Source organism: Trifolium pratense, linkage group LG6, assembly GCF_020283565.1.
Source record: "Trifolium pratense cultivar HEN17-A07 linkage group LG6, ARS_RC_1.1, whole genome shotgun sequence".
In the NCBI taxonomy this organism is placed as follows: Eukaryota; Viridiplantae; Streptophyta; class Magnoliopsida; order Fabales; family Fabaceae; genus Trifolium; species Trifolium pratense.
In genome coordinates, this window is record NC_060064.1 from 36638139 (window position 1) to 36781214 (window position 143076).

The 143076-nt window shown below is 32.8% G+C and overlaps 13 protein-coding genes, 1 long non-coding RNA gene and 2 other non-coding genes across 28 annotated transcripts; 12 read left to right on the plus strand and 4 right to left on the minus strand.

The window, feature by feature from the left end:
- The first annotated feature begins 4943 nt into the window (after nt 1–4943).
- On the plus strand, nt 4944–5591 carry LOC123890455. Its single transcript, XM_045940065.1, has 2 exons — nt 4944–5176; nt 5278–5591. Exons 1-2 carry the CDS (start codon nt 5082–5084, stop codon nt 5513–5515), a joined length of 333 nt encoding a protein of 110 aa, XP_045796021.1. The 5' UTR covers nt 4944–5081; the 3' UTR covers nt 5516–5591.
- Nucleotides 5592–14663: 9072 nt separating this feature from the next.
- Nucleotides 14664–21154, minus strand: LOC123889017. Its single transcript, XM_045938189.1, has 15 exons — nt 20778–21154; nt 19927–20013; nt 19680–19796; nt 19497–19581; nt 19234–19342; nt 19031–19098; nt 18781–18909; nt 17613–18700; nt 17318–17518; nt 17149–17209; nt 16706–16819; nt 16298–16411; nt 16114–16220; nt 15301–15363; nt 14664–15050 (listed from the first exon to the last, which is right to left on the minus strand). Exons 1-13 carry the CDS (start codon nt 20825–20827, stop codon nt 16119–16121), a joined length of 2325 nt encoding a protein of 774 aa, XP_045794145.1. The 5' UTR covers nt 20828–21154; the 3' UTR covers nt 14664–15050; nt 15301–15363; nt 16114–16118.
- Nucleotides 21155–29355: 8201 nt separating this feature from the next.
- On the plus strand, nt 29356–35547 carry LOC123889496 (receptor-like serine/threonine-protein kinase ALE2). The gene is made up of 8 exons (XM_045938848.1): nt 29356–29944; nt 30945–31058; nt 31140–31238; nt 31955–32323; nt 32401–32664; nt 33437–33829; nt 33925–34165; nt 34562–35547. The coding sequence occupies exons 1-8, from the start codon at nt 29887–29889 to the stop codon at nt 35256–35258; spliced, it is 2235 nt and encodes a 744-aa protein (XP_045794804.1). The 5' UTR covers nt 29356–29886; the 3' UTR covers nt 35259–35547.
- A 618-nt stretch (nt 35548–36165) lies between these two features.
- On the plus strand, nt 36166–36885 carry LOC123893190 (two-component response regulator 24-like). The gene is made up of 2 exons (XM_045943121.1): nt 36166–36407; nt 36502–36885. Exons 1-2 carry the CDS (start codon nt 36177–36179, stop codon nt 36763–36765), a joined length of 495 nt encoding a protein of 164 aa, XP_045799077.1. The 5' UTR covers nt 36166–36176; the 3' UTR covers nt 36766–36885.
- Nucleotides 36886–37992: 1107 nt separating this feature from the next.
- Nucleotides 37993–39027, plus strand: LOC123892197. Its single transcript, XM_045942013.1, has one exon. It carries the CDS (start codon nt 37993–37995, stop codon nt 39025–39027), a length of 1035 nt encoding a protein of 344 aa, XP_045797969.1.
- Nucleotides 39028–44737: 5710 nt separating this feature from the next.
- LOC123892506 lies at nt 44738–51609 on the plus strand. Its single transcript, XM_045942305.1, has 5 exons — nt 44738–45029; nt 45197–46069; nt 46425–46597; nt 46707–46860; nt 51457–51609. Exons 2-4 carry the CDS (start codon nt 45272–45274, stop codon nt 46825–46827), a joined length of 1092 nt encoding a protein of 363 aa, XP_045798261.1. The 5' UTR covers nt 44738–45029; nt 45197–45271; the 3' UTR covers nt 46828–46860; nt 51457–51609.
- On the plus strand, nt 47833–51609 carry LOC123892505 (ribokinase-like). The gene is made up of 12 exons (XM_045942304.1): nt 47833–48076; nt 48155–48244; nt 48791–48868; nt 48993–49067; nt 49316–49368; nt 49518–49668; nt 49820–49930; nt 50162–50288; nt 50425–50525; nt 50731–50869; nt 50963–51015; nt 51102–51609. The coding sequence occupies exons 1-12, from the start codon at nt 48041–48043 to the stop codon at nt 51183–51185; spliced, it is 1098 nt and encodes a 365-aa protein (XP_045798260.1). The 5' UTR covers nt 47833–48040; the 3' UTR covers nt 51186–51609.
- A 304-nt stretch (nt 51610–51913) lies between these two features.
- On the plus strand, nt 51914–55870 carry LOC123892504 (ribokinase-like). Of its 3 annotated transcripts, none has more exons than XM_045942301.1 (12): nt 51914–52293; nt 52372–52461; nt 53040–53117; nt 53244–53318; nt 53573–53625; nt 53986–54136; nt 54320–54430; nt 54647–54773; nt 54904–55025; nt 55185–55323; nt 55417–55469; nt 55558–55870. In XM_045942301.1, the coding sequence occupies exons 1-12, from the start codon at nt 52258–52260 to the stop codon at nt 55639–55641; spliced, it is 1119 nt and encodes a 372-aa protein (XP_045798257.1). In that variant the 5' UTR covers nt 51914–52257; the 3' UTR covers nt 55642–55870. The 3 variants fall into 3 exon arrangements, with proteins under 3 accessions (XP_045798257.1, XP_045798259.1, XP_045798258.1); XM_045942303.1 differs by having other exon boundaries at nt 51915–52293; nt 55562–55870; XM_045942302.1 differs by having other exon boundaries at nt 51917–52293; nt 54904–55004; nt 55558–55869.
- A 457-nt stretch (nt 55871–56327) lies between these two features.
- On the minus strand, nt 56328–56399 carry TRNAH-GUG. The gene has a single exon. It is a non-coding gene; the product is annotated as a tRNA-His (tRNA).
- An 89-nt stretch (nt 56400–56488) lies between these two features.
- Nucleotides 56489–56560, minus strand: TRNAD-GUC. The gene has a single exon. It is a non-coding gene; the product is annotated as a tRNA-Asp (tRNA).
- A 69-nt stretch (nt 56561–56629) lies between these two features.
- LOC123892503 (ribokinase-like) lies at nt 56630–62209 on the plus strand. Its single transcript, XM_045942300.1, has 12 exons — nt 56630–56801; nt 56873–56947; nt 57030–57197; nt 57289–57363; nt 57718–57770; nt 58266–58416; nt 59295–59405; nt 60072–60198; nt 60345–60442; nt 61249–61387; nt 61680–61732; nt 61842–62209. Exons 1-12 carry the CDS (start codon nt 56718–56720, stop codon nt 61923–61925), a joined length of 1218 nt encoding a protein of 405 aa, XP_045798256.1. The 5' UTR covers nt 56630–56717; the 3' UTR covers nt 61926–62209.
- Nucleotides 62210–64068: 1859 nt separating this feature from the next.
- On the plus strand, nt 64069–92860 carry LOC123892502 (myosin-6-like). Of its 2 annotated transcripts, none has more exons than XM_045942297.1 (39): nt 64069–64464; nt 65112–65240; nt 65355–65498; nt 65639–65784; nt 65864–66023; nt 66171–66229; nt 66324–66483; nt 66608–66757; nt 66853–66989; nt 67085–67231; nt 67735–67836; nt 67990–68047; nt 68169–68270; nt 68475–68512; nt 68599–68725; nt 68833–69003; nt 69090–69221; nt 69337–69446; nt 69532–69592; nt 69677–69854; nt 69954–70159; nt 70319–70438; nt 71355–71453; nt 71684–71896; nt 72040–72179; nt 72310–72424; nt 72524–72568; nt 72650–72730; nt 72825–72995; nt 73145–73300; nt 73388–73576; nt 73786–73911; nt 74026–74096; nt 74217–74316; nt 74457–74513; nt 74674–74730; nt 74894–74974; nt 75065–75141; nt 75349–75784. In XM_045942297.1, exons 1-39 carry the CDS (start codon nt 64462–64464, stop codon nt 75461–75463), a joined length of 4533 nt encoding a protein of 1510 aa, XP_045798253.1. In that variant the 5' UTR covers nt 64069–64461; the 3' UTR covers nt 75464–75784. The 2 variants fall into 2 exon arrangements, with proteins under 2 accessions (XP_045798253.1, XP_045798255.1); XM_045942299.1 differs by lacking the exon at nt 75349–75784 and adding an exon at nt 92475–92860 and having other exon boundaries at nt 64107–64464.
- LOC123892507 lies at nt 76969–79286 on the minus strand. 7 transcript variants are annotated; one of them, XM_045942313.1, is made up of 5 exons: nt 79192–79283; nt 78996–79068; nt 78740–78886; nt 78355–78648; nt 76969–77178 (listed from the first exon to the last, which is right to left on the minus strand). In XM_045942313.1, the coding sequence occupies exons 1-4, from the start codon at nt 79266–79268 to the stop codon at nt 78376–78378; spliced, it is 570 nt and encodes a 189-aa protein (XP_045798269.1). In that variant the 5' UTR covers nt 79269–79283; the 3' UTR covers nt 76969–77178; nt 78355–78375. The 7 variants fall into 7 exon arrangements, with proteins under 7 accessions (XP_045798269.1, XP_045798266.1, XP_045798268.1 ...); XM_045942310.1 differs by having other exon boundaries at nt 78359–78648; nt 78996–79286; XM_045942312.1 differs by having other exon boundaries at nt 76969–77197; nt 78359–78648; nt 78996–79286.
- On the plus strand, nt 79478–91414 carry LOC123892509 (myosin-6-like). The gene is made up of 10 exons (XM_045942314.1): nt 79478–79573; nt 79961–82165; nt 82834–82935; nt 83139–83176; nt 83263–83701; nt 90338–90493; nt 90590–90778; nt 90960–91056; nt 91171–91251; nt 91364–91414. The coding sequence occupies exons 5-9, from the start codon at nt 83615–83617 to the stop codon at nt 91221–91223; spliced, it is 582 nt and encodes a 193-aa protein (XP_045798270.1). The 5' UTR covers nt 79478–79573; nt 79961–82165; nt 82834–82935; nt 83139–83176; nt 83263–83614; the 3' UTR covers nt 91224–91251; nt 91364–91414.
- Nucleotides 92861–93621: 761 nt separating the features above from the next.
- On the plus strand, nt 93622–96859 carry LOC123893017. Of its 4 annotated transcripts, XR_006803331.1 has the most exons (10): nt 93622–93850; nt 93962–94029; nt 94578–94635; nt 94821–94905; nt 95148–95188; nt 95406–95524; nt 95641–95685; nt 96005–96093; nt 96197–96444; nt 96589–96859. It is a non-coding gene; the product is annotated as an uncharacterized LOC123893017 (long non-coding RNA). The 4 variants fall into 4 exon arrangements; XR_006803330.1 differs by having other exon boundaries at nt 93622–94029; nt 94578–94643; nt 94836–94905; XR_006803329.1 differs by having other exon boundaries at nt 93622–94029; nt 94836–94905; nt 95401–95524.
- Nucleotides 96860–123382: 26523 nt separating this feature from the next.
- Nucleotides 123383–125653, plus strand: LOC123889736 (probable indole-3-pyruvate monooxygenase YUCCA8). Its single transcript, XM_045939222.1, has 3 exons — nt 123383–124223; nt 124316–124687; nt 125104–125653. The coding sequence occupies exons 1-3, from the start codon at nt 123576–123578 to the stop codon at nt 125329–125331; spliced, it is 1248 nt and encodes a 415-aa protein (XP_045795178.1). The 5' UTR covers nt 123383–123575; the 3' UTR covers nt 125332–125653.
- Nucleotides 125654–143076: the final 17423 nt, after the last annotated feature.

Consider the following 143076-nt stretch of genomic DNA (forward strand, 5'->3'; position numbering starts at 1 on the left):
CTCTTGTCCTCCTTGCTCGCTGCAAACTTCAAGTTTGAAATCTTAATTTGATATGTTTGCAGAGCAATGTATTTGCAATCCTAGTGTAAATTGAGTTGATCAAACTCGATTTATCTATTATCTTAACAATGTAAATTGAGTTGATCAAACTCGATTTATCTATTATCTTAACAAAATAGAATGCTCCGTCAACCACTGTAGATCTATAAAACCAGCAATTTTCGTTTTAATTTCAATTTTGATGTGCTTTTCCGCTTCTGCGCCGAGGTTTGAAATTCTCTGTGTGTTTTGGCGGCTACATTTATTCTTAACACTCTTCTTTCTAATTTCTGCAGCAACCTCCATCCCACAGTCTTAGGTTAGTTTGATTTGCGTTTAGAGACGTAGGAGTAGGAGTGGCTGGTTGCTTTTGATATATATGTGAATTTGGTGTACACCACACATGGGAAATGCATTATCTAGCTCCATTTCCTTCAATTGTTGAAAGAATGAAAGGTTTTGTTTCATGGTTTAAGCTTTTGTCAATATTTCATATCAATATCAATCCAAAAAGAAAAACTTCAAAACTAAACTCGCTTCACAATTTTACATGTCTTTAATATGTAAACCATATTTAATATAATTTAATCTTTGATATGGTTTGGAATATGTTAGTTATTTGCTGTTCTTTATTTCAAGGGTGGTAAAATACATGCAACTGTCTGAGAGCAGTTATTGTTATCTCTGAACGAAAATTGATTGAGGGGGAGTTATATAAGCTGTCATATTTGCTCCAAATGCTGGTTCATATCATATGTGACCACTCTTCACAATTACATACTCTTTTTTCCAACAGAAGACAAAGGTACAGAGGGGTGATATGAATCATATCATATGACAGTTCTTCAACCCCTTTAGATGAATCATATCACTGATGAGTATTGCTGAAATTTGCAGCCATGTCACTGATGAATTAATCTGTTCATTTGTTCAATTTTTATTTTATTTTTTTTTGACAAACACAAACTTAAAACATTTCATTAATCAAAATAGTTTCAATACAAGTAGGTATCATCTCAAGATAATAGCAACTAGCCCAAGAAATGGCCGCTCTAGCAAGTTTATGGGCAACCATGTTCGCTTGTCGTTTGGCAAACTTCACCTTAAAATTAGAATTAAAAGACAGAGAACTTTGAATATTACATATGATGGAATTAAATTAGGAAAAGCCCCTATGCAATTTTTGTATTGCATCCACTACTCTTTTAGAATCGGTCTCAAATATGACGTGAGTGATGCCTCTTGCTGCCTCCGTCATTGCTCCCAACAATGCTATAGCTTCTCCTTCTATAATAGAGCACCTTCCTTGATTCCATGATGTTCCGGCCATGATGAATTGACCCGTATGATCACGAACACAACAACCTGCACTAGTTTTCATTTCCTCCTTGTGGAATGCTGCGTCAACATTGCATTTATACCATCCGAAGGGGGTTTTTCCACTTTAATGAACTTTGTATCTGCTGTGGCTGATTAACATTGTTACTGCTGGTGCGTATCAGCTGAACCTCATGCCACTCGTTCCATAACACCGATGCCTTAATCCCGACACTTCGTCCCGCTTCTTTCTCACCATTCCAAACGCATTTGTTTCTATTATTCCATAGCACCCAAAATACCATAGCAAACAGCCCCACTACTCTTTCATTCTCATTTCTACACACATGCATAATGACATCTTTTACATTATGGTAGCTGTGAGTGTATTCCAAAAAATTTGCTTCCAATCCAACCCCTTTCCATGCTAATACGCTATCACTACACTCAAAAAATGCATGCCAATCATCTTCATTTTGTTGTTCACATATGAGACATGTTAAAGGACAAGACACAAACCTTTCATTTAATTGAATTCGGGTTGGCAAGCATCCCTTACAAATCGTCCATAACAAGTGCTTTGTTTTTGGTGGAGCGTGTGATTTCCATAGGCTCTTCCAATCCCCTTCATCTTGTAATGTTTCAGCCCTCCCTGTGCATTTCAACATCAAATTATAACCACTTTTAACACTATAATTTGCTCACTTACATAATGTTTATACTGCAAAAAGATGATTCATATCCATTAACATATAAATTCCTCAAAAAAGGAAGAAAAAAAATGCCTTGCAAATTTCTTCTCACCAAGTCCAACTCATGGTTGAAAAAACTCAAGTACTGTTAGTAGATCAATGTGAAACAGAAACCTTTTATCTCATGGACTCTAACCTTGAGAATCATGAAGAGATATCTCATAGCATTATAATAGGGTATTAAGCAAATGGTGCATGCGGATCAAAAACTCAACTTTTTCCTATTGGAGAGTTATATTATGTTTGTTTAAGAATTTTAAGCAAGTACATATACAATACAACTTAAGTAACTCATTACTTTGACATAACAACTAACTTAAGAGGTTAACCTGGCTTTTTATAAGAATTTTATGTATGTGTCGGTTCATAAATCAAGACCAAAGTGGTACTGCTGTATTTCTTTTAGTATTTGACGTAACTCAACCCTACAAAACCGGCTTATAAGGTGAGGATTGCCCTCATTAATAAACACACATTTAGGCCATCTCGTAACCAATGTAAGACTTCTTAACACACTCACACGCCAAATATTATTGAGTTTGGTGCGTGGATATAAACAGTGGGTGACCTGAGAGTGGAAACCTATCATCTTAGAATTGAGTATTAGGTCTACCTCAATCCTACAAAATCAATTTAAAAAGTGAAAATTGCTTATACTTTATAAACAATTGTTTAGAACATTTCGTAACCGATATGAAACTTCTCAAGGTAAAGCATATGGCATAAATGAAGCTGCAACTTATGTCGTTATTTTTCTTTTTGGAAGTATGTCGTTATTTTTCTATATGTGTAGTAATAATTCTGTGATATGGGTATCATTATTTATTATCATATGTTCTGCGATAAGAGATCATAGTTTACTTTCATGTAGATCTCTTTTGCCGTTATGATCCTAAGCCACCCAATTGAGGGAAATACACATTAGAAATATTGTTTGATTACATAATTTGTCTAAGCACAGTTTTAAGGATACAACATACAAGTATCATTAATTTCTCAACAAAAGAAAAGTATCATTAATATATGTGAAAATTTGAAATAACACACATCCCAATCATAAATAATCACTCTGTCCCAAAATATAAGTAAAAAAGGTCAACAAAAGTAAATGTATGTAATTTTTATTGACTAATTTTTGCTTATATTTTGGGACGGAGGGAGTATACAGTATGTGACTGTTTCAAAAAAAAATCATAAATATATGTGGCTTTAAAAATAGTTAATGATTAAAGTAAAATTGTTTTTTTTTATATGATTGTTATAATTGATTGAAAATATCATACCAAAAAAAATGGTTCAAGATTGTAAATTTTTTACACAAAAAAAAGCATATGAATTAAACAAAATTATGGTTAAATAAGTTTTTTGTAATTAAAAATATAGTGAAATTTGATTTTAGTCCATAAAAATAAAAACAAAATGTTTTTGTCTCCTAAAAATTCGATTCTTCCCGGTACCAATTTCGGTGAAGTAGTCTATACAGAACTTTGCTTTGATTTTAAACGGAACTTCTATAAGTAAACGGTAAAATTAAACCCTCAAATTAGTCGGTCCTTAGACTGAATATCGAGATTTCAAAACAAAACTCACTAAATTAAGTAATATACATAAATAATTTTAGTTGTGTATAGCACGAGTTTTACACTAGTATGATTACATTTGTAATTTGAGCAAACGAAAACCCACTCTCACCATTTCAACTATTGGAAAAGTGTTATCTTTTGCTGACCTTGAGCTTATGTTCTCATCACCGAGCAATTGATGAAAAATTTCTATCTCCTCAATTAAAAAAATTCCCTTTATACCCTTTGAATTCAGTAGAAAATGCTATCATGCAAGATAAATATTCTTCCCAAAATTGACCAATTGATTTTTCACTTTTGTTTTCATAAACATTCATTAAAAGATCAATTTGTAAAAGTTTTGGAAGAAATCATAATGGTCTAGGTTCAAGTTCATATGTGGTGTTCCAAAGCCACCATTTTTTTTTTTACAAATTTGTGCCGTTGCGCCGTCCTCAAACTGTCATTCTTCTCGTGTCGTCTGATCCCAAATCATGAAATCGCAATTGTGAAACTTCATGTGGATTTTTTTGGACGCAAGTGAATAGTCTGGTGACCAACAATTTATGACCTACACCGAAACACAAATCCGCCATCAACCCAACCAACAACAACAAATAAAACCAAACAACAAAGAAGTGAGGTGGATTAATTCATAATAGAAGATCTTTTAAACTGCGTTTGAGCCAAATTCTCAACTCATTTTAGACCTTTTTCAATGAGTCATGTTTTAAATATTGCAGGTCCGGGTAACATGTATACCAGACATATTTAACATGAAAAAGACGATCAAAACAATCAAGAATGCAAACAACTTACAAGATCGACAAGGACACCGTCGTCGTCGTGTTCATTGCAATACCGTGTCACATAAATATTCTTTACTTTGTAAAAAAAAATTTATATTTTATATTTATAAGTAATTATTTTTCTTAGCAACTCAAAGTTTAAATTGAATCTTAAAATTTCTTAAAATGACCAAAATTTATTTTCGCAGTGTTATTTTTCGGTCATAAATATAAACGACAAATTAATCAACAAAAAATTATATATTTGGTCTAAACTTTAGACCAAATACATCATCAATTTTGTTGACCAAAATTCATACTACTAAATATGAGTATATTAATTTTGTTGACCAAACGTGTCATATATTTTTGTTGAAAAAGCAATGCTGTGACAACTATGTGGCACAAAGTGATAGGTGAAATATAATAAATGCCCCATATAAATATAAATATCCACATTAATTTTTGTCAAAGGTCTTATAAAATCTTGTCCTCTCTCATAATAATAACACACTAGTAGTACTAGTACTACACAAAAAGATTCCTTCTTTTTCTATCCAAAATCCCACACTGCATGTAACAACAAAAATAACTTTCTTCATATTTCTCTTCCCAAAAACTCCATGGCTTCAGATTCCAATTCAAATCTTAGAATCACCATTGAAAGAAACCCTTCTCAGTCACGTCTAGCTGAATTAAACATCAAATGTTGGCCTAAGTAAGCATTCTAAATCACTATCTCTATTTTTATTATTTTTTTGCATATTTAATCTAACATAAAGTTTTCATTCTTGTAATGGGGGGTGTGAAAATAAAAAGATGGGGTTGTTCACCAGGAAAATACCAATTGAAATTTGATGCTGAAGAAACATGCTATTTATTGAAAGGAAAAGTGAAAGCATACACAAAAGGGTCATCAGATTTTGTAGAGTTTGGAGCTGGAGACCTTGTCACCATTCCAAAAGGACTCAGTTGTACTTGGGATGTTTCTGTTGCTGTTGACAAGTACTATAAATTTGAATCTTCTTCTTCTTCTTCATCTTCACCATCTTGTTAATTATTACTATATTATTATATTAATGTTGTATTTAATTTAATTTAAATTAAAATTATATACAATATAATATAATTCATTCAAATTTTGTTCAATATTTGTAGCTAGTAAAATTTTTTTTTTTACCACCAGTATTCAGTTCACTGGACCATCTGATTAAGAAAGTCGATTATGGCATCAAGTTCTTTCGACCCTAATTTTTTTTAATTTTGTATGTATTGTGGTTGGAATTAATAAATTGAGAATGAGATGCCTCTGACATGAAAAAATATAGTAAGAGAGAGAGAGAGAGAGGGAGATATTTATTTATTATTTATAAATTTGATTGTTATGGTCAAAGATAGAGAAAAAACAAATGAGTCAAATGCATGTAATGTTCTGTTCAAACCAACTAACGTGTTAAAATGTGAAACGCCGCTTTTATTGTTCGTTTGACTGGTCAACGATATGGATAATATTTGTGAATTATTTTTAACATATGATTCAATGATATTAATGAGAGAGAGTGACATTATATTCCGTAGAGGGAATGGAAATGATTTAGAGTTTAGACACGTTATTTTGCTGTCCATGTCTTGTTGTTAGTTGTTCATTTATCATCTAGTACGACCCATTCCTCCTCCCCTTTCTCTTCTACTACATACATTGTCATGCCTTTCATCGTGTATAGTGCGTAAGTGCGTTGAGATCTATAAGGGTAGTCAAATTTTCTATCGATCGAAAGAGTTAAGATTAAACAATTTATAAGTAAGATAACTTATAAATCTAATGTTCTAAAATTTTATATGAAAATATGATGTTAAAATTATTTGTATGATTTTTCAATATTTAATGTGTCGATTAAATCGGTGAAACTTTCTTTTAATGGCCCAACATAGCGAAGGTTTGAGAATTATAAGTTGAACATAATTATGCTTTGTAAGATATAAGTTTGTTTTGATTAAAAAATTTAAGGTCTATACTTAGTATATGGTTTGTCATAGACTTATTTAAAAAAATCTACGATATATTGGGCCTTGCCCTCGTTTTGTAAAAAAAAAAAAAGTTATTTATGGTGTGTTAGTCGTCTACGTACATTGAAATCTATTTTATATGATATATTTAAACGAAAGAAATTTGACCTAAATTTAAATAGACTAATAAATTAATAATTCAATGAAATTAAATTTTATTTTGATATTTATTTTTATCGAATCAGAATGAGATAATTCTGATGGTGAGGCTCGAAATAGTTAGTGTCATTAGGTTTTCTGGCACGATGGGGAAGATACTTACAAAACAGGTTAATATTTTAACGATCAAGTCAGTATGTGGTTGATAAGTGAAAAGTGATTGAATTGTTTACATTGGCGGCAAAATCTTATCCATATATAGGGGAGACGGTAATTATAACTGTTTGCGACAACTTAACAATAGCTAGGATAGAGCAAGAGTAGCCATTGAGATGAATCAAACGGTCTTAGCAGTGTTGCTGGTAAGTATGATCACTACATGAGGTGTACAAGAGGAATGATATATGTTACCCTTGGTTTATATGAGAAGCTACCAGAATGAAGTGGATTTTATTTATTCTCTTATTTTGACAAAAATGAAATTTTTTAGCTAGTCCTTCAATTTTTAAAATTTTTTGGTCCCCTTTTACAACTTTAGGTTTTTATTTTTTGTCTCCACCATATTTTATAAGGTTGAACAAACATTGCAACCCCCGTTGCTCCACGGATTTGGATCATTTCCAATTTGATTATACAAAGTTGTCAAACATATCTTAATCCACGTGATAAAGAAAAAGGTTGGTAAATTACAAAGTAATCAATTTTGTCTCCACGATATCTTAATTCAATGGTTGGTAAATTACAACGAATAAAAATGAGAGAATTATCAACCCTTGGATTAAGAAAAAGAAAAGAACACATGAGGAAAAATTTGAGAGGATCCAAATCCCTGCTCCACTGGTCTCATCCAACACTTCGCCCCCAATCTTCTTCTCTCAAAGAAGCTTTGAGATGTCATGGTATGATTTGTTGAGCTTGTGAAGCTTGATTTCACGAAGGTAACACAGTTTCACTTTCGAGATTCACAATTTAGTTGTGCTGCATCATAAAAAATAGTGGAGGACCACAAAAAACCACCACAAAGATCGTAAAATAGGGACCAAGATTTGGATTTAAAAATATGATCAAGAATTAAAAGTTAATTTTGATCAAAATGATGGACCAAAATTATTTAATTAAGTTTATGTTTATATAATGCAATTTTTTTTAAGGTACCAAATCTAATAATAACAATAATATTAAAACAATATTAATATTATTCATATATGTATTAAAATCGGCCTTAAAAGTAGGGAGATTTTATGGTGCATTTCCTTTATGAACTGTTTTGGTACCGTCTTTTTTTTTTCACCAATATAATTCAATTTAATTCACACATCAGCGCAAGTTCATGGTGAGTCATTTTTTTTAACAAACTTTTATTTATTGAATGAGTCCCCCATCAAGTAAATATTCATTTACAAATTACAAACAAAAAAAAATTTTACTTCAATTAAAAACAAATCATGCGTAAAAAAAAAAGGAAAGATAATATATGTGATAAACCTCAACGATATATTTCTTTTCTAGCATCAAGTAAAGCTAATACTTGCCCAAATTGAAAACCCTAAATCCCAAATTGAAAAATCATCGTGTGAGCCTTAAAACCCATGACAAATTTAACCTTAATTTCATCTTCTTGTCCCCATTAGAAATTCCATCTATTTCACTCACTCAGTTGCGCTATCAAGCAGTCCACCAACATAATGAACAACGACGAATTCATCTTCTTCATTCCAATGTTTTTTCGAATTCGTTCAACCTTCACTCCTGCCCTCAAGCTTCGTTCCAACAAATTTCACTCCTACCCTCAAGCTTCGTTCAACCTTCAAGCTCCAGGTTCAGTATTCAAATTCGTCTTCGATCTATCAAGGTTCGTTCAACCTTCAACATTCAGTTTTGTTGAACTTGAAGATTCGTCCAATTTTTTCATGATTTGGTTTCATAAATTGGGTTTTTGAAATTAGTTTATTGGTTTTTTGTATGTTTTGATTGAGCCTGAATATTTAGGCCAAAACCAACATTGAATAGGAAAAGGAAACTTCATGTCATGAACAAGCATAGACTAGCACATAATTATTTAGAATATGATTCGGAATAAATAAACAAATAATAATTTGTTTTGACATTGAACCATTAGAACATTACATGAGTTGATATTACTATAAGCATTTGACAAAAATTAGTAATAACTAATACGACAAAAATGCTTCGTTTTGATATACCAGGAAACTGTGTGTACCATGAAACTACTTACTTTGTGACCGGTTATTATTTTTGCCAATTGAAGCCTATTGTCATGGAAAAGTGGAAAAAGAATAGGGATGATCAAATAGGAAAGTCTAGTTTCAATTTTATGCGACTTTTTTTTTTTCTTTTCAATTTTAGTTTTAATTTTGTTTTAATTGATTTACAATCACAATTAAAATTAAAAACAATTTAAACATTGAGGTAATTTTGTAACTTTTAATATGATAGGAATTTAGTTGAAATGTTAATAGATATAAAGATGCATGGTAAGTACCATATAAGGGGTTTGTAGCATAAAATAATTCTTCTCTCTTTTTCTCTCATCTCCTAAGTTCTAACCCTAGCCGTCACCTTTTTTCTTCTTCTTAGTTTATCAAAGAGGGGTGATTTTAGGTCAAATCTTGACCTAAAATCACCCCTCCAAATTGTTTTTTCTTTCTCGTTATTAAATAAGTGTGATTTTTCACATATTTGTTTGGTTTTGTGTTATTTGTTATCCCGTCCTTGTGCGGTGTATTCTGTTGTGTCGTCTCTGTGCGGTGTATTTTGTTTTCCCGTCTTTGTGCGGTGTTCATTTGTTTCAGGTTGAAGGATTAGATCCGATCAAGTACAAATCTATCCAATGTCGACTTTTGTGTCATCAACGCTGCAGATCTGGGGGCATGGACATTCCAGACACTTCAATATAGTCATATATGTAGGCTTATGTAATTTGCCGTTTTATGCTATTAACATGGATGCTGTGAGTTTGTTTGCAGATTCATCCTTTTTGTTTTTAGCAAATTTGTATTTGTATTACATCGATGTACTCTATCAGTTTGAATGAATGCATATCCTTTATTTTTAGTCAAAAAAAAGAAGGGGGTTTGTAGCATATAATTCAAAGTAAGTCAACAATGCATCCTCATTGGCCAGATTATGACCGCACCAAAACAGTCCAAAAAAAGGGTTGCACATGAAATTTTCCTTAAAAGTAACATTTTTTATAACCTGCAACATCGACTATTTATAACTAAATAAGAGTAGATTTCTAAAAGAGTCGATGTTAACAAGTGTTGTTGGCACTAGTTAAGAAAACAAAACAAGAAAAAATTACATTAAAAATAATATTTTTATATTTTTGAAAAATAAAATATACAAGTCTTTAATAAATTTTCCATATTTATTGGAAAACATTGACATATATCTTAAGGGACGTGTTAAGAAATAAAACGTAAAAGTTTTATCTTATAAAATGTTATTCAATTTATCAAAAGTATATATATTGATCACATAAAAAAAGAGTATAAATGTGTCAACAAAAAAAGAGAGTATAAATATTAAATTTTTTAAGAAATATTTGCTATTTTTGAGATTATTAACATATGTTTTAAGAGCACATATAGTATCATATTTATTTTAGGGATCTTACTAACTAGTGTCCCGAGAGCACTAGTTAATGAGCTAAAAAGGAAAAGGAAAGAAAAAATATGTATTAAAAAAACTAAAATTTAGACTTTTACATATGTTAATTATTGCACAAACTCTAAAATAATTTTACTAATTACCTGTCCCGAAGATAGTAATTAATATATTTTCCTTAATTTATTAGCATACTATGAGTCTTCTCTAAAGAGATGTATTCCATTTTTGGGCGTGAAAAGTTTGAGGATTATGATGATGATAAATAAGCATGCATGCGGTAGACTTTTGTCATATTTTCATTTGAAACTTTCTTTTTTGACTGGAATCTTAACAATGATAACGGGATCACGGTTTTATCAAACTATTTTTTGACCATCTGAATATTTTTAAAAAAAAAACCAATAATCTAAAGTTTGAACATACAATAAATGAATAAATAAATAAATAAAATCTAACTAAAAGTTTTTTTTTTCAAAATTGAACTCATTTCAAATTACTGTATTATTTTAGAAAGAGGTTAGTAACCGTTTAAATGAAGTCGCTATGTAACTTTTTTAAACATGGTGAGATTTTAGGGTATGGTAGGTAGCTTAACTAATTAAGTTCAGGGACGGATGCACACTATACAAAATGGGTGCAGCTGACCCCACTCCTTCAATTATCTTTTGACCAATAAATAACCATTTTTACATGTTGCCCCCACATCAAATTTTGTCTTGCCCACACACAGGCCACCGATGGAACTTTTACAAACCAATATAATATCTGTTGAAGTTTTGCAACTGTAGTATATGTTAAAAGTACGATCACCTTGCCATAGAATGGAGAGGGAATGGAAACAATCAAACAAATATTTTCATTTCAACTTTCAAGCACTCAAATGGAATAAAATAAAGTAACTTCTCCACACACATATTCATAATACAAAAGAATGAAAGTAAAAAAATTTCTCAACGCCCTTTTCTTATGTCTCCTATTTTAAAATTTAGGGCTTGTATTTTCTTTTATTTCTTTATTTTGTTTTGATTTAATTGTATCTTTGGTTCCTATTTTATTAAACTCGTGAAAATAGTCTATCTATTTTAAAATCAAACTTTTTGTCCTCTATTTTCATAAGTTTGATAAAGTTGAGTACCAAAAAATTTGATTTTAAAATAGAGAGACTATTTTTGCAAGTAAGCCTTTTGTTTTGGTTTTTCTTTTTGGTTAATTTGTTTTGGTTAAATTGCATGTTTGATTTCTTACATTTATTTTAAGTTTTAATTTGGTCTCATATATTTAAAAAGTTTTAAGCTCGTTTATTACATTACAAACGTTACAATAAGTTAGTCCACTTAGTCAAGTTTCTGTTTATATCGTCCACGTAGATAACTTAATTAAGGTGTGCCACATGAAAGGTTTTTGACGGAATTAACTCAAAATTTGATGACAAAGACAAACCTATATACTAATATCAGTAATGTAAAGGATAAACTTAAAAATTTATTATAATTATTTATAACAAATGAAATTGACCCCACTAATCAAAAGTTCTGGATCCATCCTTGATTAAGTTAGTTGAGGGTTAAAAGATTTGGAGATTCGGGTTTCATGAGACCACAAATCAAATAGTTAGAAGCCCATAATTTCTAAGCACTTTCTAAAGCATTAAGCATCTGATTTTAAATTGAACTAAGTTAAATTTTGGTTGTGTTTTAATGAAGATGGATGACTTTGATGTGGAGGTGGAGGAAGGATACAAAGATGAAAGGAAACAGTGTCGTGCTAGAGGGAGCGGAAAAAAGATATGGTATCGAGGGTGCATAGAAAAATACTTGTATGGTCTCGTATGTTTAGTCATTCAATTTAGTCACACACATAACAATATATATATCATTTAATTATTTTAAAACATATATTATTTAATTATTTTCTTTTTCTACCTTTTTCTCACTTATGTATGTGTGACCAAATTGTGTCCAAATGATAATGATCATGCAAGTATTTCTCGGGTGCATATTTATTTTGGTGAACTTTATTAATCTAAGAGTAAAAAAGGTGCATTACCTTCTCTTTTTTTGACTATTTTTTAGTCAAAAAAGATAATGCACCATGCAAGGAGATATTCGATCTTACATGGTCTTTAATCCAAGAAATCATATTTGGTCACACATTCATCCAATTAAGATAAACCTCAAAATTATTTTTTATGTGTTCTCAAATTTTGATTGGTTGTGACTAAATGTAATGTTTTGGTCAAGTGACCACTTAGAATATTTCCCATGCAAGACCTATCAAGTTACACAATTTGAACATTATATATAAAATTTATATATAAATTCAAACTTTGCCAAGTAGGTTCTAAGAATTTGAACATTATAGTATTTCACTTTATGTATAAACTATGTATATGCTATTCTATTACTAATGCATTTCTCCTTCTTCAAGCTTGCTGTGATGGCTATCGTTACCATGACCGTTTTTCTCTGAACTGAAATGCACCATGATTCAGTGATTGACGGGGGCATATATGCCGGTGCATTGTTCTATGGAAATATGGTACTTTTGTTTAATGGATTTGCTGCACTTTCGATGACAGTTGCGATTGCGAGGCTTCCAGTCTTTTACAAGCACAGAGACATGCTCTTCTACCCTTCTTGGGCACATGTGGTATTCCTTCTTCAATATGTATTCGGCAAAACTTGTCAAGCACTCTTCAACTCAGTTTGATTTGATCGCTAATGTGTAATTAACAGTATCTTTTGTGTATGATTATAGATTATTTAGACAATTCCTTCTTCTCATACTTATCAACCAAATTGGGCTTCGGCTCTCTTTTTTACCAAAAAAATAAATAAATCAACCAAATGGGTATCGGATTATTCCGATTTCTTGGATCAGTTGGTAGATAAATGACAACAGCAGCTCTAAAAAAAGAATTCTTCCTTCAATGAGTAGACAACCATATAGATGGAAATTTCAGAGAGACTAAAAAAACATTTAATCCCACAATTAAGTATTGAATTCTCACTGATGTTTCAATAGGTTATTTTATTCAGTTGGTAACTTAACCTCAAGTTAATATTAGGGGTGTTCAATAAAACTGAAAAACCAAACCATTATTAACTGAACCAAAAACTAAAAATTACAAACTGAACTGCTATTTCTAGTTACAGTTTGTCAACCAAACCATTTACTTAAGTTTAGGAGTTCACCAAACTGAACCATTTAGAGTCCAAAACCTCACCAGTAAGAAACCACTCTACGTCCTCATATTCACCCTCTATTTTTGCCGGAATCTCAACAGTATGTGACCAGCATTCAATTCATTCAAAATTTTAACCCCGCTGCATCACTCGGTGAGTTTTGAGTGATTCACTCCCATCTCCATTTTATATGTATTTATTCATCACCCTATTTCAATTCATTCATAATTTTAACCCCTCCACATAATTCATTTAACCAAAATAAAAACAAAAAAGAATTATATTCAGAGAGTTGAAGTCTCAAGCTATGGCGGCGACGACGCAAGCTATGGCAGCGGTGGCGTGAGCTATAGAAAAGGCATGAAAATTTGTTTTTGCTGAGTACAGAGTTTATAAATCGGAGTTATTAGGTGAATCGTTGGAAACATCGCCGCCGATGCGTCAACTCAGACGGAGGATAAATGATAGAGACTTGAATGTGAAAGTGGGCCTTGACTTTGGCCCAAGACTAAGGTGTGATGAGGTGGCATGAGTGCATGAGGACTTACTCCACTATATAAGGAGTGTTATGCACAAGAAAGAACCTAGCTAGAATTTCAGTTAGAATTAATGGGATCACTTTTAGTGATTTGGGGCACTTTAGTGCTTTGGGGCTAGTAGACTCTCTCTACTAGTTTGTTACCTTTGTTATTTTCATTTTCCATTTTCATAAACTGTGTAATTGTTCATCTGTTTTTCAATCAATACAATTACATATTTCTCCATTTCAATCTTATTTATTTGAGATCTAGAGCTTCATCAATAAATGCAGCCGGAGGAGAAATGAGATGGAAAAAGCAAGAAGAGAAAGAGATTAAAATTAGAGTACGGAACTGAGTAGGGAAGAGATTTCACTTCCACCGTCGGATTTAAGTCTAGAAACATTTGGAACATTGATGAAATTATAGATGGACGGCGTGAACCACTTTTCATTTTTATTTTCACTAATCAACAGTTTGGTTTTGTTTTGTTTAATGCAAAACTGGTTCAACAATTTAAAGAACCGTTTGGTTCAGTTCAAGTTAAATGATTACTGGTTCAGTTTGGTTTTAACAAATTACAAAGTTTGGTTCAGTTCACAGACAGTTTTGGTTAAAAACCAAACTTTGCCCATCCGTAGTTAATACAGAAGGTTCTACTGTAAGTAATGATATTATAGTATTAGTAGGAATTTAAATTTAATTGGAACAAAAAGGGAAACTCAAGATACCCAAATTTACTTTTAAAAAAAAAATGCAAATACCAAATGTACTTGATAAGATCATGTAAAAATTTCACAAAGTAAATTTATGTCCCTAAATTATGATATTTCTCTGATGAGGATAAATTTGTTTCCCAAAAGGAATATCCCCCCACTAATGGGCATGAGGAAGGGATGGTAAGGAGAAAAACAGAACACAGACATTTTTACAAAGGAGAATATTATACATACTAATACATACTCATACATCGATAACACAAAAATATACATTTGCTAATGCAGTGAGTGTGAAGTTCCAGTTCTTGGTTGTCTGCGCTCAGCACTGGATATGATGATGTTGGATTTGTACAGATCATCAGCGGAAACAGCTGCATGGTGATAAGATCCGTTTAAAACAACTCGCAGATGAAAAGAAGAAGGACGATTTCATCAAGTTAATACCTCTCAAGAAGTTGAGTTTTAATTGGTTTTTCAATTAATTTAATTGCATGAGTTGTTGGTTAAAAAATCAAGGTTAAATATCAATATAAATGTCATGGTGAGAAAGCTCAACTGCTTGAGAGATTCAATTAAAAAAAAAAAAAGGCACAAAGGAGGTTAGGGGTACAAAAGGCTTACCACGTTGGTAAAAAAGATAATGTGAAGCGGATAACTGAGTTCCATCTCCAATCGTGTTAAAACCTACAATTAGATGGTAACTTTGTGAGGACTGAGGATAAATATATAAAATGTCAATCATTGTGAACCAAATACATATTAGCGTAAAGGACTAATAAAAACAAAAGCATGTGTTTCTTAAATAAAGATGATGCTGATATAGTAAGAATATCCAATTTCTTCTAAATTGATCAAAGATAGGAAGTTACTTAAGTTGGGCCAAGAAAAAATACAACAAACATATCAAAAGGATTCCTGAATCAATCATTATATTATACTTTTTATCATTTGAATCCCTATCGTAAAAGAACTAATTGAACATAAACCAAATATACAGAAACTTAAACAGACAAAATATATACTGTAAAGACTTAATCAAAAAACAAGGACTATGGAAAAACAATATTACATTACAGCAACCATTAAAAAAATATACAAGGACTAAAAACCAGACTATTAGAGACCAGAAACATATTTAAGTCAATTTAATATGTATTTTTTTAGTTTCTAAAACCCCAAGCAATGAATGAAAATCAAACATCTTGTAAGTGAGGAAAAATGCTATGGTATTCCTTTTTAACTTAGATTCTTCTAATTTATCTTAAATAACTGTTCTACTAATCAACAATGGATTTTTGGTAAATACACCATCATCGTAGTGTATCCTTAATCCCCACCCGAGATCAAATTTAATACGCATCAAACATTTATATTCACAAAATTCAAAACCAAACATCACTTTTATAGTTATCCCGAAAAGAATCAATATATAACCTTGCTCACTGACTGACTCCGACGATCGTCTCCTCAGGAAAGTAACTTGGTCCAGTGCCATTCACTGGGTGAGCACCATCATAGTGGAGGATCCTGAGCTTTCCTTCCTACAAACAAAAAATTTAACAATTAAACCATGGAAGTGAAAGCATACCACACTGATCTCCCCCAAGTAAAATCATACCTTTGTTCCATAAACTAACCCGCCTCCAGGAAAAGGATGAAAGCATGCCACATTGACCTCATCTTCAGCACTAGGAAGCACCCTAACAAGTTCCATATCCGAAACTCTATATACCTAAAATACAATGCAAATTCCGAGACATGAAATTCAGATTAAAACTATTTTACCTAAAACAATTTTATCAGACAACATTCAGTGCCAGCTCACAGATTGAGCACAGTCAGTTGATTGGTAGTCAAGACAACAGTTACAGAATATTAATTTCATATTTCTTTCTGTTAGAAATGGAGCTAATGAGGATCGAACCTAGGACCTCATGCATGCTTTATTAATTTCATGTTTCAAAAACATGCTTACTTCGTAACCAAAGATCATACAAAACTACAACAGGTAGGAAGAGCAGCTCACCTCTAAAACTGTATATATAGGTAATGTTGCTTCTCCATCAATGACAATGGATCTAAGAAGAGAACAATGACGTCGACCATAGGCAAGGAGTATGTGCTCAGATGTAGGTGAGAACTACACATCAAACAGCAGTTGTAAAAATCAAAATCAATCCATGAAGAAATTTGCTTTACAAATTATATTTAAACTCGATAAAAGTGACAGAACTAGCTATTAATATTCAAAGAAAGTCATAAGAATAACAAAGGGATTACTGCACTTTTATTTATCATTTTGGTTTGGTGTCAGAAGCACATATAAATAAAAGGGCATGTGTAATCTTTGCCTCGGAGATAAGAAATCATTCATGAAATATGAATATATAAACAAGGTACAGACACATGCAGAGAGGGGGAGATAGAATTGTGATTACGAGAAAGCATATGATGAAGTACTAAACTGACCTGAATTGAAGTCAGACAATGAGCAGCTCTAATTGCTCGAGAAGCAAGCACCAATCCAAATCTGTTTAACAAGTATTGATAACAAAATTAGTTTAAAATGTAATGGACTCACTTAAACCTGCACAAGAAATAGTAAATGCTTAGCAGCACTAGTTGAAGTTTGTCTTACGTTGCCTCCTCGAGAGAATAGATCCGCAGCTCATACATAACTTGGTGTGCTGATATTGGATGCCGAGTTGGTGATGTTGCAATGCCGGACTCTTGATGTACAGGAGTTTGTAATCCTGGATCAGCTTCAATATGTGGAAGCATACATGCAACACAGGCAGCTAAATATCTACCGCATGGTGAAAAGTGGGCACCCATTTCACTGCAAAGTGCAAACACAATCGTGAAATACAAACATAAAGCGCATATAATTTCAATTACATAACTGGAGTGAAAAGCATAATTTCAGAAGGTACCTGCAGAGGACAGCATGAGGTATTGTTAGACGACATCTTTCAGCATTTAGTGGGGCACATGGATTTTTTATGTCATGAGACCATACCCTTAACTTCACGGTACAAGGCAACTCAGCAGCTGCAGCTGCCGCTGCAGCCACGGATGTAGCGAGTTCTGACTGAATTCGGTTCATGAGTGTTTGGATGTCAGATCCATCATGTGGGGTATTAATAGAAGCAGCAAGATTTCCAGATTCTGGTACAGGTGTATGTGGTTGTGATAAATGACTCCGAAAACCTGATCTTATAGAAGATCCGGGTATGTTGATGCTTCCAGACATTGCTGAAGATGGGACTGCTACATTAACATTAGAAGTGGAAAGAGTATTACTATTAGATGTTACAGAAGAACTAATCTGTTGAGCCTGTTGAGGTAGAGTGTCACGAGTAACACCCGTGTGAGAATGCATTGAAGGGATACCAACTTGGCTTTGACCCATCAAATATCCTTGTAGAAAAGGCAATTCCCATCCACTTGGATCTCTTGAAGAAACAACCTGATGAAATTGGCCACCCTCTGAATGAACTCCACGATTTGCAGTTTGTCTAGATGGGCCATGTAACATAACATTGAGAGAACTTGCATCAGTAGGGTTTCTGTGTTGACTTCCTTCAGCAGGTCTGGTTTCATCAGTCTCCATACCATCCACTGTGAGGTTCCGGATGCCAACTCTCATTCCATTAGAGAAAGTAGTGTGCGCAGGAGAGTTAGTGGCCATCTCAGAGACTGTATCCATGGGAGACACTGTAGCATCATATTGTTCTGTTGCATTTGTGTTCGTTTGAAACTGAACCATGGCAGAAGACTCAATTTGTATTCTACCTGAGCCAATGTCATGACTAGCATGCGGTAATTCTTCTCTAGACTCATCAACAGTATATGAAGGAACGAAGAAGAAAGGCAATGACACATTAGGTGATTCACTGGACGAAGTAACATGCTCCGCAGGTTGAACATTTGCGACAAAAAAGGAAGGTGGGGGATATTGTAAATAACCAATAGATGTTGCCTCTGTCATTGAGGAATCTGAACAGTCAAGATCATTGACCTGCGCATCAATACAAGCATGTTAGCTAACATTCTGAATAGCATGGGTATATAGGCAACCAAAAACATGAGTTCATTGACCTCAGCAGTTAAAAGATATGGCGCAGCATGAGGGTGAAAATGCACAGCCCGTAGAGATCGCCTTGTCTTTAACACAAAAATAGGCGAGTAGGATGCTTCGCCTTTCTTGTCATAGTGCCATATGTAAAGCTACATAGTATTCCATAACACAATATAAGAACATGAAGAAAAAAACCCATCAAAACGTTGAGTAACTCAATAAAGATGTTTTATAAAAACAGCATGGGAGGTTCTCAGAAAAAATGACTACCTTGTGGCCTGATGCAACGGCAATTATTTCTCCTTTGGCATGAAAAGCAATGGATGCAATTGGTCGATCTGTGAAAAATATCCAATAAATTCATCGAACAGAGAACCCAATCAATACAAGAAAGACAACAAACAAACAAATTTAGTAACAGTAGCAAAGGTAATTTAGGAAAATAAAATGAGATAGACAGCAAGTAAATATACAGAAATGGTGAGATGTTATGCACTCTGATGTGTTAGCATCCCATAATCGAACTTCTTGATCCAAGCTCCCGCTGGCCAGTATTTGCGGGTGCAATGGATGGAACCTAACCTGTAGTCATTTAGCACATAAATTAAAATTGGAAAGGACGAAGCACATTTATTCTTTCTGTAGACTATAATCAATACTAAAAAAGTAAAAGGCAAACGAATACTAAAAACAAATGCAAAAGAAATTCAGGTAAACATGCAGATTTGAAGCTTACCACCCAAGGTGTCCTCATATGGCCCATTAACACCTTTAAGCAACGTCCAGTTTCACAATCGATTATCTTTACTGTGTGGTCGCCACTACAAATGGCAAACAAAAAATTATTAATCGCAGAGTCTGTAATTATTTCAAACTAATAATATGAGGTGGTGAACTAGAACTAGTAGTTGCAACTTACTGCGTGGAAGCAAGAACTTTTCCATCTGGACTAAACGCTGCTGCAATAGTAGACCTTGGAGCAGGTAATAAAGGGCAATACTTAGCTGACAAATGCCGCAGTGAATCAGCCTCAACCCTGAGAATCATTTACAGAGATGTTAGACCAGAAAATCGGCTTTTCATAAAGAAAACACATAACAAAAACCACATCCTCAAGAGGCTTGCTTTTTCCTAGATATCATTATAGACTGAAGTAGTTTAAATACCATGACAGGAGGCCACGCTTTGCATCTCTTGCTACATGTTTCGTCCTCGGTGAAATCTCTCTCCGTGCAAGCAAATTAAAGACATTGCTACAATTGAACAACAAACTCAACACATCAGATGAGAGAAATCTTGCACAAAAAACTACTCCCTCTAATCCCTTATATAACATAACTTTTTATTTTTAGATTCATGGAATAACTGATGTATCTGGTCCATTTTTTTAGACCAAATACATCAATCATTCTACGAATCTAAAAAGTAAAAAATTTCTTATATTAAAGACCGGATAATATACAAACGGGTGCAAGCTTTTATTTCTGCTTCAATTGATGAACACATACTCAAAGATGATTTAAGTATTAAGAAAATTCTGAAAATTAAATTAACATGATCCACAACCACCCATCTAAATCAATAAAAAAATCCCAAGTGAGTGTACACTGCCAAGCTCACATAACTCTTCATTCCTTAACTATTGTCTTTGTCAATGTCAATCTTAAAGTCAAACAAATAAAAATCCACTTAAAATCAAACAACAAAACAGAAACCAGCTTCAAAACTAAACAGCACGCGAAATCCAACCTCAGAAACAATACATCAAACACATTAGATGCATATTGAACACAATTTAAGCTGATCCTAATGATCAATCTAAAATCATCTTTTTAATCAAATTTCGCAAATTTCCACCCAAATCAGAAACCCTGTAATTCAATAATTAACAAAATCCTCATCTATCTTTAAGTTAGATTAAAATGAAAATTAACAAAAATAAAAATGATTCAATTTAAATGGAAATGAAACAGATTCAAAGAGAAAAACGGTGAATCGGAAAAGGAGGAATCGTTACCCGCAGTTATAATTAGATGCGCGATCACGATTCGGATTAATTCTCGTCATTTGTAGAGAATAGAACAATAGAAGAAAGAAGAAGAAGGATGAAGATTAAGGAGGAGAAGCGAAAGAGAGGATCCAATCAGAGAGAGTTATAGGAAGCAGAGATTAACGAAGCTTCTTCTCTCTCTCTCTCTGTGTCTCTCTCTGGTGGCTTTGTTTCAGAGAGGCTCCTCCGTGTTCGTGTTGGATTGATTACAAAGGGGCAGAGACCTAAGAGAGACGACGATAATAGAATAATTAACAGAAGTCTTAGGCTATATTAGAATATTCTTTAAATTATGGGGCTAAAGTGTGAATATTAATATTTGTTTTGTTAGTGGCAAATTTTTCATTTTTTGAAAGGGATGTCTTTCAACGTTTATCCATTAGGTCAAACTAAATATTCTGGTTTGTGAAATGACTAAAAAAGTCATTTTAATTTTAATGATAATGTATGCGGACTCCCTGATTTAGGTATACAGCAATATTTAATATTCGTAGAGAGAATTTATCGCTTATTAGGTTTATAAAGCCAACTTACTTAAATACTGGTTGGTTTACAATTCTATAAATAAATGAAAATAAGAATTTGAGTCGTTACCTACAGAAGTTGTTGCCCTTATCCGGTCCAGATTTACCCGGTGAGGGTGGCGTTTGTGAGTCAAAGTTGAGACTTTTCATGTATGTTTGGCATCCTGAAAGAGTACTCCTAGGTACTGAAGTTACTCCCGAGTAGAGAAAGAAAGTGTCGGCAGAAAGGAGCTCTCAAAGCATGGGGTTTCGCCGGGCGAAGCTCCTATCCCCAAACAAAGAAAGGTTGTTGTCGGCATTTCCGTTGTGAATCAATACAAAGTTCAACAACTTGAAAACCTTTGAAATGAGCAATTTTTAAACTTGTGAAAAAATATAATTCTTCTATTGTTATCTGAGCAATCTATAAAATGAATAGATTCAATTTTTCAAGCATGGTTTATCCTCAATTCAGTGAGTGAATAAATTATGATTAAGTTCAATGTTGATGTGATTTCAACCGTATAAGTCATTTTTGGCAACTTAATGCAATTTGGTTATTAGGTTTACAAACTTTGACCAATTTTGCTCTTTCATTAATTGTTTTAGTTCTTATCAACAAGTTTTTCCTGTGTTATGTCAATGATGTTTTACATATTAATAAATTTTCATTTCAATCTATAAATTGACATAAGTTGATTTTCATGCAAAATCAATTTTATTTTTGTAGTATCCGGCTCCCTGTAACATTTAATTTGATTTCGGGTCATTCCCTTCTGATCGCAGTTGCGAAAGATCAGACAGTGATTCTTTCTACAGAGTCCAGCATCAATTATCACTGAATCAACTAAAGATTGACCATGCAAAATCGATTTATTACAAAACAATCTCACAGAAAATTATCTATGCAAAAATCAACCACTTCAATTAGTATCTATACTAGCCCCAATCAACTAGTTGACTTACTCCCTCCGTCCCAATTTGAATGAGCTATTTTCAAAAAAAAAAATTGTCCCATAATACTTGAGTCGTTTCACTTTTCTATGTCATTTTTCCATGTTTACCCCTTATAAATGCTTTTGGAGAAAAGTGCATAGAATCTACTTTTTTAAAATTGGATTTTAGTACAAGGGTAATTTGGTAAAATTAATACTATCTCTCATTCACTCATACATTTTTCTTAATATGTTGAAATGAGCAAATGACTCATTCAAATTGAGACGGAGGGAGTATAAGTTAAGCTTCAAAATACTTCTTTATTTAAATACGATAGTGTTGGGGTTGATTGCAATGTAAGTCTCACATGGCTAACGAAGGAAAAAAGGTCAAGAAAATTATATTGGAGAAGTCTCACATTGCTTAGAACAATGAAGTGTGGGAGAGCTCAATGCTATACATAGAGACCTCAAGTTCCTTGTTTCAACACACTAAGCAGTAGCACTTGTAAACATTTTAAGTTTATATTTGTGTATTTTTTTTTTCCTCTTATGCTCTTGTTTTAGAGTATTTGAGATGTAGTTCAAATATTTACTTTGGTGAGTGTGGGTGTTCCGGGGTCATGGGGTGGTTGAGAGTGAAGTCTATGTGTTGTAACAATTTTCAAATAGTGTTTATTCTCTGGTTGTCGGTTTAGACAAGGCCGTGGTTTTTCTCCGGTTTTAGAGTTTCCACGTTATATTCTTCTGTTGTGGTTGCATTTTTTTATTTTCTCTATGCCTGTTTTTCCCAACAGATAGTAAGCTATCTTAAGCTGTTGAATTTTTTATTTTATTTTATCAATAGACGGGCTTCGAACACTAGCAATTTCGGACCCGATCTTGACGTTCAACACTAGCAACTTTGACATTTATGTTAGTTGAGTTATAATTTATGGACTAAGTGTTAGTTTCTAATTATATTTAATTGAGACTTTTCCTATATAAATTCTTTGCATTATTTTTATATACAAAATTATGCAATGTATTTTCTTTCCTTCATTTATTCATTTTATACTACAAAATATAAAATGTTATAAACAATTAAGTTAGTATTTTAATGGATGTTCATTCTTGATGTTTATTTCTTATCACTTTCATTAGTGAGTGGCTTGTTAAGTGAACTTTAAATATTTTTTATCATTCACTTGTTTATTTTTGTTCACAATTAAATAGTGAACAACTGTTTTTCATAATATTTTGAAAATTTTGCAGGAAGCGAGTACTTGTGGGGAACGAAAAAAAAATTCTCCAAAATTTGTATTAATTCCAAGATTAAGATTAAAGGAGCAAACAAACCTCATGTGTAATATGGCAAATTGCCTCCAGCCATATTTTAAAAAATGGAGATACAATTCAGCCATAAAATATGAATATTGTTAGATTGAACATCTTCCCCTAAATTTGAATTCAGAATTTCTCCGTAAAATAAAGTTGAGGATATATTTCACTAACCTTTCATATTAAGAATCAACGGTACTTTCTACCAAAAAAAAAAAAAAATCAACACTACAACAATTTTTCAAGATATTTTACTACATAACAAATATCTTGCTTAAGAAAAACTTTATTCCAAGGGTTGACTTTAAATGACCTGATGCAAACCATATAAATGGAAGACTACTAATTCATTAACTAAACCCTCTAACGTACATATTACATTGACCACCGTGCCACTCTCAACCTCTCAATATTAGTATAAGAGCTAATGATTTTTTAAAATTTTAAACAAGCTCTAATCAAATGGCAAACCTATGTAGAATTAAAACAAGGCACACATAGATCTCAGTTCACCGCAACCAATTCTAAAATCAAAACATGATAATTGGCAACACAATTTTTTTTCGTAACACCAATTTTTTTTTTGTTTTTGAAAACTTGATATCCGGTACTAGGACCGACTAAACAAAATTAATAATATAGGTGTTTAATATTGTAAACTACTTCTACATGTTCTCATAAATATGTGACAAAGTGATACTTTTATTTTTTTATTTATTTTTTACAATGCAAAACCACTAATATTTGTCGAGGAAGTGATCAAATATGTCTTCCATCATCATCGTAAGACAATATTTTTTACCCAAATGCAACAACTAGAGATTGAATCTCAATTGTTATATTATATAGTACATTATTATTAGAGCTAAGTCGCTAACCAGAACATACATAGATAGTTGTAATTCTATGATTCAAAAATTAGAACGTTTTTGACCAATTTTATAGAAAGCTTAATAGAAAGCTTTTTTTTTTCACAAGAAATTTCATTATAATAATAATAATAATAATAATAATAATAATAATAATAATCATCTTAGAAATGAGTATTGGGCCTAACTCATCCAAAACCGGCTTGTAAGGTGAGGATTGCCTCTAGTATATAAACACTTAGTCAGACCATCTCTCAACCGATGTGAGACTCTTAACAAATAATAATAATAATAATAATAATAATAATAATAATAATAAATGTAAGCTTTATTCAAATCCATTGCAAAATACTAAGTGTGTGTTTGGTTTGACGGTTGCTAGAATTGAGTTTGAAAGAATTGAGTTTGAGAGAATTGATTTTGGTTAAAAGTGAGTTTAGGTAACATGATTTATGTTTGGATACATTAAATAAAAGTGATTCTTATCAATTTGTGATGTTTGGATAATTGGTATCAAAATTGCTTTTAAACTTGTAAATTACCAAAATGTCTCCAACTCCCACCAACTCCAACCAATATTATTTTTTAAAGAGCAGCTCGACACTGGTAAACAAAATCCAATAAAATCACCTGTATCTCTCTTAATAACACCACCACCTGTTTTACTTTCAGAAAAAATAAAATAAACACCACAACTTTTGTCAAAATTAAAACACCACCATCATTCATTTTTCTAGAATTTTTCCAGAATCTTCAATAACCTTCTACCTTTTCTCCTTCCATCTCTCAACTTTATCATACCCTTTTTTTCGTTTCTCCTTCCCCATCTCTCAATATTCTTCTACCATATTCTAGCAATTTTTTCATCTAATCTCTCGTTTCCCTCATCATCATCATGCTACAGTGCTCAAACAAATTGGTGGTGTTGTTGATTTTAGAGGGGAAAAGTAACATGTAGCTTGTTCGAATGGTGGATCTGGAGGGTGAATTTGGGAAAGGCAGTATGTCAAGGGCAGATAGGGAATAAAAAAGAAGAATAAAAAGCATTTAAAGAAAATATCTCCAAATCAATTTTCCTTTGACGCGGAAGCTTGGAATTGTAGCTTCCATTGAACTCGCGTTTGGAGTGAAGAATCACGTTTCATGATTCGTTTTTGTTTTTATCCAAACACCTCAGAAATTGGAAAACTCGCGTCTGGAAAAGCAAACTCGCGTATAGGGCGTAAAAACGCACAACCAAACAGACGCTAAGTCATATACATTGAAAACAAGAAAGTGAAGTCATTCACTAGATTTGGTTTAATGGTGAAAAATTTGAATCGTATGCATGAAGTTTTGAATTTGATCTTTAGCTCTATTGGGAGGACGCGATTAGGCCTATTAAAACTTCAATCAAATTAGCTATGGACACGTTGAAGGATTGGCTGGCAGTGAAGGAATCCACTAGCAATTATCAAGAGGTAGTAACTAGTAACATCACTCACCGTAAGTGGTGTTAATATATATAATCTTGTCATGAACATGAATGAATTGGGTATCATAGTAACTAGTTTAGTTTCCACCTCTAGTGCATATGAGTTAGGCGTGGGCAACACGACAATATTGAACCAGGAGGTCACGCTAACAGGTGGTGTAAACCAGCACTGGGAGAGTTAAAATGCAATGTGGATGTTACAATTTTCGATCAGATTGTGGGTATGTGAATTAGAGACGAAAAAGAAGAATTTGTTAAGGCTAATTAAGTCGTTAAGTATTCCATTTCAAGAGGCTGAAGCTATTGGCTTTATATGAAGCTTTATTGTGGCTAAGGAAGCTGGGTATTCAACGTGTTACCGTTGAACTTGATTGTAAAGCGGTAGTGGATGAAGTCGTTAGAAATCTCACAAATGTAGTCGAATAAGGTTAGTTTATTGGGAGACAAACAAAGCATGTTACTCACACACGCCGTTGCAAAGGCATCAAGGTCATATGCTAATTCCACTATTTTTTTATCGTAGTTAACCTGTATTAACACACTAATACTTTTATCATTTGAAATATATTTATGGTGAAACTGCCCTTATTCTTTTACCACACATAATTTATGTTTACATTTTACAAACAAAATTAAATAAAAGAAGAAAAGTTACCATGATGATCGTACATTTGTGCTAAATTTTATTCTGTTAACATTCTTTTGTTCCACTTCTGTTTCTCAGTCCAAACAAAGCAAAAGCAATTGTTAAAATAAAAAGGAGCATTACTATCACGGGTCAAGAATATCTCATTTTGTATTTTATTTTACTCAAATATTTTATTTTTCTTTATAAAAATAAAAGGCTTAAATGCAGTTTTGCCCCCCTGTTTTGATTAAATCGGAATTTTACCCCCCCTGTTTTAAAACGCGGACTTTTACCCCCCCTGTTTTATAATTTTTTGGATTTTGCCCCCCCTAAAATATTCTGCTTTCAAATCACAACTTCAAAGCTTCGCACACAACCCAATTTGGATCAAAAATTCACCAAACAGATATCAAAATGACCGTAATCGAGTTATATTTCCACAGAATCAAACCACACTAAATTTGGAGTTACAATGAGAATTTAATTACCGTTTTAGTGAAGGTATGTCCCCCAAAATTCTGCACAAAATCTGCTTTCGAGTCACAACTTCAAAGCTTCGCACACAACTCAATTTGGATCAATAATTCACCAAATGGATACCGAAATGACTATAATCGAGTTAGATTTCCACAGGATTAAACCCCACTAAATTTGGAGTTACAAAGAGAGATTAATTATAGTTTTAGTGAAGGTCTGTCCAATTACTAATTTTGCAGAAATCTACTTATGACCTTTGAATTCAACATCGTCTACCAAACACACCGTAACTCCAAATTTGACGAAATTTAAATGAAAATAAGGGTAATTTCGTTAGCTTTCCTGAAATGTAAATACTATTGAAAAATGAGCTACAGGGTGAGAGACATGACAAAAATACCAGTAGTAGTTCCATACACTAATTGATTTGGACAGACCTTCACTAAAATGATAATTAATCTCTCTCTGTAACTCCAAATTTTGTGGAGTTTGATTCTGTGAAACAATAACTCGATTTCGGTCATTTCGGTACCAGTTTGGTGAATTATGGATCCAAATGGAATTTTGTGCGAAGTTTTGAAGTTGTGACTCGAAAGCAGATTTCGTGCAGAATATTTGGGGGACATACCTTCACTAAAACGGTAATTAATCTCTCTTTGTAACTCTAAATTTAGTGGGGTTTGATTCTGTGGAAAGATAACTCGATTACGGTCATTTTGATATCCGTTTGGTGAATTATTGATTCAAATTGAGTTGTGTGTGAAGCTTTGAAGTTGTGACTCGAAAGCAGATTTTGTGCAGAATTTTGGGGGACATACCTTCACTAAAACGGTAATTAATCTCTCTTTGTAACTCCAAATTTAGTGGGGTTTGATTCTGGGAAAGATAACTCGATTACGGTCATTTCAATATCTGTTTGGTGAATTATTGATTCAAATTGAGTTGTGTGCGAAGCTTTGAATTATGACTTGAAAGTAGAATTTTAGGGGGGGCAAAATCCAAAAAATTATAAAACACGGGGGGTAAAAATCCGCGTTTTAAAACAGGGGGGGTAAAATTTCGATTTAATCAAAACAGGGGACAAAACTGCATTTAAGCCAAAATAAAATAAGTTCCCTTGACAATCATATTGACAAAGAAAAAGACAAATTCGCCGGCCAATAACATAATCCACACAATAGAAAAGACCTACAAAGACCTTGACTAGGAGGCCACTTTGAGACATGTATAATTTAATTTGTGGTTGACACTATGATTACAAGTTAACAAAAAATAATTCCAACTCCCACTCCCACCTAATTTTATTGTACTACACTTTGATATATATATTTTTTTTGGAAATAAAGAGACTAAGAATAATAAGAGTTTTTTTTTTTTTTTTTACGAAGAGAGATTTTTTTCTTCTCAAATTAGCTTAATTGTTGAAATTCCACTTTAAGATAAATTAGTTGAGTGATGGACGTTCAAATTCCAATCAAAATAGAATTCCAATCTAATCATTTTAACATTTGTACCAATTGAAATAGAATTTATAAATTTTATAGTGTCATTTTTATGAATTAATTTAATTTTTAATTATCTCTACAAATATTTGTACGTACATTATTTGATTAGATTTACATGTAAAAAAGTATATCAAACTCAACTATGATGAATCTCAAAATGATAGGACGGGCCTTGCTTAGTGTGGAAGTTTGTTAAAAGACTCGAATGGAAAGTGAATTGAGGGTTACTCTCGGAAAATTGGACCTTGTAATGCGCTTCATGTAGAGATGTGGGACATGTACTTAAGAATGAACATTGTTTGGAGGCAGGGAATCACCCATCTTCATGTTAAAAGTGATTCTAAAGTGCTGATTGATGACTGATAGAGTTAAGCTCAATGGATGCACCCACACTTTGGTGCTTCGCATTAGACATCTTCTCGCTTTGAGTTAGCAAGTCATTTTGTCTCATACTTGGCACGAGGAAAACAAAAGCACATATTATTAGCTTGCAAATTTTAGTTACTCTCTTGATTCATTTGACATATGTTTTGGTGGCTCATCTTAGAGAACTTCAAAGTATGCTTTTTTGACGATATATTTGGAACTTGCATCTCTAAGAATGTCGGTGAAACATAGTAGTTTTTCTTTTGGATTTCACCAATTTTTTTTTTTTGCTAGTACAGTGATTTCAAATGTTGACCCTGCATATATTTAGTTAGTCAAATAAAATAAAATAAAATAAAGTGAGTAACCGATTATCTTTTTATTTATTTTATGCGACAGGTTATGACCCCTCCAGGGTCCCACCACAAACGCGCGTTTTAAGTTTTAAAGCAACACAAAACGGCTCTCGTAAATTGTCGTTTTGAAAACCCGTTTACTTCACGCTCTTTCACTCACTAAACAAACAGTATTAGTATACTCATGCACAAAAAATATACAAAAACAAAAAACACAATGCATCGTCACTCATAACTTGAATTCATTCATTCATTCATTCATCATCATCACTGTCAACTACACACACACTCTCTCCACCAGCATTTAATTCTCTCAACTAAACTTCCTTCTTCTCTTACTCTTTCTTCCTCACACTCACTCTTCCCTTCTCTCTCTCTCTCTCTCTCTCATCATTTTCTTTCTCTCTCTAACTTCATACTTCTCTCTTTTCCTAGATCTTCTACCGCATTTCATGGATCCACAAACTAAACCTATTTCATTTCTTCCATTTTCACTTTCTCTCTCCTAGGGTTTACAACCGCATGTTTCTTTTCTTCTCTTCTTCGCGATTCTTAGCTATGATTTGCTCCGGTGACGTTTCTCAGTTCCGATGTGATTTCTTCTGATCATGCTTTTCGTCGGATTTTTTGTCGGCGACAGAGAATGCTGCCGTCGGTCATGTTCCTCTTTGCTCTTCTTAACTTACTATTCTCTTCCCAAGGTATATCCAAACTCAACTAAATGTTGAATTATTGAAGAATTTTATATTTTAGTTTAATACTGCTTGTATTAAAGTATAATTTTATTTTTAATGTTTTGTCTTAAGTGTTTAATTGATTTAGTTTTTTAATCTAATGATTTCATTCTACTTAAGCAGAACATTGGCGATTTGATCTAGTTATTCACATGCTTTAGCTACTAAACTCAGCATTGACTAAGTTTGAAACATAGTTTACTTACTTCTTGTGGAATATTTATAATAAATATAATTCACTTTATGTTTATCGCTACTTCATTATTCGATTGGATTCCAATAATGTGCTAGCTTGAGACAGGTGTTCTCAACTATGGATCGCAGAAAAAGCAGAAAAAATAGCGGTTTGTTCAAATTGGGCTAAGCAACAGTGCTATAATATTTTGTACTATATAGTGTTTACAGAACAATAGCGATTTGTTCAGATTCCGCTATGCAATAGTGCCGCTATAGATGCTATTTAACAACATTGCTTGAGAGTTGAGACTAGACTAGTTAGTATGTACTCAGTGTCTATTGTAAACTTTTACAAAACAGTCACTGTGAGAATAATTTCCTAGTGTACAGTCTTTTTGGATATTGGTTGTTTTGGGTTTAGGCGGTACTGGAAAACTCTTCTACTCGTTGATATGCTTGAATGAATTCAGTGTAATATTTATTTGCTCTTGTGCTCCTGTCTATATTGGATGATATTCTCTTTCACTTTTTCGGTGATACAAATAAATGAATAATAAGAAAAGTAAACTAAAGGTTGATGAAACTAGAATCAGCAAAATCCAATGCAAAACATGGACACATTTCTCGGAAAATAGTCTGCTAAGAACCTAATTTGAATTTAGCTTCAGATTAGTCTTTGCTATTAATGAAACCGATTATGTTTTGATATTTTATTTTAAAAGGATTTCTTTAAGGTCTTCTGTACATATACTGTGCCATTATGTATGACATGTAGGCTCTTTGCGTGCAGTGGAGTCATTTTCCCTGAGTTTGCGGTTTGCTTCATTTGAACAAACTAAATTGTGGTTAGCCAAGCCTTCTTCTGCACCAATTTCTGCACCCGTGCCATCTCCATCTTATCAAGGTATAGTGTTTATACATTTTAATAACTCATTGTTAACTTAATATTAGCTGAGTCTAACAAACGACTAATCTTCTTGTATAGGTCCTAGTGTGGCTCCAAGACACAAACATCATCATCGTCACCGACGCCATCATAGCATGAGACCATACATAGGGGCTCCACCCCCTTCCACAGACCAAGGTAATTTTTGGAATTTAGACACCCATCATTCCATTGTACTCTTTCTAGGGGGGTAGGAGTCGTAGTTAAAATATCTCAACAGTTATTATCCTTTCCATTTTCTTGGTACATTCTTTTTGAAAAAGTTATGCTTCTCTAAATCTCTATTTGATTAAGTAAGATTGTCCATGGAATCATGATCGTGATTGCTTTGTAACCTAGTATTCTGAATTTTATGATTCTGATTCTTTCTTAGCCTTTTAGTGTGTACTGACTACTGATGTTAACCGTGGTAAGAGGATATAAATAGAAACGATGTCAAAAACATTATTATTTGGAAGAAATATCCTCACCCCGATCAGTTTTCTTCCATAGGTACCATGCTTATTTATTTGAAACTATATTTGCCTCTATAAGTTCTTTCGAGCTTTCTGGGGTGTCTAATAATGATTTTTCACCTTTAATTCATGGTATGGATTATTTTAAGCTACATTTGTATGTTCCGCAGCCCATGCTATGTTAAAATTATTTCCTACTTTTCAAAGTTATGATAACGCGTAGTTGGTTTAAATAATACAATAGAGCTAAATATTTGTTTAAATGCACAGGTCAAACTAATGATTTCTCTGAACGAAGCCTTTTAACTAATTGATTGGATTTGTGAACCTAACATTTGTTTTTTCCCCTCCTTGTCAATATCTCATACCATATACTCAATTGTAATGAAATCCTTGCAGCTTGCGATCAAACATGTACGGATCCTCTCACATCAACTCCCTTTGGTTCACCTTGTGGTTGTGTATTTCCTATGAAAGTCAGACTTACACTGGATGTAGCTCCTTATGCTGTTTTTCCAGTAATGACAGAGTTAGAGTATGAAGTTGCGCTAGGCACATATTTAGAACAGAGTCAGGTGGTGATAATGGGTGCAACTGCTGACAATCAAAACCAGGGAAGAACTATTGTTGATATTAACTTGGTTCCGTTGGGAGAAAAGTTTGACAACACAACTGCAGCCCTGACATACGAGAGGTTTTGGCACAAAAAAGTTCCTCTAAATAAGAGCATTTTTGGTGATTACGCTGTCGTGTACATTACATATCCAGGTAGTTGTTTTTCTCCTAATAACATCTTACTTTATTGATGCCACATTACTATTTGAGACTGAAGCTGTTAGTATCAGGAATTCCATCTTCGCCACCATATGAAACTTCAACTGGGAGCGGTCCCAGTCAAAATGCTGATGGTAGTCTTCCATTCAGCGCCGATTTTGCTAGCAAGAACCAGAAGATGAATCTTAGAACCATAATCATCATTGCGTTGTCTTCTTTTGTGCTCTTGCTGGTTTTGGTTGCAGCATGTTCTGTAACTTTGAAATGGAGGAAGACTAGGGGACCATCAAGTGCTGTTGGCCCAGCCTTTACATCTTCTCTAAACAAGAGATCTGGTATAATTTTGACCACTTTGACATTTTTTAAATAAATATTTATGATGTTTAGATTGGCCTGAATATTTGTCAATGTTAGATATAAAAACCATTCATGTAAGTGTAACTTCATCTGCTCATGCTTTTGGAATAAGTTTATTGGCTTGTTCATAACATGGCACTAGAGCCACTGTGGCCAAGTGGTCTGTTTGATCTTTGTTGTCTCCATTCTTCTTTTCTTCTAAAATAAAGTTTAAATTTCAGCACAAGGTTGGTTAACATGTCGTTGTGCATGCTTCAAGCCCAAAGAGAGCTTTTGTGTGAGGGAGTGTGTTAAATATAAAAACCATTCAAATGTTTTCACCTAACAACTTAATCTTTCCGGACAATAATTGGTTTATAACAGTCTGATTGCTAATTATTTATTGTACATTAACCCGGGCAACAAATTGTCCAATATTATTCCTCAGTTTGATTGTGTCTTTGAGTGTAGTTTCTTTATTTCAGCTTAATCTCCTGTCCTTGTCTTCTACAGACATTGATATTTGTCTTGTTGAGCTCTGTTTCGTGGAAAAATGATGTTTGTACAATATGAATTTGTCTTATTGACTTGTTTTACCTACTGTTACTACTTGTTGATGTCACTTTTGTGCCACATTTCAATTAGTTTTCATGTGTGTGACCTTTGCGATTTATCTTTATTTGAAAAAAAATTGACTACTTTAAATCACATTTATGTTGGTTTTCAATATAAAGTCAATTATGTAATAGTTGGAAGTAAATGTAAATGCAGGCTTGGGGTCTATGTTGTCAAGCAGTATTACAAGCTCGACATCAGTGTCCCTCATGTCCACAATGCCCACTTCCATTCTCTCTGTTAAAACGTTTTCACTTTCTGAGATTGAGAAAGCAACAGATAAGTTTAATTCAAAGAGAGTATTAGGGGAAGGGGGATTTGGACGCGTGTATAGTGGGACATTGGAAGATGGGGCTGAAGTTGCAGTGAAGCTCCTTACAAGAGATAATAATCAGAATGGAGACCGTGAATTTATTGCAGAAGTTGAGATGTTAAGCCGTTTGCATCATCGTAATCTAGTGAAACTTATTGGAATATGCATTGAAGGGCGCAAGCGTTGCCTGGTATATGAGCTAGTTCCTAATGGCAGCGTGGAGTCACATCTGCATGGTAATATATTTTCACTAGCTCTGGAACTCATATCACTCTATAACTCTTTGTTATCCGTGGAATTAAATTATTTAAATGGTCATTACTGATCCCAGGTGATGACAAGAATAGGGGACCTCTAGATTGGGAAGCACGAATGAAAATTGCCCTGGGAGCTGCGAGAGGATTGGCCTATCTTCACGAGGATTCTAATCCCCGTGTAATTCATCGGGACTTCAAAGCCAGCAATGTGCTATTAGAAGACGACTTTACCCCTAAAGTTTCTGATTTTGGTTTGGCAAGAGAAGCAACTGAAGGAAGTAATCATATTTCTACACGGGTGATGGGGACTTTCGGGTAAGTGTAATAGACACTGTCTCCAGCATTTTGACTTGGTGTGTGTGTGTAGTGCCAAATTATAAAGTTGTTCAAGAACTTCCAATATATACTATTTTAAAGTTTTGGAATATATACAACTCTGAAATCCAGGTAACTTACATATATTACTTTAATTAACCCATGATAGATCGTAATTGGTAAATACAGTTTTTACACACACTGCTCGTTAATCATCAGTTTTATTCAGATTGTCTCTTCTCTCAAGTTTACAATTTAGCTTTATGAATGCATTATGCTCCATGATTGGAAGGTGTAATTTGTGTGTAATGAATTGCCGATGGTTGCTTTATACTTTTCATGCAATGCAAATTCCAGGCCTTAACCTGATGCCTTTCTATCTATTAATTTTGGCAGGTATGTTGCTCCAGAATATGCAATGACGGGCCATTTACTGGTTAAAAGTGATGTTTATAGTTATGGCGTTGTGCTTCTTGAACTTCTCACAGGCAGAAAACCAGTGGATATGTCTCAACCTCAGGGACAGGAGAATCTGGTAACTTGGGCACGAACACTGTTGACTAGCAGAGAAGGTTTAGAACAGCTAGTGGATCCATCGTTGGCGGGAAGTTACAACTTCGATGACATGGCAAAGGTAGCAGCTATTGCGTCAATGTGTGTTCACTCTGAGGTCACACAGAGACCTTTTATGGGTGAAGTAGTGCAGGCTCTTAAATTAATATACAATGACACAGACGAGACTGGTGGAGATTATTGTAGTCAGAAGGACTCCTCTGCTCAGGAGTCTGATTTTAGAGGCGAGCTTGCCCCTTCTGATAGCAGTTGGTGGAACGGTGGAGGGTTAACACCTCGATTGACTTATGGACAAGCATCTTCCTTCATCACGATGGAATACAGTTCTGGTCCACTTGAAGATATAGAAAACAGACCGTTTTCAACTTCAAGCTTTAATGGAGATGAGCTATCTTTACCAATTAGGCATGGGAATAGGTCAGGTCCGTTAAGAACAATCCGAAGCAAGTTATCCTTATATAGATTTTCAGGAAGTCGGAGTGAACACGGGGAACTTTCTTCCAAGCGAAATTGGATATGATGGTTACTCGGTTTAAGGTTTGTTGTATTTTTAGTGTTTTTGAAGTGTACAGTTCCTAAAGGGATCCAAACAATTGATTTGAGTGACTGGTTTAGCTTAGGCGTATCAAATTTCTGCAGTTTTCATGTTTAAAAGTTGGAGATACAGGACATTGACTAATTTTGAAATATTGATTCATTATTATACAAGGAAGAAATGTAACTCGAACAATGTTGTAAATGCCTTGAATTGTATCCTGTGTCTCCATTCAATTTTCGTGTCTATTAAAGAGGACATGCCGCAACCAAAACTAAAATCCTGATGACATTCCTTTCCTTTTTTACTACATGCGGCGGGTCTTTGATCACTTCATTTGTTATGCATGTTTCATTCAAACGAAGCTACATTCTCCTACCTAAGGTACTCAGCCATGGGCAATACGCTTCTTTTCTTACACTTTCAGAGTTACACCCACTTCCATTTCCACATGCCTTAAAAACACGCTATCATGTAACATGAAAACTTAGTGAAAAATATAACTAAACGGATAACAATTAGTCTATATCAATAACAAACAAAACAGAAGTTAGTTAATTTGGTTGGTTATACTCTCTAACTATGCTTCCCTTTTTTTTCTTTTTTCTTTTTTTCTTTCTATTCTTTCCAATTTAGTGATTAAGAAGTGTATATAAATTGAAATGCTCACTAACACATTCATCTTCATTCATCTTCATTCTCTTTTGCAAAGTTGCTTTTTTTTCATTAGTCTCAGAGAAACAAGGGTTCTGGACAAATTAAGTGCAACTGCATCATCATAAAATATTTAGATATCTTGAGTTTAAAGGCTCACTAGCATACACATTGCTCATATTCATTCAACACATAGTTGTTTTCTTTCATTAGTCCTTCCGGTGAAGCAAGAATTCTCAACAAGGCATAATGGGAGCACCTCAAGATCATTCAGTGACCCCAAGAAAAAGAGTACTCGTTGTGGATGATGATGATCGTGTCCGAAAGATTCACCAAGATCAATTAAAATCACTTGGTGTTGATTCTTGTTTTGCAAAAAATGGGAAAGAAGCCTTGGACATAATTTCTTCGGATTGGTCTGCTCAAACCTTTGATCTAATTCTCATGGCTAGGCATATGCCACTCATGGATGGAATTCTGGTAGGTACATATATCTTTAATATTTAATTTATATACATCGTCGGTGAAAAATGATAATTACTTTGTTAATTGTATATTTTTGTTATGCATGCAGACGACTATGGTATTGTGCACAATAGGGTACCCTAGTTTGATTTATGGTGTGTCGGATCGCCTTACAGAAGCAGAATGGGAAGAATTTTTTAGTGCAAGGCCAGATGATATCTATGATGAAGGGAAACCTTTGTCCATTGATACAATGAAATATATTGTTGAATCAGTTCCTACTCCCGAACCTTGTGATACTTGGAGGGAAAGAGTGTCTAGATTACCTAAACAAGGCAAAGGGTATTGGTACAGTTGTTTTTTTGACCAATAAGTGAATACTATATGATGTTTTCTTGAATTGGTAAATATATGATGATATTTGACCAAGAAGGATCGTTTTATTGTTCAAGAATTATGCTAATTCTTTTTCTTTATAGAAATAACTATGCTAATTCCTTATCTCTCTTGTTTAATATAAATATTTAATAAGGACAACTGAGTAGTTTTTATTTTTCTTCTTGATAATATAGGATCATAATAATTTAAGTTGAATATTTTTAATGATCGAACTATTGTGGTTGATATTTTTTCAAATAATTTTGAGTAATCATGGTTTTTCTTCGATTAATTTGCTTATCAATTTAGGTATAAAATGAAACTATGTCACCCCAATTCTTAGAAGAAGAGGTTCTTGAAAGTTCGAATCAATGACTATTTAGAAATACACGCATCACTCAATTTTTTTATAGAAGAAATTTTATGAAATAATGCGTGTACTGTGTATGTGTTTATTCATTTGTTAATTTTTATTTTGACAAAGTTCATTTTTTAATTAAATCTATATCTAATTTAATATTCCTAAGTCCCTTAATTTTAAAATAATTTATAATTAAAGTCCTCATAAACTTGTAAATAATTTTAGTTAGGCCTGTATACATTTGAATAATTCGTATTTTGATCCCTATATAAATTCAAGGACCTAATTGTTGAATCTAAGAAGACTTTAGATGGTTAATTCATGTTGTGAATAAGCTGACTTGGTGTGCAAGCTAGCAAAAGTGAAAGTGTAACTAATTGCTTGAGAAGCAAGTTAGTTAGTTTGTTAAATAGAGTTTGTTAGATTCAGTTAGTTTTTGATTCACCTAGGTTGTTAAAGTGTTTTAGAGTCAGTTAGGAAGTTGTTAGTTGGTTAGGGCTTAAGAGAATCATCAACCATTGTGATGATCTAGTATAAATAATTGGCTCATGATTAGTGATTGTATTCAACTACTTTTCCCCATTGAGGATGAATAAAACTGATTCTATTTTTCTCTAATCTTCTTCTTCTTCTTCCTCTGTTAAACAAGTGCTTTTCTTTCTTTTCATCCATTCACCATTGTTGCAGCAACAAGGATAGTAGATCCTGCAGAAACTGTGCTCATTGGCGTGGCCAGAGTGCAGTGCAGCGCGCGCGTGTATCCTTGCTTGCTTGCTAGGCCTGTGCAGGCCAAAGTGATCGAAGCCAAAAGCTTCAGCTGCGCCAACATCTGGCATCAAGAGCCTGGTTCGTGCTTTAACCATGGCAACCTTTAACAATGGTCAATTCCCTGCGAATCTTCCAGTCTTGGATGGAAAGAATTATGATAATTGGAGCAAACAGATGAAAGTCTTGTTCAATTATCAAGATGTGATGGATCAAGTGATTAATGGTGTGGAATCACTCACAGAAGGTGCAACAGAGGTTCAAAGAACACAACACAAAGAATTGAAGAAGAAAGATTACAAGGCATTGTTCATAATTCATCAAAGTGTAAGCCCTGATATCTTTGAAAAGGTTGGAGATTGTGAATCAGCCAAGCAAGCTTGGGATATCTTGGCTACAGCTTATGCTGGAGATCAGAAGGTGAAGAAAGTGAAGCTACAAACCCTAAGAAGCAAGTTTGCACAGCTACAAATGGAAGAGAAAGAAACTGTAAGTGAATTCTTCACTAAAATTGCAAAATTAGTTAATGAAATGAAAGCTTGTGGAGAAATTGTGTCTGGTACAATGAGAGTAGAAAAGATATTGAGATCTTTAACTCCTAAGTTTGACTATGTGGTAGCTGCAATAGAAGAATCTAAGGATCTTGACACTATCAAGGTTGAGGAACTGCAAGGGTCTTTAGAAGCACATGAGCAAAGGATGAATCAGAGAAATTCTGATAAATCCAATGGTGAGGTAGCATTACAAGTTCAGCAGGGTAACAAGAATAAGAAAGGAAAGGGAAAATGGCAAGGCAATAAGGGAAAAGATAGTTATCAGAATGGAAATGGAAAAGAGAATCAAGATACCAAAGGAGGTGGAAATCAGAAGAAACAGTTCAATGGTGGTAGAGGTGGTTACAATGGAGGTGGAAGAGGTGGAAGAAGTGGCAGAGGTGGAAGAGGCAAGTTTGATAAGAAACACATACAATGCTATAATTGCCAAAATTATGGTCATTTTGCAGATGAATGTAAATTCAGAGAGGAATCAAGTGATGCTGAGGCCAAAATTGCTAGAAATGATGATGATGATGAAGGCTCAGTTATGTTTCTTGTAACTACAAAAGATGAAAGTGATCTTCAAGAGAAATGATATCTTGACACTGGATGTACAACACACATGACAGAGAGGAAAGATTGGTTCACAAGCCTAAAAGCTACTCAGAATCACAATGTTAAGTTTGCAGACAATAGCAGCCTTGCAGTACAAGCTATTGGTGATGTAACCATCAAAAGAAAGGATGGCAAGTGTTCAGTGATTTCTGGTGTATTGTACATACCAGGTATGAAATGTAATCTACTCAGTATAGGCCAATTGCTAGAGAAAGATTACAGAATTGTAATGGAGAATAGGTTGCTGAAAGTGTACAACACTAAAGGTAACTTGATGTTGAAAACTGAAATGTCAAAGAATAGGACATTCAAGATTGGGCTCAATGTTCTGGATCACAAGTGCTTGATGACTGCATCAAGCAGAGAAGAATGGAGATGGCACTATAGAATGGGGCACTTGAATTTCAAGGACCTCAGCTTGCTGCAAAAATCAAAGATGGTGACAGGCTTGCCAAGCCTGGAAGTGCCTGAAGAGATTTGTGAAGAGTGTGTACAATCAAAGCAGCACATAGGGAGCTTCAGCAAGCATGCAGCAAGTAAAACCAATAGTGTACTTGAAGTGGTGTATTTAGATGTATGTGGTCCAATGCAAGTGAACTCAATTGGAGGTAACAGGTACTTTGTAAGTTTCATAGATGACTTTAGCAGAAAAATATGGACTTACTCGATAAGCAAGAAAAGTGATGTGTTTGAAATTTTTAAGAAATTTAAAGCTACAGTTGAAAGACAAAGTGGTAAGAGGCTCAAAACCCTAAGAACAGATGGGGGTGGAGAGTATGTATCACATGAATTTGCAAAATTCTGTGACAATGAAGGCATTGTGCATGACATAGTCCCACCATATACTCCACAGCAAAATGGGACTGCTGAAAGAAAAAATAGAACAATAATGGATATGGTGAGGTGTATGTTGAAGGGAAAGCATTTACCTAAGGAGTTATGGGGTGAAGCAGTGTCTACTGCTACTTATACATTGAACAGGTGCCCTACAAAGAGATTGAAGGGTATCACACCAGAAGAATGTTGGTCAGGACACAAGCCAAATGTGAATCATATGAGAGTGTTTGGTTCACTAGTTTTCAAACACACACCAGATCAATTGAGGAAGAAGTTGGATGATAAGTCAACAATGATGATATTGGTTGGTTATCACTCAACTGGAGGTTACAAACTCTATGATCCAATCAATAACAATGTGGTGATCAGTAGAGATGTAATAATTGATGAACTCAAGGAATGGGACTGGAACACTAATGACAGAAAGAAGTCAACTAGTGTGATGATTGAAGAAGTTAGTGAAGAACAAGTAAATCAGCCAGTGCCTGAGGTGAGAAGATCAAATAGGCCTAGAGTTCTACCAGCAAGATTACAAGAGTGTGAAATGAACTCAGATGGTCAAGTGAACAATGATGGTGAGTTGATCCATTTAGCATTCATGGCTGAATCTGAACCAATTGATGTGCATAGTGCTCTACAAAGTGAAAAGTGGAGAGGTGCTATGAAAGAAGAATTGGATTCAATTGAAAGCAATCAAACATGGGAGCTGGTGGATCTTCCACAGAGAAAGAAAGCAATAGATGTGAAGTGAGTTTACAAGCTGAAAGTGAACTCAAAGGGTGAGATAACCAGATACAAAGCAAGGCTAGTGGCAAAGGGATTTCTTCAGAAAGAAGGTATTGACTATGATGAAGTGTTTGCACCTGTTACTAGAATGGAAACAATTAGGTTAGTAACTGCTCTTGCTAACCTAAATGATTGACCAATGTATCAAATGGATGTGAAGTCAGCTTTTCTGAATGGTCCTATAGAAGAGGAAGTGTATGTTGCCCAGCCACCTGGTTATGAAGTGAAAGGTCAAGAGCTTAAGGTGTATAAGCTTAAGAAGGCACTCTATGGTCTGAAACAAGCTCCAAGAGCTTGGAACAAAAGGATTGACAAGTTCTTAAATGAAATAGGGTTTAAGAAATGTGTCACAGAACATGGAGTGTATGTCAAGAAAGATGTTGCAAAGGGAGTCATTATAATTTGTCTATATGTAGATGATTTGCTTATCACAGGAAGCAATGAATCCTATATTAGTGAGTTCAAGGGTGACTTGAAGGAAGAGTTTGAAATGACAGATTTAGGCTTCATGACATATTTTCTAGGCATTGAGTTTCTGAGGAATGAGCAAGGAATCTTAATGCACCAGACTAGATATGCATCAGAGATTTTGAAGAAGTTTGAGATGGACAAATGCAATGTTGCATTGTCACCTGCTGAGCCAAGGTCACAGCTAACTAAGTGTGCAGAAGAAGAGGATGTAGACCCTACATTCTATAGAAAGCTGATTGGTTCTCTGAGGTATTTGTGCAATACAAGACCAGACTTGGCTTACAGTGTAGGGATTGCTAGCAGGTTTATGGAAAGGCCTAAAGGTTCACACATGATTGCAGTAAAAAGGATACTTAGATATGTGAAAGGGACTATAAACTATGGTATTATGTTCCCTGCAAGTGACAGAGACAGAGAATGCAAGCTAGTGGGCTATACAGATTCAAATTGGTGTGGTGATCATGAAGATAGAAAATCAACTGCTGGTTATATGTTTTTCTATGGTGGATCACCAATATCATGGTGTTCAAAGAAGGAACCTGTAGTGGCCTTATCCTCATGTGAGGCTGAATACATAGCAGCATCACTCAGCACTTGTCAAGCTATTTGGTTGAAAAACCTAATTGAAGAGATCAGTCAAGACAAGTGTGAGACAGTTACTTTGAAGATTGATAATATGTCTGCTATCAATCTTGCAAAGAACCCTATTGCTCATGGAAGAAGCAAGCATATAGAGCTAAGGTTCCATTACTTAAGAGAGCAGGTAAGCAATGGTAACTTGGCCCTAATGCACTGCAGAAGTGATGAGCAAGTTGCAGACTTGTTAACCAAGGCTGTAACAGTGCAGGTATTTGAAAAGTTGAGAAGTGAAATGGGAATTGAGACAGTGGACAACATGAATTAAGGGGGTGTGTTGAATCTAAGAAGACTTTAGATGGTTAATTCATGTTGTGAATAAGCTGACTTGGTGTGCAAGCTAGCAAAAGTGAAAGTGTAACTAATTGCTTGAGAAGCAAGTTAGTTAGTTTGTTAAATAGAGTTTGTTAGATTCAGTTAGTTTTTGATTCACCTAGGTTGTTAAAGTGTTTTAGAGTCAGTTAGGAAGTTGTTAGTTGGTTAGGGCCTAAGAGAATCATCAACCATTGTGACGATCTAGTATAAATAATTGGCTCATGATTAGTGATTGTATTCAACTACTTTTCCCCATTGAGGATGAATAAAACTGATTCTATTTTTCTCTAATCTTCTTCTTCTTCTTCCTCTGTTAAACAAGTGCTTTTCTTTCTTTTCATCCATTCACCATTGTTGCAGCAACAAGGATAGTAGATCCTGCAGAAACTGTGCTCATTGGCGTGGCCAGAGTGCAGTGCAGCGCGCGCGTGTATCCTTGCTTGCTTGCTAGGCCTGTGCAGGCCAAAGTGATCGAAGCCAAAAGCTTCAGCTGCGCCAACACTAATTACTAATAATAAAGTTTAAGGGTTCTATTAAAAACTTTTAGTTTAATTATCCTAATTAAAAATTAATAATAAATCAAGATTTATTTACAATTTTTTTTTTATAGTTTATGGTTCTAGTTTTTAAAAATCACAAAATAATTGAAAGACCATCAAATCTAGAACAAAAGTCTTCAATTATTCTTTTCTTAGAAATTGGGTATTTGTATCCTATTCATATAAGCATCAACTAATTCGATGGACTAATTCCACTATCTCACTAATTGAGGACAAATTAAAGTCAATAGGCTCGAAAGGATTCAAACGTGCCATATAGAGAAGAGTACACTTTAAATTCTCGAGTCTACACTACCATACCAATCTCTAGAATGTGTTTGGATTAAGTAATTAGAAACTTTGAATATAATATATTTATCAAATAATCTCTAGAATGTGTTTGGATTAAGTATGTGACATTTCATCGTGATTCTACCTCAAAGTAACTTATGAAATTAGAAGAATGATGTCCAATTGGCCCCACATATATCACTTGCCCTCCTTGCTTCATCAAGAACAACCACATTTTGTTGAAAATAATGATCAAAAGCTTGATAATGTAAGAAAACATAGTTTACCTCATAAAAAGATTCAAATATATCAATATTGGGTTGATGGATGGCACAAGCATTTGTTCTTCCATTGTTCACTATATTTCTAATTGCTCTCATAACAATTGCGGCAGATCTTGCATCTAGTCCAAGTACTCCTATGAATTACAAATGTGTGTGTGAGCGCGTGTGCCACTGTGTGCGCATGCGTGCGTGTGCATGCCAAGTACTCATGAGAATTGGAAGTTAAGTATTTAACTAACTTATGTGTTGTTTGCAGCAGATTAAAGTTGATAATATACATAATTTGTAGGAGTATTTTTTTACCAAAAGAAATATTTTAATAAAATTTAAAAGCCACGTGTTAATGTTTGCTTTAGGCCACACAATCTATTGTGCCGGCCATGTGAAAGAATTCGACTTATTTTTCTTTTTCTGTTTTTTTTTTTTTTACATGAGAGGGCCAAAAAGGCCCATATTCTTTTTTGGTAAGGCAAAAAGGCCCATATAAGAGAGAGAATAAAAAAGACAAACTATATAATAGTAATTTATATTAAATGAATTTCCTTTTTTTGTTTTTTTGCATTGAATGAATTTCCTTTTTTTTTTTTGACGGAATTAAATGAATTTCCTAAGTAATTTAACAACCCAATTTCCTCGCTTATATATATATATAAAAAAAACCCAATTTCCTCGTGCAGAAATTCTGGAAGATTATTTGGTGTGAGCAATTCAATATTGGTGACGAGAATAATCCACGAAGCATTAGAAGAAGAGGCACGTGTAAGGTACGAGAAGATAATAGTTATGTTTGTGTGGGTTAAAACATGTTGCATCTCAATTTCATGAAAACATTTTCCTTTGTTTGTTTGTGATAATAATGCATCAATATTTTTCTTATGGATGAATATGCTTCTCATGTAATGGTTGGTGCAGTTTTTATTTATCATGTTTTATTTTATGTGAAAAAGGTAATGACAATGATTTTCTAAGTACTTTACTGTAACATTTTTGGACCGTCAACTCTTAACCAAGCGAAACAGCTCACCAAGTATTTGATGTTTTGCTTCAAAAGCTTTGTCCACCACTTAATTCATATCCAATATAAAAACTTTTATTTATTTATTTGGATGAAAAATAAATAATTTTGATTCCATATGAAATAATACAGAAGATCCGATCAACATAACTCAGTTACTAGGGACATTGTAATATGGAGAGGCCGAGGTTCAAAACTGATATTCTCCAAATATTTAACTTAAGGGATGAAAGCCTAACCACTAAGCGACAGACAAAAAAAGATATGCACATAGGAACTTTTAAGTAAGTGGTTAGGGTTCCATCATGACCTATGAAGCATATACACTCTTTGAATTAGGCGTGTCCCGGTGTCAGATAGGCATCTGTGTCAGACACCGACACGGCGACACGACATAAACACTTGTGATTACATAAAATTATGTCATTTTCTCAAATTTTAATTGGTGTTGACGTGTCAGTGTCTATTTCGGGTCCGATGTCTATATTTGTGTTCGTGCTTCATTGATCCTGACTCTTGCGTACAGAAAAAGTTCGGTTGGAATAGGAGAATCCACCGCAAATTCAGTTGAAAAAACAAAATTCACTTTGTTTGCCTAACAGCTTCTTGACAGATGCTAGAAAAGAAAATAATACACAAGAATATTATAGCATTCATATTCAAGTGTAAAGGATAACCTATAGTTTTTCCCCTATATATATAATAAGAGAACCCTAGTTGTATTTATAAAAATCAAATTGTTCTGATTTGTTGTCTACTGCTACAAAATTCTTTCCTGTCATCTGATAACTCTCCACTATCTAAAAAGGTATTGCCTTTTTCTTTTTTAATTAAAGGGTATTGCTTCTTTCTTCTCCTTTCTGCTATAGTTATGCTAATTAATCTTCTGTTTCAAAAATCAATGTTTTTCTAAGTTCTAAGTTTTTTCTCTGATGTAGTAGTTTCTAACCTTTTCTTTCTTTCCATTTTTTCCAGGTGTTTTAGATTGTATAAGTGACAATCATATAAAAGTGATTCATATCCTCAATCATCATCAATTAATCAGAAAACATGTTGCTAAGAAGCTCTTCAACACCACTTCTTGGTTCCCTCTTATCTTCTAGTTCCTTCACAGATAGTCCTAATCATCATACTCATATGATTCACCTTGAAACATGTCATGCAGTTAAGCAACTTCCACCATCAACCACTTCACTCCAACATCATCATAATCACAAACTTTCATGCACTTCTTCTCCAATTTCTCCTTCCATATCTGATCTTGAAAGGCAAAACAAAGGCTTAATTAGAAGAGTTCAATCTGAAGGGAACTTGGAAGACTTGGCCTATGCTACTTGCAATTACAATGAAGATAGTTTCAGTTTAATGGATCCTCCTTCTAAGAGGTATTCAGGTAGACAAAGAGGCTTGGCACTTGAGACCATTCCATCTTTCTCTCTTTCGAAGCAAACCGGCTTGCGTGAAGAAGAGGAAGATGTGGAAGAAAGTGATATAGAAGATGAAGGATATGATGAGTTCAGTGTGATGAATAGGATGATGGTGAGTGCAGACTTGGATAGAGTTTGCAGGGTGAGTTTTGATGAAGAGGGAGAGTTTGGTGATAAAGAAATGTATCTTGCAAAGGGACTTGGTGTTAGTGTTGATTTCTGTGGTGGTGGTGGTGATGGCATAGGTGGTGACTGCAGGGGAGGAGGCAATGGAGGTGGTGATTATAATTCTATGGGTTCTGAAAGGAATGATGGAGATAATAATGATAATCATGGGGTGGAAGAATATTACAAGAAAATGGTGCAGCAAAATCCAGGGAATCCATTGTTTCTGAGGAATTATGCTCAGTTTCTGTATCAGGTAACTTCTATTTCCTTCTGTTTGGATAAACAACTTAATTAAGCACTTATATATATCACAAACACTTATCATATAAATGCATATACATAAGCTATTGTTATAACAAACAGATAAAATAAAGGCAAAGACTTTTATATAAGTTATAATTTGTTTTCATAAGCTATGTTGGAGAGTTTATGAAAATAAGTTGAAAACAACTTATGACATACCATAAACTGTTTGCAGAAGTTCTCTCAAACGGTCTCACTAGTGCTCATGACAGTAGATAAACTCAAATAAGTCAATCCAAAAGAGGTCGATACTATACTACTATTCGTGTCGAATGCAAAATTGATGTTGTTTTGACTTTTGACAGTTCAAACAAGACCTTGAAGGAGCAGAAGAGTATTATTCTAGAGCCATACTAGCAGACCCAAATGATGGAGAAGTTTTATCACAGTATGGGAAACTAATTTGGGAGCTACATCATGACCAAGAAAGAGCCTCTAGCTATTTCGAACGAGCAGTACAAGCTTCTCCTGATGACAGGTACAAATACAATATCAGTCATAACATTCAATTCAGATTATTGTTATACTTTTTATCAAGTTGGAAAACCATTCTAACAATAGCTTATTGTTTCATGATATGATATCAGCCATGTACAAGCAGCATATGCAAGTTTCCTTTGGGACACAGAAGAAGATGAAGGTTGCAATGAGTCACAATGTTTACCTCAACATTTTCATCTTGGAGCTATGGCAACTACCGGTGCTTAGAAGAGATGTGATATGATGAATCAACGAATCAACAGAATATGTAAATAATTTAGAAATGCTACAAGTTTGTAAGCAAACCATTCGGTTTAATCAATTAAATGTCGTATTTGGGGACTGATTGATTCTAATACTTTGCATCAATACGCTCCAAGTTAAGAAAGAAAAAATGAGATTACAAAGAGGAAATGACATTATTTTGTCTTGACCCTCTTGATAATCTAGAATTCAATTCGATCTAACGATAAGTAAAACATGATTAATGATTGTTTTAGCCAGAAAGCAAACTCGAGTTAAAAGAGTAAATAGCACAAGGACAAATGTTTCATCCATTTCATCCGGTGTTGTCAAATATCGGCCATATGTTTCCTTTTTGACACCCGCCGTGGAAGGATGGCGGACCATGACATTTTATGGCAGGAAATCCGCCATCGATGACACTAACCTCATCATCATTCATCACTACAAAGATAAAAGCACAGATTGTGGATTTGAGTCCCATCGCGGTCAAATTTAACAATTTTTTCAATTATTTTATTTTTCGATTTTGTATATAAAAATAAAATAAAAAAACGATAAAAGCACAGAGAATAAGTGAGGATGTGTTTCTTTAACAATTTCAAGAGGAAAACTGGATTTTTTTTGTGGTACATCTCTTTAAGTTCAACTAGAGCTGTAAAAAGGGCCTTAAGAGGCCGGCCCTTTAAGGGGCGGACCCACTTATTCCTGATTATTAATTTTATTTAAATTTTAAACAATTTTTCTAGTGTCGTGAACTTATTCTCTTTTTCTTCAATCAGCACTGTCCACGATCGGCACCCTAAAAAAACTGTGTTTAAAATTTAAATAAAATTAATAATCAGGAATAAGTGGGTCCGCCCCTTAAAGGGCCGGCCCCTTAAGACCCTTTTTACAGCTCTAAGTTCAACACTTGTTTCAAACCAATTTTGCAGTTGTTATCATTTTATTTAACAATGATAATAAATAACATAACAAGATTATAAAAATGAAACATCACAGAAAAGCAAGATTATTCAACAACAATAAAAGACAAACAGAATGACTATAACAAGACAAACAAAATATTCACATTGTCAGCATAATGTATGTGTGATAACTGATAAGCATAAACATAAGGACATATTTGTAATTTTAAACAAAAACTTAAGCTACTAATTTCACCCTCTTTGTGTTTGACTGAGTTTGAGTGAGCACTATGTCTGGTGATTTCCTTCCTGAAAATTCAATTGTGGTAAGTTCACTCTTTGATTCAATCATTTCCTTTTCATCTTTGAAGCTTAAAAATTGAATCTTTTTTGTGTTTATGCAGGTGGGGTGTGGAGCTGTGGGATTGGATTTGTTGGCCACTGTTGCTGCTTTTCCTCAGCCAGATCAAAAAATCAGAAGCACTTCCTTCAAGGTAACTTAATTACTTTCTTCTTTTCTTTTTCCATCAGAAGCACTTAAACTTGTAAATAATTTTTAATTACATCTTGAATTTAGGTATTTCATTGCAAATTATTGAAAGTTCACAATAACTAAATACAAAATTATTGTACTAAAAAAATACAAAATTATTTCAAACTTTGTAGATTCAATTAATTTACTTTTAAAATTTAGGGACCTAAATATAATTATTAACAAGTTTAGGGGCCTAATTACAATTTTTTTACTTCATAAACCTGTTTAAAAATCTCCAAATAGGGATCTTGAGAGTAATTCAACTTTTGTTATTGTGTGTGTTTCCTCTTTTAAATATAATAATAATTTGAAGCAAATCTGAAATCTAATTATATTGAAAAACTACTTTTAGTAGCTTCTGGAAAATAATATGATTTTAAAGAGTGTGGTTGGTTTGGATGATATTTTTTTATAAAAAATAATTATAAATAGTTTTTTCTATGTAATCTAAAAATCACATTTCTTTAGAGATTCCTGTAAGTTCAATCTAACATTTTTTCTGTAGACTCAAGGAGGTGGTAACACAGGCAATGCCTTAACCTGCGCGGCTCGCTTGGGCCTCAAGCCAAGGATCATCTCCAAGGTTTTTAACCATCACACACTCTATGCTTCTCTATTCTCTTCACAAATCTTGTGAGATATGACAAATTTTATTAACTTTTGTGTTTGTGTTATGCCTTCACATAAACCTGTTTGATACTCATTAGATAGCAGACGACACTCAAGGAAGGAGAATATTAGATGAACTACAGGCTGATGGCGTGGATACCTCCTTTATAGTGGTAATTTTCTCACAATATTATGATTTGGGATCTTAATGATTGTTTTGGTTTTTGAAATACACAGCATTTTTAGTGTCACCATCCGAGACTGAATTTAAGTTTGCAATAGAAACCTTTTACTACATAGCAATATATATAACCCAATGATCAGAGTTTACTCTTTAGCTACTTATATTTGTTTCTTCCAAATATTTCTAATGCATGTGGTATTCATCGTTGCTATTTAGTGAGCTTCTTCTTATTTGCAGGTATCTAAGGAAGGCACTTCACCATTTACCTATATCATTGTTGACAACCAAACGTAATGGTCATTGGTTTGGTCCTTCTTTTAATCTTAAAAACTAAGTACTATCATGATTTGTTTTATATTAAGATCTTCAAGGATTTGATGTTAATGCGGCTATTGAAAATATATTTGTACCTTGACTAGTTTTTAATGTAATGTTTCAGCAAGTCGCGTACTTGTTTACATACACCAGGATTTCCTCCAATGAAACCAGCTGATCTTACCGAATCAAGTTTGTTATCTGCGTTGAATGGAACGAAAATTGCTTATTTAGATGGGAGATTGCATGAAACTGCTCTAGTTGTTGCGCACGAGGTTATTATTTGCATAAATTTGCTCGATGTTGATCAGCAAATGATTTCACCTTTTGTTTTCTATCTGAAACTTCGTGATATTCATGTTTTTTCATGACAGTAGAGCTTACTCTGATAAGAAATTAAACAAAATTTTATACTTTTCAGTACAGGCGGTTAAGAAGAATATACCTATCTTAATGGATGCAGAAAGGCCAAGAGAAGGGTTGGATGATCTCATCAAAGTAGTTGATTATGTTGTATGCGCTGCACAGTTTCCGCAGGCAAGTTCATCGTTTTCATTAGAAGTGATATATTGTAACAGAAGTATACTACTTTTTGTGAAGTATACTAAGCTTTATTTTCACCAATTATATTATCTTTTTGTGACTGTGAAGATATACTACTTTTCTGACCCCAATCATACATCCATTGTCCTTTTTTGCTTGCTAAATTTTTTATAAATTCAAATAAATATTTGTCATTTGCTTTGTTGCACCTATTTTTGTTGATAGGTATGGACAGAGGCAGCAACTGTTCCAAAAGCACTTGTTTCTATGCTTCTAAGGTTGCCAAAAGTCAAATTTGTGATTGTAACTTTGGGAAAAGATGGTTGTATAATGCTTGAGAGAACTGCTAATGGTTAGTACATACTCCTATTCCTTTGTTGGACTTTTTGGAAATTAGAGTTTTGCGTCGAGTAATAATTTTATGTTGTATTTTCTCTTAATGTATACACTAAACAGTGTTCTTTGCACTTATTTTGCTTTTCTGGCAGAGGTTCCATCCACAGAAGAAGAAATGGATGTTGACCAATTACTGGAATCTCTGGAAACAAAAAAGAATGCGAGCATTAACATTCCAACCTGCATATCATCGGTAATCTTAATGAAACTTTCAAACTTTTTTTGACAGCTTCACTTTTACAAAAATGAAATCATGTTTTGCACATAATCTACTATAAAATACGATTGCAATAAAAATATTAGTCATATATTCTTGTATTTTTGAACTTATAAAGTGGATTGTAGCTGATTTGCATTTCCGGTACACTTGTATTATATTCTCTTTTCTTTACCTCCAGTCGGTGACAAATTTGCGAGCAGATGGTATAGGAACAATTTGTGGTAAGTTATATATCGGAACAGCTGAAAACATACCACCATACGAGCTTATTGATACCACTGGTGCTGGTGATGCATTCGCCGGAGCTGTTCTCTACGGTAATGTGCCAACTTTCTTCTATATCTTATTATTGTGAACCATGAATGGCCGTTGCTTTATTGTTTATAAACAATGTCCTTGATTGCTTTCAGCTATCTGCGCCAACTTCGCAACAGAGAAAATGCTATGCTTTGCTGCTAATGTGGTAAATAGTCCTGCACTCGAGTGCTAACTAAAAAAATTGGATTACTTTGTGTGTAAGAAGCTTATGCCTTGCTATGTTAATTGCAGGCAGCTGCTAAGTGCAGAGCTCTAGGGGCGCGAAGTGGTCTTCCTCGCTACAACGATCAGTGCCTAGCATCCTTCAGGGAGTAGCTTTACCAAGTTAGATCGATGAAAGGAATGATAAATTATATTGGTCAACTGTTTTAGATATTGGTTTCATTCCTTGTTTTACAAGTGTGTGTTTTCATGAATGATATCTGCCATGTAAATGCAGCATATGCAAGTTTCCTTTGGGACACAGAGGAAGATGAAGGTTGCAATGAGTCACAATGTTTACCTCAACATTTTCATCTTGGAGCAATGGCAACTACCGGTGCTTAGAAGAGATGTGATATAATGAATCGACGAAGTTTCTGTTGCGAGAAACAAAGACATTCTATTCTAATAATTGAAATAACAAACTGATGTGTAGCTTTGAGTTTCTTTTGCACAATATGTAAATAATTTAGAAATGCTACAAGTTTGTAAGCAAACCATTCGGTTTAATCAATTAAATGTCGTACTTGGGGACTGATTCTAATACTTCGCATCAATACACTCCAACTTAAGAAAGAAAAACTGAGATTCCAAAGAGGAAATGACATTGTTTTTATGTCTTGGCCCTCTTGTTTTAAAGGGAAATACGTCCTGATAATCTAGAATTCAATTCGATCTAACAATAAGTAAAACATGACTAATGATTGTTTTAGCCAGAAAGCGAACTCAAGTAAAAAGAGGAAATAACACAATGACAAATGTTTCATCATGTGTTGTCAAATATCGGCCATATGTTTCTTTTTTGACACCCGACATGGAAAAGGATGGCAGCCCGTGACATTTTATGGCAGGCAATCCGCCATCGATGACACTAACCTCGTCATCATTCATCACTACAAAGATAAAAGCACAGAGAATAAGAGAAGTAATTAATCACATAAATAACATAACAAGATTATCAAAATGAAACATCACAGAAAAGCTAGATTATTCAACAGCAATAAAAGACAGACAGTATATTCACATTGTCAGCATAATGTATGTGTGATAACTGATAAGCATAAACATAAGGACATATTTGCAATTTTGAAAATAAATTTAAGCTACTATATATTTTTTTATAATCATAAGACTTAACGAATAATCTTTCACCCTCTTTGTGTTTGACTGAGTTTGAGTGAGCACTATGTCTGGTGATTTACTTCCTGAAAACTCAATTGTGGTAAGTCCACTCTTTGATTCAATCACTCTCTTTTCATCTTTGAAGCTTAAAAATGGAATCTTTTTTGTGTTTATGCAGGTGGGGTGTGGAGGTGTGGGCTTGGATTTGTTGGCCACTGTTGCTGCTTTTCCTCAGCCAGATCAAAAAATCAGAAGCACTTCCTTCAAGGTAACTCAACTTTTCTTTTTCCATCAGAAGCACTTATGAATTAAAAATAGTTATAATTGGATTATGAAGTTGTAAATACTCTTTAATTGGATAGTTAAACTTTTAAATAATTTGTAATTATTACATCTTGAATTTAGGTATTTGATTGCAAATTATTGAAATTTCACAATAACTAAAGTACAAAATTATTTACAACTTTGTAGATTCAATTAATTTACTTATAAAATTTATGGACCTAAATATAAATTATTAACAAGTTCAGGGACCTAATTAATATTTTTTTTACTTCATAAACCTATTTAAAAATCTCCAAATAGGGATCTTGAGGGTAATTCAACTCTTGTTATTGTGTTTGTTTCCCCTTTTAAATATAATCATAATTTGAAGCAAATCTGAAATCTAATTATATAGTAGCTTATGGAAAATAATTTGATTTTAAAATGTGTGGTTGGGTTGGATGATATTTTTTATAAAAAATAATTATAAATGTAGACAAACAGAACTTAGTTTCTTTATGTAATCTAAAAGTCATATTTCTTTAAAGATTCTTGTAAGTTGAATTTACATTTTTTCTGTAGATTCAAGGAGGTGGTAACACTGGCAATGCCTTAACCTGCGTGGCTCGCTTGGGCCTCAAACCAAGGATTATCTCCAAGGTTTTTAACTATCACACACACTCTATGCATCTCTATTCTCTTCACAAATCATGTGAGATATGACAATATTTAGTAACTTTTGTGTTTTTGTTATGACTTCACATAAACCTGTTCGATACTCATTAGATAGCAGACGATACTCAAGGAAGGAGCATATTAGATGAACTACAGGCTGATGGTGTAGATACCTCCTTTATAGTGGTAATTTTCTCACATTGTTTTTTGTGATACACATTGTATTTTTGGTGCTGCGGTCGACCAAGATTGAGTTGGATCTTGAATTTTTAAGCTTGTTGTCATAGGATTTAAGTTTGCAATTAAAACTTTTTGCAATATGGCGATATATAAATCCATGATCAAAGTTTACTCTTTGGTGACTTATATTTGTTTAGTTTCTTTTAAATATTTTAATGCATATGCTACTTTTCGTTTTCTATTGAGCTTCTTATTTGCAGGTATCTAAGGAAGGCACTTCACCATTTACATATATCATTGTTGACAACCAAACGTAATGTTCATTGGCCTAACCATTGTTTTATTTACTTATCACCATGACACCATCCTTAGTAGAAACAAATGATTATATAAAGCAATAAGCATTTTTGGTTCATATTTTCATTTGTAATATAAAAATCACTTCACATGAAGTTTCTGCTCTAGTTGTTTACATACTTGACAATACATGAAACCGTTGTTTTAATCCGCAGAAATTTCATGGATGAGAAAGAATATTTGTGCATTCTTATTAAGAATAAAAACTATGCTCTATATCATGATTGATAATAATAAGATCTTCAAAGAATTGCAGTTAATGCAAATTTTGAAAATTTTATTTGTAACTTGACTAATTTGTATTGTAATGTTTCAGCAAGTCGCGTACTTGTATATATACCCCGGGATTTCCTCCAATGAAACCAGATGATCTTACCGAATCAAGTTTGTTATCTGCATTGAATGGAACGAAAATTGCTTATTTAGATGGGAGATTTCACGAAACTGCTCTAGTTGTTGCACACGAGGTTATTATTTGCATAACTTTTGCTCGATGTTTCTCAGCAAATGATTTCACATTTTGTTGTTTATCTGAAAATTTATTAAATCACTTGCTTATCTTATTTTCTACTACTAAAGGAGGTTGAGAATGAGACGGTAGAGCTTCGTGTGATAAGAAATTAAACAAAATTTTATACTTTTCAGTACAGGCGATTAGGAAGAATATACCTATCTTAATGGATGCAGAAAGGCCAAGAGAAGGATTGGATGATCTCATCAAAGTAGTTGATTATGTTGTATGCGCTGCACAGTTTCCGCAGGTAAGTTCATTGTTTTCATTAGAAGTGATATATTGTAACAGCAATATAATACTAAACTTTATTTTCTTCAATTGTATAACCTTTTTGTGACTGTCAAGATATATTTACATTTCTGATCCCAATCATACATTCATTATCCTTTTTTGCTTGCTAAATTTTTTATAATTTCAAATAAATATTTGTCATTCCCTTCGTTGCACCTATTTTTGCTGATAGGTATGGACAGAGGCAGCAACTGTTCCAAAAGCACTTGTTTCTATGCTTCTAAGGTTGCCGAAAGTCAAATTTGTGATTGTAACTTTGGGAAAAGATGGTTGTATAATGCTTGAGAGAACTGCTAATGGTTAGTACATACTCCTATTCCTTTGTTGGACTCGTACGAAATTAGAGTTTTGCATCGAGTAATAATTCTATATTGTATTTTCTCTTACCCTATAGAGTTTTTTTTCCCACTTATTTTGCCTTTCTGGCAGAGGTTCCATCCACAGAAGAAGAAATGGATGTTGACAAATTACTGGAATCTCTCGAAACAAAAAAGAATGCGAGCATTAACATTCCAACCTGCATATCATCAGTAATCTTCATGAAAGCTTCAGTATTACAAAAATGAAATCATGTTTTGCTTCAGTATAAAATATGATTGAAACAAAAATATAAGTCACATATTCATGTATTTTTTAACTTATAAAGTGGATCGTATTCATAGCTGATTTGCATTTTTGGTACACTTATATTCTCTTTTCTTTACCTCCAGTTGGCGACAAATTTGCGAGCAGATGGTATAGGAACAATTTGTGGTAAGTTATACATCGGAACAGCTGAAAACATACCACCACACGAGCTTATTGATACCACTGGTGCTGGTGATGCATTCGTCGGAGCTGTTCTCTACGGTAATGTGCTAACTTTGTTCTATATCTTAGTATTGTGAACCATGTATGTCCATTGCTTTATTGTTTATAAACAATGTCCTTGATTGCTTTCAGCTATCTGCACCAACTTCGCAACAGAGAAAATGTTATGCTTTGCTGCTAATGTGGTAAATAGTCCTGCACTTGAGTGCTAACTAAAAAAAAATTGGATTACTTTGTGTGTAAGAAGCTTATGCTTTGTTATGTTAATTGCAGGCAGCTGCTAAGTGTAGAGCTCTAGGGGCGCGAAGTGGTCTTCCTCGCTACAACGACCAGCGCTTAGCATCATTCATGGAGTAGCTTTACCAATCTAGACCGATGATATTGGTCCATTGTTTAGATGTTGATTTCATTCCTTGTCTTATTTTTAATTGTTAAGTTGGTGTAATTATGCAAATCTAACTAAACTATTGGAAAAGGAACTCTTTCCATGAATTGTCATGAAATCATTTGAAATTGTTACACAAAAAAGGATGCTTCTACACTTGTTGAAAACATGCCCGTGTAGTTATATGCAATGTCATTTGGGTATGTAGCCGGCATCTACAAGATGTTTTCCGTACCGTAGATTATATGCAATGTCGACACAATGTGACTCGTTTATTAATCAAATGGGTACATGGATAGGGGACGATTGGACTTGGGAGCTAAGTTGGAGGAGGGTTTTTTTTTGTTTGAGAAGAAACCTTGTTTCTCAACCTTCACAACACAATTCGCCAAATTAAAATTTCTAGAATTGTGGCCTTCTCTTGATTTGGCATTCGACAATTTAGTCTATTTGAGGGACGAGAAATGGCTTTATCTTCCCCGCAAAATCAAAAGTGTAGAGGAAGTTGTGGATGCCATCAAACACATATCTTGATCCTGAATTTTAGCCTTGAAACTAAGATTATTATTTGATGTAAAATTACTACTTACTTGGAGTGATAAAATCGGTTTTGGTAGTTTAGAGATTTTTATCAAAAAAAAAATTGATGCAAAAAGAGTGTGGCTGCTGGGATTCAAGCCCAGGTCTCCACGGCCACAACGTGGAATTCTTACCACTAAACTACAGCCACTTTTGTTGACAATGAAAGTACGCGTTCGATTGATAAAGCGTTGTTTCAATGGTAAAAAAGAAAAAAAACGCAACTTTGGAAAAAATTATCGCCGTTGCCGGGGATCGAACCCGGGTCACCCGCGTGACAGGCGGGAATACTTACCACTATACTACAACGACTGATGTGTCAACTTTTAAATCAAATAAATACATATTCATTTATTAATATATTAATGAAGTTCAATTTTCATCGTCTTCTTCAATTGTGAGTTTCAGTAACTTTCCATTTCAAGCTTCAACGGAACCATCACCACGATCAACAACCGTTGATTCTCCGATGGCATGCATTTCAAAACCATTCAATAGCACCATCTTCCACTCACATTCATCCTCTCAATTTCCACGCCATCTCCATTCTAACGTATTCTTTTTTCTTCTATCACTCGTTTTTCCTTCAATTCAAATCTCATTTCTTCTGTTTCGCTTTTTCAGTCATTCACAATCCGTTGCACAAGTACCAAAATCAAATCCTCAACCGTTCATCCTCTTCCTCAAAATCACATCGTCGTAAGTTTCTCTCTCTCTCTCTCTCTCTCTCTCTCTCTATGCGCGCATGTGTAGTTAGTTATACAGATTTTATTGTGTACAGATCGGATGTGGAATGACGACGGTGGATTTCTTAGCTACTGTAGATGGATATCCGAAACCAGACGATAAGATCCGAACAACTTCCTCTAAGGTTCAAGGAGGTGGAAATGCTGGTAATGCTTTAACATGTGCAGCACGACTCGGATTGAAACCAAAAATCATCTCTAAGGTTTTTTTCAATTTCCTGATTTTTCTGAATCTGATTTGCACTGTTAAAACTGAATCTGATTTTTTAGTTTTGTTTATGTGTTTTCAATTAGGTTGGTGATGATGCACAAGGAAATAGCATATTGGAGGAACTAGAAGCTGATGGTGTTGATACTTCCTTTATTGTTGTAAGATTCACCTTGTGTGTTTAACTGTTTATGAATGGATGATTCTTGAACTCAAACTCGAAGCATTAAGCATGTATGTTCGTACAAAATTTGATTGATTATTATGAATAACTGTTTTTTCTATTGATTTTTACATGATCCAAGTGTTGTTTATCAAATTATCAGGATACAATTTGTCAATGTGATTGTTGATTTAAGGTTTTTAACTTTTTCATGATCTTTAACGAATGTTTGCAAACGAAGAAAAAAAAAAGGTTGATCGGTTCATAACCATATTTGTGTTTGTCAACCCGTAAAGATATGAAATTATCTTTCCTGTTAGTAAGTTGAAAGTTTATTGTTTTCATTTTTCAGGTATCAAAGGGTGGTAGTTCAACATTTTCATATGTACTTGTAGACAGCCAAACGTAAGGCAGTTGCTTGTATGTTTTACTCTTTACTTCCAACACCTTAATATTAGCACAACTTTCTTTAACAATATCAAGAAACCTGATGATTCAAAGCTTACAATGGTATTAAAGGAAAATATGATCTGGAATTGTACTCTCATGAACTTATGGTGGAGCTCTATTATATTTCAGCCAGTGCCCCATTTATTTAACATTATATCCGGAATATAAAATTATGCATAAACGTGCAAGTTCTCAATCCCCGTTTGTCATGTATATCAATTTTTTCATCTCACCATGACCCTTGCTAGCTAATAATGGCTGCTCTCCTGGTTATGCAGCTGTAATCTCTGGAAGTATATCTGTATTGACAATACTTCTACATCAGTTTGTTTTTTTTTCGTCGAATTAGAGGTCATTAAAATAGAAATATGTGATAAAACATATTTGAAGCAATCTACCTAGGATTTCAATAGTATAAGTGAGTCAAGTAATTATTAGTAATACTCTCAGAAAAACTCGCACAAGTATTTACACCCCTGGAGATCCTCCCTTGGTGCCAGATGATTTGTCTCGGTCAATGTTATTATCTGCATTTGATGGAGCAAGATTAGTATATTTTGATGGAATGTCTATGGAAGCTTCTCTATTTGTTGGACAAGAGGTAACCATCATCTCACTTGTGACCTTTTCCACCGTCACTGGATGACTTTTTAAGGCATGCATACCAGTAAACTATAAATTACTTTTAGCTGTCGGTTGTCATTTCAAAATCACTCAAGAAGACAAAAGAAATCATGCACAAAGCTTACTTGTTGGGGCTTTGATTTGTCGTGTTGGCGAGGTTTCTTTTTGTTTCCCAGCTTGGTGTATGGGAACTATAATATTATGATAGAAATAATACTTACTACACTTAGTCTGCATGAACTTGTTTCTCAAATTCTCAAGTTAACTCGTACAATCTTATGATTCTAGGCATCAAAATCGAGTTAGCTTGCTTACAGTATTGTTTCTGTGTAAACTCTTGTAGACTCACAAAAAAACGTATAGACTTGCATAGAATTGTGATTTTGAGGATGATTGAACGAGTCCACAACATAATAGCTATCTTCTCCTAGATGTGAATGAATATATAGAGGAGGTGAGTGATGCTACATTGAGTCCCAACCCCGCCATAATTCCTAGAGTAAACAAAGTCATAAACCGGGAGACATCAACAAACTCATTGTTGCGAGTGTGCCATGAACCCAAAAGGCCAAAGAGGTAAGTGAACCTAACTCTGATGGGCTAAACCCAGGTGTACCAAGTTGAATCCAGCTCCAAAGAGGGGAACCCAATCCTCCCGATGTTTCACTCTTTAGTAATGTTAAACTTTGTAACTTTTTTAATTTGTCCTGTGATTTTGAATTTGTAATGCTCATTTTCTATATTGGGTTGTGGACCTATTTCCTGTTTTGTGAATTTGTCAATCAATGCTTGTCTGTTGTGGTCTATTCTTTTGAATTTGACAACCTTGGTTATTGATTGAATTTTCAAGTACAGGCAGCTGGCAATAATATCCCTATTTTAGTTGAGGCAGAATCACCAAGGGAAGGGTTGGATGAGCTATTGAAGCTTGCTGATTTTGTTGTATGTTCAACAAGGTTTCCACAGGTAATATGAGGGGCTCACATGCATTTTTGCATGATTTGGACTGCATAAATTTGGATTCGTTAGTATGTTTATAGTAAGACTTGTTAGAAAATGTTTATCTTCTCAGCTTCCAGTAAAAGAGACATTGTTTTTCAACTTTCAACACTTCATGTCATCTTCATAATTTCAGCACCCCAAACAAAAAGTTTCTTCAATTTTGGCAATTCATTATGTTAGAAATAATATAAAACCATTGATATGGCTCTATCCTAACACCTTAAGGTTTTGAGATAATCGGTTATTTGACATGGTATCAGAGCCTCTATGACTAAGTGGTCTAGAGTTCGATTCCCGCTCCCCTCACTTTCTAATTAAAAAGTGGAATTTAAGCATATGGTAGGTGGGCCTATGCATTATCCACGCTTCAAGCCCAAGTGAGCTCTTGCGTGAGGGGGCGTGTTAGAAATAATATAAAACCATTGATATGGCTCTATCCTAACACCTTAAGGTTTTGAGATAATCGGTTATTTGACACATTATAGATTTACTTTTTAACTCTTGTATTTTGTCATGATAGCTCGAATTGCCTGTTAGGTAGGGTGCGCCTCTAATTGCATATATAATGAGTCCACGTGATTCTGTTGGTTCATCTTTATTGGTGTTCATTTGGGATTTGGTTTCTGTTAGGCTTGGACACAGGCACCATCTATCCCGAGTGCAATGGTTTCAATTCTTTTAAGATTGCCAAATGTCAAGTTTGTGATTGTGACTCTGGGTGAAGATGGCTGTCTAATGTTGGAAAGAAGTACAAATGGTGAACACAAAATGAATTTTTCAATTCACTTTTTTAATTTTACTTATTGAAGGAAGGGCATAATATTCTAAAGTATTATTGCTTTGAATCACACTCTCTTTTCTTTGAGCAAATGTAACTTACTAGTTTAACGCTCTTTTGGACAGAGGATGCCGATCTAGAAGAAAGGAATGTAGAGAATTTCTTAGAACTCTTGTGCAAAGAGAAAGACGATAGCTTGGCTATTCCAACCTGTATACCGTCGGTAAAATATTGTTGAACCTATAACTCCTTCAACTTTTAATCTGGAGATATATTCTAAAATTCCAGTTTGAGTTTAAATATATATTTTTTGTTTGAACAAAAGAATAAAATTTTAAGACAAAGATGATAATTTGCAAAGAGAAAGGAGAATTATATGGCTAATTCAAAAGAATCTTGTCAAATTTCATAACTCACTAGTTTTCTGTTCAGCGGGAATTACAGCCCATGCAAAAGCCAGCATGGAAGTAAAACCATGCGCTTAAATTTTAGTATGTGTGTCTCCCATGAGATAAATTGGAAGGAATATCACTACATTGATATGTGAAAAGTATTACTGTTCAGTTTCATTTTGCTATATGTGTCAATGTCAATTGACACCAAGAATTATATCAATATATAAGTTGAAATGGTTGAGGGAAACATGTTCTTTTTATGATCTTAATATCAAGAATCTAAATCTATGGCACACTTGTAAGGATTCAATTTTGTATTTAATTACATATATAGTATATAATTTATGTGTATTGTTTAAGAAATGATGAGTTGAATAATATTAAAAATTGAAAATAAAATCAAATATATTCATCAAGTATAACGCTACTCAAGTTTGAAATATTAAAATCACCAACATAAGTCGGGGGACAACCTGAGTTTTAGTACCGGATTCCATAGTCAGACCTACATTAGTCCAATTCCATGTCAATTGATTTTTTCTTTTTGACGTTAAATTCTATGTCAAATTGATAATAGTGTTAAATACCTAAAATAAATTCTCTTCCTCTTATCTTCAACCATTGGATTTCTCAGGTGGCTACAAAATTAAGATCAAATGGAATAGGGACAGTTTGTGGGAGATTCTTTATTGGAACAGCAGAAAAGATACCAGATTCTGAACTGATTGATACAACTGGTGCCGGGGATGCATTTATCGGAGCTATTATGTACGGTAGGTGCAGTCACCGACCTGATATGTTTTTTTCTAAGCTTGTTACTCAAGACTTCAACTGGATATTTATGTTTGGTAGAAGTAGAACTATATCACATATTCTCAATGGTTTGGGACATATATCATACTTGGGAATAGCTCAAATTTAGCCATCTAAAAGATAGTTTTGAAGTTACATAAATGACACACTTGCCATCTCTGCATGTTTACAGTTGTTGGAAGTTTTTCTGGGTACAATGGACATTTATAGTTTCAGGGTAATTGATTTTGCTCCGACTTGTTTTGTTTACAGCAATCTGCTCAAACATGGTACCCGAGAAAATGTTACCGTTTGCTGCTCAAGTGGTAAGCTGTGTAAAACAAATGTCATTCATGTTACAGAGGCATTTCAAATTGAAGTAAGAAAATATAATGTTGGATGTTTTTTTGTATAATTTCAATGTGATGACTGCAGGCAGCGGCCAAGTGTAGAGCTTTGGGAGCTCGAACTGGTCTTCCGCATCGAACAGATCCACGCTTGGCATCCTTTCTATGCTAAATGAGAGACAGCTAGTATTCCTGTCATTCTGTCAAGGAAGTTCAACTCTGTTGTAATGGTCATGTTTACTTTGCGGTTCTTTATTCATGTCTTCTAAAATGTCCATTAGTTTGTAAATGCGTATAAAAAGGGCCGGAGAAAGTAAAAAATAGTATGAATTGTCTTATTTTAACCTCAAAACAGCCGGAGAAAGTAAAAAATAGTATGAATTGTCTTATTTTAACCTCAAAACAGCGACTGTAAAAATTTCAAGTATGGAGTAAAGTGATAACTAGTACTCCTAACCTCAGAAGTAGTACATTACTGCTTTTCTGTCTTGTCCCATCACCATCATAAATAAAAAACAAAAGAAAAATTTAAAAATTTTACCATGTAAGGCGGCCCTGTCTCCGGTGCGCACCCTTGATAGGTCTCGGACGGTACGCATGCAGAAAAACCGGATCTTGATGGAATATTCCGCTGACACGGATTTAAAATTTTAATTAATAAATTTGATTGTTCCACTATCTAAGGGGTAAAATTGGAATTTCATTTAACTATATTTTCTATAAGAGCACCGCTATTTACCACAAAAGAAACTTTCACGAGAATCACGACATGATGTATCTCACGCTCAAGATTACGCCACATGCCTTTTTTAATTTTTATTTCTTTAAAACAAATCAGAAGATCCAAGTCCATTCCTTTGTTTCCTTGCCCGACCCATTCCTAGGCAAACGACCCACCATCTCCGTTTTACCGTCGGCCAGTGTTCATCTCATCGCTATATTCAGAGCACCGCCACCATCTCTCGCCGTCATCGTCCTTCACAATATAAATAAGAGGCATCAATTGATAGTTCTCTGCAAGGTATAAAGCAAGTGGCAGATTTCATGCAATCAAAATAAGAGGCATCAATTGTTGAATAAATCACATCACAATTTTTTTCTAATTCGAACTTCGTTCATCCCACTTATTCACCTTAAGCGCGAAATTTCTAGTCACTAGGCTAATTGACAAAAAAAAAATAACATTACTTTTATTTTGTGAATTTTATCTCTTTAAAATTTGTATTAATTTTACCTGTTAATTAGGTGATAAGAAAATAATAATCTAGGAAGTGAACAACCGTGTGTGCATTTTTCAAAAATAATAAAAATATCAAAATAATTATATTTATTATTTTCAAAAGTAAATCATCTCTAATTTACATTTTATTTTATGTCAAACACAATAATTCAAGTCAAGCTCACATCTTCATATAACATGTTAGAATTAACACATATACTCCAGTTTGATCATTGAAAATGTTGTGTCAAAACCAAATAAATGGATAAACCCCAATTTGATCATTGAAAGTATATCTCACTGAATGTTCATCAATATATCAAAATTGCAATTTTTTTAAATCTTGATATTCGGCCTTAGAACCAACTAATTCGAGGGAATTAATTTCACCACTCATTTGCAATGCCCCATTTAAAGTAAGAGTTTTTTTTTACTATGTATCGTGGACTAGTCCACCAAAATTCACACCAGAGAGAACTAAATCTGAAACTTTAGTAGCATATTCCAAGGAAGCAAATCAATCCCACAGAATCCACAAATATTTTTTTTTCCTTTAATCATCTTAGTCTTCAAATATATTTTTAGATAGTTAATTTAGTGAATAAAATTTCTAACAAAAGAGACAGTAAAGGTGCATTTGATTTGTTAAATGATAAGTACTGGACAGAACAACACAACACATGACAGAAGAATAAACTTTTATGATATTGAACATTTTTTTTGTCTTAACATTGTTTGGTGTATAAAATGATATTTTGGTATTTTAAACGACTTGTACTTGAGACAAAAAGTTGTGCTGTGGTTTAGTGAGGGACAAAAATTTCTGTTTTTGTCCTGTCTCTTGCCTCTCAGTTTGTCCAGTCCCCAAAACAGTTTTACAATCAAACATAATACAACTTGAGTTGTCCTGTCCAGTCATTTATTTTTTAGCGGATCAAACAAATCATAAAGATATACTTGCAATTTCAATACACTTAAAAACATGATTTGCCCCTAAATAAATTTGACTTTTAGACCAAAAGCCAAAATGGGTACAATAAAATAAAAAGAAAAAGAAAATAAAAGGAAAAAAAGAAAAAGCAAAGGAAAATGAGAATCATACACGCACGTTATATTGCACTAATAACGCTCAAATTTGTCAAATCATATAAAAACCCACACACCAACACCAACCTCTGCTGCTACAATACTCTCTTCTCTCTATTTGCTTCTAAAGTTTTCATCTTTTTCAAAAGGGTTTTCATTTCAACCTTCTCTTTGTTTTATCCACATTATCGTTATTCACTTCATAACCAAATATTCTCTCTGCACCCTTTTGTTTTTTCTGCATTTGGAGTTGTTGCAAACCGCGTTTTTGAATAATCTGTGCTGAAAAATTTGGTGGGCAACTGCAAAAATCATTCATTTTTGATTGAGTAGTTGAGTAGCTGTTGGTGGTTGATTCAATTGCTTGCAAAAGCTCAGTTTTTTATCAGATCTTTCTTAGATTATGGTATGGTATTTCGTTTCTCATTCATTTGTTATTCATTTGGGTTTTATTTTCTGGTCTTGGTTGAGTCAATTTCAAGTCTTTCATTCACTTTTAGTCACGTGAAACTTGGTTGAAATTTTGAAAATGGTTTTTTTTTTTTTTTTCTTGGCATAATGAGGTTGTGGTTTTCCTTTGATTGATGCAAATGATTATGTTTTTTCATTGAAGTGATTAATGTTGCAATGTTGTGGTTATGTTTTTTTTTTTTTTTATGAATGTGTCCCTAGCTTATTGTTAGCTGATAGTGTTGAAGTCAAGTCAAATTCTATAGTGATAGTGATTTTGACAATGTTTTTGGATAAAAAGGAATTTTGTGAAATTTTTAATTGTGAATGGTGTATTGTAAATCTTTTGTTATAAATTAGTTATTGAAATGTTGATATGTTTCTTAAAATTGGATTGTGTTGGATTTACATTGTTGATTACAACGTTATAAATGTATGTCGGTTATTGATTGATTTTAAATTTTTCGTTGACTTAAGTGTAGAAATATTTGGCTTTTAATTTGGTCCGAATTTGAAATTAACGATAAATTGAATTTTGAATTTACCCGCGTGTTTATGAGTTTCGCGCCAGTTGTGTGATTATGCATAAATTTCATAATGTAGGCTGCCACCGCCATTCCTATAGTTGGGACCCATGTTTGGGTGGAGGATTCTGATGTAGCTTGGATAGATGGCGAGGTCTTGGAGGTTAATGGAGAAGAAGTCAAAGTCCTTTGCACTTCGGGAAAGACGGTGAGTACATTTCGTAATAATATTTGCTAAATGTCAACTCAGAATTTGGAACTTTCTGTTGCTTTAAATTTTGTGAATTTTGTCCCTTTCATATGTCTCATTTGTAATATGCAGGTTGTTGTCAAAGCTTCCGATGTTTTTCATAAAGATACCGAAGTTCCACCATGTGGAGTGGATGATATGACAAAGCTCGCATACCTGCATGAGCCTGGAGTCCTAAATAATCTGAGATCAAGATATGATATCAATGAAATTTATGTATGCATCTCAGTTCCCATCTCTGGTAACATTGTGTCTGTTGCGTGGCGGAAACGTCACCCTTCAATCTTTATTTATTAGAAAAATCTTCATGTCTTCGTGCTTTATTAATGTGTGCCATATTAATGTTTTGCTTCCAGACTTACACTGGGAGTATATTGATTGCTGTGAACCCTTTCATAAAGCTTCCTCATTTATATGATAGCCATATGATGGCACAATATAAAGGTGCAGGTTTTGGCGAGTTAAGTCCACACCCCTTTGCTGTTGCAGACAATGCGTATAGGTAATTTTTATTTATGTCATGTACATAGAGCATGCTATTAGATTACAAATTCTGATTATATAAATTATTCTGTATTTAGGCTCATGATAAATGAGGGAATCAGCCAGTCAATATTGGTTAGTGGTGAAAGTGGAGCCGGTAAAACAGAAAGTACTAAGTTACTCATGCGATATCTTGCTTACATGGGGGGGAGAGCCACTGTTGCTGAAGGTAGAACCGTCGAGCAAAAAGTCCTTGAGGTGAGAGAATTATTATATCTTTATGAGTTTGGGTTGGCAAGCTGATTTGACTACCATAAACTGTATTTATTTCGTTGATCTCAGTTAACGTCTAAATTTCGTATAACCTTGACAAACTAAAGTAGATCTTTCTTTCTTGATCTGCAGTCAAATCCTGTCCTAGAAGCATTTGGCAATGCAAAGACTGTGAGGAACAATAATTCAAGGTGGAAAATGATAAGTGTTCTTGCCTGTTTATAGGACAAATTTTTATGCCATACCATCTTATTGTTTTATTTTCTCACTTGTGAACTTCTGCAGTCGTTTCGGTAAGTTTGTGGAGATTCAATTTGATAAAAAAGGAAGAATATCGGGCGCTGCTATCAGAACCTATCTGCTGGAAAGATCACGTGTTTGCCAGGTGTCAGATCCAGAGAGGAATTATCACTGTTTCTACATGCTTTGTGCTGCACCTCCAGAGGTAATGAGATTCTTTTGTTTATAATAATACGATTAATATAAGCAACAGTTTTGAAGTTCTTTATCGGTAAATTCATGCTTGGCATTGTGGAATTTTGCGCTTTAACTTCTATATTTTTTTACAGGAAGTTAAGAAGTACAAATTAGGACATCCAAGAACATTTCATTATCTGAATCAATCAAGTTGCTATGAGTTGGAAGGGGTTGATGAATCTAAAGAATATAATGCTATAAGGAGGGCAATGGATGTTGTTGGAATAAGTTCTGTGGAGCAGGTATTTTATGGGAGTTTCTTTAGTTTCACGATTAGTTTCTGCAATTTTGGTCTATGATTCAATGCTTTTTATCCATTTCTGAAACCTCTCTCTAGGATGCAATATTTCAAGTTATTGCTGCCATTTTGCATCTTGGGAACATTGAATTTGCGAAAGGGGAGGAGTTTGATTCATCTATGCCCAAAGATGAAAAATCCCGGTTCCACCTACAGACTGCAGCTGAACTTTTTATGTGAGCAAATGTTTGATTCATCATTGCACAGTTTCAAGTTTTACATTTTATATCTTTTCCACCTTGACTAAATTTGACTAAATTTTTTTATTCAGGTGTGATGCAAAGGCACTTGAAGATTCTCTTTGCAAACGTGTAATTGTTACTCGCGATGAAACAATTACAAGATGGCTGGATCCAGAAGCTGCCGCACTCAGTCGAGACTCTTTGGCTAAGATTGTATACACAAGATTGTTTGACTGGTAAGTCTGTGAACTTATTGGTCAGATACAAGGTTTTAAATAAAAGTCGCGGTCGTCGCGGTGTGAATTTATCACAATATTGCACAAATTTCATTAAAATTATCTGTATTATCATATAAGTATAATAACTGAAATTAGAGATAGATCTTAAGTTCTAAACTAGGGAAAGAGCTAAACGGAGATAACATTATGTAATTTATGTTCAGATTTGTACTAAAAATGTGATTTTTATCCATCTCAATTGATAAAAATGGAATTCTCTGTCTATTTGCATTTCGTCGCGGCTGTAACGGCATTTCAATGTATTTTTTTCACTATGTAAAAATGGGGAAAAACAGTAACGGCTACTGCCGATACTGTTTTGTCGGGGCCGTTTTCTAGGTAACAGACCTTTTTTAAAACCTTGGTCAGATATATATTTTCGAAACATGGAGATACTGGCAAATTTGACCGATTCACTTGTCATATTAACATCTCATTTGTAATTTGTCATTCTTTTGCAGGTTGGTTGATACAATAAATAACTCCATTGGTCAAGATCCCGAGTCAAAATCTTTAATTGGTGTGTTGGATATTTATGGGTTTGAGAGTTTCAAAACCAACAGGTGTGTGACCGGTACACCTTTTGTCGTGTAATTAGCATGGATCAGTCTCTTAAAGTGAACAGTTACTCCAATAAACTTGCAGATTGTTATAAAGCCCTTTGCTGATGTCAATTTTGTATATTATCCCTGATTGTCGTCACGTGTGTTTTGCAGTTTTGAGCAATTTTGTATTAATTTGACCAATGAAAAGCTTCAGCAACATTTTAATCAGGTTTGTTTGTGAAAGATATATTTTTCCCCTTATGATTGCTTGCATATTCAAAACAGACAATAACATCACCTTTTTGTTTATTCGACATGCTATTGTTGTGCTCAAATATTTTGTTTTGCAGCATGTTTTCAAAATGGAGCAAGAGGAATACAAAAAAGAAGAAATTGATTGGAGTTACATTGAATTTGTGGATAATCAAGATATACTGGATCTGATTGAAAAGGTTTTCTCTTTCTAAGTCTGCTATCCTTAAGTTGATTGGTTTTATGCCTTTATCTCTCGTTGCATGATTTTATATAAGATATTCATTCCCGCTAAATATTATTTATTAAATGTGGATGGCTGTAGATCAAAGTGTCATTAATGAATTTATTATTTTTCATTTGAAATATTTTTAACTTTTGAATTGTCTTACATTCATTTTCAGAAACCTGGTGGCATTATTTCGCTTTTGGACGAAGCTTGGTAAATTTTGTTCCGATAATCCATATATATTCGTTTTAATTATTTCCATGAATGCTCAGTATGCTGTATGTGTTTGTGTTATGTAGTATGTTTCCTAGATCAACGCATGAAACTTTTTCCCAAAAGTTGTATCAGACCTTCAAAGACCATAAAAGGTTTAGCAAGCCCAAATTATCACCAACTGACTTCACAATTTGCCATTATGCCGGTGATGTAAGTTGGTAAAATTGCAGTTTTAGTTTAGAAATATAATAAATAAGATACGTATATGACATAATATATGTCAAGAATGCTAGATTTGATTTGATATTTTTTTGTAGGTCACTTATCAAACTGAGTTCTTCCTTGACAAGAACAAAGATTATGTTGTTGCGGAACACGAGGCACTTCTTTATGCTTCCAAATGTCCCTTTGTATCTGGCTTGTTTCCCCCTTCACCCGTGGAAACTTCCAAACAATCAAAGTTCTCTTCAATAGGTTCCAGATTTAAGGTATTTTTATTTATAAAAGAAAATAACTATTTTGTCTTGTTTAATCTTTGGGATTGTAAAAACTCTTCATATTTTCTGCATTGCAGCAACAATTGCAATCTTTACTTGAAACTCTAAGTTCCACTGAGCCACACTACATTCGATGTGTGAAACCCAATAATCTTCTTAAGCCAGCAATTTTTGAGAATAAAAATGTTTTGGTGCAACTGCGCTGTGGGGTAAGACTGCTACGGTTTTTCTCCAGTTGTGCTTACCATATACTTCATGCTGTAAGTGAAGGTCAACCAAAGATTATGCAAGTTTTGCTTATTAGGATAGTTCATCTGGTTGTAGGGAGTTATGGAGGCAATTCGGATTAGCTGTGCCGGTTATCCCACTAGAAAAGCCTTTGATGAATTTGTGGATCGATTTGGCCTTCTTGCTCCTGAAGCATTAGATCGAAGGTATCTATGTTGTTCTTCCTTCTTATCAGGAATGTTGGTTGTTATTCTAAAAATGTTTACTTATTTCATATTTTAAATATGTCAGTTCTGATGAGGTCACTGCTTGCAAGAGGATCCTAAAGAATGTTCAACTTGAAGGTTATCAGGTAACTATTACCGTTGCATTCAGTAATTGCAGATTGACCGTACATATTATATTTTTCTAATTAATTTTATTGGTATTGCCACAGATTGGTAAAACAAAGGTGTTTCTTCGAGCTGGTCAAATGGCAGAACTAGATACACGTAGAAGTGAGATCTTAGGGAAGTCAGCAAGTATTATTCAGAGGAAAGTTCGTTCATATTTGGCACGTCGAAGTTTCATTTTGCTTCGTTTGTCAGCTGTGCAGATTCAAGCTGCATGCAGAGGTCTCTGCTCATTGATTCTTAAGATATTAGCTCACAGGATAAATTTGGAGAATAATTTAGACTTTTGAAGTCTGATGGCTTGCTTTGTACTGATTGCAGGACAACTTGCTCGGCAAGTTTTCGAGGGAATGCAACGGGAGGCTTCTAGTCTTCTTATTCAAAGGTATTTCCGCATGCATATTGCCAGGAAGGCGTATAAAGAATTGTATGCCTCTGCTGTCTCTATCCAGACTGGTATGCGGGCGATGGTTGCTAGGCTTGAGCTACACTTTAGAAGGAGGACTAGTGCAGCAATTGTCATTCAGGTAGGGGATATTCTGAAGAACTTCTATATAAGATAGTTTAAACATTTTTTTTTACTGTTATTGTTGTTCATACAGCGAATACAAAATTGTTATTGTGGAATAGTTTATTTGTTTTGGTTTAAAAAACTTTTACAAATCCGATGAATTTGGGTCTTGCAGAGCCACTGTAGGAAATACATGGCACGACTACATTTCACGAAATTAAAGAAGGCAGCAATTGCCACACAATGCGCATGGAGAGGAAAGGTGGCCAGGCGAGAACTGCGGAAACTCAAGATGGTAAACACCTTTTTGTAACTTGTTAATCCTTTGAATCTGTCGACGAATATATACTTTTAGTAAAATTGTGCCTTCTTTCAACTTCAATTGGCAACATTTGGACTACTATACTCCTCCAGCAAGAAGTCTTTCTAGCTCATGCATATATTATGTTCTAATATCTCTTGGTTTGTTAGTAGCTACTAGCGACTACCTATAGGCTAGATTTTCATCATCAGTTTCTTCTTTTCATCGGTCCTTGACTGTATGCCCGTAACCAATAATACTCTAGCGGCCTAAATAGATCCACATATATGTGATACTTTTGACCTCTACTAGATGATTACATTATTCAAAATAGGTACCTTGCAAATTTTCATACCTCAAACTACAATGTTATAAAAGTACTGCAGAATAAAGTCAAATATCACACCTACTTGGCATGATGTCTGTTAGCGGCCAACATTCGGTGGGATTTAGTCCCACATCGGATAGATAGGATTCTTGATAAGAGTTTATAAATAGGAGGCAATCCTCACCTTACAAGCCGGTTTTGAAAGGATGAGTTAGGCCGATCTGACAATGTCAACACTTTTTCGGTTCTTATCTGCGAGCCAGTCTTTTTTGTTTGAGCTCCTAGTTTATGTATTCTATCATTTAGTGATCATTGAACCTTAAAGGTGAAAGCTCTAAATTCATAACAGTAGGTTTTATATGCAACAACAGCAAAAGTCAGCTTTATATGCAATTTGCACAAAACTAAAGTTTGTGCCAATTATTTGCTAAGCAGGGGGGATATTTTTTTTTTTGAATGAAACTAAGCAGGGGTAATTGTTTCAAACTATTAGATCTTACGACTAATTGACTGTCCATTGACGATTGACCTCTTTTGCTTTTCTCATTTAGTGATTGAAATTTTTCATTTTTTTGGTTGTAGGCTGCAAAAGAAACAGGGGCTCTCCAAGATGCCAAAAATAAGCTTGAAAAACAAGTTGAAGACCTCACATTAAGGTTGCAGCTGGAAAAACGTTTAAGGGTAAATGACTTTGATTTTTCTAGTACTAACTGCTAACTGAAATGATTTAACAATGGTATACTGGAAAGCTTCCAGAAGAATTAATTAATCACTCTAATTTCAGTAAAATATTTTAGTGGAATGACATTGATTTGTGCAATTGATAAAAGAGTTTTAGTATCTCTCCTTTATTTCTAAAAAGAAATGATTTAGTATCTGACCTTGCAATAAACTTCTAATATTAAATATAGGTGGACATTGAAGAAGCAAAAGCAAAAGAAAATGAAAGATTAAACTCAGCTTTGCAAAAGATGCAACATCAGTACAAAGAAACTAAATCACTTCTTGAAAAGGAGCGGGAGGCTACTAAAAGATTGGAGGAGAGAGTTCCTGTGATACAGGAGGTTCCAGTTGTTGACCATGATTTGTTGGAGAAGCTAAAAAGCGAAAATGAGACACTCAAGGTGAGGTGGTTATGTGCTTAGATATCTGTGTTTTGTTTAAAGAAAGTATTAGTATATTGACGGTATGCTTCACATATTTTAGCCTAAGATAGGTTGCCAAATTGTATTTTACTAATATAATGCTTCTTGGAGTTTTTTTACAGAACTTGGTGAGTTCATTGGAAAAGAAAATTGATGAAACGGAAAAAAAGTATGAAGAGGAAACCAAACTTAGCGAAGAAAGGTTGAAGCAAGCTTTGGATGCAGAATCGAAAATAATCCAGCTGAAGACTGATATGCAAAGGTATTGTTCATGACTAAGCTTCGTCGATATCAGATAAAAGAGTTAACGGTGTAGTGTCTAACTGTAATCATCCAGTTACAAAATCTCTGTCATGGTGTGACCATTTTTATTTCTTAATTAATATCGATAGGCTTGAAGAGAAATTCACAGACGTGGAATTTGCAAATCAACTTCTGCAGAAACAATCTCTGTTAAACACACCTGTGAAAACAACTGCCGAGCACCTCTCTTCCCCTGTATCTAAGGTAACTTATTTTATAGTTTATACCAGCTAAATTATGTAGGTCCTCATTTTTTTGTTATTGTGCATGCGTTGTTTGGAATATTGACATTTTCATATGCAGAAGTTGGGAAATGGTTACCATGTCGAAGAAGAACAGAATGACGTTGTAAGTACTTTGTTTGCTACTATTTCTGCATGACTTTTTGATTGTGTTTTGTGTGGATTATGAAATGTTTTGTATTTCCAGGATACATTTGTTACACCGGTGAAACAATATGTTACCGAATCTGACTCGAAGTTGAAGAGATCGTGCAGTGAACGATATTATGTATGTGCTTAAGCTTAAGAAGTTAATTATGATAGTTTTCATATTTTTTTCATGCAAAGGCACCATTTGATTTTAAACTCTTGTTTTGCTGTAGGGGAGTTTTGATTCACTTGTCAACTGTGTTAGTAAAAATATTGGGTTCAATCATGGAAAGCCTGTTGCCGCATTTACCATATACAAATGTCTTCTCCACTGGAAATCATTTGAAGCTGAAAAATCCAGTGTATTTGATCGCCTTATCCAGATGATTGGTTCTGCAATTGAGGTGACTTTCCTATTCTATTCTGAACTATACTCTATGGAACACGATAGTATCAGGAAAAAGCTTTGGGAACAAATTATACTTAGGACGAGCATTTAATTATGAAAATAATTTATTGTGTTCTTCAAGCATACTCTCTTTTTACCTCACAGGATCAAGATGACAATGATCTTATGGCCTATTGGCTGTCAAATACATCAACATTGTTGTTTTTACTTGAACAAAGCTTGAAATCTGGGAGTTCAAAAAATGCAACCTCGGTTGGAAAACCACCTAACCCAACATCCCTCTTTGGAAGAATGACTATGGTAATTAATATTTCATATTTTCTAATTTCCATTGAGCACTTCAAAATTAAAATATTCCACTTAATTCATTTCAATGGTAAATTGCAGGGTTTTCGTTCATCCCCTTCTTCTGCCAACCTTGCTGCCCCCTCATCGGTGGTTGTACGCAAGGTAGAGGCTAAGTACCCTGCATTGCTTTTCAAGCAGCAGCTCACAGCCTATTTGGAGAAAATATATGGCATCGTTCGAGATAACTTGACGAAGGAGTTAACATCGGTTCTTGCATTATGTGTCCAGGTGTGTTGAAACCTAGTTGGAAACTAAAGTTGGAAGCATTGTCTCATCCGATACAGTTCTTTTTGTATGTTAATGTTGTCATATACATTTTTGCCATCTCGAGATATTTTCTAGAAACATACTTCAAAAGGGATTGAGTCTACATATTGTGTTTAAGTCGGTTTTTAAAAAATAATGTTCCTTAAGCAAACCTCATTGATGATTCACAGGCACCAAAAACATATAAGGGAGCGTTACGATCTGGCCGGTCCTTCGGTAAAGATTCCCCAATGGTTCACTGGCAGAGTATTATTGAATCCCTCAACAACCTCCTCTGTACACTGAAAGAGAACTTTGTAAGGAGCTTTGTGATTATTAACATCTGCATATTATGCAATTACCTTCCTGTTGGCCTTCTCCATTCAATTTTTAAAAATGCTGAAAGAAGATAATAATCTTTTGTGTTTCAGGTGCCTCCGGTTCTTATCCGAAAGATCTTCAGTCAAACATTTTCATTTATTAATGTGCAACTCTTCAATAGGTAAGTGGTTTATAATACATGCATACACCCTCTAACATACAAGACATATTTTTGTATCATAATGTTTTTATCGTATTAATTTGGAAAATTTAACATTTTTTCCTCTAAAATGATTACCAGTCTTCTAGTTCGTCCCGGTTGTTGCACATTCAGCAATGGAGAATATGTGAAAGCTGGATTAGCTGAATTAGAGCTGTGGTGCTGCCAAGCAAAGGAGGAGGTAATTTGTTTTCACTTTTACAGTAATGTGTTGATCTTGAGTTAAAACGTATGTTACTTGGTATGTTGATGACATGTCCTTTCTGTGCTGGTGTTCTCGTTTTTAATAAAAGCTCCAAAATAATTTCTGTAAGTTTGCAGTATGCAGGATCGTCTTGGGATGAGCTCAAGCACATAAGACAGGCTGTTGGATTCTTGGTATGCGCTTCTTGTTTTTGATAATCAGTGTTTATTCTTGAACAAGACAACAAGTAGATTTATTATGTTTCCGTTTCTTGTTTTAAATCAAATAACCAATATCCAATCTTTTGTTTTAATTACATCTACGTTGTTTAAATTTTGTGATTTTATATAACAGGTTATTCATCAGAAGTATAGGATATCCTATGATGAAATCGTTAACGATTTATGCCCTGTAAGTCTTTATCCATCTAAAACTCAACATGCATGCATGCATGAAACCTGCGTCTCTCATTTATACTCTCGCCATTATACTATAGCAACGATAATCTTATCATCACACTTTTTATAGTTTATATATTTTTTATCTTATCGTTACCCTGGTTTTGTTTCTACAGATCTTGAGTGTCCAGCAGCTATGTAAAATATGTACACTTTACTGGGACGATATCTACAATACACAAAGCGTATCACCACATGTAAGTTTGTGTCTATAATTTCTCTAATCACAGCAAAAGGTATCTTTGAAATGGCAAATGCTTAATTGATGCATTTAAATCTTCCTTCAGGTCCTGGCAAGCATGAGGATGGACTTGGACTCCAATAATTCTCCGAATGATTCTTTCTTGTTGGATGACAGTTCCAGGTGAGGATGCTTTACTAGAGAAGCCACTCAAAACATCTCATTTAAAGCGGGTTTTAGATGTTTTTTCTTCATATTCACGTTTTTATTTTTTGTAATGAAAAGTTCTAGAAGTGATTTTTTCGTAAAAAAACTATAACAAACGGACCCTTGGACACTATGCAATAGGCCTTATTATTCGTTTATAATATTGTTTTATTTTTTTTACAGCATTCCCTTCTCAGTGGATGACCTCTCTGCATCCCTACAAGATAAGGACTTCTCAGACATGAAAGCAGCAGATGAACTTCTTGAGAATCCAGCTTTCCAATTTCTAATTGAGTAGCCTCTACCATACTCATTTGATTGTGCCATTTGGTACTTGTAAATGCCCTTTTACATTTAGTCTTTCACATTACTTTTTTCCTTTAGAAGAAAAATATAGTGCATTTTTTGGCCATATCCCTGCAATCCTTCATCATGATGCTGCTCCTGCTGTATAGTTATTTCTATCATTCTTTTGTTAGCATTCAACTATAATTTTCTCATTATTAATATGAGGGGGGATTTTTTGGGATTAATGAGCTTGCCTTGTAAATTCACAGGTATGAAAAAATATATAGCAATGAAAAACAAGAGTTTGAACTCTAGTTTTTATTTGAACTCATCTGATATTTTCTTTCACCAGCATGTTTATCTGATAATTGGTTCCCCTAGAAAGTGTTTTTGAATGCTTTTTAATTTAATCACTTTCTTAGACTAAAATAATTGTAAATCCATTATAAATATGTCTATTTAATATCACTAACCACATGTGAAGCACCGACGCAGACACATAAATCAAACACGATATTTACATGTTGATACTAATAACAATTAGAAAAAAATAAATTAATTGAATATGTTGGTATTGGACATGTGACACATGTCGGACACCAAACATGTTTTCGATCAGAGGTGTCATGTGCTACAGAGTGACGCTTAAGAGTAAAGACACATTCTAGTTCTCGAGAAGTTAAGTTGAAATGAGACATCGGTACAATCAACATAAGTGATTGTAATAATGAGTATATGTACGTAAGTTCTATATTAAACGTCCTGTAATATTTCTACAATGAATATTAATGTGTATACTAAGTAGTAAGTTTGATTTTAGAACACTTAAAAAAATTAAATGTAAGTAGTCATCTCTAGTATTCAATTTGTATGTTTTTTTTTTTTTTTTTAAAAAAAAAAAAAAAGCTTAGTTCTCTAGAGCTACATGTTGTCTATTGAGATATATCAAAGATCAAGTGTGAATTAAGTAAAATCTCACATTATTTGTAAGAGTTGATGTTGAACAACTTATATATAAATAAAAAAAATTCACAAACTTAATTCCTTAAAATAGTTTTAGGTAAAAGGTGGTGTTAAAAGTCATATATATTTGAACATGGAGAGAGAGTTCTGAAAAGTGGTGGAGAGTTTCAAAAAAAAATTAAACATGACATTAGAGGAGATTTTACTTAAGTTGTGTCGGGGGGTTAACTAGAATGATAGATAGTGTAACCGGCAGATATAAAAATACTACTGTAATAGTAATTAGTTTGAAAAGCAGCTTTTTAATAAGTACAACCATTTTTTAAAATTAAAATCAGATCACAAACAAACTGACTTTGTAAAAGTCAAAATATTACTTTTTTCCAAAATAAATTCTTTTTCACTTTTGAGTTCTTTAAGATGTGCCAATTTCTTTATGTATGACGGTGAAAATAAATGATGTTTTATTCTAAGACTTTCATGACAAAGCCTCAGATGTTCAGTTTTTGAAACCAGAAGTGGATCAAATGAAGAAAGAAATGAAGCTAAAGATTCAAGACTACATAGATGTATATCATTCAAGTGTATATACAAATGCTAAACGTCGTTGTTGGTGTGAAAAATAACACAAGAAACATACTAGATTAAAATCTCATAACATTCAAGCAGATATATACCATCTACATAAACACAATATACTACGACCAAAAGTCTCTTCAGCCTTGCTTTCGCCCCCATTTTTCTTTCTAACACAGCCAAAACCTGTAATGGACATGATTCACTGTCAAAGGAATAAATAATTAGGGTTAGGGGGTAAACATTGGGATATATGGTTGTCATTCACATAGGTAAATTTAAAAGTTACATGTCACTACAGGCCATGAATTGCAGTTTAAAAATGAATCCAATTTCAATAAAAAAAAAACGGAGATACAAACAACTAACAAGCCTTATCCCATTAAGCGGGTTGGAAAAGTATGAAACTAGAATGATTAAAAATGGCTAAACTATCTATCCGGCAGCATGTAAAGGTGGTGAGGCACCCATTAAATGCTTTACCGGTGGATCAAACAAAAAATACCATTAGATTTAGTGGGTGGATTCTTGAAAAGAAAAGGAAGAAAAAAAAAAATTAGAACAAGTACACATTCTCACATCTAATGCTTAGCTAAACTCTTTTCGCCATTTGATGGTTGCTTACTAGAAAACTAGCTAAGTACTTTGCCTCAAAGCCAAAACGCTATATACTTTAGGACCAGATCTAAAACTGCACTATAGATTTGTAACAAAGTAAATATTAAAAATTGAAAACATGTGCTAATAGGAAAGGGGTGAAGATTTGCTTTATCCTTTGCCATGAGGGTAAAAGGGTGAAGAGACAAAGTCCTTGAAACACATTTAATTTTTAGATATGATTTATCCTTTCTTTATTTGGGGGTTTTCGCTCTCAAAACTGATTTAATTCCCTTCCACAAAATCCTCAAAAAATGAATCAATGAAAACATAACTCATTTGCCAACGAAAGCATGAATGACTAGTGATGAGATCATACACACCTTGATTGTGGTCTCACCTTAGAAGTCACCGAACTATCCTACTAAAATCATTCAAAGACAAAGGTGCAAGGAAGTAGGAATGAGAACAAGCATTGAAAATTACATAAACAAACAACATAAGTAATCAGAACATGGCATCTCAGACAGTTTCAATCTGGCAATTGAGAAACTGAAAGGCCCAATGAGCTCTCCAAAAGTGAGGTTAGAGTTTCAACAAAGTAAAAGCGGGTTATATTAGGCATAATGAATAACTAATGAGAGATACAAAATTGTAAATGCAAAATGTAAGTATAAACAATGAGCATTTATAAATCCTGGAAGAATACCTAAAAAAGATTAATTAAACAGGTAAAGGATGGAAACATGATTATTACCTACCTACCTACCATGGTAGAGTAGTGTATTAGAATTTAATGCGACACTCGTTGACAACAGGTGGTTTATCTTTATCTTTTTTATATACGGATACTTGAGCCTGGAAAGTTTTAATAGCAGGGCTGCTGCTGCTGCTAGAAGTATCTCCTTTTGCATATGCTTGAAAGGTAATGTAACGAGAAGTATCTCCTTTTGCGTTTGCTTGAAAGGTAATGTAATACGTCGAAGTATTAAGACCATAATTCCAACCACGGGTACACTTGACAAGGTCATGAAACTCAAAACTTGGACCCCAACGCCCCTAATTAATAATTAACAAACAAGTATCAACAATTAATTTAATTAATGAACAATATTCATTCATTGATTGATTCACAGTATCGAAATAGAACCTTCTGATTTATAATATCATTGTAATAATCCAATGCAATCTGGGAGAGATTTTTGAGAAAAGGGCGATTTTCATCGGTTATGAGAAGGGGAAGGACAGGAGCGGAACCGCCAAATAATGGTCGTGGAGGGAGGATAGCATCGTAAGGCTGCATTGTGTTGTGTTGTGAGAATCAAGAATCAATAATCAAAAAAATTAAGATGAAATTGAAAAGGGAAAAGCGAAATTGAAAAGAAAAAAGATGAATGAATGCTTACACTTACGAACTTGGGAGTTTCGTGGTATCGAAAGTCGGTTTCAGCAGGGCTAAGGCTAAGTAAGTAATGTGGTGGGGGTTTCGATAATGTTATCGACGATCTTACCAACATCGGATCGAAATTCGCTTTCAGCGGGAACGATTTCGGTTTCGGAGGATTCGACCGATCATATTTCGGTATCGATTTCCGTTGCGGTTCGGAATTCGGCAGTGTGACTCCGTTCAAAACGGTGGTGGTATCTATGTCCATCGGATCATCATAATTCACCGACATTCTTTCTTTCTGCAACAACGAACAAAACAAATTACAACTAACCCTAACCCTAAGCGAATCACTATTTTCTGACTTTTGCGCGGGAATCAATTATGTCCATCCGATCAATCTAATGTTCTATATTAAGCCACATGTATCCATCCTTATTATTTAAATAAATAAATAAACTAAATGCCCAACACAAAGTCACCGTCAAGTCCGAATCGCACAACAAACAAACAAGTGAATGATTCTTAACTTTGTTGGTTTCTGTTTTGTAGATAATGCTGCTGGTGTCATTGTGAATCCCAAAGGTGAAATGAAAGGTAATTGATATATATATATATATATATATATATATATATATATATATATATATATATATATATATATATATATATATATATATATATCTATTGTTTTTGACTCATATGATTGAATTATTTTATTTTCTTAACTATCATCTGTGTCAACGTGTGTCCGGTGTCTGTGTCTAGTTTAAATTGTTTGTTTAGTATTTGTACTTTATGCATGATAGGAAGTTATGTTTGTAATTTGTGTTTTTATTTGTCTTAAATAATTGGAATTGGAGTCTAATAGTTAATTAGAATTATTTTGACCCTGAGACATAGTATTCGACATAAGATATATGTGCTTACAATCAATAACTTCTATTTTCTTAAATTATTATTAGTGTCTGTGTGTCATATCAGTGTTGTGTTCGGTGTCTGCATGCACATATCATCGGTGATTCATAGCCACACAATAATATAACAACAGAACATACTTGCAAAGATTGAAGCTGCAAATGCCTCAGTTTGACCACCACAAATTGCTACATCAGTAAGAGGGTCAATATCTAAACCATGCATTTCCTTCAACATCTTGGCTAAGTGTTCACATATACCTTGCATGTGCCTACAGGTACAAGTACAATACAAATAGATAGATTCTATGATCAATTGGTGGAAAACAAATAAAAATAGAACTTGTGCTGCTATACTGCTACTACTAATAGTAAAAACCTGTATTGGTTGAGGACGGAATTGATGGCGGAAACGGCGGCGTTTTTTTATATGGTTAGATATATAGTATCATACTGAACAATTGAATTGTTTTATACTCACTGTAATTGGTTGTTCCTTAAATTATACAAAAACAATTGAATTGCGCATAAGGATAGGTAAACAGGGTGTGATTGTTTCTCATTTGCAATCAATCTTTTTCTTCTATTTTCCCCTTCTCATAATCTGATTACATATAGAGCAACCGATTGGGATTTTCCCCTTCTTCTGTCTCTAAATGTTGAAATACATATATAGATATTGATAGGACTATATCTTCTTTTGTTTTACGAAAATATGCAAAAAATTCTTACCTTGGGAGTTGGGATGTATGTAAGCTTGAAGTGATCTCCTTCAAATTAGACTTTGAATTCCTTTGGATATACATTTTGAACATAGGTTAAGAGAGGGGAAATCATTTTTATAGCATAATCTTCAATGTAAATATACTGGAACTTACAAATGATATATTCAAGAAGAATAAAGAGCATGCCTAGACCTTAATTTGCTTTGAAGTAATTCAGTCCTGCCTTCACTCATGATAAAAAACGTGGTGATTTCTAAAGTAGGGCATAAATTAGCAACACAAACAAGTTGAGAAAATTTGAGCGAATCATAATTGCATTCACTTTCTTTGAATTGTATACTTGTGTGCAGGAATTGATTTTTTATTTTTATGTAAATAGCTTGTGTGCATAGTGCTTTTGCAGGATTATGGCATCAACATTGATGACGATGATCAGCCTATCATGCTGTTTCGGTAGCTTATGTGCGTAGTGCTTATGCAGGATTATGGCATCAACTTTGATGACGATGATCAGTTTGTTAAGCTGGTTCAGTGCAAATGTGGCACTAAATTCCGCAGGAATATGAAGCGATCTTATTCTTAATCTTCCTTTTGTGTGCAATGTGCATAAGTTTGTTTTACTTACAACATCAAATATATAACCTGTTACCTTTTTAAGATTATTCAATTCCTACACTGCGGTCTTCTCTACTCCGTTTCAATATTCATTTTCGATTGTGTATTTGAGTTTCAGCCTCCATGATGGCTTGTGAAAAGCTATTCTTCGTTTAGCATTTCAAAATTTCACTATTAATATGAAATTTTGAAATCACTAAATTAATTAAAAAAAAGATCATATGAGAGCTGAAATTGTTAATTTCAGGTGATTTTTGATTGTCATAACATTCTTTACATTATTGTATTTGCTTCTCATCGTTTTGCTAAATTGATAGTTTCAAAGGCTTTGCTTATACTGAACTCGAGGTTTTATATCTAGTAGTTATTTAGAAGATCTTATCTGGACTTGCAAAATATGTGGAATAGCATATGAATATATAACTGGTGCAGAGTTTCCCTTCATTCCCTCTTCAACTGTAGAAACAACTTAAACATAACCACTTAAAACCATAAACGCTTATATTGAGTAAGTGCTTATATATATACTGTTTGCCCGAATACTCCCTTAGCTTGCTTGCTTTGTTTAGTTAGTTTTTTTGGAGTTTGCACATAGCACTCTGTTGGGACATATTTTATTGCATAGTTGATTTGTCTTGAATGGCAATATGCCAGGCATGAAATAAGGCTCAATTAGTGGACTCTTGATTGTGTTAGTGTTTTCCCTTCTTTTATTGTTCCTTCTTCCCATGTTTTATATTCAACATCTGTGGTGCTCCATAAAACTTAATCTTGTTGCACACAAAATAAGTTTCTTGTGTGTATTACAATGTTACTAATTCGTTTTACCATCTAACAATGCAGGAGCCATTAGATCATCGATTGTTGGTGATAGATCAAGCCATTTCTGCTAAACTACATTTTCTGTGAGATCCATCCAAAAGTTATGGACGGTACTCTTCTCCCTGTTGCTACTAACAAACTTCACATGTGTTTCGGAAATATACTTTTTTGGACACAATAAAGCGTCCAGAATTGTACTTCTAGTTGTAGATAACACAAAATTAGTGGTTTATTTTTGTGTGTCCAAACTCATGTTGGAGATGAGGAAAGTTTTTCTTTTCCGAAAACTATTAGGCATTCATGGACCATAATAGAAAATAAACCTTTATGCACCAGCAAATCTGAATCTTTGATGTATTACTATACTGCATCATTTATGTTAAATATTCTGTCATTTTTTTGGTTGATAGATGAAATAGTGAAATGCCCATTTTGTTGTTGATATATCCCACGATCGTAATATATTCAGCCTTAACTTGGTATTTTTGGTTTTGCTTTTTCCACCACCACCTCACGTTTGAGAATGTTTCGCCATGAAAAATAGAGAAGCTACTATTTGTAGCTTCAGTGTAGACGCAACTCACTAATGAAGAGTACTCACCGACATAAAAGCCGACTATTGGTCCCCAAAGATGAAGCTAATTAGCCAATGATGAAAAATATAGTTTCTTTGTGGTGGTGGGAAAAAAAATATTACTTGCATATTTGAAACAAACAATAACATCACCTTTTGTTTATTCGACTTGCTATTGCTGTGCTCAAATATTTTGTTTTACAGCATGTTTTCAAAATGAAGCAAGAGGAATACAAAAAAGAAGAAATTGATTGGAGTTACATTGAATTTGTGGATAATCAAGATATTCTGGATCTGATTGAAAAGGTTTTTCTTTCTAATGCTGCTATCCTTAAGTTGATTGGTTTTATGCCTTTATGTCTCGTTCCATGATTTTATATAAGATATTCATTCCCGCTAAATATTATGTATTAAATGTAGGTGGCTATATATCAAAGTGTCATCAATTAATTTATTATTTACCATTTGAAATATTTTTAACTTTTGAATTGTCTTGCATTCATTTTCAGAAACCTGGTGGCATTATTTCGCTTTTGGACGAAGCTTGGTAAATTTTGTTCCTATAATCCATATATATTCATTTTAATTATTTCCATGAATGCTCAGTATGCTGTACGTGTTTGTGTTATGCAGTATGTTTCCTAGATCAACACATGAAACTTTGTCTTCAAAGATCATAAAAGGTTTAGCAAGCTCAAATTATCTCCTACTGACTTCACAATTTGCCATTATGTCGGTGATGTAATTGTTAAGAAGTCCCACATCGATTGCGAGGTGATGTAATTGTTTATAAAGTAGAGACAAGTTAGACCCAAAACTCAATTCTAAGAATAATAAATAGGATACATATATGACATAATATATACCAAGAATGCTAGATTTGATTTGATGTTTTATTGTAGGTCACTTATCAAACTGAGTTCTTCTTTGACAAGAACAAAGATTATGTTGTTGCGGAACACGAGGCACTTCATTATGCTTCCAAATGTCCCTTTGTATCTGGCTTGTTTCCCCTTTTACCGTGGAAACTTCCAAACAATCAAAATTCTCTTCAATAGGTTCCAGATTTAAGGTATTGTTATTTAATAAAGAAAATAACTATTTTGTCTTGTTTAATCTTTGTGATTGTAAAAACTCTTCATATTTTCTGCATTGCAGCAACAATTGCAATCTTTACTTGAAACTCTAAGTTCCACCGATACATTCGATGTGTGAAACCCAATAATCTTCTTAAGCCAGCAATTTTTGAGAACAAAAACGACGTTTTGGTGCAATTTGTGGTAAAATTGCAATCTTTACTTGAAACCTTTACTTGTACCAAATCACCCGCATACCCGAATACCGTTTATGCTTATCCATTTTTGCTTACCATATACTTCATGCTGTATGTGAAGGTCAATCAAAGATTACGCAAGTTTATGCTTATTAGGAGGATAGTTCATCTGGTTGTAGGGAGTTATGGAGGCTGATAGGATAGGACACATCTCGATTACGATTAATCATTAGGGCAAATATAGAGCAGAAAAAGCAATTGTTGTTATATTGATAATCCAATAGAATCAAGTGATTCTATGGCTGAAATTACAATAGAAATGAATGATAAAATGCAGAAAACGTAAAGATAAGCTAGGTAGTTTGATCGAGACACCTAGAATCTCCCAAGTAGAGTGACTACTAAAATCATTGCATAACTAGTATCCAGACCCGTGCCAAGCACGGGTAAAAACACGTTTGTAGATTTATTGACTTATAAATAATATACTTTACTTCAAACTAAAAAATTAAAATTTTAATTGTTAATAGAAGATAATTAACGACAACTACATAAATATTTATAATCATATAAAATTTAATAATTAAAATAACACCCTGTGATAAAAAAAAACTAACCGTAAAATTTATGTATAGTGTCATAGATCTTCTTAAAGAAGATTCCTATAGCTTGTATTTTTTCTTATCAAATTAAAAATATATCATAATTGTTGTTTATATTATTCTCCACTAAAAGAATCATAAAGTTGATCGAAAATATATGGAAGAGACTTTGAGGTTTCGTAAAAAAACTTTGAGGTGAATTTGAATTACGAAAAAAAAAGTTTGTGTAACAATATATGAATAGAAATATAGACTACAATATAAATAACAAAAAAACCGATTCCCGTATTAATATTTAAGCAGAAATATACAGGTTCCCGTTGAAAGTTATAAAATAAATAGGTCTTCGTATTAATATATGACTAAAAATATAGAATCTATAAAAATTATAAAATAAAAATTACCGTAAAAAAATTATAAATAAGTAGGTCTTCATATTAATATGAGTAAAAATATAGATCTAAGTAGAAATTATGTGTCAAAAAAAAGTAGAAATTATAAAATAAAAAAAGTCATTTATATTAATGCATACGAAGAAATATACGTTCCCGTAGAAATTACAATAAAAAATAGGCTCCCATATTGATGTATGAATTGAAAATATGAAATATATGTTCCCTAGAAAATGTAAAAAAGGTGACTAACTAACTCATAAAATCATAATATCTGCAAATAAAATGTAAAAAATGTGACTAACTAACTCATAAAATCATATTGATAGAAATATATATATGATTAAAATGTATTGTCATACTATAAAAAACATACCAAAAATAAAATAAATAAGATTTTGGAATTGAACATGTGAAAAAATATATGACCATAAGAAAATTGTTTCAATGAAGAAGAAAAAACCAAAAAGATTTTTAGAAGAATTTCATAATGTATTTCCTAATTCCTAATGATTCCTAATGATGTATAAAAATGTGATACTCAAGAGCAATATTAATAGCAAAAAAAAAAAAGCAATTAATCATATGAATTATTCCCTTAATTCGAGGAAGTAATTGAAACAAAAAAAAATCATATACTTCTTGTAGATAAATCACATAATTACAACTCATTATTATATTAAATAATTACATATAAGGGGGCTGCTAATTTAGACCCAGTTGGGTCTAAATTAGCAAGGTGCACCTTTTGAGTTGGACAAAAGTACCCTTTCTTTTTTTTTTTAAAAAAAAAAAAAACATATTGGCGCTGATCCTGTGTCGCGCGCCTACCGCAGGACCACCGTTACAGACCGTTGATTTCCATCAGACGGCCAAGAGATGATCTCATCATGGCTGTCGGATCAATCAGACAGTCCAGATCATCCATCTCCATGATAAGCCAGCGCATGCACCACACTAGATCTGCGCCTGGAGAGAGAAAATTTCATTTTAAAAAAGCAGGACACGTGTCAACTGCTGGGTGGTTGGCGTGTTTTTTTTTTCATTTAATACTTTAAACTCAATTATTTCGTTGTAAATTAATTTTTTATTTTTTTATTTTTATACCAAAATTCATAATTTTTTTTTGTCTACAAATAGAGACTTGGTTCGTTTGATTTGGACACAAAAAAAAAAACTCAATTTTTCACTACCTTTAATTATCTTTATATAATACTGTGAAACCATTTAGCTGGTAGAATGGTTTCACAGTATAACTCTCTGAAACCATTTTACTGGTAGAATGGTTTCAGTGAGTAATTTCTTAATTGTTTGCTTCTGAAACCATTATGAAACCATTTAGCTGGTACAATGGTTTCAGAGCGTTGTACTTTGAAACCATTTCACTGATAGAATGGTTTCAGGGGAGTTGATTTTTAATTGTTTGCTTCTGAAACCATTTTACTGCTAGAATGGTTTCACAGTATAACTCTCTGAAACCATTCTTCCAGCTAAATGGTTTCAGAAGCAAACAATAGTTTTTAATTACCGTTTTATCTCATTTAATTAACGAAAAATAGTTTCAGGTCTCAAAAAATTTCATAAAATATACCAAAAGTTCCAGAATATTATCTAATATTTTATTAGAAACAAATAAAAACACAATTGGTTTCATAGTACAAATCTATGAAATTATTATTATTATTTGTTAAATGGTTTTAAATAATCAGCGGAATTTGTGAAAATAATTTCATGACTTGAACTAGGGAGAGTGAGGTACACAAGAGGGTTCTAAATAATTCATAGTACTTTACACAAAATTTTGGAAATTTTTTATGGAATTATAATATTTTTAATTACCTTTTTACTCATTTAATTAACTAAAAATAGTTTCGGGTCTCCAAAAATTTCATACAATATACCAAAATTTCCAGAATATTATCTACTATTTTATTATGAAAAAATAAAAAACAAATAGAGCCTCCCTGAGGCCGCACGCGCCCCCACGCGCCGCCGGTGAGAGTGGGTGTGGGCGACGCGCACTGTTCATCGTCCCTCCCACTCGTTTTATGCAGAAACGGGTCGTGCGACCCGGTTTTTGACCCGGTTCGATCTCCCTCAATACTCAACGAAACTCGACGTTCCTTATATGGATTTTGATCGTTTTTCAATTTTACAAAGGTTTCCGGTATTAGTTTTTGAAATCGGCGTTCGATTCGCACGTGAAATTTGGAAGAAATTTAAAAAATGTAATAGTTGTTCTATTGTTTCAAAAAAAAAAAAAAGGGTATTTTTATGATGCAAATTACATACATGCCCCAGTTGCTCTATTGTTTCAAAAAAAAAAAATGGGTATTTTTGTCCAACTCAAAAGGTGCACCTTGCTAACTTAGACCTAACTAGGGTCTAAGTTAGAAAACCCCTACATATAATTAGTAGATAAATAATTAAAACCAAATCTCTATAAATAAGGAAAGGAAAAAATGAGTTATCAACATTTTGTAATTATTTATTAATTACTACACTATTAATTATTTGTAATTATTTAATATAATAATTAGTTGTAATTATATGATTGGTCGTGCCTAATCATTAATGCTTAGGTGAAGATTCACTAATTATTATATTAAATAATTACAAATAATTTCTCATATCTTCGTCAAGATATTTTTGTAAAACTCTTGATTGAATACCTCAAGATATTTTTGTCATAAAAAAGTTGTTTAAAATCCCATGAAATCCCAATCCAATACACCCCTAAGAAATATGAGAAATTCTTAAGTGAATCTTAATGCTTAGGTGAAATTATTAGGCACGACCAATATTTTTTCTTCTTCTTTACTTATCAAATATTCACTAATCATCGTCATTATACCAGTTTTTTTTTCTTCTTCTTTACTTATCAAATATTTTTTTTTTTGCAAAAAATATATTAATAAATTCTACATCTTTATTACAAACTTTTGATTCATTACAACTTTTTACAACAAACAAATTTTTTTCGTCACATTCATCTGCATTTGTTTCCCATCAATGGTGGTGGTGGTGACTTTTTTATTGGTGATTAGATACATATACGTAAAAAAAAGTAAGGTTTTTTTTTTAATATTTGGATTCCCAAAAAAAATATAATTTCTTTTATTAAAATTTATTGATTCTTTTAAAATTTTCCAAATATACAAAAATTTCCTAATATATAAAGTATTATGAAATCTTGATTGTAAAAAGTCTTTTGAAAAAAATCTCTCAAAATTCATTCAAATCATGTGTTAAAAATCTTGATTGTAAAAAAGTCTTGTAAATTTTTTTAAAAATCTCACAAAATCAATATAGTTCAACAAAATCTCATAAAATCATCAAGACTTTTTTTGCCAAAATTGTATCATAAAATCTCAATCCAATACACCCCTAGTCTTTTAAAATGAAAAAAAATATCATATCATATTAAATTTTAAAACAAAATTTTAAAATAAAATCTCAATCCAATACACCCCCTAGTCTTTTATTAAGTGTTGAAGTACAAAAGTAAGTAAGTATGTTTTTATCGTCTCCACTGGGACTGATGCGATATCGATGCCGTTCAACAATCAATATACTTTTAAGTAAAGTGGTTTCAAGATGTTTGTTTGTGAAAAGTTACGAAAACATGAAAGTAGTATCGATGTTTGACAGAGAGATTAAATTGCTGGGATTAAACTTCAACTACTCATTCATACATATTTCCTTAATCAGTTACACATATTCAAGCTACTTATCAATATCATCACGTATTTACTCATCGAATGTTTCCGTCCCCAGATAACGTCGAGAAATCTATTAAACCTGTCAAACTTCGATCCCCCGGATGCTTAATTGATCCAATAGCATTAAGTTCCAATACTTTAAGTGAATATTAAATCTAAGTCTATTCCTAGATCTTAGCTTTCGATAGATGTTATCCTAGAGCAAGATTCAAAACATATATTCCTATACCATTTCAAATCCAAAGATGAAAACAATAACAACAAGGATAACATCAATATTGATTTGTAACTAGAATATATATAACACCATGATCAAGATAAACACATACTAATAGAGTAATTTACATTCAATCCCAACAACAAGAGAAATTAGTTACCCATATTCATGAGAACTTTACAAAAGATTAAGAAGAAAAGAGATGAACAAACATTACAATGATGATTCCTCAACTATTGTTGTGTATCCACCTCCAAAACCCCTTGAATCTGCCTCCTAGGTCTCTCCTAGACGAATTTGAGTGGTGGGAATGGTATATATTCTGTTTTTCTGCATCTGGTATCTATTTATAGTGCAACTGGAGATTTAAGCTGGCCCAGCCAGCTACCTTACTTCATAGCTGGGTTTGCTAACACGTGTCCTCTGAGTCACCTCTCAGCTCTTCTGGCTTTCTCTGGCTGGAGCCAGAAATGTTTTACCAATACAACAAGGTATGTAGCTTTATCTGGCTTAAGCCAGAAACTCTCTGCCAATTCAACAGGATCTGTAGCTTTCTCTGGCTTAAGCCATAAACTCTCTGCCAATTCAACCAAATTTCTAGCTTTCTCTGGCTTTCTCTAGCCCAGCCAGCATATATCAGTTCAAACATTAATTCTTCATCAAAAATTCAACTTTAAGTACAAAAACCTGTCAAAATGGTTGGGATTAAAGATAAACTAACCAAAATTAGATCAACACATATATGTACAAGTTCTTGGGGACTTATATACACAAATCTTGCAAAATAAGTCAATAAGTGCATAAATTATATATGTAAAATTACTACTTTTTGACACTTATCATTAAGAAAATTTCATATTTTATTCCTTAAGCTATACATATTGCCTTATATATATTTGCTTTAATCATGAAAGATATTATAGTAGTCAAAAGAAATATGAGAGATGAGATATGCCTTCCAGAAAAGGAAAAAAAAAAGATTATGCCTATTTAACGCCAATTTAATTTCAATTTAAAAAGGTTATGCAAAGGCACCATTTCGCTGTAGGGGAGTTTTGATTCACTTGTGAACTGTGTTAGTAAAAATATTGGTTTCAATCATGGAAAGCCTGTTGCTGCATTTACCATATACAAATATGTCTTCTCCATTGGAAATCATTTGAAGCTGAAAAATCTAGTGTATTCGAGGTGACTTTCCTAATCTATTCTGAACTATACTCTATGGAACACGATAGTATCACGATAAAGCTTTGGAAAAAAATTATACTTAGGACAAGAGCATTTAATTATGAAACACGCCATGCAAATTGTCCCATTAATTGTGACAATTTAAATTGTGTTTCATGTTAAACATGACAATTTATTTTGTGGCTCTTGAAATGATAGATGATAACCAATCAATATTCAATTCATGGTGCTTTTCTGGTAGAATAAAGTATTAGAACATTTGTCTAAAATAATTTATTGCGATTCTTCAAGCATAGTCTCTTTTTACCTCGCAGGATCAAGATGACAATGATCTTATGGCCTATTGGCTGTCAAATACGTCAACATTGTTGTTTTTACTTGAACAAAGCTTGAAATCTGGGAGTTCAACAAATGCAACCTCAGTTGGAAAACCACCTAATCCAACATCCCTATTTGGAAGAATGACTATGGTAATAAATATTTTGTATATTTTATATTTTCTAATTTCCATTAAGCACTTCAATATCAAAATATTCCATTTAATTCATTTCAATGGTAAATTGCAGGGTTTTCGTTCATCCCCTTCTTCTGCCAACTTTGCTGCTCCCTCATCGGTGGTTGTACGCAAGGTAGAGGCTAAGTACCCTACTTTGCTTTTCAAGCAGCAGCTCACAGCCTATTTGGAGAAAATATATGGCATCGTTCGAGATAACTTGACGAAGGAGTTAACATCGGTTCTTGCCTTATGTGTCCAGGTGCGTTGAAAACTAGTTGGAAACTAAAGTAGGAAACATTGTCTCATCTGATGCAGTTCTCTTTGTATGTTAATGTTGCCATATACATATTTCAAAAGGGATTGAGTCTACATATTGTGTTTAGTCAGTTTTTTTTTATAAAAATTATGTTCCTTATGCAAACCTCATTGATGATTCACAGGCACCAAAAACATATAAGGGAGCGTTACGATCTGGCCGGTCATTCGGTAAAGATTCCCCAATGGTTCACTGGCAGAGTATTATTGAAAGAGAACTTTGTAAGGAGCTTTGTGATTATTAACAACTGAATATTATGCAATTACCTTCCTGTTGGCCTTCTCCATTCAATTTTTAAAAATGCTGAAAGAAGACAATAATCTTTTGTGTTTCAGGTGCCTCCGGTTCTTATCCGAAAGATCTTCAGTCAAACATTCTCATTTATTAATGTGCAACTCTTCAATAGGTAAATGGTTTATACATACTGATACACCCTTTAAGATAGAAGACATTTTGTTGTATCACAATGTTTTTATCGTATTAATGTGAAGAATTTAACATTTTTTCCTTCTAAAATGATTACTAGTCTACTAGTTCGTCCCGGTTGTTGCACATTCAGCAACGGAGAATATGTGAAAGCTGGATTAGCTGAATTAGAGTTGTGGTGCTGCCAAGCAAAAGAGGAGGTAATTTGTTTTCACTTTTAATGTAATGACATGTCCTTTCTGTGCTGGTATTCTCGTTTTTAATAAAAGCTCCAAAATAATTTCTGTAAGTTTGCAGTATGCAGGATCGTCTTGGGATGAGCTCAAGCACATAAGACAGGCAGTTGGATTCTTGGTAAGCGCATTTCATTTTTTATAATGTAGTAACTTATTTTGATAATCACCGTTGATTTTTGAACGAGACAACAAGTTGATTTATTATGTTTTTGTTTCTTGTATATTTCTTTTAAATGAAATAATCAAAATCCAATCTTTTGTTTTAATTACGTCTACATTGCTTAACTTTTGTGATTTTATATAACAGGCTATTCATCAGAAGTATAGGATTTCCTATGACGAAATCGTTAATGATTTATGCCCTGTAAGTCTTTATCCATCTCAAACTCGACATCCATGCATGAAACCTGCATCTCTCATTTATACTCTCGCTATTATACTCTAACAACGATGATCTTGTCATCACAGTTTTTTATAGTTTATATATTCTTTATCTCATCGTTACCCTGGTTTTGCTTCTACAGATCTTGAGTGTCCAGCAGCTATGTAAAATATGTACACTTTACTGGAACGATAACTACAATACACAACGCGTATCACCACATGTAAGTTTGTGTCTATAATTTATCTAATCACAGCAAAAAAGTATCTTTGAAATGGCAAATGCTTAATTGATGCATTTAAATCTTCAGGTCCTCGCAAGCATGAGGATGGACTTGGACTCCAATAATTCTCCGAATGATTCTTTCTTGTTGGATGATAGTTCCAGGTGAGGATGCTTTACTAGAGAAGCCACTCAAAACATCTCATTTAAAGCGGTTTTTAGATATTTTTTCTTCATATTCTCGTTTTTATTTTTTGTAATGAAAAGTTCTAGAAGTGATTTTTTCATAAAAAACACTATAACAAACGGACCCTTAGACACTATGCAATAGGCCTTATTATTCGTATATAATATGGTTTTTGTTTTTTTACAGCATTCCCTTCTCAGTTGATGACCTCTCTGCATCCCTACAAGAAAAAGACTTCTCAGACATGGAAGCAGCAAATGAACTTCTTGAGAATCCAGCTTTCCAATTTCTAATTGAGTAGTCTCTACCATACTCATTTGATTGTGCCATTTGGTACTTGTAAATGCCCTTTTATATTTACTCTTTTACATTATTTTTTTCCTTTAGAAGAAAAATATAGTGCATTTTTTGGCCATATCCCTACAATCCTTCATCATGATGCTGCTCCTGCTGTATAGTTATTTCTATCATTTTTTGTTAGCATTAAACTATAAATTTTTCATTATTAATATGGGGAGGGATTTTTTGGGATTAATGAGCTTGCCTTGTAAATTCACAGGTATGAAAAATTATATAGCAATGAAAAACAGAAGTTTAAAGTCATCTGATATTTTCTTTCACCACCATGTTTATTTGATAATTGGTTCCCCTAGAAAGTATGTTTGAGTGCTTTTTAATTTAATGACTTTCTTAGACTAAAATAAATAAAATGGTAAATTGTCATGAAACTTGAGGTTCTAATTCCTTAATTATTTTTATAAATATTATATAACTAACTTTTATTTGAGGAAAAGCTCTTAAAAACCGCTCTAGTCTAAATGTCATCCGAGTGAGAAAAAATCACAGTTTTTTTCTTATGAATTTGTTAAGAAGTGTTACATTGGATGTGGATTGATCTGAGCATTAGTTTATGAGTAAGAAGCAATCATCACCTTACAAGTCGGTTTTGTAGAATTGAGTTAGGCGCCCAACTCCCCATTCTAAGATAGTATCAGAGGAAAAATTCTCTCCCCCCCCCACTAGTGGAAAAAACACTTTATAGAAAACTTCTTAGGTCGGTTAGCGTTGCTACCTGACTTAAGAAGTGACGCGGTGGCAGTTGTGTAATTATTTCTAACTTTGTTAGGTCTGTTAGCTATTAACCCGACTTAACATAACTGACAAAAAAAATAAATTTAATTTCTATATGTGTTTGGAGAGTATCGAACTGACGACACCCATGATATCAAACTAACCAAAGACTTGTTTTGTTTTTTTTTTTTTACAAAAAACTAACCAAAGTATTTTATTTTATTTTATTTTTTATTAATTCCAATATATTTCATCATGAGAAAACAAATTAACAAAAAAAATCAAATTAACCCTTTCTCGTATTCCAGAAATCTCGTCGCCGCTTACCCTTCTTCATCTTCACCGCTTAAACCCATAAATCTTCTCTTCACCGTCAAACTTCACCTTCATCAAACTCGAACCCTTCATCTTCATCTTCTTCACTGCTCAAACCCTCCAATTGTATGATTCTTTGTGCTTTCTGACAGATTTAACTCCAATAGGAGAAATAGGTTATCATTTTAACTTTTATTTCTCACTTTTTAAGCTTACATTTCAAACTTCAGAGAAACTAAGGTTTCTGAACAATCCTTACTCACAAGTATTTTCTCTCTCTACTGAAGAGCAATTGAAGAGCACTAATAAACTATAGGCAGTTTAGAATTCAAGGATTAGAGACAACCATGTTAAGGTATCTCTTTTATTTTTATTTTTATATTAGCTATGTATGATAAACAGCTTAATTGATATGTTATTTACTTCTACTTGTACAATTGTATACAAATTAGCTATGTATGATTTTATAATATGATTATATGATACCTTGCTTCTAGAGTTTTGTGGTTTTTTTATATGGATAATGCTACCTTGTCTCTACTAAATTGGGGCTGGTCGTCCTTTTATAATGTGAGATATTTAGTTTTGTATACTGTGTTTCAATTATATGGACATGTACTTAAGTAAGCACTAGGACTGTGTTTGTATTCTCTTTTTTTTTTTTTAATGCGTGTTTGTAGTCTCTTTGTAAATGAAGGTTTTGTAATTATAGATTTATAGTTATTACTTTATTAATTAGCATATAAATGGTGGTTGATTGTTTGGGTTTTTATTCTGACTATAACTAGGATTGGCTATTATGTTTTAAGGTTGCAGCTTACTATACTACAATGGTCTGATCCTCTACTATAACTAGGATTCACTATTATAAGTGTATTAATGTGTCTTGCTTTATTGCTGCAGAAAAACTTCTATCAGAAAGCAGGAAGACCTGCTTGAGCTTTTGACTTGCAGCGCTCCGGTAATAATGTTTGTTCCCTCATATTTTAATGATTTCTATTCTTATTCATCCTTGTTCTATGTTATGAGACTCATGACATCGTCTCTTTCAAGTTTATGACTTATGTTACTTTTAGCGAATCTTATTTATTGCAATATTTTGTAGTTTAATGTTCTTTGGGTGTTTAATTTTTCATTTTATCATAGTATAATTCATTACAGGTTATGGATAAGCTTGTGGATTTTGTCCACTATTTGCATTTGGAGATAAATCAGGCTTTTGGCAGTGCAGGTATGTCCACTATATGCATTTGATTTATACTAGACTTGGACAAAGCTTTGTGCTATCAGGTCACTCACATATATATTATATGATTATTATATGATGAATAGTTGAGTTACATATATGATAGTGAGGAGTATTAATCATGAATCTTTAATTCTTGAAATTTATGAAATATAAACAGTGTTTTCAATAGTACTATGCTAATACAAGTGATTATGTTTTGACCAATAAGGTTTTATGAACTACAGGTTTCAAGTGAAGAAGTTGTGCCTTGAAAGAAGGTTTACTGGTATGACATGATTGATAACTTATGATTCTTATTATTGGCTTTATAGTATTTTGCTTTTGGTTATTTGTGTTATATAAAAACTCTTCAAACATGTTGCTGTGAATATGCATATTTTGATGTTATTTTAACTTAATGATATTTTATGCCTCAAACTAAATTGAACTTTATTAATATTTTAGTTAGGGATTTTTAATTTCCTTTCAATTTTTAAGTTCAGGTCATTTTCAAGCATGGTTTATCTATTCATGGATTCCAAATGTCATTGTTGCTAAGAAGTAAGAAAACAGAAAATCCATCTCAAGCATGAAAGAAGCAATTGTTGATGATAGATTTGAGGTATCTCTTTTTAATCATCTTATTTTAATTATCATTTGATTGTAGTACTATTGCTATTGCAAGTTTTTAGTTTGATAATGATTAAAAGTTTTGTAACATTGTTTTCTTTTAAACAGGTTTTGTAATTGTTGATAGTGGCATGTGTTAAAAGACAAGGCTTGGTGATATTTCTTATCTCTTTCACCTTGTCTTAGTGTTGTTTATTACTTGTGAATGTTATATTTCACTTTTGTTTCTGAGTGTATATATGTACTGTAGTGTAATTTATATTGAAATTTTTTATTTGTTCTTGATGCATTATAGTCAATAAGTTAATGTCATTAACTTAATGTCTTTGGTTTGTTTTACATTTTGTTCACTAAGCACTTATTCAGTGGTTATAATTACCAAATCAAGATTGAATATTTTTTTATCTTATTTTTTGTGTTTATTTGCTTTGAACTGTTAATAATGTTTGAATTATATCTCTCGTGATTTTAGGTTAGGCTTTACAAGCTGCTTATAAAGCTGATTGGTATGTTCTCTATATAGTGTGCAATATGTCACAATCTACGGAAGTTGTTCATGAGGTAATTTTCCCCCGCTCCTAAGTATTGTTGTCTCTTTTTATGCAAACCTTTATGTCACAATCTATTTAAATTAGTTCACTTTTAATGAACTTTTTCCTAACAGTGTTGGAAGAACTTCACATGTCTATATAACTGGTTTATATAGAATTGAAAGAGTTTGCAACTCTGCATCAATATACTTTGTTGGAACTAAAGTTTTACATTGACAAAAGTATTTACTGACTAGACGTTCACATTTGATCATATTCAATTTTAGAGCCAAAAGCAACAAATAGTTATGAGTGCGGCTATTATGTCATGATACACATGTTGAACATTGTATCTACTCGTGTTGTTGGTTCATGGAACCAAGTAAGTAATATAATTTTTGTATCAAGCTGTATCAATTGATTAGTACTATTGTTTATCTAATTGGTGCAAGAGAAAACAAGCTATAGTACATGACCTAATTTGGAGACAGATCTAAATTTAAGTTTTTTTATTCTTTTTGTCCAGGTATGGTTACAATTTTAATGATATGCAGTTAACCCAACACATTAAGAAGGGATATGAAGTTTTTTCAAGACTTAGAATAATTCATTATTGTATTGGTTCTCTCTGTGTTAGAATTGTAATTATTTTGTAATTAGTTACTTATTTCTTCATGAGTGATATTATCCCTTAATTTAGTTTGTAAATTTGTTCTTATGTAATTTAAATTGGGGAAATAAATTACTCTCATTTGGATATTTGGTTGGCAAATATAAAGCTACCGTATTTTTTATTATTTTTTTGTAAAGAATTGTTTGCCACGATTTAATTGTGGCTATTTTTTTTTTAATTTACAGTAACACTTCTTAGGTCGGTTAAACCTTTAACTGACTTAAGAAGTCAGTTTTTAAGTCAGATCAAAATCTGACTTAAGAATTTCAAACTTCTTATGTCGTCTTAAGTCAGGTACGGACCGACTTAAAACGTCATTTTAACCGACTTAAAAAGCTTTTCTTAAGTCAGGTCCAAATCCGACTTAAGAAGTCAATACTTCTTATGACTGGAATTGTTAGGTCAGGCTCGGAACCGACTTAAGAAGTCAATTTTAACCGACCTAAGAAGTGTTTTTTCCACTAGTGCCCCCCCCCCAAGAAAAAATTTTAATTTTGCTCTTGCTTAAAAACTTAGTAATGTATTTTTTCGAATTTTTGTCGTTAAAAAATATATTTGAACTAGGAAAACTTCATAAAAAAATCCTGAAGTTTTTTCGCAGGGTAAAAATGGAAATTTTAGGGGGAAGAGAATTTTTCGTATTAGAGTCTCTGTTGTGCCTCCCGCTATTTATCCATGCACCAAACCCAATAGTGTTGGGCATGAGACAATCCTCCTCACCTTACAAATCAATTTTATAGAATTGAGTTAAACTTAATTCTCAATTCTAAAAGAATTTATCTATTCAGGTGCGAGAAAAACTCCTATTTGGCAAATTGGGAGGGGTGTTGCTTTTAATACAGTAGCAGAGATTAAAGTAACTCTTAAAATTTTCCTTTTTCCCTTGTAAACTTTCTAACCAAAATTAGTATAGTTAGGCGATAGGAAACATGACTTTTATTCATGCTGACAACTCAACCTAAAGTTAGTGAAAGGAACTCATTTTTGGCATAAAATTCATTTTGCTATAATAAAAAAATCTGCCTCTGATGGGCACATACAAATACTACAAATAATTTCTCAAGATTTGAAACATTTTTTGGCCAACCCATTTGAAATTCACATGGTACAAGCCCTAATAGTCTTACCCCAAGAAAAGAGTTTGGGACCAAGCTACTCTTCTAATGGACCACTCTATAGTCTAAATTTCCAGCCAGCCATTACAACTGTAACATTACTACTATTTTGATAATGTCACAGTCAGAATGATAATAATAAGAATAGACAAAAATTTAAATGAATTATGGATTTGGTATTTGGATTTGTATAATGTTTTGGACTGGATCAAGACTCAATCTACTCACGAAATGTGGCCCAATATGCAAAGGATCCACATTTGACTACCGTATTCGGCAGCACACATGATCAAATATCGTGATCAAATATGATAGCAATCAGACAACAATCCATTATTGTCGGCTTATTAGCAACTGAATGTTTAGGACTTAGAGTCTGTTTACATATCATCTATAAAAGGATCCTCAAATAGGTCAAACTTCGGTAGCGTGTAAACAGACTGTAAGTCCAAAACATTCAGTTGCTACGGACTGAATGTTTTTAATTTGTATATGTAATTATCTCACTCATTTGAACGTTGGAGTCACACCTAAATAACTTTGATTTTTATCCGTCGCATCGAAATAACTTTGACCGTCGTCTTTAGGTCCACTCTAGATTAGATAAGCTTTGGTGGCAAGAAAACGAGTAAGGAAATTTGTTCAAGGTTAGACTTAGTATGATTTTGGCCCATACTGTGTGGATGGATTATTTCACGAGGTTCACCTGAATTTCTCATCAATCGTTGGTCACTTGGTCCATTCCAAGAGCTACAAGGTCCTCACCCTAATGCCTAGGCTATTAAATATAACTATTACATAATCCTACCATCCCTGTCTGTATAGCTAGTTGAGGAAATTCTCTTGATCATAATTTTCAATGTATATAGTATTATTGTATACAAACAATGATCTGGCACTCTTGGATTTAATTCACTTTAATTTGCGGAGAACCGTTGAGATCAATATAATGGTTTATTATTAATTTTCCATGCGACTAGGTCTCCCTCTCTTGGCTTATGCTTTTAAAAAGATATTTTGTTCTTATACATTTTGGAAACGTTTTGTTCTTTTTCGATTTTTTTTTTTGAGGAACCTTTTCGATTGTTTATGGTTTGTACAAAAGACTAACTTTTAAGCTTTGTGTTTTAGGGTTAGTGTTTGTACGTGCTCTTTGTGTTTTAAGATCTTCTATATTTTGAAATGGGACATTATAACTTCACTCTAAATTTTTAGATAAAAAAATGATCGTGTTTTCGGTTGAATGTAACTTTTTATAGATATTAATATTTTCTGTGCCTAATTATAATATATATATATATATATTACTATATTACTTATTTCATATATATAGGACAAATTATGATAAAATTTCTCAATCTATTTGGACCATCCAACATGTAGAAGCTTCCACAAGTGGAGCTACATATAGCAAATCACAAAATGTAAGTTTGAAAATGAGTCTTATCTATCTCTACTACTATCTTACAATGGGATGAATTCTCTTTATTATCTAATTTAGGACTTTGTTTATTTATCAATATTAATTATTCATTTTCAAATTTTAAAAAATAAAGTAATAAATACTTCCTCCGTCCCAAAATAAATGACCTAATTTTGACTTGGTGTACTATTCACAGGATCTCCTTTGACCTTATTTTTCTACTAATATATACATGCAAATATTATCATATGAGATGTTGTTTGATTTGTCTCGATGAGTATTTTCAAAATATATAAGTTTTATAATTTTTAATAATACATAACTAAAGATATTAACGATTAAAGATGTGCATTGACAAACATAATTGTGGTCAAACATGTCATTTATTTTGGGACAGATGGAGTATTACTAGTATTCATCTTATTATTATTATTATTATTATTATTATTATTATTATTATTATTATTATTATTATTATTATTATTATTATTATTATTATTATTATTATTATTCATGTACCATTTTTCCTTAACAATTTAATAACAACCATGGGCTAAGACATGAGCACAATAATTGAGTAAGTGTGATATGCTACAGAAGCCCACATAAATTTGAGCAATGCATGATAAATGCTAATTAGCATGATTAGTCAAAATGATGCCAATATAATCTGCCAAAGCTATCACTATCATCAAATTCCTTGTCACAAGAGATGCAATCTTTTTGCTTGGCTTTGTCTTACTTGTAATATTAATGAAAATACATAATGAAAAATTCCAAGTAATTGGTCATTTTCAATTTTCACATATGGCTCCAAAAATGAGACCTCAACCATGACTTCCCAATTTAGATTTAAATGATATCCCTATCCATACAAGTACACACACATGTCATAGTTGCACAAAAATTTGTGGCTTAGTGTTAAGGATACAAAATGAAGATAATGAACATGTTATCATTTTTTAGTATGATAGTTCGAGTGGGAATGGAAGAATAATATTCACTCTGAGGATTTTAGAAATCAAAGATGATGATATATGTAGCTCAACTGATTTGAGCAACAGTTAAATAGTAGGTCATGCGTTCAAATTCAAACAAAGAAAAAAAGAATTATTAACAACTAATTACTAACATTGACTAATTAAAAAAGAAAAAAAAAAAAACACTCACTCTAGCTGATTTTCAATGATAAATCTTAACCAACGCCTCAATTAAGATTTTTAAGACTATATCTCAAAAGTAAAATCTAAAGATTATGCAGTAAATTATTTTACACATATATCCGATCATATAATTACTAGTGTCAAATATTTATGATGTAAAAGTCATAACTGAACTCACTCTCGTATATACAATTACAATATATTTGTGAATACTCAAACATCAACTATAGAATTTTTTCTCCTTTTAAAAAATTTTACTTATTATCATACAGTCTCTCTAATACAAACCTGATCTAATCAAATTAGTGCGACCCGTACTTATGAAGTATTTTTATTTTTTTGGGTGGTACGTTATGAAGTATTTCTATGTGATATATAATAATACATAAAAGATTAGTTTAATTCATTAGTTTTGTAGTAATTATCTTAATTTATTCCATTATTAATATAATGGATATTTTTTCCACAATTACACTCACACCCTCACATTGAGTTGAAATGAAAAACCATTTTTATTGAAATCCATATGCATGTTATGGTCAACTTAAAGGCAAAGATTGTATTTTTGTTGTTGTTATTGTTGTTGACAAGATTAAAAATTTAGATTGTTGATGATTAGTCAAACTACATACCTACTTCACATGTAATTAGTTTATGATTAATTATTCCAATTTGTAAATTAAGCTTCCTTTCCATGTGGTCTCATGTGTTTCACCGGAGAGTCCACATCTCCTCCTAGTGGTATGGTAGTATCTTCTTAAATATAACTATATATAGTCAAACAAAAGTATCATAAGAAATAGTTAATAATATTTCATCAAAAAATTAAAATAAAAAGTTAATAATATATGATCATAAGCATCTAATCCATCAGCCATGTTCTTCGTTTTATTTTGGTAAACGGCCGGTCATGTTCTAAGCATATTCAATTAATTTTCTTCTTCCTAACTATCTTAAGACATGTATAATTATTACTATTTTTATACTACTAAAATAATAATATATTGACGTTTCTTTTAAATTATTTATATATCTTTGCCGTTATGGTAGTTAGTAGTTTTTTTTTTTTTTTTGAGGTAGGTAGTTAGTAGTTAATAATAGTAAGTGACTATTATATCAAAAAATAAAAAATAATAGTGAGTGAATAAGTGGTAGTAGTATGTAATTAATAATATAGTAATGCTACTGATTATATTTTGACTCAATTAAATAATGCTACTGATTATATATAGTATCCCTTATATAATGCACTTAATCAATTTGAACAAATCAAGTAGCTGCAGCAACCTTTCTAACTTCAAATTCATATGAACTTGATTAATTTGTCGTTGTGTGCAAAGTGAATCATCATAAATAAATAATTTGCATGTAATTCAAATAGATTATACAAATGTTCTATATAAATTGTTGGTTTACATACGCTAATGTACATGTACCATTTGTCAGAAAAACAAAAATGATCGATGACTACTTATGTTTGACCGTTGAACTATCATGCTTAACATTTATGAAGAAAGATTTGAACTTATCTCCCAAAATCACTTATAGCTAGAGATGGAATTAATCAAGTTTTTTTTAATTAATTAACACATGGGATATCCTTACCAAAAAAAATTAACACATGGATATTTTTTTTTGTTGAGATATTCATGGATGTTTTATAGGAGACAACAATAGAATAGGGATTATTATTATTTTTAATGTATCTGAAAAAATCACGACATCTATACATTTGAAAAAATATTTTTATAAATTTAATTTATAGTGTAAAGTTATTTTACATATGCATCCAATAATATACTAACACATCATATATGATGTTTAAAAATATTTGATGTGTTACATTGATTAAATGATGTGCTATGCATGTGTAAAAAAACTTTACACTGACAATGCATACAAATTAAACTCTATTTTTAAACAAACTTATAAAAATAATATTATAATTTAATTGAGTTTAAAGACTACCAATAAGAACGAAGCATTCTTCCAAATCATATTAAGAAAATGGAGTTTAGTGTAGTGATGTGGCAGAAAACATGGTTGGGAATTGTTGACAATATTTTTTTTTTTGGCACCGTTGACAAAAAATATTTTTACAGTGCATATTTTTTTTTCTCAATTTAATTGGATGTATCTGAAATAAAAAGTTTTACATTGCACGACAAATTGACCATTAATCTCATAGATTATTTAATTACAACAAATACTGCAAACTAAATTACTCTATGTAAGTCTTTTTATGTTATTTCATATTTATATACTAGTTCAATTATTAATTTTATCCAATAATAAAAATTCAATTAGTTATTCGGTATTTTTTTACAAACAAAATCAAAGTTGATTATTATAAAATTGAACTATATAATTTAAAATAATACTTTACGTATAACAAAAGGCTTATAATAGATTATGGACTAATATTTGCACTAATAATACTTAAATTAATATGTATACAAGAAATTTATCATCATTAATAATAAACACTAAACTGAACTAATGTGGTTATAGTCACACTAAGCCTCGAAGAAATCCGCCCATGCCACAAAGTTAATATTTGTTGTCACTTTTGTTGGTTTGTGAGGGTTTTTGGCCTCCACAAAACTCATATATTCTTGTAATTGTAGTGAACATATATATTAGCTACATGAAGACAAGGGAGTCCCATACTCGACCAAACTGAATTTATATCCTATCAAGCACATAAATTTATGTATTACCACTGGCCAGAAGGCAAACGTAGTAGGAATTGAGCTTAGCAGAACGTTTTAGTTTAAAATTATAATTTAATAAAGAAAATAAAATAAAATATTGAAAACATAACATATATTAAAAATTATAAAATAAATTTAAAGTTAAAATTATGAATTTATATTTATGGGTCACTTTTCATTTTTATTGGAGTTTTAGTCTCAATTCATGCGTTTTACTATAAAAATTACAATTTTTTGCATAAAAAAAAGTGAATTGTTGTCTCAAAAGTGATATTTTTTCATTAAAATTAATATTGGGATAATAAATCACTTTTTAACATAAAAAATACATTTTTTTAGAGGGAATTTTTTCTATAAACCATAAACCAACCAATTCTCCTATAAACTCCCTCGCTCAATCGAGCGAGAGTCTTACATCATTTTCAATTGTGGTTCTTATTTTTTTTAAGTACTAATATCTAATAGGTACTTTTATTGGAGCAAAATCAAAATAGTACCTAATAGGTACTAGTTCTAAAATAAGACTTGGTACCTATTTTATTTTTTGTGGGACTTATTTATAGTGATGTAAAGTTATTGGTTAGATGTGTTATTGGTGAGACCTATTTAAAACTTTTTAAGAATTGTTGGGTCGGAGAAATTGAGTACTTATTGAGTACTACTATTAAAAAATTATAAAAGAGTGATGTGTACTCGTGAAACTCAATTAAGTACCAAAAAATGGGGAGCTCCATTGTTGATGCTCTTATAACCCTATTCATCATTAAGGTTTGTCCCGATCAAACTGATGTCTCTTGATTATCTTTAAGAGTCAACTCACCTAAATTTTATTTTGCAAATAGAAAAACTAAAAATTAAAGTGCATGAAAAGTGGAAAGGGGTATATACGTGGAACGTGCATGAATCTTCTTGCACCTAAAGCATCCACGTAGACATTTTCAAGTTTAAAATACTCATCCTTCTCGAAACAATGTGCCTGGGGATTATATATTTCACCTACACACTACATTATACTACGCATTTGAATTGAATTATGTCGACGCTCTATCCTTCACTCCACTATTTCTTTCTGACACCAAAGAATTTTCTTAAATGTAGTGATCATATAAAATTCATTTTTCTACGTTCCCTAGTAGAGTATATGAACCAAACCAGTGCTCAAAATGCGTACTCCTATTAATGAGTTTGAAATCAGTGCAGGTAGTACAATGATCTATCGATATTTAATGTGGAATCACATGTTGCGGTTAGTCATTCACCTAACTACCAAGATTAACTTTGATATCCGGATACATCAATTTGTTAAGCTTAATTACTCATTTACATGCTCCTCCTAACTAGTAGGATTATGTTGTCCTAATTGATTTCTTTATCTAAAGTTAGGTCAAGATGTTCTCATGTATAATTTATTAGGTGTCAAATTAAATATGAGTAAAAATAAGTTCTGCTAGAATCGGTAGAGTTTGTCGGAATATTGAGTTAGGTCAACATATTCACATAGTGTATAATTTATTCGGTCTCATATTGCAAGACTCGGTAGAGTGTGTCGGAGAGTTGCATCTTCGTGAGGTCTGGTGGATTGGATACTTCTTGCATCTGTCTTTCTTAGTGGTTGATCTTTATCTCTCCCCGAGACGTCCTTGGATTTTCTTGTGGTAGTGTGTTATAAGTGTTTAGCTTTTAGTATGTCTTCTCGTAAAGTTGTGTGTTTTTTAGAAGTTGTTAGGTGTTGACGGAATGTACTCCTGGCAGTTTCTCCAACTGGAGTTACTGCTTTCGAGACTATATTATATTGATCTAATTCAATCTAGGTCACTTCATATCATTCGTAAAAGTGCATTTTAAAATAATATTATTAAATAAAATTTAATTTTAGTTCATGTAATTTGATAAAAGAAAAAATATTAAAATTGCGGACCACCATGTTGAGCTCAAATATAAAAAGAAAAGTTCATATATGAAATAGTGTGTGGAGAACGTGAGGATTTTGCTATAACCATGGCATAAAAATTGAGAAATGTCTCTAAGGGCGGCACCTAGGATATAGTAACAAGGATTAATCGCATCTTAAGGTAAGAAATCTTAAAATGAGAGCAAAATATGCCACATGCGAAGCCACGGTCGTGCCAAGTGCAATGCTCCTAACTACATAATGCAAGTGACTAATATTGCAAGATGATGACTTCAAAGTGTAAAACTTACGAATACTACTAAGTAGTGTTTTTTTTTTTTTTTTGTGAATGAATCAAGTAGTGTGTTTTAAGGACATTATTAAAGAATTTAAAAATAAAAATTTTATATTTAAAATTATAATTTTTTAAAAGTTAAATGTACAATTTTTAAAAATAAACATTTTTAAAATAAATATTTTAATTTTTATTGTGTCAAAAATAAATAAATAAACATTTTTATATTGATTTCTAATCATATTATCTCAAAGCCCATGTTAATATTTGTCATAGTTTTAAAAAAATGTTAATTATTGTTACGAAACTATTAGTTAAGAAATAATAAAATTATCTTAAAAATAGTATTTTTAACAGTACAATTTTTTTTAAACAATGACCCTAATTTTAATCCAAACAATAATTAGTTGATTTATTTTTTAATCTATCGGTGACCTCCTCTTCCGTTTTTTCCGGTCCTCGATAATCTCTATCTTCCATTGTTTCTATTTATGTCATGTGTATTCATAGTCATACTACTATAGTAGGAGACAGTAGTATCATTTTCATTTTGTTATTGATAAAAAGATTGATATTTTACACGTGACAAAGCTCTAAATGGGAAAGGAATTGCTGTGCCCAATGCGCCAACTGAACTTAACCGTTTGGAAATGTGTCCCTTAACTGAAATATAAACTTAGGAAATTAGTTGGATAAAGATCCTTTGGTGTTACTGTTTCATGCAATTTTACATATCACATTTCATTTATAAAATGTTTAATCAATCTCTATTTTTTAAAATAATATGGAACTTAATTCATCTCACATTTCTCACAATAATTTTTTCCTCGAGTGTGAGCTTTTTAATTCATTTATGTTCTACCACAAGCGAAAGCTTTTTTCTTGCAAAACATTTACACCGTCATTGTCGCTGCATTCAACTGAACACGTCGTCTAGTCATCTGTCAGGAAGATTTTCGATACAGGGAGCTAGTCGAACTCTTCGTTGAATCATCGACTCTGATACCATTGCTGGATCAAGAGGGGGAAACCGAGGTCCGAGGGATTATCCACATTGGTTTTAATAGCAACCATACAAGTGAATTGCACACCACATCGATCTTTACCCAAAAGCCCAATGCAAGTTTATAAGTCCTCTCATTTATAAAATATGTTCAACGCCTACTTTTCAACAATGTGAGGCTTAACTCACATCACACTTCCTACAACATTGTTGCCTTCAAATATGAGTCCTTTAATTCATTTATGGTCTCTCTCAAGCAGAAGGTTTTCATCAAAGCAATTGCACCGCTGTTGTCGCTGCACTCAATAGAACACGTTGTCTGACCCCCTGTGTTAGGAAGACTTTCGATAGAAGGAGACAATCCAACCCTTTGTCGAACCAATGATTCTAATACAACAGTTGGGTCATGGGGATAGTCAGGGGATCATCCATATTGGACTTAAGAACAACCTTACAAGTGAGTTTTTTTTTTTTTTGTGAAAAACCATACAAGTGAGTTGGCATCACATCTTTAACAAAAACTTTAATATATTCGGTTTATGGGTCCTCCGAATTTATAAAATGTTTAACTTTTTTCTAAGCAACGTAAAATTTATCTCATCTCACACTTACCCTTTTTTTTTCAAGCAATGTAAAATTTATCTCACTTCACATTTAGCACTACATCAAATCCACTCCCAAAATTAAGAAGGAAGAGAGATCAAGATTTGGTTCTTATCTTCTAATTTTGGGAGAAGACATATAATTTTTTTTTGACATATAAATTTTATTATTGTTGTTTTATTCAGTAATTGAACTCAAATTATTTCAATCATACTTCTTAATTTTTATTATAAATAATTTATTTATTTTTTTTATACTAAAAATAAGTTATGAGTTGTTTTTTTTTTTTACTGAAAAAAAAGTTATGAGTCATTAATTAAAAAGAAGAAAGTGTATGTATAATCATTTTTGGGGTCAAAATATGATCTCTAATGTTAATAAAAGAATAAATCACATAATTATTAAGCAATACTTAATTAATTTTCAACAATATGATTCCATCTCGTCATGGTTTGCATGACAAAAATCCCAAACAATAATAAATTAATAATATTTTAATACCATCATATTTACTATAAGATTTTGTTCCATTATCTAGCATATCCAAACACATGCCAGAAAATATTCCGTCCGAAGAAAAGTTGGTATAATTTGTCACTATAACACTAATGAAAGTTTATAGTTTGTCACATGAGTGATGTGATGATTAAAATTAAGAGCAACAAGTAATTAAGCAAATTTGGAGGAAAACGAAGATCTTCTAAAATCTTTTTAAGGTTCTTATTATGACCACATAGATTTGATTTTTATATTTTATTTTTCATAACGGTTATGGTGCTATGCCATGTGAATATGTGACTCAATTAATAATAGACTGCATTCCGTCGCAACACAGAAAATATACGTGACTTAATTCTTCCTTATCTCACCGTCCGTTTACTTGTTTGGGACTGCAGGATTTAATTTATTCAAAATTATAGTATGAGTTAAGTAACTATAATCTATAATCTATAATTGTGGATGGAAAATGTTTAGTGTATCTGTCGGTGTATAGTGTATACACATTGTGCTCGAACCGTGAGAGTGTAAGAATCTGTTTGATACACATGATATGATAGTGATATGATTATAAGATATAAAATGTAATATGATATTAACAAGATAACAACAATCCTCAATCATCCTATTATGTGTTTAAGGGTTAGTTTGATGCACAAGATATGATAGTGACATGATAGAATATTTTATAAAATAAATCAGTGAATTGTTTTCTTATCATATCTTGGTGGTAACACAGCTCAAATTCAGGATTTTTTTTTTTAACTAGAGAGACATGATATGATAAGTTTCAGGATTAATTATATTTATCATATCTTGTTGTCTCACCAAACAATGGATTGAGACATAGTATGATACAATTATCATATATTGTCTCTTATCCCGCACACCAAACGGGCCATAATGAAATTTAGAGTTATGTGTTTCAGTTGATTGGGGATCCTCTTGTTGTTTGATCCTCTCTTCTCTCATAAGGGAGTCCGATCTTTTCATAGTGGCGGTTTTGAGATGTTCTTTCTTTCTTTTCTTTTTTTTTTAAGGAAAGATGTTATTGTTTTTGGCTTGAGATGTTCATATTCTACTATAATTATAGTAAAATTATAACTAAAATGTTCCTTATAAAAAAGATCGGAGGAAGTAATTTAGTACAAATGTTGCTTTCTCTCTCTCATTCATTTTCATATTATTTTTTAAAAAAGATGTGAAATGATCAAATAAGTCACTCATTGTGGAATCAGGGGCGTCTTGAGGGTGTGCAACGGCATAAGGCCTCATAAAAATAGGGGACTCTAAAAAAAATATAAGGTAGTAGTATTAGTAAATGAGAGATATAAAACTATGGATTGCAGGCTTCCAAATGAGAGATTGTGGAGTTCAAATACTTGAGATTCTCTTTATTCTAAAATGATTGATTTATTAGTTACAAAATATCCTAAAAGAGATTTTTCTATTGTGAATAAATATTTTAGACGCTTTATATATAGTTAATTGTTATACTATAGTTTTATCAAATGAAAAGACGTGTAATAGAGATTGTCTTGTTTATCAAACTTTGTTTAAATTACTGGAAAAATAATTATCTTTTACTGTTATTGATGTTGTTTGTAATTTAAATCGGTGACAATTTTTTATTTGTTTTGCATTTGTTTCTTTTATTAGGGCATATTTTTAATAATCTCACCTGATCTTCAACTTTTTAGAGACACCCCTGTTGTTAGACTATGAATCTTTTTTATGTTAATTACAAGAATTATTATATTTTTATGTTATTTACAATTTAAATCGATGATGGTTTTTTTTTTATAAAAATATTTACGTTTTTTTTATTAAATGACCACTTTTATATTTTGCACAAAGCCTTCAAAATGTTGGGAAAAACAGGCATAGAGAAATTTTTTGTAAAAGAGACATAGAGAAAATAAAAGGAACACAATCAACAACACAAGAATATAACGTGGAAACTCCAAAATTGGAGAAAAAACCACAGTCGTTGTCAAAACCGACAACAAGAAAATAAACACTACGCGAAAATTGTTACAACACATAGATTACCCTCAACCATCCCAGGGCCCCAGTACACTCGCACTCTCCAAAGTAAATACCTAACTACATCTCACAACACTCTAATATAAGAGTACAAGAGAAAAACAAAAAGTCAAATGTAAGCTTAAAGTGCTACTGGTTGGTGCATTGAAACAAGGAATATATATATATATATATATATATATATATATATATATATATATATATATATATATATATATATATATATATATATATATATATATATATATATATATCATTGAGTTCCTCCATTCTTCACTTTTCTAAGCAATGTGGAACTTGTCAAATATAATTTCTTTGACCTTTTTTTCTTTATTAGCAATGTGAGACTTACATTGCAATCAACCGCAACAATCTTCACATTGATTGTAATGGTCTTTGATCTTCATTGTCTACACTGACAATCATTATCTTCTGCTTCCATTGTCTATACTGACAATCATTATTCTCATTGTCTATACCAACAAATTAAATTATCATACTCCACTATAAAAAGTACACTGCATTTGGAACTAAACCATCCTAAAAATTTTCTTCACATGAACTAAATCATCCCAAGAATTTCTTCATGTTGAAACCTTTCTAAAAGATTATGTGCAACTCCCATGTTGGCTTTCCCGGAAGTTCATCAGCCATCGACATAACTCAGCACACACCTTGCATCAATGTCAACCAATGCCCTTGTGTTGTTCTGAATCCCTTAGTAATAACTTGTCTTTTTCCATGGTATAACGGAAATACCATAAGGACACATACTGCTCCATCTGGACAACCTCATGCACAGAACATCTTGTGTAACCCTAATTGCATTAACACGTCCTTGACTTGATTTTCCACAAGTCAAACATCAATTTTCTCTAACCTAAACTTCACAGAGGAACTCCCTCCTCCTGAATTAAACCAAAAACTCTGATACCAGTTGTTGGGAAAAACAGGCATAGAGAAATAAAAGTAACACAATCAACAATACAAGAATATAACGTGTGGAAATTCCAAAACCGAAGAAAAAACCACGGTCATTGTCAAAACACGACAACCAGAGAATAAATACTATGTGAAAATTGTTACAACGCATAGACTACCCTCAACCATCCTACCGACCCTAGTACACCCACACTCTCCAAAGCAAATATCTAACTACGTACGTGGATTAAGATAATTTTCTCTTTTCTAAATTCTATTTTCTTAGATACACATATTTGAGAGAGAAATCTCAAAGTTTATTTCACAAGATCATACGTCCAATGTTGGGACCCTTTTTATATCATCAACTGAACCTAACCCTAGTCTTTTCTTAGTATATATGTCATGCTTGTTTCCTATCGATCAAACCAAAAATAATATAGCTAAAATGGAAGATTTATATTCCCTATAGTTGATAACCTAGAAGAAATTTGTGGGCATTATACGAACCTACCTAACTCATAATGTGTGACCAAAATGAGGAAAAGACACGTATCGAATTGGCTCAAAATTCTCTCAATCTATACAGCTAGATATATACTCATATATTGTTGGAAACTTCAAAGTTTACGTCACGAATTGATACACTATTTTTTTTTTCTGGACAAATACACAATTTTTTTTTTTACTTGAATACCTAATTGTTGGTATAAACAAAAATAATTTGCTCATAGAATCCATATGATATTTTCTTAGGGAGAATTTATAAGTAGGAATGTTAAATCGTACATGTAATTACTAATTAAGTGGATATCTACGTGGAAATGCTTATTTTATGTTGTTGGTGTCACAACAAAACTGTTGATCGAGATCCACATGGACGGGAATATGAAGAAAAAATGCCCCGAATTGGAGAATGAAAATTGAGGTAATTATAATTTAATTTAATTAAAAAAAATTGATATAGTTTTTCATGTTTAAATTGATATAGGTTAACCAAAGTTCTTGGTTCGATCTCTGTCTTGGGCATGCAGCAGTGTTAAAACTCTTAGGGAGAGTTTGCCAACCATTTGGGTCCCACAAGGCTCGATAGATTAGTCTCTGCAGTTGCGCACAGAGGATACCCGATTTACACCAAATTGATATAGTTTTTTCATGTTTAAAAAAATTAGATAAGATAAAATACTAAAAAAGAATTACAATCTAAGGATTTATATTGATATTTACATTTATATATCTACTAGAAAATGTAAGGCTTTAATGCACTTTTGATCCCCTATTTTGAAAAACTTGAACTTTTGATCCCCTATTTTAAAAGCCAACTTTTTGATCCCCTATTTTAGTTTTTTCTGAATTTTGGTCTCCCATCTCAATTTGGTCAAAGTTTTGCTTATGTGTCATGTTCATTGATGATGTGGCAGTGTCTATATTGACATATCATATTCCATGTCATTATTATTATTTTTTAAAATCAAATATTAAAATAATAAAAAATAGTTAATAAAAAATCAGTAATTAATCTTATAAAAAAAATCAGTAATTATTAAAAGTATTAAAACATTATATAACTAATTATATAACATTATTACTGATTTCTAATTATATATTTGTGTAATTTATTAATTTTTAATTAAATATTTGGGTAATTTAGTAATTTTTAATTATATATTTGGGTAATTTACTTGTTCAATTTTTTTTTGGGTAATTTACTAATTTTTAATTATATTTTCGAGTAACTTACTATTTTTAATTATATATTTGAGTAATTTATTAATTTTTAGTTAAATATTTGGGTTATTTAGTAATTTTTAATTATATATTTGGGTAATTTACTATTTTTAATTATTTAATTAATTATTTTTTGTAATTTTAATATTTTTAAAACATAATATTTGATTTTTAAAAATAATAATAATGACATGGAATATGATATGTAAATATGGACACTGTCACATCATCAATGAGCATGACACATAAGCAAAACTTTGACCAAATTGAGATGGGGGACCAAAATTTAGAAAAAACTAAAATAGGGGATCAAAAAGTTGGCTTTTAAAATAGGGGATCAAAAGTTCAAGTTTTTCAAAATAGGGGGATCAAAAGTGCATTAAAGCCAAAATGTAAAGATGATGGAAGTATAGTAAACCATCCTACCTCTACCGCACAAATATGGCAATGTGAACACTATTTTTTATACTTATAAGCCGTCAAAATTCATTTAGGCGCTATTTGGATTAACTTATTTTTGAACTTATGCAAACAGCTTATGCAATATAAATTAAGTTTTATGTTATTTTATAAGTTCACACTAGTGAAAATTGTATTTTTATAAGCTATTTTATCATAAACTACCTTGACAAACTTATAATAATACATAAAAATTGCATAAGCTGTTTGCATAAGCTTAAAAATAAGTTAATCCAAACAGAGCCTTAGTACAAGCATAAATAAGAAAAAGGGGCTACAAAATTCTTTAGCCCCCAACTATTAAAATTCGATTTAAAATTACATGAGTAACCTTTTTTTTAACATAAAAAACAAATATATTGGAAAAAAAAATGAAAAATTACAATGAATACAAAGCCCACCACTCGAAGAAAAGTACAAGGGGTACTCGATCATTCAAAACAAATAAAAAAGAGATCACTAAGACATTGTTGTGGACATTATGGGTGTTTCATGTGTATTTTGTGGGAACTCTTTGTTATCGGGTAGTTACTTTTTTGTTGCTTGTGTTTTTGCTTCTACGGGATGGTAGATCAAGATTTGTTGGTGGTTAGGTCGGGTTGCTATTACCTCAAGATTTACCGACTCTTTTTTGTCTTTATAAATTTAGGGGATAAGGTTGGGATTAGGTTTGGTTTGACTTTGATATGATAATCTGTTATGTGGTCCATTTGGCTTCTCTCTTGGTATAGTATTGGTGGTTGTCTGTTCGTCTAAGGCCCTATTCTGTGGTGGGGTGCATATGGTTTCTCTGATTTTGGTTAGTTTCACTGTCAATATAGAATCGCTTTTTTGTCGTCGTTTCAGATTTTTTCTTACCGTTATATATTGCAAATTTTATATTTAAATTTTTAATTTGTTTTTCTTACTGTCAATATTTCAAATGGTTGTGTGCCTAGTTATTAGTCAATCTCACACCCCTAAAATGATATTATTCATATATTTATTTTATTCCAAAACAATTTATAGACCCTCGCATCAAATTCAAAAATTGCCAATTAAATTTTAGCAAGTTGACATGCATATTTTCAACCAAAATCAAAATATCAAGTTTATTTTAATAAGCAATAACAAAACATCCCCCTTGTGCATTTGCAAGGGACAAAGTATATAAACCAAAAACTTTATTGGTGTCACACACACCCTTACTCGGTTCTCAAAACCATCTCCACCTCCTAACTTCGATCCACTCACTCAGAAATTTCATAGGAGCAAAACAAAGAGATAATACTTGGAAGTGGGACTCATGACTTAATAATTAAATATATAAACTAAAAATCGTACTAATTGCACCGCCATATAGCCATATTCCAATGCAAATGGGTTATAACTTTTGCTAAGGAAGTTGGCAATTGAGATTTTAGCAATCCAAAGTCAAGAGAACTTATATATATTTTTTGTATATATCAATGATTTTATTGCCTTTTCTTGACTACGCGTGAACTTAGAATCACATTATATTAATTCTACTTTACATGAAAACCATAGTTTAATATTACTTAGCCACACTACTCGTTTTGTAACACTATATAAAGTTCATAATATAATATGCTAGTAAATCCATAATTAATTTATTATTATTTCAAATAAATAAACGCGTTTAGATTAAATATTTAGAGATGATCATCACCGCCGACGATTGGAAGCTTATTAACTAGCTTAGTTCAAAAAGAAGCTAGTTCATTATTTATCATGCACGAAATTAAAGCCCTAGCTAGCTAGCCAATATCAATTACTACAGTTTACATGCACAAATTAAAAGAAAACGACCAAATACTCTCGACCAATATAACATATGACATAAGTACGTAGTAGATATACGAGAATATCCGTGAATTTAACTCAGTTAGTAGAGATATTGCATTTTATATGCAATGATCGGGATTCAAACTTCGGACATCTCACTTATCTATCTTAAGGGTTCTAGTTACTAAACTATCTAACCAAATATATATATATATATATATATATATATATATATATATATATATATATATATATATATATATATATATATATATATACACACCGGTGTAACATTTGAATAATGTTACACCGCTCAATAACACTTAAACGAATACAAATTTTACAAAATTCACCGTTGGATTGAAAGCTTATATCGTATAGATCATCTATGTTGAATTGTATAAAAATCTAAAATCGTTTGATATGTTTTTGAGATAGATCAAGATTAACAGTATTCAATAAAAACGCATAAACGCATATATATATATATATATATATATATATATATATATATATATATATATATATATATATATATATATATATATATATATATATATATATATATATATATATATGAGAGTTCTTTAACAATATAGTCTATGGTTCAATCTTTTGTCCGATGCATATGGACAAATTTTTAACGGAAGAGATAAATGGCTTAAATAGATCATAGTTACTTCAAGAAATTAGATTTGTCGTTGTACGCGGAAGATATCTTGATTTACCAAAAAAACTACTCCCTATGATCTTAAATACTATGAGAAAAAATTGAGTCAATAAAAATTAATATATTTATTTCCCAAAAGTAGTAGATATATGATTAGAAAGAAAGATAGAGATTCTTACTTATGTTTTTTTTTTATTGATTTTAATATATCATTTAAAAAAAGGTAGAGAAAGATATAATCAATAATTGGAGAATAAAGTACTCCCTCCGTCCCAAAACTTTAGTCTTTTTGAAGTTTTACACGGAGATTAAGAAATGATAACTAAAGTCATTTTTACTCTTACTTTATTAAGAAAGAGAAAATATATTTAATTAATGTTTTAACTTTTGTAAGGGTGTAAATGGTAAAGTATCACTAAATGTGCATTGGTTTCTTAAAAGGACTAAAGTTTTGGGACATAATTAAAAAGCTAAAAAGACTAAAGATTTGAAACAGAGGGAGTAATATTATTTGAATCTCATATAGAAAAGTAATATGAATGCAATTTAGAATTGAAATTCTAAATAATATCATGAAACCAGTAATTCCACAATCAATAAATTTAGTCCTCTATTTAAATTGAACGTTCAAATTTTAAATTAATTAATTCATTTAATTTTAAATATAAATATATTTGATCTTGATTAAACGGTCTAAATTTAATACACAAAGGAAAAAGCTAGTGGTGAGGAAGCTTAGGATAAGAAATAAAACACATATCACGTCCATATTTATATAATGCATATGGGATACGACTAGCCAGCTGAAAGAATCATATATGATATTTATTTTATGTATATATAATCCTCTTTATTAATTCATTTCATATCTATTTTGGCTACATTTCCACTCTCATATCTCTTTGGTGTGTAGCCATTGTTGGATTGTTTTTTGGACCATTTGATATAGTAGTAACTGGAGCAAGATTGGAATGATGGTGGCTAGCTAGCTCTATTAATAATTCCATTCATTTTATTCCAAAGCATATAATATAATTAATTAATAATAATATATACAATGCAAGAACTTTAAAGAAACGCCAAACTCGTAGCTTATAATCTTTTCATGAAAAGGAGAGATCTCCTATGATGTTCAAGCCTCATGCACATGCTGCCCTCTCCTACCCATCAAATTTTAACCATTTCTCAAAGTGGAGTTGTGGGGTACTACTCTATGATTTTCCCAAATAAAGTTCTTCATATGCAGCCACAAAGTTGTACTTGCATGTATCTGGCATACTATTGATTTTCTTTTTTGACTCAATCTCAATCATGTATATTGATTTCATAAAACTTAATTACAATAATTTTGGTCCTCATAGTTTGATTTATAAGTTATTTTGGTCATTCTAATTTTTTGGGGCCATTATAATACCTTTATTTGAAAAATTAATTAGATATGGTCCTACCATCGATTTTCTTTCGCCTAAATCATATAGTATAATCTCTCTTTTTTTATTTGCATATTTGTGAGTTTAAAAAAAAATCAATTAGATGATGAATTTGAGATAAATATTTTTATTTAAATTGTAGTACAAAACTATATTAATTTAAATTCAAAAGTCCAACTTATATATTAATAAAAATTAATATTTCTTTTGTGTCAAAAACAAAAACAAGTTCTTAAGTAAAAAAAATATTTAATTTCTTAATTATACTTTTTCTTTGGTGATGAAAGATTATACCCTCCTTCAAGATGCTTTATCACTCGTGGATTGTCTAGATTGAAATTGTGAAATCAAGTCGATATTAGTTCATCAAGAAACTAATTGTTGTGCTGACCAATTTCTTCTATAATTTGGGTCATGCATGGTGGAAAATATAATATAATATTAAAAATAAGAGATAGTTCATAATATGAGAGGATACCAGAAGTACGAATATTCAAAACTCCAATAGATAAAAAATAAATAACACAAAGCTAAAGAATGAATTACTAGAATAACAAACATTCAAAATTACGATCAATAAATGCAAAACTCCCAAAAATAGGATGAGGGTTGTCTCCCGTGACAATCGCACCGGAGATGGTTCAATGTTGATGTCGGTCTTCCATTCTTTTTTTTTTTATGATTGTTGTACATGTAGAAACAACAAAAATTGAATGATCAGGAGATTTAAATGGAAAAACTTTTAATGGAAGAAAATCCCCTCCCCAAAAACACCCTGAACACCCCAATCTCAAAAGTAACACACCTAAAATTACGATCACAAATGCATAAAGAAAAAATACATATAAAAAGAAAAAATACATATAAAATTATTTCTTTTTAAAGTAAGAAACCAAACCTAATGCAGAAATGAATCATTTATAACACACTTAAAAGTAACATACTTCAATCATTTCTCTACCTTCCACTTCCACGTATAGCATAGTGGATTAAGCATATTATTAAGTCCCATGTCCTTCCAATTAAAGTACATGAAAGTGAAATTATACGTGCCATTTGCCTGTAATATAACTATATTATGCAGTAAATTAAAAAGGCAGTAATAGTCCAAAAGCTAACCTAAAAATATCCAGTCTAGTTCGATTCTATAGTACTGCGTGCACTATTTACTTTTTTAATCATTTTGATGATTGCCAGGTTTAAACTAGTATATACTTCCTTTAATATAAAAATTTAAAAAAAAATTATTTGTTAGATGTATCGAAAGATTAATGTATATGAAATTATGAATTATATTGTAGATTATATTAACCGGTCTGAACTAATATATACTTCCTTTAATATAAGAAAAGATTATCTTTTAGATTTATCGAAAGATTATATTGATTGGTCTGAACTAATATACACTTCCTCTAATTTATTTTTTATTAAGCATCCGTTTGTCCTAGTTTTTTTCCTCTTCTTTTTACTTAAAAAGTAAGAAGTTAGACCAAACAACAATTTCTAAAAGCTATAGTAAAAAAAAAAATTCTATATTTTAGAAAAAATTATAATATATTATCAAATATATCTTTTAATCCTATTATAATAAAAAAAAAAACAACTTTTAACTTTTTTTTATAAAAAAAAATTAAGATTAACCAAACAATTTTAATTTTAGTTAAAAAACTATTATTTCTAGCTTTATGATTAAAATAGTTTATACACATAAAAAAAAGCTAAGCCAAACGAGCCCTAAAATTGGTAAGTTCCACAATTTTGAAATATTTTTTTAGAGATATATATTAGGCGCATCCATTTTTATGGGGCGTCTAATATGTAGAACTTAACCACTCATTTATAAATCTAATATTATTCTCATTTATAATCGATGTAGAACTTAAGCACTCGCACTTGAAACCCAACAATTTTCTCCAAGTGTGAATTCGCATCCTATACAGTATATAGTTAATCCAATATTACCATGATCTACTCTTGCTCCTCCATCAAGCCGAACCACGACTCTAATACCACTTGTTTGGGAGACAGGGAAAGCTCGGGAGAAACAATTAATGGGGTCAATGTTTTAAGACCACAAGAAAGGGAGACGCCACATATCCACCCAAAATCTAAAGACATTAGGTTAATGAGTTATCTTTCTTATAAATTCAACATTTTTTCATTTATAGTCGATGTGGAAGTTAATCATCCGAAATTGAAACCCAAGATATGGGTTCCAACTGCCAATTTTTATACTTCTATTGTGGATTACATTCTATCTTTGGTTTCAACTAGTGATTTGAATATCTAACCCAAATATTCTTGAGTTTTCACTCAAATGATTATGTACTATATATTTTCCTTTAATTATTGTACAGAAATATTAAGCAATTGTCAATTTCAAACATCGTATTACTTTAGGCTTTTTTTTTTCTTATCTCAAAGATAAATTGCGACATCTCTTTTTCTTTTATTTTATCATCTTAAGGTTTCACTCTCATTTTCTATGAGTTAGTTATTAGAGAGTCGTTATTTAAAATTTTTATTGGGTTGGTATTAAGGAGATAAGGTGGCTACTTCTCTACCCTCACATAAATTAAAGGTATATGTCATATACTGACATGACACCAATTAAATTCAGCCATATACGTGTCCAAGTAAAACATAAATAATTTTTTACCAAAAAGTAATTTTGACTACTTTAATTTTCAAATAATTATACTTTAGGTTACTACTTTTCATTAATTATATTTTAGGTTACACATATTCTTATCTAAAAAACACTTTTCACAAATCTTATTCATCTTTTCTTACGGATTCATCTTTTCTTTCTCCGTAAGATCAAAAAAAATCGCTGGCGCTTCGCTTGTCGTCGTCGCTGCTTCACTTATGATCCTTGAAGATCGCCGCTTCCTTAGGCTCCGGAATCACTTTCTCCATCATCGGCCTCTTCACAATTGACTTTCAGAATTTTGTTTCGGCTACGTTTGTTCCATAATCGGTTCATCTAGGTAATTAACATTGATTTTATTTTTTATTCTCTTGTATGTTAATCACTTTCTGTCGATTTAACTCATAAAGGGATTTGTAATTGTTATTTGAATTGTTAAATTGACAAATAGTGATTAAAACATACAAGAGAATAAAAAATAAAATCAATGTTACATAGATGAACCGATTTTGGAACAAACGTAGCCGAAACAAAATTCTGAAAGACAATTGTGAAGAGGCTGATCTTCAAGGATCACAAGTGAAGCAGCGACGACAACAAGTAAAGCGGCGACAAGCGAAGCGCCGGCGAAAAAATTTGATCTTACGGAAGAAATAAAATGAATCCGTAAGAAAGATGAATAGGATTTGTGAAAAGTGTTTTTTTAGTAAATCATAAGAATATGTGTAACCTAAAATATAATTAATGTAAAGTAGTAATCTAAAATATAATTATTTGAAAATTAAAGTAGTCAAAATTATTTTTGGTAAAAAATTATTTATGTTTGACTTGGACACATATGACTGAATTTAATTAGTGTCATGTCAGTATAAGGCACCTACCCTCAATTTATGTGGGGGTTAATTAGAAAAAACCATAGCGGGATTAGAGAGGAATTAAGGAGATTTATTATGTTTGGTTTGGTTGGAAATGGACTAAAAAAGTTAGTGAACAAACTACTTTGGTAAAATATAAAATAAAACAAAATATATTTGGCAAAATGATAAAAACCACATGGTAAGGTGAGGATGTGAAAACCAGAAAACGGGGTTGGCAGTGTGGGCTAGAAACAGCCGTAGCTGGAATTTGCCACTGGTTTTAGTACGTAGTGTCCTATTTATTTTTTTATTTTAAAATAAAAATAGTTCATTCAATTTGTTCAAGTGATAAGAGTTTTTGTCCCCTTAAAGATATGGTTACGAGTTCAATTTCCGACTTATGCGTATGAAAAAAATTCGGTTGGAAGGAGAAAACTCACTTTGTGTGCTCCACGTATTTCCCGACGGAGATTAGTCATCACTAACGGCGGGTGGGATGAGTAGCTCAACTGGTTGAACTAATTGAGCTAAGGGTTAAAGGAGTTGGAGGTCTAGGATTCAAGTTTTGTCAAGGTGTAAAGAACACTAACATAACAATTAAATTACTAACAATTTGCCATTAAAAAAAATAATTAACGGCGGTAAAAACTCTGTACTAATATCATGGTAACCCAAAAAATAAATAAATTGCATACTAGTTTTTTTTGTTACAAAGGAGCTAAGGATCAAACACAAATACAGGACCTCTATATATCATGTTATCCAAACCACTCATTAGAACAAATTTAGTGACCTAAATATCCTTTCAATTTTTTAAATAGATTATTATTTAAAGCAAAAAATAAATAAATGATAAAGCACAAATTTTAGTGAAAATTGATTAAACAAATTGAGACACCGTCACTTTTTCTCACATTAAGATATCTAATTTTTTGAAGACGATTCCAACTCTAATTTTATTATTGTGTTTTTTTTCTTTTGAATTTCAAATACTAGTTGTTAGTTAACCAATCGTTAGTTGGTTCAATGGTGATTGACGTTAAACTTGGTAGGGAGAACCGTGGCTCGATCCCCCGCAATTGCAATCGGAAGGAACCACTTGATACCAGAACTGACCCCCAAACCAGATTCAACCGTTAATGAAAAATACTAGTTGTTAGTTTTGTTAGTGTTAGTAGATGAAATCAAAACTTTCTTAAAATTGTCCATAAATTATAGTTCATTCAATAAAATAATATCAAAATTATTAGGTCGAATGTGAGATTTTTTCACTTATGCATGTAAGTTCATATGACTTTGTCATTTTTAAGAGTTATATAGGTCAATTTAAATTCGTTCATCTAAACCAATTCAACTTGATTAAATTTGAGTGATTAAAATAAAACTTGATTAAAGTTGAGAATCCAATTTAAACCAACTCATTTATAACACTCCTTTACAGGGGGGGTCTTTGAAACTCTCATTGCAACTTGGCTCATGCAATCCACGTGGGTCTGGCTCCCCTTACTCATCACTCCCCAATGCCACCTCATTTTTATTTTTTTTTATAATAATGGATTTTTTCCTTCTAAAAATATATATAAACTTGATCAATATTGTTGTGCTTGTGCCCCAATTCCTTTTCCCGCGTCTCTTACTTTTGTGCTAATTTTTATTTTAAAAATTCTTTCTTTTTCCTTTTTAAAAGTGTTTCATTGTTTTTAAATCAAAAACATGTTGTAATTCATTATATTCGAGTCTAAACTATGATTGTATGACCATACAATTTTTAAAAGTAAAAATATATATTTTCCATATTATGAGTAGTATAATTCTTATCCACACCTTAATTAATTCTCCTTCCAAAACAATCTGTCAGGTAAAAATCTTACCCAATTAAGGGGTGTTACAGATCACTCATAGGTGTTAACTGTTAAACCTCTTCATAAATTAGGATTAGGATAAAAAATAAAATTTTAATTGTCAATATTATCAAATAAAATATTATGATAAAAATAATTAGGCATTTCCTTAATTTTTCAATTGTAAAATACAATATTACAGTAATTGTCAATATTATGATAAAAAAATTTAAATATATCTTTTTTTTATGAAAACAATATTTTTCATTAATTAGGCATTTCCTTAATTTTTTAATTTTTTTTTTAAAAAATCATGTGAGTTGAATTTCAAAAATTTATCAGGATTAGCATAAATTTCAGGACTCATAGGATATTAGTATAAAATATTTACCTATTATCTATCGGTTAAATTCTCTCGCCAACATCGATAGTTCAATATACACTTACGAAATATGAAATTAACTTCTTAACAACCGTGTCAATTGATTATATATGAGTCAATTTGTACATGTTCTAAATTGGGCCCAAAGCCCAATCACCGAGGATATCCTCCTCCGATACGCTGAACTCGGCTCAATTAGACAAAGGCCCAAGGTCGCCTCTTATTGTTCAATGGTCACAGAAGTCGGCCTTCCGTAACGGTCGACATCAGAATGATATATGCATTTACTGTCAGTCATGGTTTTGAGTCGTTATTTCGACAGTCATTAATGGCGAAGACGCCATATCCACTCTCACATTAATGACATTGGCTCCGCGCTTGGGACTATATATATATATATATATATATATATATATATATATATATATATCTTCAAATGCAGAAGGATCATGTAGGCTATTCTTACCCTCTAAAACTTTCACTTCACACAAATACTAGCTTGAACGTCGAAGTGTCTGTAGGTACAACCTCCTCCTCTGAAACAACTATGTTGTAGAGAACCGTTGTCGGCTACGTCGATTCGGATGTTAACATCAGTGCCCGACTTTATTTATAAAAATAAAAAAAATAAAAAAAAACTTTGAATATCTTATAAAAAGAAAGAAAAAAAAAGAAGCACCATAACCCATTGTTAGTGTGAATGTGATGATTGAAGAAGCCTTTCCAAGTAAAGAATAATACCCCATAAAATTATTAGCTACTAATCCCTCCCTCATTATTTTAACGAGTAGAATCTAATAAAATAATAGCACAGAATATAATGTTGTAAAGTATTAAGTATTAACACACCAAAAACAATAACATTCTAAATCAATAAAAATGAATATTCAATAGCACTATTATGATTTGACAATGTACACATCAAACTTCATTGTCAATTTGACACTTACCTTATTTCACCCAAAAACAAATAAAAAATCAAAGATAAGAAGTTTATTAAACTATACACTTTAATAACAGAACTACAGAAGCAATTTTGTTGTTAAAAAAAAATAACAGAAGCAATTTAATAATTTAATAATTAATGAGAAATCAATAACTCTCCCCCCACCTCATTACCTCATCACATGCAAGTCTCCTCTATTTAAGCCCTTCAACTCCTCCTCATTCTTCATTCAATCCAACACTCACATTCTCAATTCTATAACCAAATTTCATTCCTCTCTCAATTACAACAAACCAAACCAAAAAAACAAACAAACAATAAACACAAACATTTTCTCTATTTCAACTCTAAACAATTTTGAAAACAAAATCATCCAAGAAACAATCTTTTTCATTTCTTGATCATACCAAACTCAACAAAATGGAGAATTTATTTCGCCTAGCGGATCACGAAGACTTTTTTTCACGCCGTTGCATTTGGGTCAATGGACCTGTGATCATAGGCGCAGGTCCATCTGGCCTAGCAACAGCTGCATGTCTTCGAGAACAAGGAGTACCCTTCGTTGTTCTCGAAAGAGCTGATTGTATAGCATCACTATGGCAAAGAAGAACATATGATAGATTAAAACTTCATCTCCCAAAACAATTCTGTCAACTACCTAACCTTCCATTCCCTGATGATTTCCCTGAATACCCTTCAAAGAAACAGTTCATAAACTACCTTGAAACTTATGCTAACAAATTCGAAATCAACCCGCAATTCAACGAGTGTGTTCAATCTGCTAAATATGATGAAACAAGTGGATTGTGGAGAGTTAAAACCAATGAAGTTGAGTATATTTGTAGGTGGTTAGTTGTTGCTACCGGCGAAAATGCTGAGCGTGTTACTCCCGAAATTGAAGGACTTTCTGAATTCAAAGGTGAAGTTGTTCATGCTTGTGATTACAAGTCAGGGGAAAATTTCACAGGAAAGAAAGTTCTTGTTGTTGGATGTGGAAATTCTGGAATGGAACTCTCACTTGATCTTAGCAATCATCATGCTTTACCTTCAATGGTTTGTCGCAGCTCGGTAAGTTCTCATTCTTTGTCCAGTGTCCGGTGTCTGTGTCAGTGTTTCATAGTAAAAAATCTAACAGGGCTGTTCTGTTTTTTTATTCACAGGTTCATGTCTTACCAAGAGAAATATTTGGAATATCAACTTTTGAATTAGCAGTTATGATGCTAAAATGGTTACCACTTTGGATTGTTGACAAGCTTCTTTTGATCTTGACATGGTTTATTTTGGGTGATATGGAAAAATATGGTATCAAAAGACCTTCAATGGGTCCTTTACAGTTGAAGAACACAGAAGGAAAAACACCAGTTTTGAATATTGGTACTCTGGAGAAAATTAGATCCGGCGATATAAACGTTGTTCCTGGAATCAAAAGGTTTAATAATAATGAAGTTGAACTTGTTAATGGTGAAAAGCTTGATATTGATGCAGTTGTTCTTGCTACTGGTTACCGCAGCAATGTCCCTTCTTGGCTTCAGGTGAATATTTGTTCTAGATCTGTTTATTTTTAACTTTTATAGTTGACTTTGATCCTCTTTCGTCTGGTTCACTTCTTCTAAATCTCAACCATTAGATTAATCTTAACACATCTGAATGTTAAAATAATCTAACAGTTGAGATTTCATTGGATCAAGTAGTGTCTACAATTTTACAATAGTAAATAGTAAAAAAGTTAAAAATACCTGTACATCTTTGGATTAGTAGTGAAATTTGCATAATTACTTTGTCACAGTAATTTTGCTAAACTTACCGCAAATCCAAACATATACTAAACTTTTCCGGGGGCAATCTTTTTGTCCTGTTTTAGAAGCTTCTTTTCTTAAACAATGATTATATAATAATTAGTATTTTTTTTTGTGATCAAAGAACTAATTTTGTTATGTTATGTATACAGGAAGGTGAATTTTTCTCAAAGAATGGATACCCAAAAATGCCATTTCCACATGGATGGAAAGGAAATTCAGGGCTTTATGCAGTAGGGTTTACAAAGAGAGGGCTTTCTGGTGTTTCATCTGATGCTGTTAAAATTGCACAAGATATTGGAAAAGTTTGGAAACATGAGACAAAACAAAAGAAGCAACGCAACACTGCTTGTCATAGACGTTGCATTTCACAATTCTAAAGGATTTGACATAAAAATTATGCTTCTTTTTTAGTCTCAGGAATTTTTTGTTGTATAAACAAAAGAAAAAATAACAATATCTTGTAAAAAAAAAATACATATACTATACAAAAAAAAAAAAACAGAAACAGATATAGCACACAGAAAAACATAGCCCTCTCCTAAGACCCAAGTTTTTATGTGGTTGGTTGATGAGGCTTTTTAATTTCATTCTTTTAATTTTCTAAGACATTCTAATGTATTTCATTTGGTTGATTTATACATGTAACACAGTATACTCCATAGTTCTTCGGTGATTAATAAAATAAAGTTCAATGTTGAATTTGTAACTTCACTTTCAATATCTCTCGTTCTTTAGTGTATGTTTGGTTTTGCTTCTAAAAGTAATTCTTGACACATAATTGATCTTGACATGAATGTTTGGGCGATGTTGGTTGAAATTGATTTTGTTTATAGAAATGATTATAATTTGAAGCTTAGGTTTGTAACTTTTGACTCCGAACGTGATCTTTACGCTTAAATTTATTGTTCGGCTCATTTTTACGTTAATATATTCAACAAAAATCATTTCACTTTACCAATCGTTACTTGGTACAGTGGTGATTAACGCTGAATTTGGTAGAAAATATCACGGTTCGATCCCCGCAATTGCGATCGGGGGCTGAAACCACTTGATGTCAGAACTGACCCCCAAACCACATTAAATTGATAATGAAAGAAAAAAAATATATCCTTCTCAGTCTATTTTTTTTTCTTAATTAGGGTAGTAGTCCTGGTTGCATCATAAAATGGAAACAAGTTACCTAGTAATCATTCTAGGGGTAATAGTCTTTGTTGCATCATAAGATTAATCCACTAATTTGTAACGGTCAAGACTAATAAAAAGTTATTATATAGTTCAAAATGCATCCAATGATTGCTAAAACATCTGCACGTCGATTAGCCTCTCGGAAAAAATGAGTGACCTCCACCTCCCAATTCCTATGTAACATATAGTACACAATTGTTGCTAGAGCATATGCACACCGTACACAATTTTAGATGATTGAGGTCCATGTAACATATAGTACATTAATACTATAGTTCCTGTTCTATGTAACATATATATATATATATATATATATATAGTACATTAGTACTATAGTTCTTTTGTGATTAATAAAGTTCAATGTTAGAATTTCAACTTCACATTCAATCTATCGCTCTATGGTCACTATCTATTATTTTTTCCTTCATTAATTGTGTTTTGTAGCTTTTCTTTTGTTGGCATAGAATCTTATGTTCTTGATTAGTAGCAAAAGTTTTTTACTTTGATTCACATATATAGTGATTACTTGCATAGAATCTTATGTTCTTGATTAGTAGCAAAAGTTTTTTACTTTGATTCACATATATAGTGATTACTTATGCAAGGACGAATAAACGAATATACTCTAGTATTGGACCTAACTCATCCTTACAAAACCGGCTTGTAAGGTGAGGATTGCCCCTGGTTTATAAACATTTAGTCAGGTCATCTCTCAACCGATGTGGGACTTCTTAACACACCCCCTCGCGTCCAGCGCTATTGGCTTGGTACGCGGATATAAATGGTAGGTGACCCGATATCGGGTGGCCCAACGGATCTTGGAGAGGCTCTGATACCATCTTAGAAATGAGTATTGGATCTAACTCATCCTTACAAAACCGGCTTGTAAGGTGAGGATTGCCTCTGATTTATAAACACTTAGTCAGGCCATCTCTCAACCGATGTGGGACTTCTTAACAATCTACATGTGATAATTACCATACTTTGATGAAGAGAAAGAAAAAAGTTGATTATATGCAACGTTGCACATGTTAGAAAAACCCTTTAGAAAATACTATTAATACTCATGATCATTCATTACAACAAAACAAATGTACCAAAAATTGTACTAGTGTTATCATAAAAACCAAACATTAACTATATGGGGAAACTTCACCCTGGCAACTGGGAAAATGAAAATGACATATTGAACCAAAGCGCTTAATATGTGATGTAAAATTTAATTGGAACTTTATTAATATTGCAAATGAAAAAGTTAAGCGACAGTGTACCACCAAGTCTAGTACAAATAGTGTATGGTACTATGTTGTGTGATTGTTGAAAATCATAATTATTGAGTTTGATTTTTATTTTTAAATATTTGGTTAAATAGTTTATTAATCAAAATTTCACCACAGTTCTTGCATATTTTTCAATGTCTTTATCAACTAATTCAAGAGACTTATTGAGTTTGATTCTTATTGATTAAAAAAACAACACAAAATTGAATAGTAAAATATTTAAATTTAAAGATAAATAGGTGAATATCCCCCCTTTGTACAAAAAAAAAATGTTGAATATCCTATACTTTTCATTCTCATTTTTCATTAATTTAGTTTTTATCATGTAAATAAAAATTGACTTATACTTATTGTTCATTTTTTTACGGATAAAAACTTATCATTTCAATTAATGTAGAATCCAAAAAAAAAATGGGGGAGAAAATGATTAAAAATTTGGTGACTAGCAAAAAAGTAAGACAGGTTAGTCAAAGCATGGGCCACTCAATTAGTTATCTCTGAATAAAACTCATCTTGAGGTTTTTTTACTTAAATTTACCGATCAAAATTTGTCAAAAAAAAAATTACCGATCAAAACTTTAAAATAAAAAATATAAAAAAACCTACATTTTTTCCTACTTAAATGACAATCCCACAAAATCTTTCATTTTTCCTATTTGTTAAATTTTTACCATTTAAAATTTTATATTCATTTTATATATATGGCAAATACTTACAAATTTTTACACATAATGATAATGCCAAGCTTCAAGTATTTGATGAAAACATAGTGTAATATATGGAGCATGTGTTGTAGGGTTGATTATCTTGCTAATCTGACCCATTCATATAAAAACATAAATGTTACAATTTATTATTTCTGGTACAAAATGTTACAACTTATTATGTTGTCTTTTATCAAACAGTATTCATTTTATGTTATTTTTAAGCAATCAAACAATATAGATCTATTTGATTATTTCATACTTATGAAAAAAAAATGATAACTAGTTTTTGTGAAGCATTAATTAAGAAAACTAAATATAATAAAATCATCTTAAAATTTGTGTAATTAACTTCTTAAAAATATAAAAAAAAAAAAAAGAGTCAATTAAATATTGATGTCATACATGTTAAGTGGTAGATGTTGTCATAGAAGTCATGAAAGTAGTAATAACTAAGACTCTGTTTGATAAGATTGGATTTTGAGCTTATAGCTTATAAGCTTATATGATAAAAAAAAAAAAGACTTGTTTGTTTGGTAAACGTTTTTAAAAAAAACTTGTAATTTATTTTACTAGTTTATAGTTTATCATTTTTTTCTTTCAATTTTACCCCTACTATCTTGCTTAAAAAATATAAATATTAATTAAATATTTTTTTATGTCATTTCATACTTATAAGTTAGTTTAATTGACTATTTTTACTAAACAGTAAATTCAATCCACTAACTTATTCAGCATAAACTAAAAAGTAAAAACTGACTTAAAAATTACTCGATATAAATTCATCTGCTATAAATTATTTTATCAACTATATATCCATTATTTTTTACAAAACAGAGCCGAAGTATATCCTCCAATGACCCACCCAATTCGGTGTTTCTATAGACAACCTGCCCGTATTAGTTCTAACATGAGATGAATATGGCCCACAACTCCTCCATGGATCCCACAAGCCCACCAATTCATAATTAACCACATCTCTGTGGTGGCTAAAATTGGTTACATGAATATTCCTTTATTAATTTCTATTTTTGGAGTTTGATTGAATGTTTTTTTCTGGAAGAGAAATGCTGAGATCATTTGTATACCAATAAACTACTGCTGTTATGCACATGCATAAAGCTTTAACAGCCACAAAAAACAACTTTTGATTTTATATTTCTATACCAAATAATATTAGATAAATATTTTAACACTGTGCTAGCTTGGTGATAAGAGTGTTCACTTAATTAGTGTATATTATATATAGTAATTAATAACTTTAATACAGTTCACATTAGTTGGAAACTAATGATTAATGAAGCCATATGAACAGAATGAATTGATGGTAAAGCCTACTTTGAGTCTCTTACCATACCAAACCAATTGTACTAGCTAGACCAACCATGTACTTACGTTCAAGGTTTTAAATAGCGGTCGCGGTCGCATCAAGGATTTCGCGATTTCGGCTTTTATGGCTGTTGCGTTATGAAATACGGTCGTCGCGGTGTGAATAAATCACAATATCACACAAATCTTATTAAAATTATTTGTACTATGATATATGTATAATAACTTAAATATGAGATAAATGTAAAGTTTTGAACTTGGAAAGAATTAAAAAGATATAACACTTTATAATTTATGTTCATATTTGTATTAAAAATGTGATTTTTATGCATTTCTATTGGAAAAAATATAAATCTCTATCTATTAGCATTTTGTGGCGGCCGTATTGCGTTTCTTTGCGGTTGTATCGGTGTTTCGTCACGGCCGTAACGGCGTTTCGGCGTGATTTATTTTCACCATATAAAAACGGTGAAAAACGGTAACGCTAGGCTCCAATACCTTTTTGTCGCGGCCGTTTTCGCGGTAACGGACCTTTATTTAAAACCTTGCTTACGTTCACTAAGTCATAGGGTAAATTAATCAACTGCATTTTACCTATTTTTAACAAACTCGGTAATTCCTTCCAAGGTATTCCTTCCGTGACATTTTATAAGCAAATTTCATCTTTTTAAGTTTATTATATAATTAATATATCTAGATTTTATTATAGTATAGATGCATTAATTATGCAATGAATTTTAAAACATGAAATTTGCTTATAAAATGTCCCGTAGAGAGTAAAATCTAAAATAATAAAGTACTCTTAGTAAATAAACAATCGATAAAACATAATACAAGAGAAAATTTGGTCAACAAAAATTGATATATATTTAGTCTAAATTTAAAATAAGTTAAAGTTGCTAGCTACTAGCTAGGGTTGGACTTGTGGTGGAAGATTTATGTAGTATGTATGAGGTCCTAGGTTCGACCCTCAACTTCGTCCTAAAAAAAATTAAAAACAATTTATTATAAAGTTATGTTATTTCTAGATATTCTGCGAACCGTATATAGTTGACAATTTTGAGGATCCTATATAGCTAGGAAATATTATTGAAGTAAAAGAAACCAAGTTATTGATGCATTTCACCTAGAAGAGGAACGGTTATAGCATTCAGCACTTCATCTTTTGTGGAAGGAGATAATCTGAGCTTTTGGTAGGGGGTTGATTCTTTGTATTTTTTTTTTTTTTGAATGTCTTAAAATTTATTAAACCACAAATCAAGGCACAAGAAGAGTCAAGATAAAGAAAAGCAGAACAAAAATACAAACATGGAGCAAGGCCTAGCACTACAATGAGCATAGTCGGCAAACCCCTTTAACCAAAGGAAAGGAAAAAAATTCCTACTAAAACAAAACATAGCAGCCACAAAACTACAACAAAGAATAATAAATACCCCAACACTCCAAAACAAGGTCAAGGACCGTCATCTATTAAAGCAAATTTCAGGCTCCCAAGTCCATTCGTAAAAAAGGCATGGGGAATAACTTTCACTTCATCCAAGAAATAACTTTCACTTCATCCACAATCTCCAAAGGCTCCATCACTATGCCATTAAAAACCTTTTTATTCCCCGCTTTCCATATGGACCAAATAATCGAATGTCAAACCAACCTAAAGCCATTTCTAGACTTTTTAGTTGAGGCCGCATCACATAAACAATCGTAGAGATGAAAAAGATTAAACGGCATCACAATCACAACACCCAACCACTTAAAAATCTCGTACCAAACTAAATGAGCCACTTTACAATGAAGAAATAAATGACTCGAGGATTCCGGAAGACCTTCACACCACACACAATTACCACCCATATCTTGTTGAATAATACCTCTCAAGAGAAGATTTTCCTTTGTCGGAACACGATCATAGAGGAGTTGCCAAGAGAAAGTTGTCACCTTCGAAGGGGCCGGACTATCCCAAATACTTTTAAAAATCTTCATTTCAAATGAACCAAGAGTAGGACCCGGGACCAACTTGTTGGAACAAAATTGATTTAAAAATGTTTGCCCCTAAATCTATTAAGGTTTTGATGATAACAAAGTATTAATAAACAATTGGAAGGACTAAAAATTTAATTTAAGTGTGCAGGACTTAGATTCAATTAAGCTCTGATCAATGATCAGAAGATAAGGACTTCAGAAGTTTGTAAGCGATCAGAAGATTGTGAGACTCAGAAGTTGTAATCTTCAGACGATGAAGTCTTCAGAACTTCTTAAGGTCTTAACTTCATCAAGCTCTGATGATCTTCTTGAAGTTTGTAAAGATTCTCTTTTGCAAGTCAACTCTTCTACCAATGAAGAAAAGGACCTTTCAAGCCTGATCAGAACAGTTAATCTCCTTTTGTCTGTCCTCTTTTGAGAATGTGGGTCATCAGTGGTGTTAGCTGAATAAGGAAAGTCTTCTCTGCAGTAGTCAAAGTACCTGAAACTCTTACTTAGTTTTGGATACAACCAATCTGCATCAAGACAGGCTGCTTGAAGACAAAAGATCATCAACTTCAACGGTCATCTTTGCAACGACTCTTTTCTAGTCGTATATATATTCTAAAGGAATCAGTTGTACATTGATTATTGATTAATTAAGGATTACTATCACGCTCGAACAAACTCTGAATTCCTCATACAAAGCTCTGAACCTCTGAACTGTGTTGTTGCACTTTTAGTTCAAATATTTAGTATTTGTTCTTCTAGGTTCTGTCTAAGAGCTGTTGTATACTTTCCATTACTTTATTATATCTAGTACTTGAGTTAACTTAAGCTTGTGTGCTTAAGTGTGAAGTCTTAAGCTTGTGTGCTTAAGTGTGCAGTCTTAAGCTTGTGTGCTTGAGCATTGTTGAGAAGTCTCTTGCTTGTGTGCTTGAGCAGTTGTAATCTTGTGTGATTATAGTGAAATCCCTTGGAAGTGCAAGGGGACTGGACTACTCTCGTTTTGTGAGAGGAACCAGTATAAATTGCTTGTGTGATCTCTCTATCTCTCTTAACTTGTTTTATTGTGTTATTTATCCGCTGCTGTTGTAGTTAAGTTACGAACTTGAAAAAGTTTTAAACTTGACTAAAACACAATTCAACCCCCCCTTCTTGTGTTTTCACACCTTCAATTGGTATCTAGAGCTCTGGTCTGTTACTTTCACTTAACAGTGAGACAGTAAAGATCTTGTGAGAACACTATGTCTGGAGGAGACGATAGTAGCACTAGAACAACCGGTGAAGCCGGTGAGGCCAGTGGAGCTGGTGGTGGTCCTAGAAATGCTTTTGGTTTTGACTACTTGAGTAATGAATCACATGAACATAGTGGCAACAGAAAAGCCCCTATATTCAATGGTGATGCATCATTATTTGAGTGGTGGAAGGAAAGACTGTATAGCAATATTACTGCTATTGATCATGAGTTGTGGGATTTGGTTGAGCTGGGAGTAACTTTTGAAAACTTAAATGAACATGGAAGATTGTCCATTGAGCATAGAAAGTTACTCACACCAGCTAACTTAAAAATCTACACTAAGCATCATAGAGTAAAAGACATTGTTGTTGGTGCTATTAGACATGAAGATTATGTCAGAATAGAAAACAAGTCTACTGCTAAATCTATCTTTGATTCGATGTGTGCTACCTATGATGGTAATGAAAAGGTTCAAGAGGCTAAGGCTAGTCTCTTGATAAGGCAATATGAACTATTCACTATGCAACAAGATGAAAACATTGAGACTATGTTTACAAGGTTTCAAATCCTTGTATCTGGTCTTAAAGCTCTTAAGAGAAGTTATTCCACCTATGACCATGTTCAGAAGATTCTGAGAAGTCTTCCTATTGCTTGGAGACCTAAGGTCACTGCAATAGAGGAAGCTCAAAATCTCAAGACTCTGAGTCTTGAGGCTCTGATAAGCAATCTCAGAAGCCATGAGATGGTTCTGAATGCTGATTCAGAAGCTAAGAAGAAGTCCAAGTCTGTGGCTTTACAGTCAACTAGGACTCCTTCTAAAGCTCTTAAGACTCAGCTTCTTGACATTGAAGAGGAATCTTCTGCAGATGGTCAAGAGGAGGAAATGGGTGAAGATGAGTTTGCTTTATTCACCAAGTTTCAGCAATGGAACAGATTTAACAAAAGAAACTTCAGAGGTAACAGTTCCAGAAACTTTGTCAGCAAAAAGGATGATCAAAAGAACTGCTTCAACTGTAAGAAGCCAGGACACTTTATTGCTGACTGTCCAGAAATGTCTGCCAAAGATAAAAACAAAAGATACAGCTCAAAGAAGCAACAATTTAAGAGCAAATTGAAAAAGAGTCTGATGGCTACTTTTGAAGAGCTATCATCTGAGGAAGAAGTTGAGGAAGAAGAAGAGGCAAATCTAGCCCTGATGGCTTCAGCTGACTCAGATGCAGACTCAGAGGATGAATCAGAATCAGAATCAGATTCAGAAGTAACAGATGAGGTATTTTCTGACTGTTCTAAATCTCAACTTATAACTGCACTAAACAAGGTCATTGAGAAACATCTCAGAGTGTTAAGTAAACAAAAAGTTTTACAAGAAAAGCTTAACACTCTGACTGAACAAGCAGAACATTTTCAAGGTCTATATCAAGAAACTCTGAATAGAGTAAATGACTTTGAAAAGGGTTGTGCTGTTTGTCACAAACCTATTGATGAGCAGGAAATAGCTCTTCAACAGTTTGTGCATCTCAACCTTGGGAAGAGCAAAGCTGCTAATAGAATTTATAATGTTTTGAGACATAGAGGAGAAGGACTTGGCTATGAATATGGTAGAACATATTCAAAGCTAAAAACCTTTGCCAAAAAGGTTGGAAAATCTTGGGTTTATTATGTTGTTCCACCAAGTGAAGAGGGAAAGAATCCTGGTATTGTTGAAAATGACAATGATGATCTGAGTGATTTAGAAGCTGACAGCTCAGAGGAACCAAGTGCCTCAGGATCTGGAAAGAAAAGTTCAGAAGATAGAAGTTGTTCAGAACCTGAGAACATTAGTTCAGATGTTCTGAAAGCTTCAACATCTGAGACTTCAAATTCTGGATCCAAAGGAACTTCAGTACCTGAAGCTAGTCAATCTAAAAGATCAGAAGTTTTTAAAAGAAAGAATTCAAACTCCAAATCTCAGATGCAGTACAGGACTCAGATTATTTATGATTCTAGAGTCAGTAGATATAATCAATCAGAACATGGGATTGGTAATAAATACAAACCCTGGAATCATAAACAATCCAAATCCTGGAATAATAACAGATCTCAAACAAAGAAAAGATTTCAAAAAGGTTATTATTCCAAACCAAGATCTTTCTCTAACACTAGACAACATAGTAAGCAATTGTGGACTAACAAGCGTGGACCCAGAAGATGGGTACCAAAAGCTGAAATAATGTATCATTCAGATTTACCAACTAGGAAAGGATATGCCCTACCTAGAGTATGGAAACAAGTCCTATGCAAAGGAAGAAGGGCTTATGTCCTAGACAAATGGCTGACAAGTTTTCAAGTTAACAATCAGAACTTGAAAAATGAAGAGGAAGAATACTGGGATGACTTTATCATTAACTGTGATGAAGAGTTCTACCGCAATGATTAAAGTTGTTTCTCATACAGCCTGCCACTCAAAGAAGTATCATGAATCACTCATGGTATTTGGATAGTGGATGTTCAAGGCATATGACTGGTGACAAACGACTATTTTCTAAGCTGACTATGAAAGAAGGAGGATCTGTTGGCTTTGGAGGTAATCAAAAAGGAAAGATAATAGGTACAGGTACAGGAGGTAATTCTTCCCTATCTATTAATGATGTTTGGTTAGTAGATGGACTCAAACATAACTTATTGAGCATAAGTCAATTTTGCGACAATGGTTATGTAGTTATCTTTAATAAGGAATCATGTACTGTATCTAAACAATCTGATAACTCCATTATATTCAAAGGTCTGAGAAAGAACAATGTTTATAAAATTAATCTTTCTGATTTGAATGAACAAAAAGTGATGTGTCTTTTGACCTTGAGTGAAGAAAAATGGATCTGACATAAGAGGTTAGGCCATGCTAACTGGAGGTTAATCTCTAAGCTTAGTAAGCTTGACCTTGTCAGAGGTTTACCTAAAATCAAATATCACTCAAACACACTTTGTGGTTCATGTCAAAAAGGAAAGATTACAAAATCATCTTTTAAACCTAAAAACATTGTTTCTACCTCAAGACCATTGGAACTTCTTCACATGGATCTTTTTGGGCCAGTTCACACTGCCTCTATCAATGGAAAGAAGTATGGATTAGTAATTGTTGATGATTACAGTAGATGGACTTGGGTAAAATTCTTAAGAACAAAAGATGAAGCTTATGATGAGTTTAGCATCTTCTGCAAACAAATTCAAAATGAAAAAGGCTACACTATTTTAAAGGTTAGAAGTGATCATGGTGGAGAATTTGAAAATGAACCTTTTGAAAACTTTTGTGAAAAATATGGCATCTTGCATGAATTCTCTTCTCCTAGAACTCCTCAACAAAATGGGGTTGTAGAAAGGAAGAATAGAACTCTGCAAGAAATGGCCAGAACCATGATGCATGAAACTAATGTAGCAAAATTTTTATGGGCAGAAGCTGTAAACACAGCATGTTATGTTCAAAATAGAATCTATATCAGATCTAAACTGAACAAAACTGCTTATGAACTGTTCAAAGGAAGAAAGCCTGACATTTCTTATTTTCATCAGTTTGGATGTACTTGTTACATCTTAAACAACAAAGTCCATCTAAAGAAATTTGATGCTAGAGGTTATAAGGGTATCTTTATAGGATATTCTGAACGCTCAAAAGCATACAGACTGTATATTTCTGAAACACACACTGTGGAAGAAACTATGCATGTTAAATTTGATGACAAAGAGCCTGACCAAGTGTCAGAGCTTGTGGAAGGTTTGTCTAGATTTCAGGTATCAGAGGATCAATATTCAGATATTCCAAACTACTCAGAACATCCATTCTCTGAAGAACCTCTGAACATAACAGTTCCTACAGACTCTGAACAACAAAGAACTGAAGCAACTGCTGAACCTGATGTTGATGAGTCTGAAGATGATGAGCCCCCAAGAAATACCTTCAAATACAAATCATCACATCCAGAGGAACTGATCTTAGGCAACAAGGATAGTCCAAGGAAGACAAGATCTCAACTGAGAAATGAGGAATCCTTAGTTGGTCTTATCTCAATGATGGAACCTTCAAAGATTGATGAAGCTCTAAAAGATGATGCTTGGATTGTAGCAATGCAAGAAGAGCTGAATCAATTTCAAAGGAATGATGTATGGACTCTAGTACCCAAACCTTCACACAAGAACATTATTGGAACAAAATGGGTATTCAGAAACAAGCTGAATGAACAAGGTGAAGTGGTAAGAAACAAGGCTAGATTGGTTGCACAAGGTTATAGTCAACAAGAGGGGATTGACTATACTGAAACCTTTGCACCAGTTGCTAGACTTGAAGCAATCAGGTTACTTCTATCTTATGCTGTTAATCATGGAATAACTTTGTATCAAATGGATGTTAAGAGTGCCTTCTTAAATGGTTTTATTTCTGAAGAAGTGTATGTTAAGCAACCTCTTGGTTTTGAAGATGTCTCAAACCCAGAACATGTTTTCAAATTGAAGAAATCACTGTATGGTCTGAAACAAGCTCCAAGAGCTTGGTATGATAGACTCAGTAATTTCCTTCTTGAAAAGGGTTTTGAGAAAGGGAAGGTTGACTGCACACTCTTTAGAAAAACAACCAAAGAAGACATTTTAATCATTCAAATTTATGTTGATGATATTATTTTTGGTTCAACTAATGCTTCCTTGTGCAAGAATTTTTCTAAGATAATGCAGGATGAATTTGAAATGAGCATGATGGGAGAATTGAAATTCTTTCTGGGAATTCAAATCAATCAGAAGAAGGAAGGAACTTATGTTCATCAATCAAAATACACCAAGGAACTTCTGAAGAAATTCAACTTAGATGACTGCAAGATAATGAACACTCCTATGCATTCAACTACCAACATGAGCAAGTCAGAAGATGAAGGAAAAGTAGATCAAAAGGTCTACAGAGGTATGATTGGTTCCTTACTCTATCTGACAGCCTCTAGACCAGATATTTTATTCAGTGTTTGCTTATGTGCAAGATTCCAGTCAGATCCTAGAGAGTCTCATCTTACTGCTGTAAAGAGAATCTTTAGGTATCTGAAAGGAACAACTAATCTTGGACTTCTCTATAAGAAATCCCATGATTATGTGCTAAATGGATTATGTGATGCTGACTATGCTGGAGATAAAATTGAAAGAAAATCCACAAGTGGCAATTGTCAATTTGTTGGTGAAAACCTTATCTCCTGGGCTAGTAAGAGACAAACTACTATAGCTTTGTCTACAGCAGAAGCAGAATACATTTCAGCAGCTAAGTGTTGCACACAACTACTCTGGTTAAAATATCAGTTAGAAGATTATCAGGTAAGCAGTAACAATATTCCTTTATATTGTGATAACACTGCAGCCATTCATTTATCTAAAAATCCTATCCTACACTCTAGAGCCAAACATATTGAAATAAAACACCATTTTATCAGAGATTATGTTCAGAGAGGCATTATAGATATTAAGTTTGTTGATACTGAAAATCAATGGGCTGACATATTTACTAAAGCCTTACCTGTTGAAAGATTTGATTTTATAAAGAAACATCTGAACATGTTTTCAATCTCTTAATAAAATTTTTTTTTTTGGGCAATTAAAGTGTAAGAAGTTATGTATGTCAGAACTTATGATTCAGAACATCTGAAACACAAGCTCTGAAGTACTTAACTCTGATAGAGAATTTTAAATATCTCAGAGGCTCTGAACTATTTAAGTGGGAAACGTTTAGTATTCACTGCTGAACAGTTGTCCATTAAAATAGCAGTTACCGAGTAAATTTCTGCACGTGGTCTACGTGTGTCAGGTAGTGGGTGGTTAATGATGATTTTTGGTATTCAACTTTCTGTCAATTAGCGTAACTTCCCAAATTTGCTATTTTCGTGTTAACTGTGCGCATTTAAATAAAACTTACACAATACACTTGCACACTTCTCACTTTCACAACCTACACTTTCTTTTCTCTCTAAACCTTCAACAAAATTTTCTTTCTCTCTCATTAGTTCCTACCCTTACCCAAACTCCATCATGGCCGGTTCTTCATCGTCTTCAACAACAAAGATTCCACCGTTCATGTTTAGAAATCTTCAAATCGTTGGGAACGAAATGGAGTTTCCAGAATCTGAGCTCATCTTTCTTTCTGAAAAGATGATCGACTTTGACAGTTTGAAGGCAAATGGGTTCGATGTGAAACATTACTTCTCCGCTCAAGGATGGGATAAGTACTTCAACATGCTAAATGGTCCTATTTACCCAGATCTCTTGAAGAAATTCTGGATGAAAGCTAAGGTTTTTGATAAGGCTGAAGCTAAACAGGAAGAACGTGCGGCTATTGAGAGGAATCCTAGTTTAAAAGGTAAATCTAGGAAAGAAATGGGTTTATTGGAATTCACTGGAAAACAGATTAGGTCAAATATCTGTGGTATGAACCTAGCCTTCTCTCCTATTCATTTCAATGCGTTGCTTGGTTTGGATAACTCTGGGATAGAGTTGGATGTTTTTGAGAAGGACACAAGGTACAGAGATGATCTTCTGGCTCTGATGTGTACAGATTTGAAACTGAAGGGTAAAGTCAAGGGTTTGACTGACGTCTGCAGAGTGCTATTCAAGATCATACTAGCTGCTATCAGTCCAAGAGTTGGTGGTACTGATACAATTTCCTGGACTCATCGTCATCTGATCTACTTTCTTCTGAAAGAAATGAAAGTGAATCTGGGAGAATACTTCTTTGAGAGGATCTGTGAGGCAATCTTCTTAAGCAAATCTCAGAGGAACACAACTATAGCTTATCCAAGATTACTCTCAGACCTTCTTTATCAAGGTCATGTTGTTCAAAATCTGAAGAAGTTCCATCCAGAACTTGTTGAAAAGAAGTTCACTCCTGAGATTCTGAATGCTAGCTTTCTAACCAAGATGCGTCTCATCTCATCAAAAGTGGTTCCACCTCCACAAGAGTTTACAGCCAGTCTTGAAGATCGTCTGTATGTGGATGGATATCCAGTAATCTCTGAAATGGATGCTGAGCACATCATTTAAGACTATCTGGAAGTTCTTAGAAAAGAAGGATATACTGTTGATAGGAGTATGGTTCCAAAAGCTCCTACAAACTTGTATAATCCTAAGAGGAAACCTAAGAGGAAAGCTGAACAAGAAAAACCAGATCTTCTGGCTCAGAAGAAGGTTAAAGTAGAAGAAGCTGTTGCTGAGCAGAGAACTAAAAGGAAATATGAAGCTATTTCTAAGAAAGCTGCTGCAACATCATCAAAGGAGCCTATTATTGTTGTTGATGAAGAGGAAAGTGAAGAAAGTGACTCCTCTGAAACTCAGTCTGAATCAGAAACTGAGTCTGATGAAGAAACTCTGAGTACTAGGATGCGTCAGAAACATGTTCCTGATCCTAAAGGTAAGACTCCTAAGTACGTCTTTAATAAAGCTGAAATTGGAATAGGGTTTACCAAACCACTTAGAACTCTTCTTCCCAACATTTCAACTTCTGATAACCCTCTTTCTGAACTAGAAAAACACCTGAGCCCTGACCCCCTAAATAATCAGCCTCTTACTCATGAAACCCACAAATCTACCTCACCTCCTAAACCAAAATCACCTCTACCTCAACCTCAACCACAAAAAGCATCATCTGACATTCCACCATCTGAACCTCAACCAGATATTCCAACTACTGAACAACCCTCTGAACCAACCCCTGAACACAAATCTCCTGAACCATCACCTGAACACATTTATCCTGAATCAACCTCTGACATCTCATCATCTGAATCAACTTCTGAACCCAATCCTAATCCAAGTACTGAGCATACTTCTCCTGCACGCACTCATACTTGTGCCCCTAACCCTTCAGAAGCAGGAGTTGTTATCATTGACAACCCTGCTAATGACCCAACAAAACTCTCTACCATTCCCAACATCTCACCCTCATCCTCTGACCCTTTTGGTAACCTTTCCAATCAGCTGTATGATGATCTACTTAGGTTATCCCATATTCAGGACAAGTTTCTGGTGTGTCCCTCTGATGTGGATATGGAGGTGTCACTAATCAAGGCTAGAATCTGCAAAGCTCTGGATGCAATGGGTGATGAGATCAAGACTGTGATTGGACAACGGGATTTGGATTTGGTGTATCTTCTGAAGGCAGCTTAGCAAGAGCTAGCTTGAAACGTCTAACTGGGTTTAATCATGAAGAGCATGAGCGTGCTAAGCTTGCTGCTATTGCTGCTACTGCAAGGCATATGTCTGTGTTTAAGGAATGCTGGGTGGATTCTAAGTTGTTCAAAAGTCTTGAGGATCAAAGGATTGAGAATGAACGTCTAGCTGAAGCTGCTGCAAGACTTGCTGAAGAAATCCCTGAGCTGAACCAAGAGGTTACTCCTGATGCTGATATTCTGATGATTGATTATCCAGAGGATGGTGAACCCTCCTCTGATAAAGGCAAGGCACCTTTGGTTGAAGAACAAGCACCTTTGGTTGAAGAACAGGCACCTTTGGTTGTAGATCAGCTGCAGATTTTTCAAGAAGCTCTGAGGGAACAACAAGAAGGTTTGGAAAGGCAAAGGACAGCTCACCTCAATTTTGAATCTAAAGTGGATGGTCTAGTTTCTAACGTGGGGTCTCTGAATGACAAATTTGACCAGCTCTTAGCCTTTCTCAAGAAACCTTAGGATTCTTTGCACTTTTTGTCTTTCATGTTTCTATTCATATTCTCTTTCTCTTTATTTTATATGGTCTGAACAATCTTTATTTTGGTTTTTAACTTAGTTATGTGGTTTGTTATCTTTTTATGTGTGCTAATTTTCTTTGATAAACAAGAACATAAGAACACAAGATGCTTTTAAACGAAAATTTTTATTAATGATCTAACAATGTTGAGTACATTGGTAAAAAGAAAAAGAAAAAGACAACCTAATCCTAATCAGATGGATAATACTCAGAAGAAATCTCAGATTTCTCCTCAGGATCCTCTGATGAAATTTCTATGGGATCTGGGTTTTGCTCTTCTTCTTCTTCTTCTTCTTGTTCTTCTTCTGGAACATAGCCAGCCAAGAACTCACATAGTCAGCATCATCTTCATTCTCTTCAGCTTCAGAATCTGATGAGATGATTATAATCTCAGCCTCTTGTGGTTTCTTGTCGTCTTCTTTATCTTTCTCATCTTTTTCGCGTTTTTCTTCTTCTTTCTTTCTCCGAAACTCTGCGATACGTGAACTAAACCTTCTCATTCTTCTTGATCTTTCTTGATATACTCGTTTATTCTTGTTTTTATGTGAAGAAGGCATGTTAACTCGTTCACCTTTTATAAACTTTTTAGCGCGTTGTTTTTTTTGTCTTTGAAATAAATTCACCTATGTAACAACCACTCTTCTTCTTTCACTGTCTTGGTTATATAAATTTTTTTTTACTTTTTGATAATGACAAAAGGGGGAGTAGTTACGCATTAATTGATAAGTGATAAGTTTCAAAGCTGAAACCACGCTTTTATCTCGCTTTTATCCGTTAAGTTAAAAGTTGTTACTTTTAAGTTGTTTTACTTTATTTCAAATTATCTTAATCTTATACTAAATTAAAATATCATGGATAAAACTTAAAGCTTAGGCTTTAAGGAGTATCAATCTTAGGGGGAGCTTGCAAACCTCACAAACCTAAGAGAAACATGATAAGTTAATTTAACAACAATTGTCAATTAATACTTATGTTTGTCATCATCAAAAAGGGGGAGATTGTTGGAACAAAATTGATTTAAAAATGTTTGCCCCTAAATCTATTAAGGTTTTGATGATAACAAAGTATTAATAAACAATTGGAAGGACTAAAAATTTAATTTAAGTGTGCAGGACTTAGATTCAATTAAGCTCTGATCAATGATCAGAAGATAAGGACTTCAGAAGTTTGTAAGCGATCAGAAGATTGTGAGACTCAGAAGTTGTAATCTTCAGACGATGAAGTCTTCAGAACTTCTTAAGGTCTTAACTTCATCAAGCTCTGATGATCTTCTTGAAGTTTGTAAAGATTCTCTTTTGCAAGTCAACTCTTCTACCAATGAAGAAAAGGACCTTTCAAGCCTGATCAGAACAGCTAATCTCCTTTTGTCTGTCCTCTTTTGAGAACGTGGGTCATCAGTGGTGTTAGCTGAATAAGGAAAGTCTTCTCTGCAGTAGTCAAAGTACCTGAAACTCTTACTTAGTTTTGGATACAACCAATCTGCATCAAGACAGGCTGCTTGAAGACAAAAGATCATCAACTTCAACGGTCATCTTTGCGACGACTCTTTTCTAGTCGTATATATATTCTAAAGGAATCAGTTGTACATTGATTATTGATTAATTAAGGATTACTATCACGCTCGAACAAACTCTGAATTCCTCATACAAAGCTCTGAACCTCTGAACTGTGTTGTTGCACTTTTAGTTCAAA

What these genes read in the sequence shown, in the direction of transcription:
- LOC123890455 (XM_045940065.1), top strand. Translation starts at nt 5,082, where the DNA reads ATGGCTTCAGATTCCAATTCAAATCTTAGAATCACCATTGAAAGAAAC. An exon ending in AACATCAAATGTTGGCCTAA is followed by an intron (nt 5,177 to 5,277) that starts GTAAGCATTCTA and finishes GAAAATAAAAAG; the next exon opens with ATGGGGTTGTTCACCAGGAA.
- LOC123892505 (XM_045942304.1), top strand. Translation starts at nt 48,041, where the DNA reads ATGTCTGGTGATTTCCTTCCTGAAAATTCAATTGTG. An exon ending in GCTTGAGAGAACTGCTAATG is followed by an intron (nt 50,289 to 50,424) that starts GTTAGTACATAC and finishes CTTTTCTGGCAG; the next exon opens with AGGTTCCATCCACAGAAGAA. An exon ending in TTCCAACCTGCATATCATCG is followed by an intron (nt 50,526 to 50,730) that starts GTAATCTTAATG and finishes CTTTACCTCCAG; the next exon opens with TCGGTGACAAATTTGCGAGC.
- LOC123892507 (XM_045942310.1), bottom strand. Translation starts at nt 79,268, where the DNA reads ATGTCGGTGAATTATGATGATCCGATGGACATAGATACCACCACCGTT. An exon ending in AAACTCCCAAGTTCGTAAGT is followed by an intron (nt 78,887 to 78,995) that starts GTAAGCATTCAT and finishes AACACAATGCAG; the next exon opens with CCTTACGATGCTATCCTCCC. An exon ending in ATGATATTATAAATCAGAAG is followed by an intron (nt 78,649 to 78,739) that starts GTTCTATTTCGA and finishes ATTATTAATTAG; the next exon opens with GGGCGTTGGGGTCCAAGTTT.
- LOC123892502 (XM_045942297.1), top strand. An exon ending in TTTGTGCTGCACCTCCAGAG is followed by an intron (nt 66,484 to 66,607) that starts GTAATGAGATTC and finishes ATTTTTTTACAG; the next exon opens with GAAGTTAAGAAGTACAAATT. An exon ending in GCGAAAATGAGACACTCAAG is followed by an intron (nt 71,897 to 72,039) that starts GTGAGGTGGTTA and finishes GTTTTTTTACAG; the next exon opens with AACTTGGTGAGTTCATTGGA.
- LOC123889496 (XM_045938848.1), top strand. Translation starts at nt 29,887, where the DNA reads ATGCTGCCGTCGGTCATGTTCCTCTTTGCTCTTCTTAACTTACTATTC. An exon ending in ACCCCCTTCCACAGACCAAG is followed by an intron (nt 31,239 to 31,954) that starts GTAATTTTTGGA and finishes AAATCCTTGCAG; the next exon opens with CTTGCGATCAAACATGTACG. An exon ending in CGTGGAGTCACATCTGCATG is followed by an intron (nt 33,830 to 33,924) that starts GTAATATATTTT and finishes TACTGATCCCAG; the next exon opens with GTGATGACAAGAATAGGGGA.
- LOC123892506 (XM_045942305.1), top strand. Translation starts at nt 45,272, where the DNA reads ATGTTGCTAAGAAGCTCTTCAACACCACTTCTTGGTTCCCTCTTATCT. An exon ending in ATGCTCAGTTTCTGTATCAG is followed by an intron (nt 46,070 to 46,424) that starts GTAACTTCTATT and finishes GACTTTTGACAG; the next exon opens with TTCAAACAAGACCTTGAAGG. An exon ending in CAAGCTTCTCCTGATGACAG is followed by an intron (nt 46,598 to 46,706) that starts GTACAAATACAA and finishes ATATGATATCAG; the next exon opens with CCATGTACAAGCAGCATATG.
- LOC123889017 (XM_045938189.1), bottom strand. Translation starts at nt 20,827, where the DNA reads ATGACGAGAATTAATCCGAATCGTGATCGCGCATCTAATTATAACTGC. An exon ending in CCGTTGCATCAGGCCACAAG is followed by an intron (nt 18,910 to 19,030) that starts GTAGTCATTTTT and finishes AATACTATGTAG; the next exon opens with CTTTACATATGGCACTATGA. An exon ending in TATTCTCTCGAGGAGGCAAC is followed by an intron (nt 17,210 to 17,317) that starts GTAAGACAAACT and finishes CTTGTTAAACAG; the next exon opens with ATTTGGATTGGTGCTTGCTT.
- LOC123892197 (XM_045942013.1), top strand. Translation starts at nt 37,993, where the DNA reads ATGGCAACCTTTAACAATGGTCAATTCCCTGCGAATCTTCCAGTCTTG.
- LOC123892509 (XM_045942314.1), top strand. Translation starts at nt 83,615, where the DNA reads ATGTCCCTTTGTATCTGGCTTGTTTCCCCTTTTACCGTGGAAACTTCC. An exon ending in CAATAGGTTCCAGATTTAAG is followed by an intron (nt 83,702 to 90,337) that starts GTATTGTTATTT and finishes TTTACCTCGCAG; the next exon opens with GATCAAGATGACAATGATCT. An exon ending in TATTTGGAAGAATGACTATG is followed by an intron (nt 90,494 to 90,589) that starts GTAATAAATATT and finishes GGTAAATTGCAG; the next exon opens with GGTTTTCGTTCATCCCCTTC.
- LOC123893190 (XM_045943121.1), top strand. Translation starts at nt 36,177, where the DNA reads ATGGGAGCACCTCAAGATCATTCAGTGACCCCAAGAAAAAGAGTACTC. An exon ending in CACTCATGGATGGAATTCTG is followed by an intron (nt 36,408 to 36,501) that starts GTAGGTACATAT and finishes TTATGCATGCAG; the next exon opens with ACGACTATGGTATTGTGCAC.
- LOC123892504 (XM_045942301.1), top strand. Translation starts at nt 52,258, where the DNA reads ATGTCTGGTGATTTACTTCCTGAAAACTCAATTGTG. An exon ending in TTCCTGAAAACTCAATTGTG is followed by an intron (nt 52,294 to 52,371) that starts GTAAGTCCACTC and finishes GTGTTTATGCAG; the next exon opens with GTGGGGTGTGGAGGTGTGGG. An exon ending in GCTTGAGAGAACTGCTAATG is followed by an intron (nt 54,774 to 54,903) that starts GTTAGTACATAC and finishes CCTTTCTGGCAG; the next exon opens with AGGTTCCATCCACAGAAGAA.
- LOC123892503 (XM_045942300.1), top strand. Translation starts at nt 56,718, where the DNA reads ATGGCATGCATTTCAAAACCATTCAATAGCACCATCTTCCACTCACAT. An exon ending in CTCTATTTGTTGGACAAGAG is followed by an intron (nt 58,417 to 59,294) that starts GTAACCATCATC and finishes TTTCAAGTACAG; the next exon opens with GCAGCTGGCAATAATATCCC. An exon ending in TACCGTTTGCTGCTCAAGTG is followed by an intron (nt 61,733 to 61,841) that starts GTAAGCTGTGTA and finishes TGATGACTGCAG; the next exon opens with GCAGCGGCCAAGTGTAGAGC.
- LOC123889736 (XM_045939222.1), top strand. Translation starts at nt 123,576, where the DNA reads ATGGAGAATTTATTTCGCCTAGCGGATCACGAAGACTTTTTTTCACGC. An exon ending in CAATGGTTTGTCGCAGCTCG is followed by an intron (nt 124,224 to 124,315) that starts GTAAGTTCTCAT and finishes TTTTATTCACAG; the next exon opens with GTTCATGTCTTACCAAGAGA. An exon ending in ATGTCCCTTCTTGGCTTCAG is followed by an intron (nt 124,688 to 125,103) that starts GTGAATATTTGT and finishes TTATGTATACAG; the next exon opens with GAAGGTGAATTTTTCTCAAA.